Source organism: Tiliqua scincoides, chromosome 6 (genome assembly GCF_035046505.1).
Source record: "Tiliqua scincoides isolate rTilSci1 chromosome 6, rTilSci1.hap2, whole genome shotgun sequence".
Classification (NCBI taxonomy): domain Eukaryota; kingdom Metazoa; phylum Chordata; class Lepidosauria; order Squamata; family Scincidae; genus Tiliqua; species Tiliqua scincoides.
Window position 1 is genome coordinate 13,597,245 of NC_089826.1, and position 144,179 is coordinate 13,741,423.

The window sequence follows — 144,179 nt, forward strand, 5'->3', positions numbered from 1 at the left end:
AACACAAACAGGTCACATAATATCCCTAATAGAACCAACATCTGCTTCCTGAATTATATTAAACTGAGTGTTCTGGTTGACAAAGAATGCTGGTAACTCAGCAATTTGCTGACTCCCATACAAACAGACGTGGTTCAATACCAGTTGCCACCTGCTTATTCTATCTCTCAGAATCTAGCATGCCAAATATCTAGGTCAAATTGTTGAACTAAAATTTTTTTACTACATGTCTATGAATCCTTCACACTGCTCTGTAGGGGACCAGGTCCATTGGTGGAAGGTGTGTGGAGCTGCTGTCTGTTTACCCAGGCAGCTCTGATGTGGTTGGCAGCAGCTCACCATTTGAAGTGTTGCTGCAGCCTTTATGAAGGCAGTCTGGGTCATAGGTGCCATAGAATTGGGCCATAAGACTCTGACTTGGAATTACCTGTTTTTCAGGTGTTTCCAATTTTTTTTTGGAAAGTAACTTGCTTCACTGTCAAGCCAGTCCAGCGTGAGTGGGGCAGAACTTACTTGTTTCTGTTTACCACTCAATTGTGTTCTAGGTCTAAGAGGACATTCATTTTTGTGTCTGAACTGAAGAATATTCTTCACTCTTATCCCTGGCATTCTCTCAAAATTATGTGTCACCTGACCTACTTTTCCCTCTTTCTGGCTACTTCATCAATTCTCCCACCTACAGCTTCCCCACCTGCTAGACATTTTTTAGATCAGAGGAGCTTCCTTGAATTATTTGCTAAATGTCAGGTAGACTGTGGAAAGGCCTGTGTCCATTTTTAAGTTGATGATTATTTTCACATTTTAAAGGAAGGACGTGATTGAGTAAGAGCTCTGTTCAACCTGTTCTTTGCACACAACTGTCAGGGTTATGAAAAGTTATGACAAATGAAATCCAGAATGGAAATTTGAATCATGCATGACTATGATTAGGCCATGGATTGTAGAATAATGTGGAGCCTGGCAACTTGTGTGAAGTCCCATGGGTGCTATCAAAAAACGTTAAGTTCATGCTGCCTTTTAGATTGGGCAGCTCATGTAGAGGGACAGCCAAGATGGTGCAGTGGTTGTGGTGTTGGACTTAGACCTGGAAGGTCCAGGTTTAAATCCTTACTCAGCCATAAAGCTTCCTGGGTAACCTTGGGCCAATCACTATCTCTCCCCTAACCTACCTCACAGGGCTGTGGTGGGGACAAAAGGAGAGAGAAGAAGGAACCAGGTACACCACCCTAAGCTCCTTGGTGGAAGGGTGTTATAAAAATATAAAAAAAGAGGAAAATTAATTAAATGTTGAGGGAGTCTGCCCTCAGGACATACTGACTGGGTGCATGGATTGGGTTTCAGCATGGTACCATAGTAGCCCATCATAATTGGGCATTTGTGAAGGTGCACTAAAAGTCAATGTCTATGGAGCTCATTGTGTGTTGAGCTTGTGTGATAACCATCTTCAGTGAGTCAGCATTAGAGCCTGATATAGCCTGATGCAGACATGATTGGTCCCAACCATGGTTGGCATTGGAGGTTGGCTGGGTCAGACTCGGGCCAAGGGCCAAGACCCATAAAGTGGTCCAAAAGGCCAGGCCAACTTCTGAACTATCAACACCAGCAGCCAATGTGCAGCTAGCAGCCAATGTGCAATGTGCTGTGGTAGCAGCCAATGTGCTATTAGGGGATAGAGGGGTGGTATGGAGGGCCAGGGCAGGACCTTGCCCCAGGGAAATGTGATTCCCATATTTCTTGCAATTGCAAAAATATTTCAGGTGGGGTTTCTAGTCAGGGGGCAGATTGTTTATCACATAACACAACACTCAGCCACTTTCTCTTGCTTGTAACCATTTTTTTTCTTTATCATCTTTAAACATATCAGGACTGAATACCGCCAGCTTTATCCTCTCCCAGGAAATATAGTAGAAAAGACTGTCTACTTTGAATGCTGGAGAGCAAAGATGATGCTCTTGGGAGACAAAGGACTCCAATGCCTTCAGCTACCTCTGGAACTGTCTGGTTTCCATGAAGATGGTTGCCAATGGCAAAAGGCACTAACCATTGGGTGGATGTGGCTAAAGCTTCATTTCTTTTTGGCTGTTAATGGGCAGGTTAGGAATGAATTTTTCAAGTGTATACTTACACAGAATATATCTGTGCCATGCACTGACATAGGTCTTGTGTCTGGCTAATCATCCTGGCTGAGGCATTGCTAGAGGGATGTGGGCCGCACTAGGTGACATGCACGGGGGGATGGTGACACCACTTCTGGCCAAAATTTATAAAATCTTGGTATTTTCAAATAATACCATCGTATTATATATTGTTCAATGCGTAATTTCATGCAGAATGCAATGAAACAAAGTGTGTTGAAATAACCTGATTCTATCAAACATTATAGCCAAAAACTCTGTGGGGGCAGGGTGATGGTGCACCACCATGCCCACTGCCTGGGACATTGCCCCACCCACTGCATGGGCAGAGGTCCATCATGGGGGTGATGCGCTGACCTTCTGCATCAGGTGATGTAAAAACCTAGTGACGTCACTGCATCCTGGCTTCCCTTAAAAAAAATCCTGGAATTGATGTGGGAAGCAGGAATTGAGTGCTAGAAATTTCCATAGTCACCCTCTGTACCATAAAACTACAGTTCCCATGGTTCCGTGCAGAGATGGCATGACTCTTAAACCACTTGAGATTTGCATTAATGTATGATAATAATTCTTGAATAATAGTGAATGTTTCCATACTTTTTTTTTCAACAGCAACAACAACAAAAAAGTTCACAAAGCGCTTCACATGACAAAAAAAATGAAAATGAAATGTAAGAAATGGTTCCTGAAGGTCTCAGGGTGCAATCCTATGCATATCTACTCAGCAGAAAGTCTCATTGTGTTCAGTGGGGCTTACTCCCAGGACAATGTGTATAGGACTTCAGTCTATACAAAAGAGCCTATGCAGCTCTTGAAACAAAACAAAACCAGACATAAGGGAGACATTGGGAGAGATGCTATGTTGGGATGAACAGGGACAATTGCTCATCTTCTGCTAAATATAAGGAAATTAACCATGTTATTTACCCAGTTAGCAAAGGTAACTAATATGCTGCTTGTGTGTATATCTGAATATGGAAGTTACAGACAGTATCAGAGACAGTGTTGTATTACTCCTTATGGCTCTTCTTCAATGCATGACTCCAGTATAGAGTAATCAGACTTTTCCTCTATGAAGTATCTGAGTCCAGTCTGATAAGAGCCTCTTTGTGCCACAGAAATATTATAACATCACACTTTTTGCGCTTGGATTTATTGAGTCTTTTGCAAAACCAGAGATGGCACACTTTGGTTGTGTTTCCCAGATTATCTGGGAAGACAGATAGCTACTATTGCCATTGATATGTGCCCGATGTGGTCCATGTTTGGCATGGACCAAAGTTATTTGGCAAGGTTAGTATGGAAATATTCTGGAGGCTGAAACAATATGCGAGTAGTATATGTGTAGAATATTAATACAGCAGCCACAATAGCCATGGTCCTCAAATTAGAGCAGAGATTGTCACACAGAGCTGTTTCAAGAATAGTGAGAAACTGCTAAGTGAGATGGTCATGTGCCAACCCTATTGGAGTGTTAAAGAAGAGGCTGTTAGGACCCAGGGGAGCCCAAGCTGCCTCTGGGGAGCTTAGTGGGAATTGGGGCTATGGCATCTAATGTAATCTAATCTGTCTGTCTCAGTTATCAATGTTGTTGTAATGGTATGGGGAGGGGGTCATGTCATTGTAACTTCTTGCCCTGCACCCTTATCCATTTTCTAAAACTAAGGGGTCAAAAATAAAAAAAACCTCAATATGCTGCCACCATCTCACTAGTCTGGACTTAAAATCCTCTTGTTGGAAGAACCTTATCTGGGTCTTGTACCTGTGCCACAGCAGTGAAGTGGAGTAGACAGTGACTGAAAAACCCCAAGGCACAGTATGCAATTATGAGTAAAACTGCATTTATTTTTAAGTAAATTGCACAATTTTTAAGCAAATTGGCACAGAGCAGTTAAATGTAAAAGGAAGACAACTCTTTCTGAGCTGGCAAAAGAAAACATGACAAACTTGGAAAAAACACAATATTCTGTAGACAAATGCTTTTGGAGACTGTCAGGCATAATGTTTTATACCAGCAGGCTTCCTATGTACTTCCAAGAGTCCTTTGTTAAAGGCCTTCTTTAGTTGGTTGAAGATCCACAGGGGAAATGGTGCGACTGAAATCCTGTTACCAGGAGCATGTGTCAAGTTCAGTGCTTGAACTGTGGCAGAAGGTAGGGGATACTGAATGAAATTTACAAGCCCATGACACGCCCATGACGCACCCAAATTTTAGTTAAATCATGCCTCTGTTGTTGACAACCCCAAAAAACCACAGGGCAGTTTGCTTAGAAAAGGAATAAGATGGTTCCCAAAGGGGCTCAAAAACATAAATTCAAGGGAGACACCAGGAGATAGCCATTGGAAGGATGGCTATTGGGAAGATGGCTGGGATGGGTTCTTTGAAAACAATCCACATAAGAATTACTACTCAAAAAAATGCCCTTATCCTAACCCATTGAATCCCTTAACCTTAACCCATGTGAGCAAAGTTTGTGTGGGTTTTTTTATGCACATTTTTTTTCTGGTTACTGTTTGGATGTACAGAGACAGTTGTGCTCCCCAATGGCAAATATAAGAAGGCTACCACATTCAAAGGTTCCTCTTGGCCCAAGTAGCAAAGATTTGCTTTATCTGAAGTTCTACTGCGGCAAACTGAGATACAAACGTAAAACAAGAAATAAACTCCAAACATCAAAACCGCTCATACTGCAAGTATTAATTACATCCTGATTCATAAGAAGAAAAATGTCATTACAAGATATCTAATTAGGAATCATTAAAAGAACAATTAAAGCTGTCAGAAAGGAAAAGCAGTAACACGTTTTCTTCCCTTGTGATGTAAATTATGGCAGGATTTACTGTTCATGTGTAGTCTTGTTTGGGAGACTTCCAATTCAATAAGTTTGTTCAAAGCTTCAGATGAGTATGTTGAAGTGGGGGGGGGGGGGAGGGAGGTCAAGGCCAGTGCATGGAATCCCACACCATATGTTCCAATCTCTGGACATGTCAGAAGAAGATAGTAAGAGAATCTTCCAGTTTTACCTTACATGTGTGCCTGATGTGCAGTAAAATTCTTGTTATCTCTTGGTGGGATGACAGGGAGTGAGATGATGCTTCACTTAATGATCACGTACATAAAATCACTTGGTGAACTGGTGAATTGGACAGGCACAGATGACACCAGTATCCATGATGCTGTCCATGACAAGGCAGCGGAGTGTGCCAGCAGGTTGAGAATCAGAGAGAGCCAAGAAAGATCTAGTGCAGTGTTTCTCAACATCTGTCTTCTGCTATCCCACTTCACATAGTCTACCTATTAAATGTACCACCAAAAGTAACTGGCAATGACATCATGGGTTGGGAGGCCAAAGGTGACATGACCAACACCAGTAAGAGGCTCAGGACAGGAGGGCTTTTTTGAGCATGGTAAAGCTTACTTTGGAGCCTCCTTACCTCTGTTTGTTGTATTGCATTCCTGGTCTCACTGCCAGGTAGCAAGGGCCCAGGAGTCCTGTAGGTACCACCAGACACCACCTGAAGTACCACTGGTGGTATCTATACCACTGGTTGAGGAACACTGTTCTAGTGGGTAGGCAGTCAGGCCATGGGCCAAGCACCATGCTCAAGAATAAGGCTGATCTGGCAGTTTCTATGGCCTTACCAGGTTGTGGGAAGTCAGTGCACTACCTGAATTAGTACAAAGCATCTTGGTGCAGGGGCAGCTTCTTACAGCTGAGCTTGTTTAGTCATGGGTATAGTCTGCCAAGGCATAAGGGGAAGTGTGCCACACATTGGCTTCAGATGGGCACCAAACAGTTTACCAAATGGTTGCATGCAAGGTCATTGCAGATCCTAGACACAACGCATGTTTTGCATACAGAAAGCCCCAGGTTCAATTGTGGGTATCTCCAGATAGGGCTCAGGAAAACCCTGTCTGGAACCCTGGAGAGCTTCTGCCCGCTGGTGCTGAAAATCCAGGGACCTAGTTGGACTCATGATCTGACCTGGTCTGGCAGTGTCCTATGTTCAAATTGTGGTCAGTTACCACTTCGTTGATGTTTGTCCACAGAGAAAGACTGGAAAAGAGCATTACTCACCTCACAGGCACATGTCTTCTCCAGGCAGCATGGCTTCATAGACATGATGTATTTTTTTTTTTAAACACACCAATTGGATAGCCCTTTGGATCTTGTTCATCTTATCTTTCTTTGGATTTTTTTTCCCCAGGTTCAAATTCAGCTCTGACATTTGCAGTTCAAGGATTGACTTTTGAGAAGTTCCACAGGTAATAAAGCAAAATTAGTTTACCTGCAAAAGAGATATTGTTGGCCCTAGAGGAATTGTATTAAAATGCAGCCTATTATCCATACAGTGCATCACATACACACAGAGTTGCCATGGAAACTACAGGAGCCTATAGGCAGCAACTTTTGTGGCCATCTGAGGTCAGGGTTTTCAACAAGACGTGTGAACTGGAGACTTCACCTACAGCACTATTGCAAATAGCCTTGAACTGTGAATGGCTGGACTGATGCTAACCTAGAAAGAAAAAAAGATTAACCCCAAAGAATAAATATCCTTGGCTGACATTTCCCGAGATACATACACACTTCATCTTTTCTGAGTGCACTGGTTTAGCAATGGAGCGCAATGGCCTTGCAGCAGCACACTCTAAATAAGTCATAGAGAGCTCTTCCTACGTGTCCATGAAAAATGCACCCTGTTTTCTGCTTGGCCTAAGGGGAGCTCTGCTATTACGAACCTTGAAAAACCCACATCTTGAAGACCTTGTTGTCAAACGAGCGCATAGCCTGGACAGAATGTACAGACACTCCAACGAAATTAAAAAAGCCGCATATCAGCAGCTGAACTGCTGCTTTACCAGGAACAGCTGAAAGCAATGCCTGATGTGAATTATGCACATTGAACACATTTAAGAAATTAAGGCCTGTTGGATTAGCTTGAAGGGACATCAAATCCAATCAGACATTCTGAGAAGCCCACAATTAGGTGACACGAAGGCTCTTCTTTCTGTTACTCCCCAACAGTTGGTATACTGCTCAGAACCTGGGCAGTTTCTTTATATCTAGCTAAGGACAATTAGTCCTAACCTCCATGAAACAGGTCTTATGTTGCACGATGACAAATTGTGTAGTTTTTCCTATTTTTGTATCATATAGTCTGCCTTTACTAGCAATGGAAAAGGGCATGGCATTATGATGAGCAATGAGCCCCATACTAAGGGTGCAGTCCTAACTTCGTGTTAGGCTGGCACAAGTCCCTTGCGCCAGTCTAGGAGGGTCGCAAATGTGCCATAAAGCATGTTTGCGCCTCCTCGGGAGCAAGCCACGCCAGCGCTTGGAGGTGCGCTGGATCTATGAGGCTGCATCCAGCCTCTGTAGTGGCTTGTGGAGCTAGCCTTGCATCGACCAAGCTCGGCCGACACAAAGCTCTGGGGCGGGCGGGGAGGAGGCAGGAGGGAGGCGTTCCAGGGTGGGGGGAGGGTGGGCAGAGGGCAGTCCGGGGGATGGGCAGAGAGCTGGAGGCAGAGCTGGGATCCGGATCCCAACCCCCGTTCCCAAGCAGCACGGAGCAGCTGCTCCTCAGGAGGTGGTGCAAGTCCGAGGAGACCCATAGGAGCTCCAGTGGCTTAACCAGGGTAAGGGGAAGAGTTTCTCCTTAACCTCTGGCTGAGCCACTTTGGCACCCTATCTTGTGTTGGACACAGCGCAAGCCTCCTGGCCTGCCTGTTCCAGCACAAGATAGGATTGTGCTGCTCCTATTTCAAATCCTATTTGAAATCTTTTTCAAACACCCCTACAGCTTGTTGAGATTTCAGCAGGCATTGCAATACTCACAAGCATTGAAGCATATCTTCATTGCCAAAAGGACTACGCAGCTATTTTCAACCATTTTCGTTTCACGGCACACTGACAAGGTGCTAACATTGTCAAGGCACACCACCAGTTTTTTGACTATTGACAAAGCACAACACACTGCTGGTGGGTGTTTCACATCCCCCCATGGCCCTACTAATAAATGACCCTCCCCCAAATTCCCATGGCACACCTGCATTCCATTCATGGCATACAGGTTGAAAATTGCTAGACTAGAGACATGGCTTTAAAAAAATTTTTTAATAGAAATATGACATTCTCAAGAAGCTTCACCCAACAAGCCATTCTGAACTTTTTTGGTGTCCCTATGGAATCCCAAAGCACACCCACACACAGCCCTGATTGTAGCCTTCTGCAGGAGGTATGGATTCTTGCAAGGGAGAGCTCTTCCTGCAGATTCTTTCTGGGCTTTTTCAACTTAGCGTTAGTTGCCATGATTGGGCCCAGCTAGTCTGCTGCTGTCACCCAACTGGTGCCACATAAATTACTCTGTGTTCTGTTATAAATGTGATTCTCTTGTCCTAACTTACTATGTTCTGGAAGTCAGTGCTGGGTTGGAGGAAAGGTTTCTGCTTCTTAAGATGTAGTGTGGGGCTAAGATGGTGGTCCTGTGGTACTAGGAATGGCTCAATGAATTTAGATGCAGTAAGGCAGGATCACCATGGAGATGCAAACCAATCTTAATAATCATAGTATCTGTATTGTACTTTTTGATGTTCAATCAACTTCATATGTACTATCATGCTGTAATCCTTCCAACCACCTTGTAATCCTTATCAGATCTGCAGATGCCAATCTGGGAGAAAGAGAAGTTTGACAATGGAACTCATTGCCAATTGAGTGGTGTGCAGCTGGGTGGCAGAACATGCCACTGTGCCAGTCAGATGGGAGGCAGCCAGGCTGGTAGGATAGCAGCTCACTGGCTGCTCACTGGCTGGCCAGGTGGTAGGATAGCAACTGGTGACATCACTGGTTGTTGTTCACTGCAGGCAGTAGGGCAGGTGAGCCATGATCAGCCCAGAGAAGTTGGAACTGGCCTTAGCCCTGTAAAGGAGTTTCCCAAAGTACTGATGGGGAGGGAGAGATCGGAGGCAAGGAAAGGCCGGAGATGGAGCCCAAGGAGAGGAAGGAGCCAAGATGGAAGAGAGCGATAGAGAGAAAAGAATGGTCAGGCAAAGGATAGGGGGACGAGGATCCCTTCTGGGCCCATGAAGAGGCAGGGAACCAAATTGCTTGGGGGAGGGATGCTGAACTAGGACTAGGGAATAATAACTGTCAGGGCTCCAGAAGAGTGGGAAGAAGAGAAAGGGATGGGAAGCCAGGGATATGGATGCAGCCTGACAATAGGTTGACAGTCAGGGCCCTGAGTCTGCCCAAGCCAAGCCCTAATAAGAAGCAGAGTCAAAACACTGGAGACCCAGAGCCGATCTCTTGAAAGTTTTCCGGGGAGCTGGTTGCTCAGCAGATGGATTGGGGTTTGAGGTAGCCCAGGAGAACCTATCCAGGGCTGTACTATAGTCATAGGGTCCCTGCTTAGAACATTGGACAAATGAGGCCAAGGTCCAGAATTGAAGAAGAGGATGAAGTCAACCCAGGAGGAGGGCCAATTCCTCCCTTTTCTGTTTCCTGTTGTGGGCATGATAAACGAACTGGAGCACACCATCCATGTTTGAACTGATATATCAGTAAGCTTCACAAGCCCCTGGGAGGAGGAGCTGGAGATGACAGTGTGCTAGACCATTCTACACTGATGGGCAATAAGTCTCCAGGGTTTCAGATGTGGATCTTTCCCAGTCCTACCTGAAGATGCCAGGGCTTGAATCAAGGACATTACAGCCCTTCTCTGTGGGGGAAGCAACCTTTGTACTGGTGCTTGTTGTTCATAATTACTCATTTCAATACTCCTCTTTGGATAGATAACATTTTATTTATTTCAGTAGGACACCATTATTTACAGATGACAAGTTAGTAAAACATATCACAGAACAATAAAATTTCACAGTTAATATTTATAGGTGCATAGTTCATGCTCAATTACTTTATATATATATATATGTATATATGTATAGAAATATATTAACAACTCTCACAATAAGTCATCCCTGAACAGAAAAGAATGACCATAGGAAACATTTAAAAAATTCTTGTATCGTAAACAATAGCAATTTACCAACAATCTATCAACAAGACATGTACAGCTTTAGAAATAAGGAGTAGACACTTAGGTGTGTGTGTGTTTTTAAAGATTCTTTTCAAACTTATTAGAAGTTGAAGCCACAATATCTGCACAACAACAATGGCTCTGACACCCAGATCTTTGTTTCCGAGGTGGGAAAATCACCGAAACGAAAACTGGAGGCAGTTACAGATACTCCAATCATTGCAAATGGAAGACTTCAAAAGACACTGTTAAAAACTATAAAAATAGTTTACGACTGGGCACATTGGAACTCAGCACTTGTACAGGACAGGATGTCTTTGTTAGCAGTAGCAGGAGACAGAAGAAAAGGGCTGGGACTTATGCCTCAGGTTCATAATCTTGGTACTCCTCCTGTTGGCAAAAGCAATTGTCAACACTGATACAAGAAGGAAAACAAAACTAAAGTCTATAATGAGACTTTGTTATATAGTAAGAAAATAAGAACATAAGAAGAGCCCTGCTGGATCAGGCTAAAGGCCATTCTAGTCCAGCTTCCTGTATCTTGCAGTAGCCCACCAAATACTTCAAGGAGCACAAAAGACAGCAAGACACAACCTGCATCTTTGTGTCCTCCCTTGCATCTGGTATTCCAAGGTAGTCTTCTTCTAAAGGCCGCCTTGGGTGCCCTTCAGGGAGAAAGGTGGATACAAATCAAATAAATAAATAAATAAATAAATAAATAAATAAATAAATAAAACCAGGCGCTTGAATATACCTATCATGACTTGTAACCCATGATGGACTTTTTCTCCAGAAATTTGTCCGGTCCCCTCTTAAAGGCAAGATGCCATCACCACTTCTTGTGGCAAGGAGTTCCACAGACTAATTACACGCTGGGTAAAGAAATATTTTCTTTTGTCTGTCCTAACTCTCCCAACACTCAACTTTAGTGGATGTCCCCTGGTTCTGGTGTTATGTGAGAGGGAAAAGAGCATCTCTCTATCCACTCTATACACCCCTGCATAATTTTCTATGTCTCTATCATGTCCCCCTTCAGGTGCCTCTTTTCTAGACTGAAAAGCCCCAAACGCTGTAGCCTTTCCTCATAAGGGAGGTGCCCCAGCCCAGTAATCCTTTTGGTTGCTCTTTTCTGTACTTTTCCCATTTCCACGATATCCTTTTGGAGATGTGGCGACCAGAACTGGTCACAATACTAATACAAGACTCCAGGTATGGTCTTATGAGTCACCAAGGTCTAGTTCTCACTGAGGTGGTAAAGCTGTGTCTGGGCTGTACCAATTCAGACTGTGGGGTGGTCATTCCACATCTGTCTTTCTGCCAAGTTGCTCAGGGTGGCATGCCTGGTTTCTTCCACATTTTTCCCTAGAACTCTGTGTTTTTGATGGAGGGATGGTGATTGGCCCAGGGTCACAGATGGAGTGACCCTGGGCTGAGCAGAGATTTTAACCCTTTCTCATCGTGACCTCCTTGTGATGCTTGGATCAGTGGCTTAAGAGAAATCGTTCGGTTGGAGAGACTCACTCCCCTGCTGCAAGTGGGTGAACTGCTTTCATGGCGTGTTCTTAGGCTTGCCTCTTGCGTGTAGCCCTGAGTTCAGGCTACAGCAAACCATTCCCCTCCGCAACCTTTTGCTGTCTGTAGCCTGCTCACTTTACTCCCTACTAATCTCTTCAACTTCCTCCCTTGCACCCCAAAATCTTCTACTCCTGGGTCTCTTTTGGAATCACAACTAATCTACCTACATCTTTTCTCCTCTCAAATTTTTCTCTTTGCTCTGCCCTTCTCCTTCTAAGGAGTTCCTCTTTTCTCCTTTATCCTCTTCCTTCTAGTTGTTCCTTAGGGCTTCATTGTGTACACTAATGGTAGGATACCCCCTATGTACTAATGAGCGTATTAGAATACTTAGTTGGCGCACCTGAACTTCTGGCTCAATCATCCTTTTGCTGCTGACTTACATAGACATGCCATTGGCTAATACACTGGTTCCTGCACACAATTGTTTCTTCCCCATGTGTGCATTTTACTTGTGTCTTAGAACTCACTGCTGGCATCAGTGACAAGTATTATCCATTTAAAAATGTATTGAAATACCTTTATAGTTTCTTGTTTCAAGAAAGGAGACTAGTAAAAAAGAGTGCAATTTGTATAAAGGAAAAAACCAAATTCTACAATTCTGAACAGCTTTTCAGAAATGGCCCAGCCAGAGAAGCAGAATGCACAAGTATTTTCACACAGCATAAGAATCAATTTGTGTCTTTTTCTGATACTTTCTCTTTGAGGACCTGAACAACATTAAAAGTCTTATATGGAATATTGTGGCATTAGACTATGATTTGAACTTTTCATATAACATTATTGGTTCCCCCCCCTTTAAATTAGGTTTGTTTTCAGAATCCTCCTCTACCAAATTTCTTTACAGATTCTGGTTTCCTTTATTACCAGGAACTGGAGAGGATCTCATAATCTGGGGATCCAGCATTCTTCTAGAATTGTTTTTCCAGAGTTTGTTCCATGATAGAGTCCACGATGACAGCCCAAACCTATCCACACTTTCCTGGGAGTAAGCCCCATTGACTGTAATGGGACTTACTTCTGAGTAGACATGCATAGGACTGGGCTCTAAGACACCACTGTGTGCTAAATGACAGCTGTTTTATGTGGGGGGTTCAATCACAAGAAATGGTTACCACAGGCACAAGCTTTGGGGTTACCACAAGCTTGGAGGTCTTCATAATCCTCCTGAGAAGTTTCATTCAAAACTTTTTTTGCTTACTTCACAGTTTCTCAGATGTTTCTCCTACACATTCATCTCAAAATTTCACATGGCATTATTAAATTTAGTGGCAACTTGAGTCCCCGCTCTTATCAGCTCTGCCCACTGTGTAGAGAGTTACTTCCATGGCTATAAGACAACCTAATTTCCAAATTTCCTAAAGCTTTGGAAACATAAGTGACCCACATGCCTCACTCATGTCACCAAGTTCTGTGAGAAACTGTCAACAGAAGATTTACCTCAGGAGGCATTTCGTAGGCTTCATTTTCAGGGTCTGCTGGCATGGCCGTATTATCCATCATTCCTTCCTGTGGGAGACCTTCTTCATTCTATGATTATAAACAAGGGAAAGAACAGCATGACACAAATTTCTTTGTTTAATTTGAAATACCCATCACTCCCCAACTCCAATAAAGCCCTTTGTGCCTCAGTGTGGTTAATGCAACATTAAACAGAAAATGCAATGCCCTCTCCTCAGCTTTTGGCCACAGAGAAATGATATTCCTATAGAATGGAGTAGAGACTGAAGAAGAGAGAATTCTTTTGTCTTTCTGCTTTAATTTTTTGGAATATGCTTCTGAAATATCCTTTGAACTTTTGAGGGCTAATGGTGAGGTGGTTTGAAGTGCTTGTATCTTGACAGCCTTGCAAGACAGCTTCTGTACCCTTATAATGCTTGTCAAGATAGATTTATGCCATTTAAATGGCACAGTGAGAGCCTATTCAATGCATGACTATGGATATAGGACATCAGAGATAGTGGAAGTGTTGGCACTTGCACTGTCCACAACGGTTCTTGATGTCCTGACCCTTTTCAAAGCAGACACTCAGGAGCTAACTACACATTCTGTGTGAATGTAACTACTCTTGTGGCTTTCTGTTTTCCTTAAATAAACCTGAGGGAGAGAAAAGGTCCTCACCCATTGGAACCCCATGGGGAACCATGTGGAAGTTATTTGGAGTAGGGCAATGGGGAATGAGTTAAAAGTCTTTTCCCTTCACTGCCACCTCTCCATTCTTCACCACTTCCTGAATCAGTCTCGCTTTTTGCAAACTAAGAAAAATCAAGATGTGCTAACAAGTTTCTGACTTTTAGGGTTACTAGAGGTAAACGAGAAGCGAGAAACTCATTTGAGACATGTACCAGTCCATCTCATTGGCCCCCAGGCTTTGTGTACACACACATCCCATAATTTCTTCCAGTTGCAAAATGAAAAAAAAAAAAACAACACACATTTTCTCCAGCTTAGCATTCTAAATGCCAGAGCTACATATGGATCTTGCATGGGAAAACAGGAGGTCAGAAGTGAGACCAAACCAGGAAGATCCATTCTGAAATGTTGTCGGTTCTTGAAAGAGAAAACCTCTATGATTGTAAAAATCCCCTCGAGGGATTTAGAAACGCCTGCCTATATAAACCGCCTTGAATAAAGTCAGAGGAGTAATCCGATGACCAGAAAGGCGGTATATAAATACCTAGTTGTTGTTGTTGTTGTTGTTGTTGTTGATAATAATAATAATAATAATAATAATAATAATAATAATAATAATAATAATAATAATAATAATAATAATAATAATATTCTTCTTCTTCTTCTTCTTCTTCACTGGGCATTTTGCTTGCACTTAGGATCTGACTGATACCCCTACTTGCATCTGGGAAATAATGTGTTCCCCCCTCCCCAGTACAGATTCAGTCATGAGACCCTGCTCAACACACAAATTTGTATATGCTTGTGCTTCGTAATGAGCATGTAGCAACATGTGCTGTGTAAGTACTTTTCATACTGCAAATGTACTCTGTTGATAGCAAATTGCTTCATGTCATGGTACAGACTAGTCTATGTTGAGGAAGGCAGTCTTGTCTCTGGAGTAGATGACCTTTTTTACACCTTCCAATTCCATGATTCTTGGATTAACAGTTTTAGCAAGCTCCCGGCTTGCAAGATACAACAAGCCATAGATCATTCACACAAAGCAATTACTGGTAAGCTAAGACACGTTTGACAGGCATGATAGAGTAAATAGAACTGGTAGGCAAAACAAAGGAAAATAAACTTGTGGAAGCAGGTTCACAAACTAAAGACTAATAGGTCACTAAATGCGATATCAGTAACTGACATATAAAATAAGTTGTGGACAAGTTCTCAATCATATTAAGCTGATTAACCTGTCTCATACTATCTTCTGATGGCGATCTTAATTCTAATTTAGATGAAGCGTGCATTCAGAACCAACTTCTGTTTCCATTCTGACACCTGTCTGGCTAGATCTCGCCTTCCAGTATTTGCCGGAACTGTTTGGTACCATGGCCTAAAGGGGACTAACCTGAGAAATAGCACTTCAAATGCAATTGTCACCAGGGATGGCCCTAAGTGGGGCATTGATTCAACCCACATTTTTGCGAGGGGCCTAGAGGTGGGCAGAGGAAAGAGAAGTGCAACCCCTCTGAGGATCTTTTAAAAGCAGGACATCAAAAATTCAACAGCCTGATGTGCACTTAGGCGTACAAAACGATGTTTGCAAGGAAAGGGACACCATTTGTAATTCACTTTCTTCTTATATAATTAAGGATGTGGACCAAAGGGAGTCAGGCTACATCATTAAAATGCAGCATGGGGCTTCGCCCACAGAGCATTCATTCACACAACCAAACGAGAGTATTTCAGAATTTTACACATATAGTGAGTGAGTGAGTGAGTGAGTGAGTGAGAGAGAGAGAGACTTGGTCCCTATGGTATGCATACCCTTTTCTTTAGGCAAACTGTTGTCTCTGCTTTGATAAATTTTGTAAGCTTTTGAAGTAAACCTTTCTAAACCTGTTTACCATAGGTAGAAGTGGGATAACCATATGTACCACAAATAATTATCACTCTTTCAAACTGATATTACGTATTTTTGACCAAATGCTATCCCCCACCAGTCTACAAGATCCAGTAGAGCCAACAGAGCAGGCTCTGTATCCTATGGTGGGGGCAGGGCAACCAGACACACCGAGGGAGGGAGGTAATTTATTTAAAATATTTATACTCTTACTCCTACTCTTCTCTCTTGCAAAAGAGTCCCAAGGCTACATCAGCAACCAAAGAAAGGATGCTTTTTTCATCAAAACTATCATTTCAGTCACATCTAAGTTGATTGGTTGATTTAGGATTCTTTAAGCAGGAGACAACCCTAATGGTGAATTATGGGCAGGAGATGTAGTCTGGAGATTGAGCTGTTGCCTTGCCTGGAAAAGCTAAGCAGGATCAGCTGCATGGAAGGTTGACAGTGAGACACTGTGAGAGAGACTGTGTGAGGCCACTGGCATATCTCAGCAGAGGAGCGTGCAGAAGTGCGGAGGAGTCAGCCGGCAAAACAATTGATAACATCTTGAGAATCAGTCTCAAGCTTGGCCTGTGACATCTTGGTGGATGCAAGAGTCGGTAGCCAGGATGATGACTGCATTACGAAGGGAAACATCTGGAGAAATGGAGGGTTCTATGAGATTTTCTCATAGAATAACAGTTGGCATCCTTCAGTCTTGGAAGACTATGGTATCGTGCTCTGAATAGTGGTTCCGGAACAGTGTCCTCTCCAGTGCGCGAAGCCTGGGTAAAGTAGGTGTGGAGGATAGGCTGTTACCCATGCAGCAAATCCCCCCTCTCCACGTCGCTGAAATGGTCCAATGGAAAGGCAGAGGCCAATACGGTTGTTTCCAGCGGCGTCGCAGGAGTTGCCAGAATGTGACTGTGTTCAGCCATGAACTGCCTCAGGGACTCCGGCTCCGGGTTTTGCCTCGAGGTTGACTCCTGAAGCCTTTTCCATAACTGGATGTAGCCACAAGGCAGTGTAAATTTGGGATCAGAGTTTTCCTTCTCTCAGATGAGCTGCCTTCCCAGGCTAACGAGTCCCATCTACCCAGTGGAATAATTATCATAGAATCATAGTTATCATAGAATCTATGATTATCATAGAATAATACTTGCAAAAACCTCATTGACAAACGGAGTTCAGCCTGCCTACATAAACTGCCTTGAGTCTATGAGAAAGGCGGCACCAGTGTGCCATGGCACAGTGGTTGGAAATGGCTGCATCAGAGTGATTGTTGACTTTGCAACTGGAAGAGAAGGATCTGCGTTGACCATGAGCTAAGTACGTATTTCATGTCCACATTCCTCCTATCATTAAAGAGCAGACTTTCCTCTTGGCTTGCTAGTAATGAAATGTGTCAAGCCAAACCTGCTTACAAAATTGCTTTTGAGGTCTCCACAGTGAGAAAGCGTGAAGTCTAGTGCAATCAGTTGCGGGAGAGCAGAAGGCACTAGAGTTTGCCAGCACAATTAATAAAGATAAAAAGGAATTTAGTAGTTGAGTTATATATCATGACCTGACGTCTCTTATGATTAAACTACTCGATATGTGACTTTGGAAACTGTCTTGCACTGAGTCAAAGTGTTAGTTTATCTAGCTGCCTCTCACCTTTGGTGACCGGCAGTGTCTTTTAAGGGTTTTTTAAACAGGTGTCTTTCCCAGTTCTACCTGAAGATGCCAGGGACTGCGATTCGGAGCTCCTGCATGGCAAATACATGCCCTAGTATTGAACTGTAGCTCCCTTGGTCCATACAAGCTAGGAGAGTGAGAAGTAAGATTCTAAGGTGGTAGAATGGACTGTACCAATTCAGATTGTAGGGAGGGACTCATTTGTGAATGAACTTCCTGTGAGTATCAGACTTCTACAAGCAGGGAGCAGGAGGAGCGACAACCTTTCTACCTGATTCGCTCAGGGGTGTTAAGGGAAGTTTTCAAAAATAGTATTGCTACCTGTTACCTGAAGTGATTCAAGCTGCAATCCTATCCACACTTACCTGGGAGTCAGCTCCATTGACTATAGTGGAACTTACTTCTGAGTAGACATGCATTGGATTTGGCTGTCAATCCACTCTACCATCTCTGAATTGTACCACTTCGTTTTGCTGTACATAGGCTTGGTTAGCCCCTGTGGCAGAGTGAAGTAGTACAAGGATGAAGAGGTAAAATAGAGTGCACATACAAGAGACCACTTTTGAATGCATGAACACTTCCTGCAAGTAGAAAGCAGAGCACCAAGAATCATCCTGCTGTCCTAGATTTCTGCTTACAGGAAGTCACAATTCCCTTATCTACACATGGGTTTGTGCATATTAGTTGGCAACCTTCAGTCTCAAAAGACTATGGTATCGCGCTCTGAAAGGTGGTTCTGGAACAGCGTCTAGTGTGGCTGAAAAGGCCGATTCGGGAGTGACAATCCCTTCCACATTGGGAGCAAGTGCAGTCTGTCCCTGGCCTGTCTCCCTGGCTATGGGCCTTCCTTCTTTGCCTCTTAGCCTCAGACTGTTGGCCAAGTGTCTCTTCAAACTGGGAAAGGAAATGTTGCACAGCCTGCCTCCAAGCAGGCCGCTCAGAGGCCAGGGTTTCCCACTTGTTGAGGTCCACTCCTAAGGCCTTCAGATCCCTCTTGCAGATGTCCTTGTATCGCAGCTGTGGTCTACCTGTAGGGCGCTTTCCTTGCACGAGTTCTCCATAGAGGAGATCCTTTGGGATTCGGCCATCATCCATTCTCACGACATGACCGAGCCAACGCAGGCGTCTCTGTTTCAGTAGTGCATACATGCTAGGGATTCCAGCACGTTCCAGGACTGTGTTGTTTGAAACTTTGTCCTGCCAGGTGATGCCGAGAATACGTCGGAGGCAGCGCATGTGGAAAGCATTCAGTTTCCTCTCCTGTTGTGAGTGAAGAGTCCATGACTCGCTGCAGTACAGAAGTGTACTCAGGACGCAAGCTCTGTAGACCTGGATCTTGGTATGTTCCGTCAGCTTCTTGTTGGACCAGACTCTCTTTGTGAGTCTGGAAAACGTGGTAGCTGCTTTACCGATGCGTTTGTTCAGCTCGGTATCGAGAGAAAGAGTGTCGGAGATCGTTGAGCCAAGGTACACAAAGTCATGGACAACCTCCAGTTCATGTGCAGAGATTGCAATGCAGGGAGGTAAGTCCACATCCTGAACCATGACCTGTTTGTGCATGTGTCACCACATACAGAGAATCCTGGGACAGGTAAGTGCATGTTTTCCTGAGCTTCACTTCCGATTTACCATTTACCTTATTTCTCCATTGCTTAATCTCTTGTGCTCCTGACTGCCAACCCTGACCACAATAATTGTTTGCTCCTTAAACTGACAATTACAGAATTAACCAGGTTCTTGGCTATTTGGATGCATGCCTAGGCATACTCTCCCACCTGTCATCAGGGCTCCTGATATCCTAGCTGAAGAATGAAATTGAATAGCTGCCTCTCATCATTTATTTGTGTGCAATTATTACCCTATGCTTAGGGGGAAATGGATCTACCCTTTTCAAGAAGTTTCCCCATTGCCAATGCTAATCAAGCTAGCAAGAGAAGCCGAGTCTTTTGCTGGTAAGCAAGACAAGCAAATCTATTACCTGTTGTTGAACATGTTCATCAGCTAATGATATCTTTCAGAAACGGTGGCCTATGATATTTTAGATTATAGTTTTATATTGTAGCATTTAGGCAGTGTTGTGTTTCTTGAAGTATCTATGACAGTAAAAACTAATACTGAATTGGGATTATTGTTTAAATAGGAAGCCTATTCAGGCTGATAAAGTGTTCTCAGTTTAATTAAGATACCTAGAGAATTAGCATAATTATTCCTGATAGCATTTCATAAATCTACTACTTTTAATCAGCAGAGTTTATAACGATTCCCTGTCTTTGATCATTTCATTTTGAAATGCAATGAAATGCTTAACACCTTTATTCAGTTACCAGATCAGCTTTTTCTTATTGAGACCTTTTCTTTGAACAAAAGCCATTCCATTTTTAAAATTCAAATATGGGCAAATTAGACTTGAAACTTGTGCATCAGAGTTCTGATGCCTCCATGAAGCTGGGTCAGCAAGACTCTGCTCAGGGGAGATTTCTGGAAGCCACCCAAACATATGAACACAGAGGCTGTCAGGTAGATCACAGACTCCATTGACTGGCAGGCAGTTCTCCAGGGTTTAAGACAGGTGTCTTTCCAAGCCTATCTAAAAATACTGAAGCATCCATCTTGGACGTTAAGTAAAGCATGTGCATGGGCTTTGGCCCTCACTTCAGAAAGAGAGGATCACTCAACTCTTCAAATGTGGAACCAGCTCCATCATGCCTCTTCAAGTTCCTCACTCTCCTAGGAGTCAGAGGGTACAACCCAGTGTTGCCAGAATGATAGGCACCAAGGCAAGAGGTTTACATCTTTCTAAACTTACAGCTGAAGGCAGGACTTCAGCACTCAGTAGCCTACTTCACCTTTTAGCTTTTGATCTTTACTGAAGCCATTCCATTGAGCATTTGCATGAAGAGCTTCTCTAGTCGTGCCTTGCCTAAACCTGCCACCTGCTGTCTACTACTGGAGTCACCCCCCCCCCCCACACACACACCCTGAGATCCAGGATGGTGTAGTGGTTCTGGTATTGGACTTAGACCTGTCAGATCCAGGTTCAACTCCCCACTTAGCCACAAAGCTTCCTGGGTGATCTTGGGTCAATTACTATATCTCAGCCTAACCAACCTCACAGGGTTGTTGTGAGGATAAAAAAGGGGGGAAGGAGAAGTTGCACCAGCTACTTCAAGTGGCAGATGGGTGCAGGCATCCTCTTTGCCTTTCCTTCATTTGTCTCCTGAGCTCCTTACCTTAATGATTGACTTGAGTTCCCATCCCTGGGAAGGGGTAGCTAACCTGGTCAGGAATGCCAGCAGCGGATAGCCTCAGAATGGCTGCAAATGTTTAAAAATGACAACCAATGCTTCAAAATGGCTGCAGGTGCTTCAAAATGGCTGGGGATAGCTTCAGAATGGCTGCGGATATTTAAAAATGGTCATGGATAGCTTCAGCTATGGACACAGAGGATACAGGTAATAGCTCTAAAATGGCCTCAGATGGCTTCAGAATGGCTGTGGATGAATGAGAATAGCTGCAGATAGCCTAAAACAGGCAGCAGATGGCATGAGGACAGTTTCAGTTTTATTCCTGCAGATAAATGAATCTGTGGGGGCAGAGTGCGCAGATAATGATAAAGTACTAATTGCATCTTTTCCACATGTAATGTTTACTCATATATGCAGATACAAAAATGACACCTGCATTTGTGAAACTCTCATGTATAAATGAGTGATATCACCTGCTTACCTTCTGCTGCAGAACTACACTATCTATAATCTCAGACAAATGCCATTGGAAAAAGGAATTTCTAGACAAAATATTAATAAATGAATACTATGGGGTGGCTAGGATTGATTGATGCTCGGGCTCTCCCTGCGTATTTTCCTCTTACAATAAGGCAAGAAAACTATAATTGTGCTTAGCTATGATTAATGGAGAGTGTACAAGAAAATGCTGTAACTGGAACTAAATTGGACCACGACACTCAGGGTTGTTTTCTTGATTATATGCTTATTAATGTTCAACCAGAAACACACCCTCACTTTATGCTGACTGGCATAATGAATAACTCAGAACAGTGTTTATTGCACAGAAGTAAATTTGAGGATTTAAAAAAATGCAATAGTATTTTAATATCTGCATTTTGGCAGAGGGGCTAGATTAAGTTAAATTCTTTATCCCAAAAAGGTGAGCATCTGATGCTAGCAATAATGGGGGAAGTACAAAGCAATAGTAAATATGATATTACCATATTACCAGTATAATAATGAAAAGACATTAGCTAACAGCCCAATCCTATCCCCGCTGGTCTAGAGCATGCAGTGTCATGCTCTAGACCAGGGGTGCCCAAACCCCGGCCCTGGGGCCACATGCGGCCCTCGAGGACTCTCAATGCGGCCCTCAGGGAGCCCCCAGTCTTCAATGAGCCTCTGGCCCTCCGGAGATTTGTTGGAGCCCGCACTGGCCTGACGCAACTGCTCTCAGCGTAAGGGCGACTGTTTGACCTCTCGCGTGAGCTGTGGGATGAGGGCTCCCTCCACTGCTTGCTGTTTCACTCTGTGATGCAGTAGCGGCAGCAAAGAAAAGGCCAGTCTTGCTTTGTGCAAGGCCTTTTACAGGCCTTGAGCTATTTCAAGACCTTCATTCATTCATATAAGTTCATCTTTAATATAGTCATTTATGTAAACTTATGTAAATTTATTCAAATTTTAAATGAAGATTAATTCTTTTTCCCCCCGGCCCCCGACACAGTGTCAGAGAGATGATGTGGCCCTCCTGCCAATCCACTTTGGATACCCCTGATATAGACAAAATATTAATAAATGAATACTATGGGGTGGCTAGGATTGATTGAACTGCGCTGCTTTCTGTGGGTTGGCCGGAGACCAGACAACTCAGGAGAGGTAAGTAAAAACATGTTTTACTAACCCCCCTCTATGCCAGCTCTCGGGAGTGGGTCGAAGTTGGGAAGGGGGCATAGATTCTGGCGTGTGTGGCTGCTACTTGTCTCCTGTCCCCAACCTGCTTGGCTTGACCTGCTTCCCATTCCAATCCCATCACCAACTTCCCAGTTGAGTGAGACAACAGAGGCTCTGCAGGAGCTGTCACTCAATTGCTGCCTCTGGGGCTTTGTGCTGGCCACAGCCCACAGAACGGCAGACCGGTTGCCACGCTGCAGCCCAGGCCTTAAGCTGTGGGATTGCGAGATCTGACACTGTAAGACTCAGAGAGGAATGGGCTGTAACTACTGCAAAGAGAATTCTCAGGTGCTAAGTACTCTGTAGCAGAAGGTGTCAAACTTCCTAAACCTGAGGAACACTTTTGATAGTCCTGCGGCCGACGTTCAAAAGATGTACTGCTTTGCTTGGTCTGAACCAACCAATGTTTCTCTGATATGAACCAGCTTAGCAACAAACTGGAGCCCTGAACTGATGCGGCATGGAATACACACAACATCATGAGACCTGCCACAGCATCTCTTCCTTGCCTAGGGTTTATATTCCTCACACCATGAATTAACAGCCCTGACACTCGAAGAACATCATTGGGTGGAAAGAGCATCTAGTTCTAGTTCAGAGAGTGGGAGTACCTGTCCTTGAAACCCAAAGACCTGTAGTTTGAGAAATGGAGAGATATTTGCTTTTCCATGGCCTCTCAAGAGCTAAAAGCCCTAGGGTTCCTCAGTCACTGCTGGTACTTCCTATACAATGGTGCAGGGCAGGGGTACTCAATAGGTGGATCGCGATCTACCGGTAGATCACAAAGCAAAATGAGTAGATCGCGGAGTGCCGACCCCCCCCCCTTCAGGTGCCTCTGGGAGGAAACGCCGGGGGTAAGGCCCATTGTACTCAATGGGCCTTACTCCCAGGTAAGTGTGGCTAGGATTGCAGCCTCACAGCCTAATCCTAGGCATGTCTACTCAGGAGTAAGTCCGGTTATACTCATTGGGGCTCAAGGTACATCAACATACATTGTACACATAAATGTTATATGTTATGATGGCGCAAACATTGTAAAAAAAACTTTGGTAGATCTCCGGGCCTTGCTGGGTTTCAAAGTAGCTCTTGAGCCAAAAAAGTGTGAGCACCCCTGGTGTAGGGGCTTTCAGGGCATGCTTTGCTTGCAGAAGGTCCTAGGTTCAATCCCTAGCATCCTGCCTAAAAGCCTGGAATGCTATTGCCCATCAAACAGTGCTCTGAGTTAGGTGGACCAAGGTCTGATTCAGTATAAGGCAGGTTCATACAAGTATGTTTGGGCTTTGTGCATTCTAGTGAACACAGGAAGCTCCCTTCTACTATCTGATAATTTGTTGATTGATCTTATATTGTCTGCTTAAACTGGCAGAGGTCTTTTCTATCATGTGCTACCCAACCCTTTCAGGCTGAATCAAACCTTGGACCGTTTGTGCACAAAGCATTTACTGTACCATTAAGCTCTGCCCCCTCCCCAGCATTGCCACCCATATTTAGCCTAAAATTACACAGCTAACATTTTCTCCTCCTCTCAAACTGTTTTGCCAAAAGAAACCACAAACTCTAGAAAGGCTTGAAGATCTGCAATAAACCCAAGTGCTGTCCCTGAAGTGGTTGCTCTCCATGTATTGATGTTGTGAGTTTCTCCCTCAAGTGCTTTACCCTTCATTGTCCAAAATGATGCTTAAGACTCCTGCAAGTTGGAAGGAAGGGCATCGCTCATTTGGAGAAAGCACCTGCAGCGATTAGAACAAGAAAGCTCCCCGAATTCTCTGCAGCAGCAGTAAGCTACTTAGGTAAAGAGCAAACATTCAAGGAGGCGAGGCTAACAACCATTTCATTTATTTGTTTATCTTCTGGAAGCAGGAAAATCATTATTATTGGCTTTGAGGGTGCAGGTTATACCTGGCACTTAAGGATACTCATGTTTGGTCTTGCCAATTATTTTGTTCCAGCTGCACTGTGCTTTATTACACTACTTCAGAAAATTGTTGCAAAATTGCTCCCTTCCTCTCTTTGGCAGCTCAGACATCTGTATGAAACACCTGTACAGAGCATCCCAGGTTCAACTGGAGAAGGCTTCAAAAACCTCAGATGAGAGGAAAGAAGGGTCTGTGTTATTCTGTGTTATAAGTGGGTTTCTCCTTCCTGCTCTTTACAGGTTGGAAAAATATTAAGAAGCAGCTTCCTCACCCAGTCAGTGCCTGTCTTGATCCCATTTGCCAGCCAACACTTGGTTCCCCAATATCTCTGTGCTGTTCTTAATTGGAATTTTCCCCTGATCCTGCTCTCTTCCCATATCAAATTGAAGCATCCTATAGAAAGACTTATAGCCCAATCCTATCCACACTTTTCTGGGAGTAAGCCCCATTGACTCTAATGGGACTTACTTCTGAGTAGACATGCATAGGATTGGGCTGCCAATAAGATGAAAACAGGTCCAGGAGCTGCACTTTGCCCATGGTCAGAATTTCCCTTTAGGCACCTAGGGATATGTAATAGCCATCAAATACACTGTGTTACTAGTAGGGTAGCAGGAAGGTGGATACCTGGGGCCAGGTGATGTGTTGATGTCCCCTGCATCATGGCGTCACCCCCACACTTCCTCATTCACACCTCCTCTGCACAAGCATACCCCTGGCCCCAGGAACGGTTCTGTTTGGAACCATATGGGGACAAGAGGAGGTAGAAGGGTCAATTTTGTGGTGTTCGCCATGCAACTATGGCGAGTGCTGTAACCACTCCAGTGGAGATGGCAGAAAACTACCACTCTGCCAAGGGGGGGGGGCGGATCCGCCACTTAGCTATATCACTGGTGCATGATCTCGTCTGATCTCAGAAGCTAAGCAGCGTCAGGCCTGGTTAGTACTTGGATGGGAGACCGCCTGGGAATACCGGGTGCTGTAGGCTTATACCATAGTCTTTCGAGACTGAAGGTTGCCAACCTCGTGCATGACAATTCTTTTTAGCACTGCATTTTCTTTCTTAATTGCCAAAGATGTTTACCCTAAGAAGAACGTAATTCTTAGTATGGTTTTGTGATATTTCAAAGCCAACAAGATCAAAGTTGTCCCTACAGATTTGGCGAAAATCACTATTCGGGGACATGTTACATCAGAGTGCTAATATATGATCTGACTCAATCACATTGAATACCTGCAGGAATGAAATGGAGAACCAGATGTTCTTCTGCAGCATGAAAAATGATGATTAGCATCCCCAGGTGTGCTGATTGCTTTCAGCTTTTATGAGATAGATAGTGGTGCCTGCACTGCTGGGGGAGAGTAGCCCACTTTCCTTCAGTTTCATAATATGATCTTCTGTTGAGATTAGCTGCAGCCCCTTTCCTGAAAGTGGATGGACATTACAAAGCCTGCCACAACATTTGGGCTACTAAGCGTGCAATCCTATCCAACTTTCCAGCCCTGATGTTGCTGTATCAGTGGGGCATGCATTGCAAAGGATCTCCTCTATGGAGAACTCGTGCAAGGAAAGCGCCCTACAGGTAGACCACAGCTGCGATACAAGGACATCTGCAAGAGGGATCTGAAGGCCTTAGGAGTGGACCTCAACAGGTGGGAAACCCTGGCCTCTGAGCGGCCCGCTTGGAGGCAGGCTGTGCAGCATGGCCTTTCCCAGTTTGAAGAGACACTTGGCCAACAGTCTGAGGCTAAGAGGCAAAGAAGGAAGGCGCATAGCCAGGGAGACAGGCCAGGGACAGACTGCACTTGCTCCCAGTGTGGAAGGGATTGTCACTCCCAAATCGGCCTTTTCAGCCACACTAGACGCTGTTCCAGAACCACCTTTCAGAGCGCGATACCATAGTCTTTCAAGACTGAAGGTTGCCAACAAGGGGCATGCATTGCATCCTGCAGTGGAGGGACAATTATGGAGGCCGACTCAAGGTAAGGGAACGTTTGTTTGTTCCCTTACCTTGAGGCTGAACTGCGTCTGCATTTGCGCTGGGAAGTTGGATAGGATTGGGCCCTTAGATTGGCCCCTAAGCTTGATAGCCTGGTTGAAAGCAGCCTTGGGTCCCTTCAGGGAGAAAGGTGGGATATAAATAAAGTAAATAAATTATATCTAAGCAGCTTGAGGAACTTAAAAATTATAGTGTGAGTAGAACCTATGTAATTGGTCACAGAAGACCCAAGATTATAGATCATTGGACTGATGGGGGGGGAGCAATTCACTGGGGCGTTTGTCTAAGCAAGTTGTAATGATAAAATGCGTGATTTCCTGGCAGAAAACTTCAGTGTAGGAATTAATTGGGCATTTGACTAATGTCTGCTTTTTTCCCAAGTGACCAAACAAAATCCTCCAGCAACCAGGAAGAACAGATTTAGCATTATAAAGGTTTGTATTATAAATGAATTCCCAACAATCATTTTTAAAAGAGATACAGTCCGTAGCAGTAAGGCAGGGGTACTTCTCTGGTTCATTTCATTGTATAATCTGAATAAAGGTTCCATCAACAGAGATTATAATACTTGATTGAAAAGAAAATGGAAAGTCAGGCTACACAGTTCACATGCACAGAAGGAGCAACTTCAAGATAATCATCACAGCAATCTCTCCCACAAATAACATTTACAGTTGAGCTAATGAATTCTGACAAGCTGTCTTGAATTATGTAGCAACACCAGCATTTGAGAGCTCAATGGTGCTGTTGCAGGACTCAAATTGTGTGCGTTCTTTCACAGATATTCAAACCCAGAATAGAATTCAAGCATGGTGGATAGGTTTACACACACTTGTAGTTACAAAGCAGTACCGGTGCTTGGAACTACATGCAAAATCAGGCTTGATTCTGCTCTTACTGTTCTAAATAATAATTAAAACTTACATTATAGTTTCCAATTGGTTCAACACTAAATTTAAAGGTGCAAAGCTCATGGCGATGCCCTGAACAATTATCTAGGGCCCTGCACCCTCCTTTCTGCATGAACAGTAGAAGTCATACACAGAGCACTGTCATATCTTATGTGAGAAAGCTGGTGGAGAACAATGATTGACAATGCAGTCCAGGGCCTGGGGGGGGGTAAAGGGGGTAATTTGTACCCAGGCCCAGGGTCAGAAAGGGGCCCAGGAGTCAAAGGAGGGGGCCCAGAAATTTCCTGGGATCTTCCATTTTCCAATCTCACCCAGACTCACTGTCCACGTGGGATGGTGGGGGCATTGCCATGGGCATATTGTGGCGACTACTGCCACAAGCCAAACACACCAGGCCCAGGAATGCATACATTCCTTGACAGTGTCTCATCTGGGAGGAAACTGACCTGCCACAGTAGCTTTTTGACTTGTGATCCGCTTACCATGATGGAGTGTAGAGGAGCTCAGGGACCCAGCTGTGGGGCTATAGCTTCTGCAGAAGTTAATTTTGGTGCACACAGGACACTTTCATTCTTAGTGTGAACCTAAATACAATGATGCGAATTTTCTGCAATGGCTTTTCTATATTTCAAAGATTTCAGAAAGACTTGGGAAGTTGCTTGGTTTTCCTTAATACTTTGTTTAAATGCCAATGCTGCATGGTTGGGTAGACCTGGGCTCCACATTAAGACGCCTGGTACACGGGACTCCAAAGATTATTCTGGCTGTCAGCACCCTCCCCCTGCCTTATTTTGGACCCCGTTCTATCTGCCCCTATTGCCCCCCGCTCCCTTGGGGAAGGGGCCCAAAAGAAACTTTGTACCCACTGATAAAATTCCTCTCAGAGCCCCTGATGCAGTCCTACACACATTCTACGAGTGGGTCCCTGGTATCCCCAGCATTTGTGGGTACCAGAACTGCTGATACCAGGGTCTGCCTGTATTACCCTTGTTCGTGGCTCTTCTTCTGCTTACAGTGTACTTTCCCACTTTTCCTTCCAGTTAATTCTGAGCATAAACCCAGAAGGAGAGTCAGAGCAATTTGCCCTGCTGGGTTTCAACCAGCTAGCTTAAGCACCTCACAGGTACCTAAAAGACATCCAACAGAGGACTCAAAGGTCAGGAGCAGCCACATGGCTTCCACATGCTGTTAACAGTTCTGCTTCATGTGTATATGCATTTTTCCCCCCCAAATAATTTGAGTCAGACTTTTCCAAAGATGTCTATTCCTAGTAAGTGATAAAATAAGCAATTTATGAAGCAGGTCAACTGGGCAACTTTACTGTATGACGAGAGAATAAAAGAAGCAGTAGCGTAGCTATGGGGGGCAGCATGGTATGTGTCGCAGGTGCTAAAATGCACCCTGTAAGCAGCCCCTCCCATTTGCCATTGGAGCCTTGAATGCACAGCACAATTGTGGTGGCCCCCGTAGCTTAACACAGTCTCTTCCCCATGGCTACGCTACTGGACAGGAATAAAATCTGGAGTTAAACTGCCTGACTTCTTGCTGTTTCATGATCATCTTCCCATGTGAGAAACAGCCTTTACAGGAACACAGCATTTTTGTTTAATGGTTGATTTTTTAAATCTTCATTCTGGTATGAAATGGTCTAAGATGGCCTAACACTGAAGTTCTTTCTTTGCCACTGTCATAAAATGATGGAACTTTAAGGGATGCCAAGACTCTTATGACACAGTAGTTCTCTCTGGACATTATAACAAGTGCACACCATCATTATAAAGCATAGAGAAGTACTGCCCCCATGCAGTACTCCTGAAGCCCCACCCCCAATTCCTGGAGGACTTCTGAGGTCCTCAAGTCCATGGACATTCAAATCTGCAGATGCTGAGCCAATACTGTCTTAGATGGACCAACAGCCTCACTGTTCCATGTTCCATCAGGCAACATTCCATGTTCCATTATGTATAGATGTAGATACTGCTGTTAGACAGGACCATGTGACTAGATGTACGTGATCATACTATGGTTGCAATAAGCCATTTGATGGCCTAGTTATGCTACAGTAATCTGCCTGGTTAACAAATAGCACCTCCCTGCAAATAATGAAGCATAAAATATTTATAGCTTTGAAAGCATGTATCTGCACAGCGGTTGCATTTATGGAGGCAAGAGAGTAGCCTTTTGACATGGGCAGATGTTGTCAAAACACATGCAGATAAAGAGAATTGCAAGGATCGATTATGAGAGAAACTTGCTGTTCTAATAGAGCCTGAACCACTCCTGTGTTTATTGAAAGCATCACGCGCGCGGGGGGGGGGGGCTCCCCATAAATGCAATAAAGGTGTAAAATAGGTATTTAAAGAATATTTGCAGGTACTTGGGGTCAGGATGGGGCTGTGACTTGATTGAGAGGTACTTGGGGACATGACTTAAGACATACAAAATTATGCATGGGAAAGATAGATTGGATAGAGAGATGCTCTTTACCTTCTCACACAATACCAGAACCAGGGGACATCCATGAGAGTTAGGACAGACAAAAGAAAATATTTCTTTACTCAGCGTGTGGTTGGTCTGTGGAACTTCTTGCCACAGGATGTGGTGACGGCATCTGGCCTGGATACCTTTAAAAGGGGATTGGACAAATTTCTGGAGGAAAAATCCATCACGGTTTACAAGCCATGATGTGTAAGTGCAACCTCCTCATTTTAGAAATGGGCCATGTCAGAACGCCAGATGCAAGGGAGGGCACCAGGATGCAGGTCTCTTGCTGTCTTGTGTGCTCCCTGGGGCATTTGGTGAGTCACTGTGAGTTACAGGAAGCTGGACTAGATGAGCCTATGGCCCGATCCATCCAGGCTGTTCTTATATTCTTATGACTTCCAGAGTCCTCTCATGGAAAATCAAGAAGAGAAAGGAAGAACTAAGTTTTGTAAAACACACACACGTGCAAGAGAAAAACTATCATTACTAATCCAATTTATACATGCAATGAAAGGAAATGTCTGACTAATAGCTGATGTGAAGCAACAAAATTGTTATTTTTTCATTGCAATGCTCCTCTTTTCCTATAGCTGGGAAAACAGTGGTCTACAGTGATAAATGGAGAGAGAATGCTTGCTATTTCACAGCAATTCTAATGGGCAGAACAAAAGATTCTAGGAGGCTCCAAAGAGGAAGGTTTTTATAAACTGATCTCCACCATTGATGGCTGTCCTGTCCCTGCAATTACCTATTTCCTATGATACATTCATCTGTCATTTCTTGATGGCTAAAAAAGCCAGAAAAGTGCTCCACAGCCATTTTATCAACAGTGTATGAAGAAATACAACCACCTTTCAATGATGACGACATCACTGCCAGGCTTCTCAGAAGCACCATCCTGACAAATGAATGAACTGAGCTACGGCTACCTGGCACAAACGACATGATTGGAAGAGTTATAATGGCTTCATGTTCTGGTGTAGCATTGATCCCAAGTTCCGGTATGATGCGAAAGGGATGGGCAGACAGATTTCTCACCCAAATAAGTGGATTTGGTTTACTGCTTTTTTTCTCATTGTTTTTTATTTTTGCAATTTTTAAATTGCAAGCAGCATTGAGTTTCCCACTGGCAAAGAAAAGCTGGGTAGACATTTAGATTTGCATGGTAGGTAGAGGACTGACAAAAGAACATACTTTTTTAAATAGATAACTTACAGAAATCACTGCCACCAGATACCCTAGCTTAGAACTCAGAATCATAGAGTTGGAAGGGGGTCTAATAGGTCATCTAGTCCAACCTCCGGCCTATAGTAGGAAATCCTCCTACTGAAAAAATCAAAACATTACAAGTCGAGAACCTTTCTGAATGTATCCTGTATCTCAGCTTTCTGAATGTAGGCTAAAAAGAATGTCCTGGTCATTCAAAATCCTTCTGGGGTCCAAATTCTAGAAATCTCTTACTGGATAGCATCTACTTTATGTTTCAGTGATGGGTGCAAGGTCAATTAACAACAGTCCACCCAGCACAGTTAGGTGCAATCATTTGTGGTGCCATTTTTATTTTTTAAAATTAAAATAGCTGCTAGGGGTGGGATTGATTAGGGTCAGTCCATGGCACACACAAAGAGACAATTAACCCCTTTCTCATGCTGCAGTCCAAATGAAAATTCCTCCACCCCCCCCCCCCCAAAGCTGGGACTGTATTCTAAACTTATGTTCTACCACTGAGCTATAGACCCTTCCTTGGGTCATCCACCAGTAGCCAGAGCTATTTCCTGACATTTATAGATGATTTCCCCCTGGATACATAGGGGTGGATCCAGTGATTCTCGTGCTCAAGCAGAAGGAACTTCTGCTCATTTAAGGTTGATCGGGATGCCTAATTTTCTCCCTGGGCTGGATGGCACACAACTCTGGAAGTTCTCTGGACCATCTTGAATGGCATGGGGAGGGCACAAGAATTGCAGCTGGAGAGGGGAATAGGTGACTCCCTCCCCTCTCTCTTGGGAATTGGAAGCACCTTCTCCTCTCACACAGAGGAGCCTTGTGCTCCAACTCACCGTGATTTAAAAGCATTTAAAGGGGAAAACAGTGCAAAATAAAGTAATATTTGGTAGCCAGGAAAACAACACATACCACCCATGAAGGAATATACAATATGCTGCAACACCATAAGAACATAAGAACAGCCCCACTGTATAAGGCCATAGGCCCATCTACTCCAGCTTCCTGTATCTCACAGCGGCCCACCAAATGCCCCAGGGAGCACACCAGATAACAAGAGACCTGCATCCTGGTGCCCTCCCTTGCATCTGGCATTCTGACATAGCCCATTTCTAAAATCAGGAGGTTGCGCATACACATCATGGCTTGTAATCCGTAATGGATTTTTCCTCCAGAAACTTGTCCAATCCCCTTTTAAAGGCGTCCAGGCCAGTCGCCATCACCGCACCCTGTGGCAAGGAGTCCCACAGACCAACCAATATATACTTTTGTGTATATATTTAAGAACTGATTTAAAACATATCCAGTAGTTTCTCTAATCATGTCTTCTGCATATGAATTAAAATAGCATTAATAAAAAAAGAAACTAATTTTCTTAAATTCTCTCAAAGGGTATACTGTTTTGCAACATTTTCCTCCCAGATGCTGAAGGACTGATCCTCAATTCAACAATACAATATGTCCACATATACCAAAAATGAAACTGCTGAGACCTTGATCATAAATTGTACAATGTGATATTCAGAAAGCTCGTCGTCGTGCAACAGAGAAAGACCAACAACCTTTATGAACAAAGGCGGCATTTAAACGAACCCACTAATGGCCTTTAGTTACTCTCTTCAGCAGTAGCATTTTGTGAAGGCATTATGTAAATTATTCCTGGTATTCAACTGCGTAGGATGGAGAATTTTATTTACTAGCTGAAGTTGCATGATGAGGTTTTTTGCATGATATCATTGGAAAAAGTGGTTATCTATTTTCCTGTGGTAAACAGGACGCTGCTTCATATCGACACAAACCACTGGTCCATTTAGCTCATAACATGAAGAAGGTTTCCATTTCAATCTCAAGCACCTTCAGAGAAAAGGATCTTATATTGCAGGTGTTGGAAGACCTTTGCTGGAGACACTAGAGATGGCTGGCAGTTAAGGTCTTGACATCTAGTAGGCCAGGGCATGTCAGAGCTCCAAATCCTTGGATAGCTCCAAGTGGGCAGAGTGATCCCCCTGTCACAACTCCAAGAGTCTCAAGTACGTTCTAGTTGTGTCCAAGAGGCGTTCTGAGGCTTGGGGAGGCCAAGTGCCATGCAGGAAGGCCTCAGAACACCTCCGGACGTGACCAGATGTCACCAGTGTGAACTGGAAGTGTCTTCCGCTCATGTTTGTGAGGTCCTCTGAGCCCTCCAGCTGTGGGCTTGGTATCCAGGATACTGAAATCCATGGTTGCCAAACCCGTGAATAAGGACAGACCACTTATTTTCATTTTCTCTAGGGCCTTGTGCTAAAAAAGAAATCTCTTAACCCTGGTTTGAAAATTGAAATTATTGTTTATTACATTTTTATACCACCGTTTCTCAAGCTGTTCCCATGGCAGCGTACATGCTTCTCTTCCTTTCCCACTTGCCTTTCTCTTCACAACAAACTTGCGATGTAGGTTAAACTGCTTCAGTTACCGAGGTAATTGTCAGCTCTGTGACTGAGCAGGAATTAAAACTCTGTTCTATTTAAAACATTTGTGTCCTACTTTTCCTCTTGCTTTAAAGGTGCCCAGGGAGGCTGACAATGTATTATTTAAAAAATATAATCGACATAATGAACAAAGAACGTAAAAACTGCAGTAACATTACAGCAGCATCAAATTAGTAACAGAGAAAAGCTAAGGGCGGGAGGCAACAACTACGTTGGGAGGTAAAACCAACAAGTGTTTAAGCTCTGTCTGAAGGCCAACAAGTAGGGTTATTAATATTCTTAATATTCTCATGAAGTTCGTAATATTAAAGGGAATCCCAAAACTGTAGGACCATCAACAAGAAGGGCCTCCTACTTATTGCCACCAACCTAGCTTCAGTCAATGATAGCATTCGATCACCTCGGGGGATGGATTGTCTCATATGGGAGGAGATGGTCTCTTAGATACCTCAGACCTAAGTGGCAAATTGCTTTCAAGGTCACCACCAGTACACTAAATTGTGCTCGGAAATACACTGGTACCGGTGCAACCACAGGTACACTGGCCTAAAAGTCAGACCACTGAGCCCCCAAGACCACATGGGCTCCTGCATTCTGAAGCAATTGTAGTTTCTTGACAGTCTTCAAAGGCAGCTCCACGTAGGGTACAATAAAGTAACTGACAGTCCAATCCTATGGGTGTGTTAAGACTGGAGGAACATGCATTCCACTGGCATGACATGCTTTATGGCACTAAGGGTGCAATCCTAACCCACTTTCCAGCACCGGCATAAGGCCAACGCAGCTCTGAGGTAAGGGAACAAACATTCCCTTACTTTGAGGAGGGCTTCGTGAGTGCCACCCAGCTGCTGGATGAAGCACATGCCCCATTAGCGCAGCTATGCCAGTGCTGAAAAATTGGTTAGGATTTGGGCCTAAATCAACTGAAAATTAATCTTCCTAGTCAGTTGACACCTAGTTAGGGGGAATCCTGTGATCCTGCTGGGACACTGGCCACTAAACCAGCACCATTATTGGTGTAATGTAGGGAGGAGATCCTATCTTCCTCAGTATGGGTGAAGAATAGGATTGTCCTCTTTATCATATAAAACCATCATATCATTATTAGATAGTTTTGCATAATCTATATTATGGTGAAGATCCATTCCAAAGAGTGAGAGTGGAATTCTCAAAGGCTTGAGAGACCCTAGTACGGGTGGGAATTTTCCTACAAATTGAAATTCAGAGTTTCAATTTAAAAAACAGTTTGCCCTGCGCTGTAGAAGCCTGCTGTTTCAGAAAGTCCAAAGCTGTCTTGGGCATGGATAATCAGACGTGCCATTCTTTGGATCCTGATATATTATGTCTTATCTATCTATCCCCAAACATGATGAATGATGCAGAGAAACACAGCATCTATACCTTCTTCATGAGAATGTAGCATGCACCCTCCCCAGTAGTAAACTGTGGACACAGCATTTCAAAGAGTGCAGTCACTTTCATTTGAACATGAATAATGCAACCCCTTGTGATGTCACCATCCTACACAGGACACATAGGGAAGAAAAAAGGTCAAATATTTCTTCAGAAAGTGATCTTACGTTCCTAGAAATCCATTTGATCATTTCTGGTTGGAATCTTGGAAAGGGGAAGGACAAACTGTTCTTGCTTCCTCTTTCCCCATTTCTGTACAACAGTTCTGAATCAGCCCTGACTCAGGAGAGGCCATTGCACCACTGAATGCAGTTATACGTAAATGATGCTTTGAGAACATATATGCCAACACTGTTTCACTCTTCAACATAAGCAGGCCAACCAGGGCTGGGTTGGAAGACCACCTTCGATCCCTAGATAAGCTGAGCATCCTGAAGGAAGGGATACTGTTGTCATCAATTCATTATCTAATTTCACTAGGCCCACTGCTGTTTCTTCTTAATTCAACTGATGATACAATACGTCATAGAGTTAATACATTATATGTTTACAGCAACATGAATCATCTATGCCAGATATTGGCATCAAGCTAAGATTCCTAGAGGGAATGATTGGATAAACTATGGGATTACTCAATGATGGAAATCACCAGTTCTATCCAAGTTAAAAAGGATAAAGGTTGGATATTTATAAATGAAACTGGACCCAGTTTTGTCATGTTTTGTAATGTGTTTTGATTTACAAGTTTCCGTCCAGTTCTTATTAACCTTTTATAAGGTCTGACAATAATAAAACTTTAGAACATAAGATGCACCATTATTGGTGTAATGTAGGGAGGAGATCCTAAGAGACCTGCTGGATCAGGCCAAAGGCCCATCCAGCTTCCTGTATCTCACAGTGGCCCACCAAATGCTTCAGGGAGCACACAAGTCGACAAGACACAACCTGCCCTCGCCTGCATCTGGCATTCTGAAGTATCCTACTTCTAAAATCAGGAGCTTGCAAATACTTATTGTGATGGACTTTTCCTCCAGAAATTTGTCCAATCCCCTTTTAAAGGTGTCTAGGTGAGATGCCATCACCACTTCCTGTGGCAAGGAGTTCCACAGACATTACATGTTGTAATTACACATTGGGTAAAGAAATATTTTCTTTCATTTGTCCTACCTCTCCCAACACTCAATTTCAGTGCATGTCCCTTGGTTCTGGTATTGTGTGAGAGGGAAAAGAGCATCTCTCTAACCACTCTATCCATCCCCTGCATAATTTTCTATGTCTCAATCATGTCTCCCCTCAGGCGGAGACTAACTTACAAACAGCAGTGTATTCCCCATCTTGTGAGTACCTCTGCAGATGCTGTCAGCACTCTATTACTCGCAACTAGCCCATTACTTTGTTTCATGTGCATTAATTCCATCCATGCACTAGCACAACTAGTCTGATGTCACAATGGGCAGATGCAGGCAAAGTCTAATTTGCAACATATATAATGGTTTAGAACTGATAAGATGGCATTTTCTGTTGTCTGTGCACATATGCCTTTAAAAGGGGATTGGACAAGTTTCTGGAGGAAAAATTCATTATGGATTACAAGCCATGATGTGTATGTGCAACCTCCTGAGTTTAGAAATGGGCTATGTCAGAATGCCAGATGCAAGGGAGGGCACCAGGATGAGGTCTCTTGTTATCTGGTGTGCTCCCTGGGGCATTTGGTGGGCCGCTATAAGATACAGGAAGCTGGACTAGATGGGCCAATGGCCTGATCCAGTAGGGCTGTTCTTATGTTCTTAAGGCAGAAAGCTTTGTTGAAATCAAGAGATAGGTTTCATCCAATCCTAGGACGATTCTATATCACCCACATTATGCTATGCTAGAAGTTGGTTGGACTGACTGATATTTGAATTCAGGGTCTCCTAGGTAAGTTGAAATCTCAATCCATGAAGACAGTGGTTCCCAAACTGAGCCGCGGTCCCTGGGGAGCCATGGAAACCAACCAGCAAACCAAATCGGAAAACCAAACCAACAGAATCCTCATGGAAAACCTGCCACCCTGTACAATGTATAGGCTTGTAGCACTAATGGGGAGCAGTGGCCAGTGGCCCAGTAGATCAAGCAAGCTGCCATGCGAAAATGTTTGGGGACCACAGCATTATGATATTGATTGAACATATGAAGCTGCTTTACGTTTATGCATTCTACAGAGACAGTTGCGCCTACACTGACAAACTGGCCACAGTTTCAGGCAAGGGTCCTTCCCAGTCCTGCCTGGGCATACCACAAAGGTCCAGTGGGGCCTTCTGTGCGCGGGGCTGTTGCATTACCACTGAGTTACAGTCCTTCCCTGATTCTGCTCCTCTGTTGTGGTTCAGGGTCACCCACTTCACACATTACAGGGCAGCCCTGCTTCTAGCCACTATTTGGGAGATGTCTACTGTACACTGTCCCTCCAATCCTACTAACAAACCTCCCTCCACAATCACGATGGCTAGAAAATTGCTTTTAAAAAACACACACACACAAATTCTCAGAGTAGTGGTATCGCTAGAGGAGCAAGGGTGACGCACTGGGTGACACGCACAGGCCAAAATGGATCAAATCTAAGTGTTTTCAAATAATAGTGTCATGTTCTATGTCATCTGATGTGTAATGTCATGGAGTATGCAATGAAACGAACCGCATTGAAATAGCTCTATTCTGTCAAAAGTTCTAGCCAAAAAACCAGTGGGGAGGGGCAACGGTGCATCACCGCACCCACCACCCAGGACACTGCTCCACCCACTGCATGGTCTCAGAGTGCTAAATTCAGTCTCATCCATGCCACATCATCGTTCCCAAGCTCATTAGTCTTCCTGAAAGGAGAATATCATACAGTACTTGCACACTGGGTACCCAGCCACATTACTGTGATCGTATTAGCATGCTAAAGCATTTTCTGCAGCTAGATATATTGAACAACATGCCTGGTTGGTAGCACGTAAGTTGGCATGAACACTATTTTAAAAGGGTACATGCACGAAGCATCTTCCTGAGTTATCCAGCTAATAGGCTTATATATAAACCCCCATTACCATAAGTTATGCATTGTGCAGCAAAATCCTATCTTGTGCTGGATCAGGCAGGCCAGGAGGCCTGTGCTGTATCCAGCGCAAGAGTGGGGCCTGAAGTGGCTCAGCTGGAGGCAAGAGGAAATTCTTTCCCTTACCCCTGGGTAAGCCACCATAGCCTCAATGGATCCCATTGAACTTGCGCCACCTCCAGAGGGGCATAAGTCTGAGGAGAGCAGAGTGGCTTGCAGCCGCTCTGCGCTGCTTGGGAATGGGGTTGGGATCCAGCATAACAGCCAGGTCCTAGCCACACCTCCCAGTCCCTGCCTACCCACCCCGGGACTGCCCTTCCTGCCCTGGAACACCTCCCTCCCGCCTCCTCCACGCCTCCTTCCCACCCACCCATGCGTCAGCCGAGCTTGGCCAACGCAACCCTCCCTTCCCAAGTTGGCATGAAGGCTGGATGCCACCGACTCTTGCGGAGGCGCATACGTGCTTTACGGCATACTTGCGACCCTCCTGGGCCGGTGCAAGGGATTTGCACCAGCCTAAACAAGCACCCTTAGTTGCATTTGGCACTGAGAAAAAAAGTGTGTTCAAAATGGCACCATGTAGTATCATGATATGAAAACTGATTGGTTTCCTGGCTTTGACTTGCTTCTGTTTTGTGGGTTCTGGTGCATGCAGAGTGACAGTTCTGGAGTGGATTCATTCCAGCCGTTTAATAAAATACCAGCCAAGGACAAGAACATAAAAAGCTAGAGATGAGACAGAACTGTTTAAAAACTTGTTTTCAAATCATATATCTAAAGTTCAGCCAGCTAGAAAGCTTAGGAAATAATAAAACTAAAATAGCCTATTGCAGTTCAGCCACCACTCTGTGATTCTAGGGTTGAAGTCTGAACGAGAGGCAAGAGAACCAGAGACCGTAGCGCAGCAACCACTAATGGGTTGGACATGGAAAGTTGGAAGGCAGCCATGACCAGCACTATGTCAACTATTCTCCTGAGCAGGAAATTAAAAGAGACTCCAAATGATTGTTGTAGGGCTGCAGTTACAGTTTACAAATGATGTTCTGCCTTAAAGAGCTCCATCTCCCTGAAAAGTGGTTTTAAAACAAGTAGATCATACAGGGTGTACAGTATAATGATATGGCACTGAGGACATAGACTGGGTGTTTAGCCTGAAGCTGCCTTAGCTGCAGCCACGTGTAGGACACTGAGCTCATTTTCAGCAAATTAAAATTGACCCCATCTGGCCAGCAGGCAGAGCTTATTACTATGCACTTGACAGATCTATGTTGATTGCCAGTTTATTTCCAGGCTAAGTTCAGTGTGCTGGTTTTTACTTTCAAAGCCCTTATGCCCTCATTCTATTCAGGACCCATGCCGACGGTGCCGATAGCGTGACGTCTGTCATATCCTAAGCCCGCCTTGGCAATGCCACCCCAAGGGTGAACTGAAACAAGGGCCAAATGCCAAGCGTGACCTAGCAAAGCAAGTCTGGCACAGCCCTTTCCAGTAACATCCCTAGTCAGTGGCATAGCTAATGATCGTGTAGACTGGTGCCAAGTTCAAAATGATGCCCCAGAAGTAAAGTCAAACCTGGGCTTTGAAAAAAGGGAAAATAGGGGGAAAATCTACCTCCTCCCCCCATCAGATCGCCACCCACTTGGTCTGCCACCTCCCCCAGCCAGTGGCATAGCCAACTGTCCAATCCTATCCACACTTTCCTAGGAGTAAATGTCATTGAACACAATGGGATTTACTTCTGAGTAATGCATAGGATTGGGCAGGAAGGCATCTATCTGCTACCTGGGATCAAAGAAGATTTTGTAGCCCCTCCGCCTCCATGACAAAATCAAATGCAATTAAGTAAATAAATAAGAAGTGTGTGCCTTATTGGTTAGAGAAATATAAGAGGAGCACCACTTGAAAAAGTGCCTCTTTACCCAGTTAGCAGGGAAAACTAACTCTATTATGATACATGGAAATGAATCACATTAACACATTATTGGTTCCATGCTGTACCATAATAACATCTCATTGGCTCTCAGAACAACCAGGCCCAAATCCTAACCCCCTTTCCAGCACTGGCATAGCGGTGCCAATGGGACGTGCGCTGCATCCTGCAGTTGGGGGGCACTCACGGTGGCCTCCTTAAAGTAAGAATGTTTGTTCCTGTACCTCAGAGCTGCATTGCCCTTATGTCAGTGCTGGAAAGTGGGTTGGGATTGCACCCTCAGTCCCATAGGTCAGTTCGGAGTTAAAGAAATTCACTTTTGTTCCATAAGGCAGTTGTGTTTTCATTTTCTAGTTAACTGGCCATAACTTTTTATAGAATACAGATATTCCAATGTGGTTTACTTCATTGCATTCTGCATTAAATTACCTTTCCAATGATATATAACACAATGGTCTTCTTCATACATACCAAGGCTTTCACGATTTCAGGCACTGGTGTCAAGCTCAACTTGTTACCCGGTGTAACTGCTACCACCCTGCACCCTCTTAGCTGTGCCACTGGCCCCAGTGTCCATGAACACACCAACCAGATTGTTTAGCCACGGAGCAGCATCCTGACAGCACTCGCACGTCATCAGTGTGACGTCCATGTGTCACCGCCATGACATCAGCGCATTATCTATGAGATGCCTGTGTGTGATCACTGTGACATTGGCGCATCATCTATGCAGCAGGGCTGATCAAGGACTGGGCTGAACCGGAGCCAATTGGGGTGGTGGCAGGTTTGTAGGGGTGGCAAGGATGATCGGGGGTTGTGCCTTGTGGGGGTGGCAGCAGCGAAAACATTAACGTGTCTTGTTAAGGGTGGAAGCAGAATCTCAGGTGCCAGGGTGGTTGGCCTGGCCCTGATTTTAAATAAATAAGCCTGTGTGTGTGTGTGTGTGTGTGTGTGTGTGTGTGTGTGTAGAAATGAACAATAAGTACTGAAAACTACAGCAAATTGCACACAAGTTAATTCCAGAATTAATTTTCAAAGTTCTTATCAATTGTTAAGGCAGAGTAGAAAAAGAGAGAGGCAAGCCTTTGAACAGCACTGTAGGAACGGATTATTCCTAATACAGCAAGATCAAACTGAACTCATGCCATGTATTTTAGGAGCACATTTTTTTCTCTCAAGAACTCTCTCATATAATACTTAACATAAGTACTTAACATATAAAACAGGAGGATGACTATTCCCTGGTCCTCTTCACAGCCAAGATCTCTCATGGGCTTTATTTCAATATAGTGCAACCTCACTTTATTCTGCAGGAAACAGTGCACCGTTAGATCTCCCTGGATCTCAGGCATGTCACGTGTCAGCAAATGCAGATGCTCAAAACTCTTTGCAGACAACTCTTGGCAACTTGAAAAGCTAGACTCATAGCTTGTGGAGGAGGTGGGAAGAATGAGTGCTAAATATGCGTTCCATCCTGTGAACGCTCTTCACACAACTTGCCCTAAAAATATAGGCTAATTTATTCAATAAAATGCTGTATGCAATAGTGTAGCTAGTGGGGGGTAAGCACTAAGTTTTGCAGAGGGTCTCACCATCCCATGCAAGTGGCCCCTCTCCCTCCCCTTTGGAGCCAGGTGTTTAGCTTCATTTTGGCCCACCACCCAGAATGGCTCTGAAGGGGTGAGGCTGCCTTTATGGTGTAATGAGGCTCCCAGCAAAACTTAGTGCTTTATATCCCCTCTAGCTATGCCCCCCTATGCTCTAGAAGGGGGTCTACCAGCCCAGGCCTAGATCTATGCAAAGCCTAGGTCTGAAGGGAACCACAAGTCTGGGACCCTTAGCCCAACACGCAGGACAATCTCATACCTTCCTCTGTGGCTCGGCTCAGCTGTTCTATTTATGGCAAACCATTTCAAAAACAATGGCTTTCAAATTAGTAAGTTTGGATATCGCAGTTTCAGTCCAAGGCAGACCTTAACAATAGGTCCTGCTGTGGGTTTGCAGAAATGCCTTTTAGGACTGACGCTGCATTTCATGGCAGTATGAAAATTAATTTTTTGATAGAAAACAGAGTGTCTTATACAACTAATGTCTTGATTGGTGAGGGATCCTTACAATTGTGTGCCTTAAGTGTCACTTCATGCCTTTACATGACAATCACAAAACCGCCTCTCTTCCACCTCCTCAACCAACTACACAGAGTGTTGATAGGCTGGTCCTTATGTCAAGTGCCACTCCTTTCTCAAGTTTTAAAAGTTTTTTAACAAGTGAATTGGCTTGGGGAAAAAGGAGCTGAATAATGTCTTAACAGGCTGGGCAACAAAAAAAAAGTTTGCAAACCCTCAAAGCCTGGTTGTAGAAGCACTGGTGGGGGAACATGCTGGGTTTCCAGCAACTGTACGTATCAGCATAGAAAAACAGGCCTACTCATGGAGGGGGTTCACCTGTCTCAGGTCCCAGTCCTACTTTCCAGCGCCAATGCAGCCCTGACAATTGGGTGTTCACTGCATCCTGCAGTGGGGAGGCAGTCACTGAGGCCTCCTGATTTTAGAAATGTGCTATGTATCAGAATGCCAGATGCAAGGGAGGGCACCAGGATGCAGGTCTCTTGTTATCTGGTGTGCTCCCTGGGGCATTTGGTGGGCCACTGTGAGATACAGGAAGCTGGACTAGATGGGCCTATGGCCTGATCCAGTGGGCCTGTTCTGATGTAGGGCTTCCCTTAGCTCAGGGCTGCATTGGCACTGGAAAATTGGATAGGACTGGGGCCTCAGGCGTTTAATTTCACAGTTATGCCTTTCTATTTCTGCGAGGCGTTTTCCACCCTCACCAGTAAACATATCACTGACAAGCTGGATAGTCTATCTAAGGCATAGCAGCATGTGAAACAGTGTTACACTGAATCAAGCCACAGGTCCATCTAGCCTATTATGGTTGGCATGTCCTCCCCAGGATCCCCGATGGGAGTCTTTCCTAGCAGGCACATTTGCATCCCAACATCTAACTTGAAAGGGCACCAAAATGCTTGATTCTTATTACACTAAATGGACATCAGTTCTCATTATATTGTTTCTTTCTGATTGATTGTAATGGATTTGTAGCCGACCTTTTCTGCACATGTATCACACAGCGGCTGAATAAAGTACATAAATACAAAACCCACCCTAGAGCACACTTACAGCACAATCCTGTGCATGTTTAGGTCTGTGCCTGGAGGTCTGGTCTAGAGGGTAGAGCTTCCGTTTGCTCGAAGATAACATCAGAAGGTGGCCAGTTCGAGGACACCAGCAGCTCCCTGGACGGCTGAGAATGGCAAGACCTTGAAGCAGCTGACAAGCCAAGCTGAGTGATTCCACCTGCTCTTGGTATGAGCAAGAACCATCTTGGCTGCCCTCCATGTGAGAGATGGAGCTGCTTGCCAGCCTGCATGGGAGAACTGGAGGCCAGAAGTGAGACCAAACCAGGAAGATCCATTCTGAAATGTTGTTGGTTCTTGAAAGAGAGAACCTCTATGATTGTAAAAATCCCCTTGAGGGATTTAGAAACGCCTGCCTGCGTAAACCGCCTTGAATAAAGTCAGAGGAGTAATCCGATGACCAGAAAGGCAGTATATAAATACCTAGTTATTAATTATTATTATTATGTTTACTCATAATTCATGCTACAATCCTATCCACATTTTCCTGGGTGTAAGCCCCATTGACTATAATGGGACTTACTTCTGAATAGACATTCATAGGATTGGGCTCTAAGTCCCACTATGTTCAGTGCAGCTGACACTCAGGTAAGTACGCATAGGATTGCACTGTTAAAAACAGAACATTAAATTTATACTAAGAACTTCAAGATAGAAAAAGATTTATTTTTCAGAGTAAATATTCTTTCTCCAAATAATTCCGGTCAACTGCAGCCCTGTTTTTTTTTGTCATTCTCACTACACAGAATGAATATGCAGGGACTGGGGGAGCATCAAGATGGCAGAAGCCCTGGGGTGGTGGAAGACCACAGAGCATCTAAGAGTTGGCATCTTGCTATTGCTGCCTGGAATGGCTTCGATGGCAATTGGGAGGGGCTGCTTACATGCTGCATTGGAGCGCCTGCAGTACTTGCTGTTTTGCCCTCTGCCTAGCTATGCTCCTGGGTCAGGTTACACATTCCATGCACCTTGTTTCTTCGCTCTCACCAACATAGATCCCACAGAGATGTGCTGCGTCTCCCCAAAGTTCATGGAATAGATAAGCCAACATACCTAACAACCTTGCCCCCCACAATCTCCCAAAATGATGGGAGTTCTTAAGTTGCGTCTAAAATTAGACTATCAGTAATTGTCCTCATTCCAAGCCCAGCTGGCAGGCAAGAAGCTTAGGAAAAGTCTTTTCCTCTTTCCCTATGAGCAATCAAAGGCTGTTCCTGCCCAGATGACGGCTTCTTTTTCTTTGCCAAAGGACTGGGGAAATGGGAATAGCATATTACAGGGCCCAGGATCCCTCCAACAGCCTACCTTGTCCGCAGCTGTGCCTGGGGACATAATCAACTCTCACTCAGAAGCAATGTAACTATTGCCTTGTTCTGTCTTGAACTACAGAATACACTTGGGTCTCCCTTATTATAAATCCAGAATGTCCAAAGTACTGTTGTGTAATGCATGTGAATGTAAAGACCTGGAAAAGTCTATGCTCTTACTGCCTTCTCCTGAGCATCAATGAAAGGTAACCTGTAGCTGACTACTTACCAATGACTACTCTTTATACATGCTGGCGGTTGGGGAGATAAAACCTTTCCTATGCTTGGAAATGTGTTCCATGCTCATCAAGCTAATTGCGGCCTCCTCACCTCTTCTTTCATAGCAGCTGGGTATTAAGAGGTTGATCTGACCTCTTTTAAAATTATGCCTCAAGAGCTCTGCCCCCATGAAAATACTGTCCACTGGCATCTGGTAAATGACCAAAGAATTAAGCTATTATGACTGGTGAATGCAAAAGCTGTTAGAAATGGATGCATTTATTGTGCATCATTGACTTGCATCATAAATTCATCCTGACGTGGGTTGACTGAATGATTAGTATGATCCATAAATAGGCTGTTTCAAATAACAATGAATCTATGGTTCTGCGCAAATCACAGCATTTAAAATTGATTATAACGCAACACATCTAATGGTAGTGTGAAGCCAAGGCCTGACTGAGGTTAGGATGCTAAAGTCCCCTGGACTTTAAGCTACTTAAAGCTTCTGTGCTGGTTTAGCGGCGGCGCATTCCAGTGACGTGGAGAGGGGGGATTAGCTGCATGGGTAACAGCATATCCTCCATACCTTCTTTACCCAGGCTTCGCGCACTGGAGAGGACACTCCAACTTTACCATACGGCGTCGGCACAACACGGGAAGCAGCAGTTTACCGGTTATAAGTCTTCGCTTGATTGGCGTAGAGTGTGACGCCAGGGGCTGCTTCCGATGGTGGGAGAGATCATTGCATCTCATTGGGCAGCTACCGCCCGCCTTAAGCTGGGCAGTCCCCAGCCAGTAAGGTGTTGCCTCGCCACGGTCCGTTAACCTCATGGGGTGCATGGGGTTTAGGGTGAAAACCAACAAGCAGATCGACAACTCTGCACCATGCAACAGAAAACAGAAAACTCCTGCCCTAAAACTGGGCACCTGGAATGTAAGGACAATGACACCCGGCTTCTCTGATGACCTGAAAGAAATAGACAACGCATGCAAAACAGCTGTCATCGACATGGAGCTGAGCAGACTTAATAAAAATAATAATCTTATAATCTTATAATCTTAATAAAAATGAATATTTTTCTGGTGGAAGAAATGAATTGATCCAATAGGGCTGAGAACTTCTTCAGCCTGAACCTAGGAGCTTTGCACTGGAGAAGACTTCGTCCCCCTCACCTCTTTTATCATTGTGACCTATTTATAGGCCTCCTGACCAAGGGTATAATCAACAAGGGAATAGATTTATCCTACAGCAAGAGAACTCTAGTGCTGCCTATGAAACTCTTTTCAAAGAACCTTTGCTGAAAAGAAGCATCAGGTTCAGCGAGAGGCAAACTGAGAATTTTGCCTAAGGGCACATGTTACTGTCTAGGATACCATCTTTCCCAAGGGCTACCTGAGAAATGTATGGAGTTCATGTTACCTTACGGCCACAATCTTATGCAAATATACCTGGGTGTAAGTCCTACTGAATACAATGGATCTTACTTCTCAGCAAACATGCTTGGGCTAGCATTGTAATATTATTATTATTATTAACAGTATTTATATACCGCTTTTCAACTAAAAGTTCACAAAGTGGTTTACAGAGAAAAATCAAATAACTAAATGGCTCCATGTCCCAAAAGGGCTCACAATCTAAAAAGATGCCAAGGAATACCAGCAGACAGCCACTAGAACAGACAGTGCTGGGGTGAGGTGGGCCAGTTACTCTCCCCCTGCTAAAAAAAAGGAGCACCCACTTGAAAAAGTGCCTCTTACTCAATTAGCAGGGGTTAGGGTATTAACATACCTTTTAATATACCTTATATATTTAATACATTTAATATACCTTATATACCCTATATATATTAACTACTGCAACCCACCCCAAGTTTCAGATGAAATAATGTATCTCTTTAAATTTAATATAATACATTTCAAAGTAGGAAAACCTGACATGAGAAAAAAATACCCTAATGTAGAAACTTAAACTTGATTCAGGGAGAAAGGCTTCAAGGGAGGGGCTGTGGCGGTGTCATGCTGATCCTCTGCACTTTAAATTTCACTACTGCATAATTGCTCTTGGCATTGACAGTGATTGTGCTCCCTGCTGCTGCTTGGTGCAGCTGCTTCTATGCTTCCTAGTTCTCCTTACCCATACTGGGTAAGAAGAACTAGGAAGCACTGAAGCAATTGCACTAGAAGCATTAGAAGACAAAGGGGGGATGCACAAAGAGCCCAAAATTCTTAAGATGAAGAGAAGGAGAAAGTCTGCATACATAATATATACTCCACACTGTGCTAGACAAGGATTTTAGGATGCACTCAGAGGTACTAGGAAAAAGAAACAACAATGGCTGGATTTAATAGTTTTCCAAACTGCTTATTTCACTGGTGGGACTAATAGCAGCTTCCGGGGCCAGTGGCGTCAATAGGGGGATGCGAGTCGCACTGGGTAATGTGCATTTGGGGGGGGGGGGGGTAAACACCACTCCTGGTCAAATTTTTTTAAATCTTGGTATTTTTGAATAATACCATCATGTTATATATTACTCGGTCATATTTTCATGCAGAAGGCAATGGAACAAACCGTGTTGAAATATCTCTATTCTATCAAAAGTCACAGCCAAAAATCCCGCAGGGTAAATCACCATGCCCACCACCCAGGGTCCTGACCCACCCACTGCATGGGAGGAGGTCCATCATGGGGGTGATATGCTGGCTTCCTGCACTGAGTGACGCAAGCCCTAGTGATACCACTGTCTGGAGAATGGCCATGTTGGGCAGGAAAATAGAGTAGGAGAAAGGGCTAAGTTATGCCCCAATCAAAGGTGGAGCCCCATGTGGCTAGTTAGAAGTAAACAAAAAACAAAACAAAAGGGTGAATTCAGATAATCCACACCATGTATGATCCGTCTGTAGGTGTGATGACAATGTACCCTTCCCCCCAACCTACTAAGATTTGGTACTATGAGAGATCTGGATATAAAAGCATCCTAACAGACTGGAAATTCTCAGATCCATCTGTAGGTGTGATGACGATGCACCCCTCCCCCCCCAACCTACCAGTATATTCGCAGAAAAATTCTGTCTCACGTTCTCAATGATGTACTATGACACTACGGTACTTAAAAGGACTGCAAGATTACCTTAAGGAGCTACTCCTGATTTTTAATTCTAAGGACGTGATCAAATGACAAAATGCTGAAGAACTGTATGCTTAGATGGGTTTATTAAAAATGGTGCTTTGGGATTAGACTTTGAAATCCAACATTGAGATTAGTCGTCCCCCCCACCCCACAAAAAAGAAAGGATTACATTGTAAATGTAAGCAGATGAGACAGTAAAGTTTCAAGTTGAACAAGTCAAAGAGTCACAAATATGAATGGGACGAGCAACAAAAATTCAGTGTTCCTGTGGTTCTGAACTATCCTCAACTCCAAAGAGGATTCCAGCCAGACAGGAAGAAGAGGATCATAATGATGTTCAGGCTGCTCATATATTTATATTTAAATATAAATTTAATAAATATATTTGCACAAAGGCCTTGCACAAAGTAAGGCTGGCCTTTCCTTCACTGGCACTGCTGCTTCACAGATGTGAAACCGCAAGCAGTGGAGGGAGCCCTCCGCCTGCAGCTCACACAAGAGACTAAACAGTTGCCCTCATGCTGATAGCAGTTGCATCAGGCCAGCATGCGCTCCAGAAAGTCCCTGGAGGGCCAGAGGCTCATTGGAAAGTGGGGGCTCCCCATGGGCCTGATTGGGGGTTCCTGAGGGCTGCAAATGGCCCCTGGGCCAGGGTTTGGACACCCCTGCACTAGTTTTGGGGTTGGGGACCAGCCCTGACCATTTTCAGCTATGTAGATGGGTAGAAGCCATCATGGGCTATCACCTTGGAACAGCACATCTGATCTTCCTAAGGGATATCTCTCAGAGCTGATCTTCAGAGAAAAAGCATGTGACATAGCCTCCAGGACTGCACAACTCCATAATGTAGGGGCTGCAAGTACCTGCTGTGCAGCCCAGACCTGAACTCCAAATTCTATCTTGCAAGCCACCTCCCCTTTTCTCTTTCCAAGTCTCCCCAGAAATTTGTGTTCGGCCACAGATGGCAGAAAAAGGTGTGGTGGGTACTCCCAACCCCAACAGAGCATCTTTTTATGCTAGGCCTGGACTGGGACTACAGGCTCCAGCATCCCTGTTGAGAAAAATAATGCTCAGTGCATTATTTCCACTGGAAGGACTGCCACACAGACTGGTTTGCAATGATTACAATAACAAAGTCAGATCAAATAACAATAAAAATATAGCCAATTACAAAAAATGTAACCAGTGAAATGACAGTAATGATTATTGTTAGCAAAGAAAATGCCTGGCAGAAGCAGAATGGACTGCTTCTGCAGAATGGAATTTACACAGTGGCAATAAGGCCATCAAAAAAGGGTCAAGCCAAGCCTCCCTTCAGTGGGAATTTCTCATTTGGGTGGGGCCATGGAAAAGGCTCTTGCCTGCACATGGACAAGTGGAAGCCTTGTCACCTGGCCAAGTGCTGGTGCTCTAGCTGCCCTCTGCAGGCATGCATTGTATAGATTTGCCAGAAAGACCAAGCTTTCACCAAGGTGGTAGAACTTAATCACTTCGAACACAAAGTTAAGGAGGTGTGGTCTGGTAGCTGAGCTGAAGAATGCTAAGCAGGAGCAGTCCTGGTTGAAAATTTGGATGGGAAATTGGAAAAAAGCTGGCAAACTATCGTGAGAGGACAAAGCTAGGAGGAGCTGCTGTTGTGACCTGTGACTGTGAGAGGGTGATAAGACTCACAAATGATGCCGCAGGAATGTGGAGGAGCATAGAAAGTCACCTTCCAAGAAAGCTCGGAAGGCATACCCAGATGCCAGATATAATGACCACACCGTGAAGGATTCCATCTGGAAGTGAAGGACTCCATGAGTGTTCGTAGAACAATTATTGTAAACACTCAGTTGAAGTAAAGATGAGTTTAGTATAGCCTGCCTGTGTAAACCACCTTGAGTCTTTAAGGCTACAATCCTATGCTCACTTTCCTGGGAGTAAGCCCCATTGACTATAAAGAGACTTACTTCTGAGTAGACATGCATAGGAGTAGACTCTGAGGACCCAATCCTATCCAATTTTCCAGTGCTGGTGCAGTTTTTCCATTGGGGTGTGCGCTGCATCCTGTGGTGGAAGGGCAGTCACTGGGGCCTTCTCAAGGTATGGGAACCTGTGTTCTCTTACCATGGGGCTGCAGTGTGGCTACACTGAAGCTGGAAAGTTGGATAGCTCAATCCTGAGCTGCCTGGCACAGGGGGCTGCAGCGGCGCCAAAAATGGCTGCCGCTGCATCCAGCACGCTCCAAAGCAGCTGCCGCCTCCTCCTCGGGAGAAGGGGACTTTCTTCCCCTTCCCCCAAGCAAACCAAGTAGCCCTGCAATGGGGCTACTCGATTCTATGATGGCCTGAAGGTTGGCACAGAATGAAGAGCCTCCATGTCGGGCGGCGAGCCCGACATGAAGCCTCTGGATCTGGTGGAACAAAGCTCCACCGGTCCCACCCCACTCCCTCCCTGGCACACCTCCTCCCTGCCCTCCCCCCACCCGAGAACACCTCCTCCCTGCCTTCCTCGACGCCCGCACCTACCTCTTTGCTGCTCAGCTCTCCGTGCGAGCGGTGGAGGTCCGGTGCTCAACCGGCACTACCCCAGTGCTGGCTAGCGCTGGGCTAGCATCAGTGGAGCACTGGCGCTAGGGTCCACAAACGTGCAATATGGCACATTTACCCTTGCTAATTGGGTAAGAGGCACTTTTTCAAGTGGGTGCTCCTCTTTTATTTAGAAGAGGGAGAGTAACTGGCCCTCCTCACCCCAGCAATGTCTTTTCTAGTGGCTGTCTGCTGGTGTTTAGCATCTTTTAGATTGTGAGTCCTTTAGGGACAGGGAGCCATTAGTTACTTGAATTTTCTCTGTAAACCGCTTTGTGAACTTTGGTTGAAAAGCGGTATATAAATACTCTTAATAATATTTAATAATAATTTACGACAGTGCGTGCCGACAGTGAATAGGCGTGCACTGAATAGGATTGGGCCCTAAATGTCTCACAATGCGTTGTGAGAGTCAGCGAGAAAGATGGTATACAAATGCTGTAATAATAAATAATTATTATTATTATGCTCCATTCGCCAATATTCCTACACATAGGAAACCAGCAGGCCAGAAAGAAAGCTGAGACATAACGCTTCTCCTTGACATTGAGATTGCTATATGCAGAGAAAACAGGTGCTGGTTGTTTTTGTATCAAAATGCATGCAGTCATGGGAGCCCCTCCCATATTCTGAAGTGATACAGCCCTGTAAAGTGAGCCCTGTACAGTGAATTTATTCACATTATGGTGTGCCTCCACAGCAAAGAAGCAATTTGCAGACTTACGCTGGTGTAATCCCAGATCTCCGCTGCACTAACACGTTGGAAGCACTTTTGTAGTGAGATGAATCAAATTGCTTTTGGAAATCCGACAAGGGACACCCACAAGGAATAAAGATATTATGGGGTTTTTTGTTTTTTGTTTTTTTAATTCTTAACTGCTTTTCACATGTATTTCCAATTCCCCAGCAATTCATTAGCTGTCAGCTGCAAATGCTTGAAAATGGCATTCTACAAAGAGCTTAAGCCAAATGCATGGAAAAAGAATCAGCCTTCTCTTTACCTTTTAACCAATATGTGTTTTGTTTTGTTTTTTAAGAAAAGAAAATTGCAAAAGAACTTCCACAACATCTTTCGAGAACACAGTCATTAACCAGCACAGCCTTTTAAAAAAAATAAGACAACATATGACAGAGTGCAACTGACAAAGTGTTTCAGTGGATGTTCTGAGAGATGCCAAAAGTGCATCTCTTTGCCCCACATTCTTTGAAACGACTGAGTAAATACAGTGTCTCAGAGTAGGACTGGGGAGACCTGGTCATCAGTCAATCATAAAGCTGGCTGTGTTACCTGGGGCCAGCCAAGCTCTTCATTGTAAGCACAGAAATTGTCTTACAATCTGTCAAATTCATCAGGCCTCCTTATCCACAATCTCAGCGTCCACAGATCTGAGCATCTGCTGATGTGTGAGCTGGCAGCAGGATGGCCTCAAAGGCCCTCCCAGATGCAACCAGAAATCACTTTCAGTTCTTGTCCAGGAGGCTTCTGAGGATGTTACCAAATGAACTGATTCTTAGGGGAATTCATGTGTATCACAAAGCCCTTTAGAAATATAGGATCTTAAGCTGGATAACGGACGGTGTAATGAGCGAAATACCCTTTCTCTTAGAGATTGAGAGAAAAATAACTTGCAATAAAATATCACTGTTTTATTACAAAAGGATAAAGGTAGAAATAAGATACACAGGGGAATAATAGGAACACAGGAATGACCAGGGGGATTTTCATGTAACAGGGAAGCCGCACGCAATCTCTGGAGAGCCCTGGGCACACCTCCCAGGTAAGGGCTATATCCTATCCAAACTTCCAGCACTGATGTAGCTGTACCAATGGGGCATGCGTTGCATCCTGCTGTGGGGGGTCAGTCATGGAGGCCGACTCAAGGTAAGGGAACATTTGTTTGTTCCCTTACCTTGGGGCTGAACTGCGGCTGCATTTGCGCTGGGAAGTTGGATAGGATTGGGCCCTTAGATTGGCCCCTAAGCCTGATAGCCTGGTTGAGAGCAGCCTTGGGTCCCTTCAGGGAGAAAGGCGGGATAGAAATAAAGTAAATAAATTATATCCAAGCAGCTTGAGGAACTTAAAAAATTATAGTGTGAGTAGAACCTATGTAATTGGTCACAGAAGACCCAAGATTATAGATCATTGGACTGATTTGGGGGGGGGGAGCAATTCACTGGGGCATTTGTCTAAGCAAGTTGTAATGATAAAATGCATGATTTCCTGGCAGAAAACTTCAGTGTAGGAATTAATTGGGCATTTGACTAATGTCTCCTTTTTTCCCAAGTGACCAAACAAAATCCTCCAGCAACCAGGAAGAACAGATTTAGCATTATAAAGGTTTGTATTATAAATGAATTCCCAACTCTAATTTAAACCAAACCCTCTTAAATAAACACTAGATAAACAAACCTGCTTGTCTTTCTTGACAAAGCCAGTGGCTGCGGCAATATTCCCAGCACCTTCCACTGTCCTCTGTGCTACTGCTGTCACACCAGTCACAACAGCTCCCCCAACATTTGACACTTGTTCTTTAGTTTTCTCAGCCACTGTAAAAAAAAAAGGGGGGGGGAGAGGATGGATAAGGTGAGACTTCTCTAATTCGAGGGGTGAGATAAATGTGGATGTCCTGCAACATAAGCACTAGGACAGTGGCTCTCCAATGGTTTAGCACCGGGACACACTTTTTAGCATGACAATCTGTCAGAAGTGATGTCATTAACCTGGAAGTGATGTCATGGCTAGACGTGACATCATCAAGCAGGAACATTTTTAGTACCCCGTATGACAAAATCAAATCTAATTAATTAAGTAAGGGTGCAATCCTAACCAACTTTGCAGCACTAACTTAGCAGCAATGCAGCCCCAAGGTAAGGTAACAAACATACCCTTGCCTTGAGGAGGCCCCCTTGACTGCCTCCCCATTGCAGGATGCAGTGCACACCACATCGGCACAGCTATGTCAGTGCTGGAAAGTTGGTTAGGACTGTGCCCTAAGTAAGTAAATTAAAAGTTTGCAATAAGTACAAGTTCAAATTTTTTTTTATATATATAAAGAAGAACCCTCCTAACCCTCCCAAGCAGTTACTGATCTGTTTAGAAAAAATTTGCCAAAGGCAATTCTATTCATACCTACCTGGGAGTAAACCCCACTGACTATCATTATTAAAAGCATAGACATAACAGCCTGTTAAAAGTACACATCTCTAACCTTTCCCCATATGCAGTTACATACCATGGTAGCATCAAATCTATTAAAAATAAAAAAACACATTGAAATGAGTGGGGACCCACTTGAAATTGGCTTGTGACCCACCTAGTTGATCCTGACCCACAGTTTGAGAAACACTGCATCAAGATATGAAACCAAGTTGGCTGTGTGCAACTTTTGCTTCTCCCCCCCCCCCCCCCGCCAGCCCATGGTAGTTTGGCATTGAAATGACAATCCCAGTCCATGCCATTGGCTGGAACACACCACTGTCTTTTCTCCAGCTGGACAGAAGGGAAGATAAAGGAAGGCTCCTAGTTTTCCTCTACCAGCTAGATATTCAACAGCTTAAGAAAGTAAAGGTGTGCTTGGAAAAGAAATAGGCTGTAGTGTGCCCTTTCTGAAAGCAGGTTTCTCTAGACCAGGGGTCTCCAAACTTTTTGGCCAGAGGGCCACATCAAATATCTGGCATGGTGTTGAGGGTCAGAAAAAAAACTTAAATATAAAATTTAAATAAATAAATTAGAGATGGAACTTAGGTGAGTGAATAAATGAATGGGCTTATTCATTCAACCTCTCTGGCCCTCAGAGCACCCTCCAGACACAATCAGAGCACAGTTCTGGTCATGTTCAGTTGAGAGGGCCAGAGGCTTTCAGGGGACAAGAGGTTGGCTGCGGGCCGGAAAGAGGCTTGCTGTGGGCCGCATCCCCTGGGCCGGGGTTTGGAGACCCCTGCTCTAGACTGAGATCTTCTTCAGTGATTTCAAGTGATTTCAACTCACACCACACCCTCCTCTTCACCCTCCACCCCTAAACAGCAAGAGTAGTGTAACTTTTGCATGGACAAGATAAGATGGCATTAATCCGACAGCCGCACCCTGACTCTGGTGTGGGGATGTGTGAAAACAAAGTCAATTACGGAGCTTCATTAGCATATAGCACTCAGGGCATGTGCTGATTGCTTTACTAAGAATAAATATAGATCTGCATGACTTCAATAGCATCTGTAGAATCAGAACAATGCAAGTGGATTTTGAGGTCTGCAGAGGTCATGGATCTGAAGTAATATCGGATTGCCATATGAATACCTAAAATGGACCTCAGTGATTCAGCAAAAATGACTGCTGGAGGAAAAAAAAAAAAGCTGCAAGTTGTTTTTCGTTGATAACCATGTTCAGTGACTGTCAAGCCATGACAAGTAGATAAAGTTTGGGCACATGACCGTTTGAAATAGATACCTTATGGAAAGGAATAAGTCCAGATAGCTTTGCGGATTAGAGATATACACTAATGGTATATGCTGCGTATAGAACTGTTGTAACTCTAGTTCAGGGGTGCCCAAACCTCGGCCCAGGGACCATTTTCAGCCCTTGGGGACCCCCAATCCAACCCGCAGGGAGCCCCCAATCTCCAATGAGCCTCTGGCCCACTGGAGACTTGCTGGAGCCCGCGCTGGTCCGAAGCGACTGCTCTCAGCACAAGGGTCAACTGTTCAACCTCTTGTGCAAGCTGTGGGCCAAGGGCACCCTCGGCTGCTTGCTGTTTCACGTCTGTGAGGCAGCAGTGACAGCAAAGGAAAGGCCGGCCTTGCTTTGCACAACACCTTTGATAGGCTTTGAGCTATCGAAAGACCTTCATTCATGTAAGGTTCATCTCTAATATATTAATTAATGTAAATTTATTCAAAATTTAAATGTAAATTAATTCTTTCCCCCCCCCGGCCCCCAACACATTGTCAGAGAGATGATGTGGCTCTCCTGCCAAGAAGTTTGGACACCCCTGCTCTAGCTGAATGACAGTCCACTAAAGTGGTATAAGTCTGATCGTTTTGTAACCATTTTCCATTTCTCATTTCTCTAGGAGAATGTCATTATCTCAAGAAAAGCTGGCATCTTTTCGACTGCACACCGACAACTGCAGGTCCTTGCCTGGAATCTTCTGTTGCTCCGATAGGTCTCTTTGCATGAAACTTAAGAGAGACTAGCTTTTTAGGTTCATTGCCTCTATCCCCAAAAGCTAGCCAATTTCCAACATCCTGACAAGGTCATCTCCAGTTGTTCCAGCCCCTCTCTGATTCTCATCAGATACTGCACTTCTGGGTCAGGAATTAAGCTTGCTTTCTACTAATGTCTTCCATCTGTTTTGGATAAAAGCTGCTCATTATATGGCACCTATAATCTTTGGATAATTCCATGCTTTGGACTCTCTATTGTTCTGTACCCCAGTGTTTTGTCTGAGTACAACCTTTGCTTTTTGTACCTTGACTCAGCCCTAGGATAATCTCTGAATACCAGGCAGCCACAAATTGTGAGAACAGCAAAGGCACAACTGCTGAAACATGAGACTGTAGAAGTCTGCAACAGGACAGCAGAACCACAATGCAACAACATCTAACTACAAAGGTGGCTAATACCCAGCATGACCACCAGTCAATGAAAAAATGGAATGGGGGAAAGGGTTAAATGTCACCCACTCCCAATATAGTACTGACCCTGTGGAAGGGCATTTGTGGTTATTTGTAAGATCACATTTCTCATCATGTCTAGTCTGGTCACCAGTTTGTACAGCTGTGTGTTGCTCAGTGATCTGCCGACTAATGGCAGACTGGATATACAATGGTGGTCATTACTGGGCAGATAGTGATTGTAAAAAGCAATTTAGCAATAGTTGCTGTAATTGTTGATGCAATGTCTAAATGTACAGGTGTGCATCACTAAACAGTTATGTTCCATGAACCCTGTTGTTAAGTGACACGGTTCTTGAATGAAAATGACTTACCAGGTGCCAGAATGCCTCATGGAAGGCCCCAGAAGTCTCTGTTGAGCAGGGCCACTGTGGCCTTCAGAATGGCCTGCAGAAGTCTCTGGGAGCCTTTTCCGGTTTGCTTCTGAAAACTGGTAGTGCCTTCCCAAGGCTTCTGCAAACCATTCTGGGGCCCATGGAGGAGACTTCCAGTAAGAGGCATTCTAGCACCTGGTAAGTCATTTTTGCTTAGCAACCATGTCACTTAACAATGGGGTTCATGGAACATAACCCTGACGTTAACCAACGCACATCTATATATTCAGACATCACATCAACTATTAGGAATGGTATCAGAGGTTGCCCAAGTTTGAACCTGGTCAATGGCCCACACTATGGCCAAATGACCCATCAGAAAGCCAATCTTGCAGGTTGATTCCTGACTCCTCTGGTGGAATCAGAGGGCAGGCAGGAAGTGCCATGGTGTGGGCCAGTGCAGGACTCTGCCCCAGGGCACTGAGAAACCTGGTCGGTGCTATGGTCAGTGCTAAACAGGAAACTGAAAAGGAAGCTATGGTTGATGGAGGAGGAGGAGGAAGGAATGATCACTTCCAACCCTGAATGTCCTGAATTTATTCTAAGTCTGTTTTGCTTACCCTTTTTGATGTAAGCTATTCTGACAACACTTGAATGTAAACAACACATTTTGTGATGTAACAGGTCACACAAAGAACAGCCAGAAATGGCTACTCCTTTGCACTCAAACCCATTAATTTGAGGGACAACATACAAGCAATGAATGAAAAGCCGAGAAGAAAAGAACACTGAGGTTCCTTTCCACAATGGTGGTTTTGCTACAGAACCTGGTGCCACAATAAACATTTATAATCCATCAGTAAGCACTTCATGAGTTTCGGTGCATGTCCTCTTTTCACCTTTCTTAGATGGCAAAGAGTTCCACACGCTCCACCAGCAGGAATCCAGCCCACGCACGCTGAGTTAAACATCTCCCCATGCACAGAGACTGGGCACTAAGGAACAGTAAATGCAAGGACTTTGCATTTGTTCTGTTGTATCATCTTGTGCTTCACTGAGCAAGCCCTTGACCCTTTAAATACGCATCTCTCTTCATACTTAATGAAGAGGAATACATTCCATTACACAGAGTCTTTGGTCTGTTTCTTGCCAGGCTTCCCAACTCCATCCTTAATGCAGCAGCATCATTCTTCCTACAGCTATCTTTATTTGTCATCTGTAACATGACTGACTTTATAGACAATTGTCAATCTGGATGAATTGCGTGAATGTGGAAGAAGCAGCTTTCTGTGCAAGAAGAGAATTGGGGTGCCAACACACATTGCCTTCCCCCTCACCATTTTCATCCAAACTTGGTGGGCACAGGCATAGCCATATCCATCCAGTTGGAGAGTAGACTAGAGTCGGATCAGAGCCAATACCTTCCAGGCCTAGCACCCTAGCACCCAGCCCTACAGATGGCACACCATGTGCCATGAAACTCAGTCGAACTGAAATACAGCTCAATCACATCAAAAGAAATTTCTGCATGCATGTTAATTTCCAAGTGGGACTGAATGTGTGCCTTCCATCGTGTTAGATTTTGTTGCACACCTACTCTCCAACTGCATGAATCAGAGCCTATTCAGAGATATAAGATCTCTTTAAAGGAAAGGAAGGTGTGATTTGTCATAGATTCTCAAAGAGAAGCAGTTATGGGCTTACCTGTTGTGACTCCATGAACAACTCCTTCCTTGGTCTTGGAACCTGGTTTTTAAAAGAAGAGAGATCAGTTTTCAAAGGGATTCATGGAACATTTCTTATTTTAAATAGGAATTCAGAGATGCCGCAAACTCCCTTCATACCCAAATGACAGCAAGTTCCAGGGGCACACTTGTTATCAGGGCTACCATCCATTTAAAGCAGGGGTGCTCAATAGGTGGATCACGATCTACCGGTAGATCGTGAGGCAAAATGAGTAGATCATGGAGCCCTGTCTCTCCAAACTGTTAATATGTCAGTTTCGTCTAGTGACTAGATGAAACTGACATATTTAGCTGACACTAAAACTGACACTTTAGCTGCTCTTCAGGCATGCAGCAACAAAACTGGCGAAACTGACTAGACTCCAGCAGGGGCTCCATACATTAAAGGGGGTGTCTGTCAGACGCTTCCTTCCCCCCTGGTAGATCTCTGGGCCTTGCTGGGTTTCAAAGTAGCTCTCGAGCCAAAAAAGTGTGAGCACCCCTGATTTAAAGGAACCTCACAACCCAATCTTATGGGTTGTTCCACCAGAACTTGCAGTCCAGTGGTTCAGTGTGCTTTACAGCTGTCGCAAATGGTGACACGCCATTTTGAGCAGCTATTTATTTATTTTTATATACTGAATTTCTACTTTATCTCCCCAAAGGGCATTCAAGGGTTAGGCTGCTGCTGTACGTGGCTACGTGTCAGTTGCCATCCAACAAGCCATGGGGCAGGCGGGGCAGGGCAGTGAAGGGCAGTAGAGTAGATAAAAGAGGTGCAAAGCACTAAGTTTTGCAGGGAGCCTCACCATGCCTTGCAAGTAACCCCTCCCCCTCAGAGCCATTCCAGGCCACTAGAGCAAAACAGGGGCATATGGATCCATTTTGCTCTAGCTATCCAGAATGGCTCTGAAGGGGAGGGGGTTACTTGCACGGCATGCTTGCTTGCACAGCACTGTGAGACTCCCTGCAAAACTTGGTGCTTTGCACCTCCTCTAGCTATGCTTCTGAGGAGGGGGGATCCAGGCTGGGAAGGGAATGATATTGGCAATACTGGTGCTGCCAGTACCCTATCCCCATTCCTAGCCTCAAGCTGAGCCAGCAGAATCGCTGGTGCAGGTCTGAATAAAATAATTTGGGCAGCAGAAGCCTACGGAAAAGACAACATTTCATGTATTAATGAGTTTGCTTTTCCACCTCAGAGCAAAGTTCACCAAAGATAAACTTAATGGACCAATAACTGGCACTCATTGACAATTATAAAGACCCAATAGCTCTATTCACACCTCCTCATCCCTCACATACATTCCATGAATGTGTGAAATGGAAACAAGATCACAAGCAAAGATTCTTCCTGCTCACACATTCAATGAACACACACACACGCACACACACATACACACACACACACACACACACATTTGTGTATCTGAAAGAGAGAGAAGGTCTGAATGCAACTTAGGCAGGGCAGCACAGCAATTATATATTTGGATCAGCCTTCTGAATCCAGGTCTTTTAATACAAATTATTGACTCAAGAAACCAGGACATCAAGCGCTCTATGAACTGAAATTCCATTTCCCACATGGAGCATAACTTGTAGAAGTTATTCCTTGTTTCCATAAATAATGGCTAGTTCATAAATAATTTTTCAGATCCAAGGATCACCAGTGAATCTACACACAAGGAAGTCTCTTTTAAGATGTGTATATCAATTAACACAGGGGTGTCAAAAATAAGGCCTGCGGGCCAAATGTGGCCCCCAGAGGCAATTTATCCAACCCCCCATTACAATTGGGTTCTCCCAGCTTGATAATTGGGCTCTCTCCTATCTTGAAAATACAATTCAGATTTGCACATTTTCTCTTCTGTCGTTTGGAGCTAATGAGTTTCTGGGTGACAACAAAGTGTGTATTTCTGGTCATCATCTGCTTAATGATGTTGCTTTCTGCTTAATAATGTCACTTCCGGTCCTCAGCAGGAACCACGACTGCTAACTTTGGCCCTCTGTATGAAATGAGTTTGACATCCCTGAATTAACACATGGATTTCTCTAGCCCTTGGAATCCAGATACTAATCTCCTTGTTTACTCCTTTGTAGGCACACTTTGCCACCGGGTCTGAAAATGTACAAATCACTGTAGCATCTGCAAAATGTGGAGGGAGGGAGGAGCCAAGAGGCATGCCAGCATCCGAAAGCCTTTGTGTTTGGAGTTGCTCTGAATCAACAGATTTTATTATATGTTACGTTGCTCCTTACATAATCATCATTAAGAGTGGTTGTTCATACCCTTAATTAAAAATCCTCCTACCAGAGGCCACACTGCATGTGATCTGTTGTTAGCAGACACAGACAAAGTGGGGACTTGATGTGCAGCCTTCTTTGCTAGAAGATCAGGAGAAGATATTTAGCAGAGATAGCTGTCAACTGCACAGGAGTGGATTAGAGCTGTTTTCTGTTACATGTTCATTTGTACTGGCCTTTATTTGATTACTTGTATCTTCTTTTTTGTACTTGTCTGCTGTGTTTTAATATTTGTATTTTGTGTTCCCCCCTTTTAAAAGGCAATAAAGAATTTACCTAGGAAAAAAAGTAATAGTTAAAAAAACCCTGAGAGAGGCAGTTAACGTTCCAGGTGTGCAATCCTGACAAAGCCATTCCTTGTAACCCATAATCCTGGCACAAGTGTGCCAGATATCATTTTGATGCCTTTCAGGTGGAGAACAAGGCAATGTACGAGTTGAAGATTATGGGAGTTTTCTAAAAGCCATACATGTGATATTTTGTAACAACTGGACTGGAGAAGTAGATAAAAACAGCTGGAACATGTTCAATCTTTACCAGGAGCAGGGTCAGCATTAGGGCATGTTGTGGAATCGGTGGAAGATTCTCGATGAGATAATGGTTGGCAACCTTCAGTCTCAAAAGACTATGGTATAAGCCTACAGCACCCGGTATTCCCAGGTGGTCTCCCATCCAAGTACTAACCAGGCCTGACCCTGCTAAGCTTCCAAGATCAGACGAGATTGGGCATGTGCAGGGTAACAGTTCAAGGAGATAGGGTGTGGTGCTAGCAGTGCCCCCTTGCTTAAGATCAGCCAGGAAACGTAGGGTTAACCCCAGGGCTCCAATTAGTAGTGGGTGTGCTGCCCAGCTATAGCCACTAGAGGCAGCCAGGTCACTATAGGAATAAAAGCAGCACCTGAAGCAATGGGTGCTTGTGGGTTGAGAGCTGTGGGTTGAGAGCATCCACATTCTTGTCCCTATCCTTGGTAAATCACAGACCACATTTTTGTCTTATTAAAAATATATATTAGGGCAACTTGCCAGCATTGCTCTCAGGAATCAGCTTCCTTCCATGGGGTCTATCTACTAAATCTGGCCAGATAGTAAAGATCTAGGGCAATGGACCTAGAGGGAAATGGATGCATCAGGTATCTAATTCACATGCACATAAATGCATGCACATGTATACTTTTAAAAAAAAAGTTTAATATTTTCCTATGCACATTTTCCTAAGCTACCGTGCAGTGCTCTACCTGCTGTTTCCTACACTTCAGGGGCCACGGTATATTTTGAACCATCAACAACACGCTATCCAATAATCCCATTTTTCTACTAAGTTTCAGCCAAAGAAGCATCACCTCTCTTGGCTTTTAGATCAGTAGAGAGCTGGTGACTGCAGAGTAAACAAAGACTGGATGCTGCAGTTGGCAAAGAGCCTTCAGCAGTGTGTAACAGGGGGGTAGGCTCTGGGCATGAGAGCTGGAACATTGCAAGCACGTCCCTATTTTTATCTGTGAAATACCAGAGAGCATGAAAGTAGCACAGGTAGGCATTTCAAACCGCTACCAATGTTCATTTCTCATCACTCCTGAAAGTGCTTGGCCAGAGCGCACTCTGTACATTTTTGTTGCCCCCAAATGGAGGTGTGCAAGCTCACATTCTGTTAGGCCCCTCTGGCTTATATATTTTTTCTTTACCACTTTCACAGAACAAAGCTCACATTTTCTTTGTGCTAATGGTTGGCTACGTCCCTCATTTGCAGGCAGACAGCCAATCTCCTCAGTATGCGCACAGAAGGCCTGGCATCTTCACCAAGCAGGCTACCGTATGGCTCCGTGCTGAGCATGAAGTCACTGCACGTGACAAAGGGAAAGCAGCCTAGACTTTTTTGATCATCTGTTTTGTGTTCCATCCTTCTCTCTAGCTATGAGATTTTTATTATTTTTTTCAATGATTTGGGGAGATGAAATGCAAGACAACAATGTGAGAAGGATCCATGCAATTGTTCCTGGCCCTGCAACTGCTATATTCACACTGCAAGTACACTGCAAGTACAGGCTTCAGGACATGTTGCAGGGCCATATGAAGGGTGGAAGGTCCACTCAAACAGACATCAATACATCAGAAAACAAGCAGGAGAGAATTAAGAACATAAGAACAGCCCCACTGGATCAGGCCATAGGCCCATCTAGTCCAGCTTCCTGTATCTCACAGCGGCCCACCAAATGCCCCAGGGAGTACACCAGATAACAAGAGACCTCATTCTGGTGCCTCCCTTGCATCTGGCATTCTGACATAGCCCATTTCTAAAATCAGGAGGTTGTACATGCACATCATGGCTTGTACCCGTAATGGATTTTTCCTTATGAAAACTTGTCCAATCCCCTTTTAAAGGCGTCCAGGCTAGACACCATCACCACATCCTGTGGCAAGGAGTTCTACAGACCAACCACATGCTGAGTAAATTGTATGAATTCCCACTTTTTAAATCCCCCCAAATTAGCAGTGAACTGCAAGATTAGTCTGCATGTGCCAATATGAGATTGCATTTCAGGGATGGGACTTAACAGCCCAATCCTGTTGGCAGGGCTGGCCTTAGGAGATGCATGGCCTAATTCCACACAGTCCTTCAGGGGCAGTCTCGCTGCACGTTCCTTGTGGGCCCCCCTTACCCACAACGAGCTATGGCAAGCGGTTCAAGCCAGGTTTTGGGTGATTTCGGGCCCATTTGAAGCAATGGTGAGCCCGCAAGAGGTCCGCTTGCCATGCTGGACTCTGAATGGAGGTTTACCTCCGTGCAAGGTGCTGGCAGCTACTGCAGGCTGCCTGCTCCCTGCCACAGTGCTGTGGGCCCCCCAGATGCAGGATCCAATTGAGCAAAATCACTCAAATCATGTTAAAGCCAGCCCTGCCTGTTGAACCTCACTGCCAGAGCTGACTGCTGAAAAACAGCTGTAAAAAGCACTCTGGCCACCTGTAGTGACAGACTCAGAAGGAACTGCTGAGGCATGTAAGATTGGTCGGGGAGGCAGGGAAGGGGTAGGGAGTGAGGAGGCTGTGGAGGGAGTGGATCTCGTGGCGATGGCATGCACCAGATCCTATCCCCTCCCGCAGCCACTTCTCCATCCTCTTTCTCTCAGATTTACGCAAGCAAGAAGAACCATTGCAGGGCATGAGGCTTACGGAGTGGAAAGGTGGCAGAAGGACATGACTGGGCTATAAGTCACTAATAATCCTTGCCATTTTCTTAGCAGTGGCTTACAATGAGTTGGAATGAAAATCAGAAGTCATGGAACACAAAAGTTAGCAAAATGAAACGTGAACGAACCTTAGGAAATTAAATGAAAGTCTGCTGTGCTCTTTGAAGTCAGTCAGATGATTCCCATGCTTAAACATTGGACCATATAGCTAAATGTCCTGCTCAACACTCCATTGGATCAATTCTAATGTTAAACTTTCGAGTTCAGTTATAAGCAGGAGGCAACCAAGTGTTGTCATTGTGGCCATGAGGAGGGGCCATGGCTCAGTGGTAGCATATGTGCTTTGGACTCCGAAGGCTCCCATTCCAGGCAGAGAAGAATCTTTAGCAATATGTAATATTGGAGTAGAATCCAGATTGTGATCCTCACTACTAGAACTTGAAAAACATGTACTTATTTTGGTCTATGAAGTTTGGAGGGCATGCAGTCTTAATAAATAAATAAAACAAATCTCTCAGGCAAAATAAAATTCTCCCAGTTTGGTTCATCACCGAACAATGTTATGATCAGTGCTGGCCATCCACACAGCCACAGTGGTCATGGCGCTCTTCTTTTATGGTGGCCTCTTCTTTCCAGCTCTCCCAGTAGCTGCTATCTAGGATCGCATGTGATCCAAGATGGTGGCGCGCAGGACAGCTGGGAAGAAGATATCGCCAGAGGCATCCCATGGGCCAGCTCCGCCCCTCTGGGCTGTGCCTACACACGGTGGCGTAGCTGGAGGGGGGGCAGAGCAGCTAGCCTGGCGGGGAGGGTCAGCGGGGTGGGCAAGTGACCCCTCCCTTTGAAGCCATTCCCATACGGCTCCATTTTGCTCCCCCCGCCGGGAATGGTGCTGAAGGGAGGGGCCGCTTGCCCACCCTGCTGCCAGCCTGAGTGCTCCGCCCCCCTCCAGCTATGCCACTGCCTACACACCAATCATTTCCGGGGCTGGCCCATGGATGCAGTCCACAATTATTCCAATTTTTGCCTCCGCAGACTCTTAGATCAGTGGTTCCCAACCTTTATCTGGTAACGTTAAGGAGGAAGTACAGAAGAATGGGTGCCAGCCATTCGTGCCGACAGAGACAGCCTTCCATTGATGAAATTGGGAGAGAACTCTTGAGATACAGGAGAGTTTTTTCTGACTGATGAAGCTCATAAATGCCAAGCCAATTCCATGCTGAGCTAAGTCAAGTTTGCTGATCAAGGATGCTCCCTATTCATGCCACTGTACCTCTTCCCCTAATCATTGCTCTTCCTTCTCATCAATCTTTGAGCTCCTATAGAGAATCTCTCTTCCCAGAAATTCTTGAGCATCTGTTACTATCCTGCCAAGCAGTAAGGAGAACTTTTTTTTTACCATGCATCAGGTGCAAGTGTGTCGTAAAATCGTATCTACCCTCTAAAATGTGTCACTTAAAGCAACAGCAGAAGTACCGCATGTTGAGCTCAGATAAGATTGCCCACTTACCCACATAGAGGACGCCTTCTTTCGTTTTCCCTGCTGCTTCTGCCACACCCTGTTTCGTTTTCTCTGCTGCTGCCACAACTCCTTCCTTGGCTTTGTTAAATCCTTTCATGAATACATCCATGGCCAAGGAATTTCGGTAGCCAGCACTGGAAAGAGACAATAATAGAATTGAATACAGGTCATTTAAGATGCTGTAATTGATGCTTGTTGATGTACATGAAAACACTTGCCTATAGCTCTGTTCATATAAGTAAATATGGGGGATAATCAATGCATGTAGGAGGCAGATGGATTACTTTGGTTCACCCCACCACCACCCCAGCATTCATATATGTTAGTCCCAAAAGGCTTAAAACCTTAGAACCAGGGTCCCTTAAGGACCACCTCCTCTCATATGAACTTGCCTTGGTATTCAATCTTCATCCAAGACCTTTCTACAGATCTCCATACCAGTTGAGGGTGATGATCAGTTGTGACAGGACACTTTCTGTGGTGGCACCCCACCTCTGGAACACTTATTTGCTGGGCTTCACCCTTACTATACTTTTTTATTTGCCTGGAATTTATAGAGTGTCTTAGTCCTGACGGTAAGTTTTTATCTGGATTTTAAAAATAGTTCTCTTGTCTCTTCTATGTTTGCTGTTCTGTGGCATTTTTAAAATTTTATGTGAACTCAGAAAAATGGTATTAATACTTAATATCTTCTGCACAGATCTTATATGTGTACAGACCAGAAGCCTTTAGGTTCTGCATGTGCGAGCTGCACCTTGCAAAAACTATAAAATCAACCAGCAGAGATCAAGACCTCCAAATGCATTGACAAAATGCATTGATTTTCCCCATAGTTAGTCACATGCACAGAGCTTATGCATGCCTACAAACAACTTTTTCACCCAGATATGGGCATTTAAATTCAGCTGCACTCATCACTGAAGTCTCACTGGTACATACACGTAGAAATAACCCGAAAACATCCCATATTTCCTATAACAAGGAAATGCAAAAAAACAACAAAAAATGCAAGGCTCAGATAGTGAGGGACCAGTTTCCTAAAGAGCCCCAATTTTTGCAAGTTTCCTTCTATGCAGTGACCAATATATATAAATGAAAAATTGTGTGGGTTTAGGGAGCTGTCTCGCATCATCTGACTATGCTCCACCTACAGAGCTGACTACTGCAGTTCAAGAAAGCCCTCCAAGGATTCAGGGAGGGCTCTTCCACTGCCTGAGTTTCACTGGAGGCACCAACAACTGAACCTGGGATTGTAACTTTATACAGTATATGCAAAGTAGTTTCTCTCCCACCGAGCTCTTTGCTCCCTAGCCTGACAGAGATGCCTCTCCTCCAGGGACGGAACTATCAAGTGACTCGAGTCAGAGTCACGAAGATCAGCGTTTTCACCGACTCATGACCACTCGAGTCAGCTACACTGATGACTCAGGAACTGACTCAAGTCTGAGGCCACTGACTTTGCACTCAGTCCCGATGCACGTAGACTCGAGTCTGTCTATGCCTGGGTGTGCTTGCTTACTTTTTTTGCGGCATGAAAGACCTCGTGAAGCCATCACTCAGATTGGGCGAGCAGCAGGGAAGTTCTAGCCAGGAGGCAGGGTAGGGTTAATGTTTGCTTTTGCATCTGAGCAGGAGGGGGGAAGGCTGGAGTGGGCTCTCTTGCCCATCTCTAAAGGAACCAATGATAACTGGACAAAGGATAAGTGGTCTGCTTTGTTTCTGTGGATGAGAAAGGGCAGAAGGAGGAGCCCAAGGGGGTTCTTGTCTTCAAAATGGCTGAAGAAGCCCAGGGAAAAAGGAGGCAGGGAAGGGGGGAGGGTTGTAGCAATCATGCTTCCCAACTGGATGGCTGTTGTGAGCTCCATTATTACTTGGGAGGAGGTAGCCACACTGAATGACCAACTACATTGGGACTACTTCTGAGCAGAGCTGCAAAGGATTGGGTTGTCCTGGTAAGCCTTGCAGCTGCTGCACGTGACCCACCTCCCTCTTGCCGCTTCTGTCCCCACTCTCACGCAGTCCCTCCCACACCTTCCTGCCTTGTTTACAGTTGGGATGGGGACAGCAGGGTTAAAGAGAACTCAGGCACACACAAACCCACACAGCTCTGTTTTTTCCCATGGAATTGCAGCTTGCTTTTAACATAAGTCTTTTTGAGTCGTGAAAATGCTCCAGGTGATTCAGAAAGTGCCCCCATTATGACTCATTTTCATGGGGGGGGGGCAGGAGAAACTCATGACTCGACTTGAGTCAAGCCAAGTCTGACTTATCCATCCCTGGGAATGGATTGGCTTGTTGTAACAGACGACCAGAGAAGAGGATGTACTATGCTGTTTGCCAACAACCCATTTACTTCCCAGCAGGCTAGCAATGTACTTGAATTAACGGAAATAATTTTGCCCAATTTCCTTAAGAATGAGTTCACAAATGCAGGCTCTTCATTCAATAACCGCAGCATCAAACAGTGGAATTGCCCGTGTGAAACAACCACCGCTGATCAAACATGGGCACAGCTTTTGTACCACCCTGCATATTTATTTTTATACCGCTCTTCTTTCAAGGAGCTTGAAGCAATGTACATTGCCCCTGAATTAGCCTGAGAAGATATGAACACATGTCTCACAACTAGATGATACTCTACAAACAGGCTCTTGCCACAGTTGCCCCATTTTTCATTCGTAGTAGCCATACATTCAGATGAAGTCATCAAGTGAAAAGATACTGTGTGATGTACTACCAGATGATACATATGCTTGCCTTTTCATTGAGCACAACTTTTTTTAGCCCCTTGACAACAGCGGGAACTAACTAAAGCCTACATCAGTGATCTCCCCTTCTTCACCAAAAGCTTCAGTGGTTCTACTAAACTACTTCAGTAGTTCTCAAACCCTTTAGCACCAGGACCCACTTTTTAGAATGACAATCTGTTGGGACCCACCAGAAATGATGTCATTAACCAGGAAGTGGTATCATGGCCAGCAGTGACATCATCAAGCAGGAAAAATTTTTAACACCCCCATACAACAGAAACAAATCAATTAAGTTAATTAAAAGTTTACAATAATTATGTTTAAAAATTTATTTAAAATAAAGAACCCTCCAAATTCTCCCAAGCAGTTGCTGATAAGTTTAAAAAAAAAAATTCCCCAATCATCCCAAAGGCTAAAATCCTATCCACACTTAGTCTGGAGTAAGCCCCATTGACTATCATTGTTCAAAGCATAGACATAGTAACCTGTTAAAAGTACAGTTCTGTATCCTTTCCCCAGATGAGTCACATACCATGGTAGCATCTAGTTTTATATATTAAATAATAAGCAACTCCCACTACAATTGAGGCATGTGTGCACAAGTTCATTCCAGCTGGTGTACTGTACACTTTCAGTATATTTTCTGTACTGCAGGTTTGTGTGAGCACGGAGGAAAGCAAACCCCCCATTAATACAAGGGAAATTACTCACTTCAACACCTATGTATTGGCAACCTTCAGTCTCGAAAGACTATGGTATCGCGCTCTGAAAGGTGGTTCTGGCACAGCGTCTAGTGTGGCTGAAAAGGCCAATCCACTTCAACACCACAGGGCGTCTAATCCAGATGGTCTCATCTGATCCATATATACTCAGCCCCTGTCTACTCAGGGTGGCTTACTCTTTTAGTAAGCATGCACAAGGTTGCAGCCATGCAGTCTGATCCTAGTCACCATTTTGTGCAAGGAAATTCCATTGCAGTCAATGAAACTTACAGCCCAATCTTATGCATGTCTACTCAGAGGTAAGTGCCAACGGTGCTTACTCCCAGGAAAGTGTGGATAGGATTGGGCTGTTACTCTGAACTAAGTATTGCATAGGCTTGCAATCTGAATGTGCAACAAATGACTGGATTTCTTATTTGCAATCCTATTCATACCCGTGAGTAAGGATCATTAGCACAGAGGACCTTCCTTCCAAGCAAACAGGCACAGGGTCAGACTATAAGAATGTCAGAGCTGACTTGCTGGAGTAGATCAAGGTTTCTCTAACTCAACATTCTGTTTCCAACAGTGATGAGCCTGAGATGCCCTGTGCTCTTTTAAGCCATTAGCACTCTGTACGTACTCAATTCCTTTTCATTAGCCAAAAGAAAAAATTCATCTAGGTCCCATTTCTGCCATTCTCCAACAGCAGGACAAACGGAAGCTGGGCTTTGGTGCAGCAGCAGCAAACAGTGCACAAATGAGTAATTATTTAAAAATAGGAGTGTGAATTATTGTTAACACACCCTGGGGGGAAAAAATCTAGGAACTCTTAGGGAGTGAGGTGATGGGGAGGAGCTTGATACTGCCTTTAAAAGGAAGATCCTAACATTAACCACTGAGCTCATGCTTGAATAGATACCAGAATGTTTTTTTAAACACCCCATATTGCTCGTGTTCAGACAAACACCAATCAAACGGAGACAAATCCACATTCAGTGAAAAGGGGGTCCTTGTGGCCACCTATTTGATGTACTTTCCTGCATCCTAACACAGTTTTAAGAGAACCAAACCCTTACTTTTCATTGTGTTACCTTCCCCAGTACTCCCACCCTTAATGACCCTCTTCAATTATCAGGTAAATATGTCCGTCTGATCAGATCAGATCATGGTGATCAGACAAATCCCCAAATCTGCCTGGATTCTAGCCATTCCTGGGACATGAGCCAAAACTTCCTCAGACTTGTCAAAGGGGGCATCCAATTTCTCCAAGAGCCAAGACCTTTGGATGTTGTGACCTATGGTGCCCGTCTCTCTTGCACAAATAGACACACACACAGCAGGTTAGAGCATTGGTTTAAAGGGAGGGGAGCATTTAGGCACAGTATTTAACAGTGTGGAAGCATTCAGGATCCTGCCTGCCTATAGGAGCTTTGACGTAAACATCTTGATAGAATGGTTGCAATTCCTGATCTGCCTGGGCTAGGCTTCAGAGGTGGCTAAGAATGGACCCCCTTGCCATTTAGAATGGCAGACAGAGCAATGGTCCCTATTCCCCACTTTCCTGCAAGCACTTTGCTTCTTTGCCAAAGTGCCCATCCTGGCTGCCTGCCAACACTCACACCAGTTCAATGGGGCCCCAGCATCACCAGTTTTCCCTACAATCCCTGGGAAATGAGACAGATGAAATCACTCTTGCAATGGAAGAGAGCAGGTGCTTCCATTCAAATTGAGATACAGGCAAACCTGATGCCTGCAAGGCACTTTCTCTGCAAGAGCAAGAGACACCTGTTCCCTCTGAGCCTCTAGCCTCAGCACAAGGCAGCATCAACCCCAATGCCCAGATTTTCCCTGTTCCACACCTTTCTGGTTTCTCTGTAGCAGCGCTTACAGAAATGCAGGGCTGTGACCCTTCGTCTGTCCACCCACAGCCCACCACACCCATATTTTTGCTCAGGAAAAATGAGGCTGATGCCTCAGAACGAAGCATGCAACCTTATGCACATTTACTCAGAAGTAAGTCCCACCATGTTCAGTGTGTGTGTGTGGGGGGGGGCTTACTCCCAGGCAAGAGTGCAGAGCTGCTCCAAAGTAACTGCAAGCCCGACCTTTGCAGAAGTCAATACCCACTGAGAGCCCGATCCTATCCATGTCTACTCAGAAGTAAGTCCCATTGTGTTTAGTAGGGTTTACTCCCGGGAAAGTGTGTATTGCAGTGACTGTCAACCTTTTTCATTTCAGGGCACACTGACAAGGCATTAAAATTATCAAGGTACACCATCAGGTTTTTGACCATTGACAAGGCACACCATGCTGCTAGTGGAGGCTCACAGTCCCCATTGGCCCTACTAACAAATGACCTCCCCCCAAATTCCTGTGGCACACCTGTGGACCACTCGCGGCACAGTGGTTGAAAATGGCTGGTGTATAGGGTTGCAGCCTAAGCTCCGTAGGATTGACTCCCAAAGATTTCAACCCTGGAGAGCTTCTCTTCGGTTCAGTCCTATAGGGTGCCCCCTTCTTTCCTTGCTTCCTCCCCCTCCTCTTCCTCCCTCGCCCAAGGAAAACAAGTTAGCAAACTCAAGACTTACCCTTCTGCTCCTTTGACTTGGTCGGGCTGCGAGCTGCAGGGATCGCAGGACCAAACCCAGGACACCCAGAGAGTTGTCAAGGATGCTTCCCCTTCCCTGGTCAGCACATCACTGCCGAGGGATGCAGGCGCCCAGCGTGGAGTGGTACCCCACCCTGCAAGGAGAGGAGGGGATCAAGCCCTCACCGCCAGCTCGGGGACTGGGGAACAGCCCGCTTCTGCCCCCTGCCTCCAGCTCCGCCTGATTTGCCAGGTAGCGAAGACAGGCAGCGCCCAGGGGCGAGGACGCCGCCCTCCCACTCTCTGCCTCCATCCTCGCCTGGCTCCGCCCGCGCAGCCTGCTCCAGGGATGCGCGCCCGCTCTGCATGGGGAGGGACGGATCTCTGCGCTCCCCTCCCCCCGGTGGGAGGGGGGCTTGCAACAAGTTGAAAGGCTTGAGCTCAGGAAACAAGCTCAAGCCTTCCAGTGGCATTGCAAGGGGGGGTCTCTGGCAGGCATTGCAACCTTAGCCCCTCCCCTTTGACCATCCCTCCCCCTCCCCACATCTGCCACACTTCCTCTTTCAAGAGATGGGTATTTTTGAAAAGAACCTCTGAGCACAGTATTTTTTTTTTTCTTGTTCCATCAAGTAACTGCAGAAGAGAAAAGCATAGGGTTGTCTACTCAGAAGTAAGTCCCATCGAATTCAATAGGGCTTACTCCCAGGAACATACCAAGATCCAGGTCTACAGAGCTTGCGTCCTGAGTACACTTCTGTACTGCAGCGAGTCATGGACTCTTCGCTCACAACAGGAGAGGAAACTGAGCGCTTTCCACATGCGCTGCCTCCGACGCATCCTCGGCATCACCTGGCAGGACAAAGTTCCTAACAACACAGTCCTGGAACGTGCTGGAATCCCTAGCATGTATTCACTGCTGAAACAGAGACGCCTGCGTTGGCTTGGTCATGTCGTGAGAATGGATGATGGCCGGATCCCAAAGGATCTCCTCTATGGAGAACTCGTGCAAGGAAAGCGCCCTACAGGTAGACCACATCTGCGATACAAGGACATCTGCAAGAGGGATCTGAAGGCCTTAGGGATGGACCTCAACAAGTGGGAAACCCTGGCCTCTGAGCGGCCCGCTTGGAGGCAGGCTGTGCAGCATGGCCTTTCCCAGTTTGAAGAGACACTTTGCCAGCAGTCTGAGGCTAAGAGGCAAAGAAGGAAGGCCCATAGCCAGGGAGACAGACCAGGGACAGACTGCACTTGCTCCCGGTGTGGAAGGGATTGTCACTCCCGGATTGGCCTTTTCAGCCACACTAGACGCTGTGCCAGAACCACCTTTCAGAACGCGATACCATAGTCTTTCGTGACTGAAGGTTGCCAATACTACTCCCAGGAAAGTGTGGATAGGATTGGGCTCTAAGGGCCCAATCTTATCCAACTGTCCAGTGTCAGTGCAGCCACAATGCAGCCCAGAGGAAAGGGAACAAACATTTCCTTACCTAGAGGAGACCTATGTGGCTGCCCCCCTATGCAGGATGCAGTGCTTGTCTTATTGGCATGGCTGCACCAGCACTGGAAAGTTGGATAGGATCAGGCCCTAAGATCCCTGCCGGCTCAGAGCCCTATGCATGTCTACTCAGAAGTACATCCTCTTATAGTCAGTGGGGCTTACTCCCAGGAAAGTATGGATAGGATTGTAGCCTCAAGGCCCAATCCTAAACAGTGCATGCCAGCTTAGCGCCAGCCAGTGGACTGCCCCTGCTCTGTCGCACTGGGTGGCGGAGAGGTAGGTGGGGGCATGGGGGGGAGGCGTTCTGGGGGTGGTGGGAGGGTGGGGAGAGGGCGGGGAAGAGGCATGCCAAGGGGAAGGAGTGGGGCAGGAGGGAGGTGGGACTGGTGGAGTGACCTCCACCAGATCCTGAGCCACCATGTTGGCGTGCCTCCCATGGGTCAGCATAGAATCAAGTAGCCCCATTGCTGGGCTACTCACTGTACCCAGAGGGAAGGGGGCAAAAGTCCCCTTCTCCCAAGGAGCCACCGGCGCTGCCCTGGTTGCGCTCAGGATGCAGCAGCAGCCATTTTCGGCACCGCTGCAGCCCCACACACCAGGCAGCTCAGGATTGGGTTGCCCAACTCCAGCCTATCTGGTTCAGCATCCCCCCAAGGGCCTACCAGATGCTGCCTGGAAGCCCTCACCCAGGAGAACATGAAGGCAACAATTTCTCTTCCCCTTGTTTGCTCCTGAACAATTGATATTCAGTGGCACATTGTCTCTGAACTTGGAGCGCTCCATTATGGCAAATAATCACGACTAGACCTTCTCCTCTCTGTCTGATGAATCCCATTTTAAAGTTATCAGGAGCCATCACCAGATCTTATGGCCGTGAGTTCCATCAATTATGTTTTTTTATGGCTTTCTTTGGGTTTTCTGCTCAGGGTTTCCCACCAGGGCGAAGAAGAAGAGCCCTGTACAGCCCTGAGCTTCAGCCAGCATCTTCCATTGAGAAATCAATCCCTACCTTTATTTCTCTTCTTGTTTTCTAAATGGGAGCTGGACTGGGGGTCCCACATATCACTATCTCAGCACTGGGGGAAAGAGGCATTCATCCAATCTGGATCGCCCCCACCCCACACAACTCTTCTTTGACTCAGAAAGGAAACTGCCATATTCAAACCCTTATGCCAGTGATCTGTGCCTCCCTTGTATCTTAGAGCCGTACTTGTGAGCTGGAATAGCATAGTTGCATAAGTGGTTAAGAGGTCTTGCAACTTCCCCGGTTCAGATCTTGTCTCTGCCTTACAGGGTCGTTGCTGAGTACATAAGATAATACAAATGAAGCATTTTACATTCTCAGAAAGCTCTAAACAAGAGCTCAATCCTATGCATGTCTACTCATAGATAAGTTCCAAGTCCTATCTAACTTTCCAGCACCAGATGCAGCAGCCAACAGGGTGTGTGCTGTGGTGTAGGTGCAGTAATGGAGGCCTCCTCAAGGTAAGGAAACATATTCCCTTACCTTGAGACTGGATTGCAGCTGCATCAGCACTGGAAAGTTGGATAGGATTGAACCCTAAGTCACATGGTGTTTACTGGGGCTTGCTCCCAGGAAAATGTGTACTGTAGCCTCAATGTTGTTATTACCTGCTGGCTTCCCTTCCAGTGTTTGATTGAAAAAATGGCAGCCCAGCTCTACCTAGAGGTCATCTCTGTTCCTTCCTTGAAATCTCAAAGGCTTGTGATTTGTCAGGAATGAAAATACTCTGCACGAGCTCAAAAGCCCATCTCTCTTTAATATCACTTCACATAATGTTGCTGCTTTGTTAATGTTTTGCATCCTCAGCCCTGAACTTGAACCTATTCTCATTGCAAAGATATATTTCACATTAACAGCCCAATCCTATTCCCCCCCCCATTCCAAGACATGCAGCTGTGCCAACCGAGCATATGCTGCAGCTGGTTGGGGGAGGGGGAGATCAGACTTACCTCTGCCTGATCATCTATGGGTCTCCGCAGGCCCATGCCAGCTATTTTGCTGGCGTAAGTCTGGGGAGAGGAAGGGGGAGGACAGTTTGGAAAAACTAGCATAGGATAGAATCTAGGATGCATTTGGTGCATCCACCATTACCGCGGGATCCACCTGGCCCACAGCCTCCCTGTTCTTTCCCCCTCCCCACCCAGTTTAATATGAGGCATTGGATTTCATTATCTGTGGTTTTTGGTATCTGCAGGCGGTCCAAGAACCAATCCCATCCAGATGCGGTTTTCAAACTCTCCAGGAGTTTGAAACCCTCAATAAGTCTTTGCGGGGGCAAGGCAGCAGGGGAAAGGGGAAGGAAGCGGAGCGCGATCGCCCCACTCTCCCTTTCGCTGACCTGGGGAGCCCTGCAGGCGCTCACGCAGGGCTCCCCACACAGAGGGATGGCTGCTGCAGAGACTGGAGGGTGCACCCCAGTCCCTGCAGCCCGTCAGAAGGGAAAGCGGAGCGATCATCCTCCGCTTCCGGTTTTGCGGTGTGGGGTGCAATTGCTCCGCTTTCACTTTTCCTGACCTGGGGAGCCCTCCAAAGGTTGAGCAGGACTCCCCGCACCCCCTGGAGGCTGCAGGAGGCTTGGGCAAGTTCACCCAAGCCCCTGCAGCCCCCCTGAGCGGCGTGATGCCTTCCCCCTGTCTCCTGGCTGCCCCTGCCCCTTAAGGGGGCAGAGGCCAGGACTCACAGGTTGGGGCGTTGTGACGCCCCAGTTTGAATACCACTGCCCTACAGATACTGAGGTCCCAGCTGTAGTGTTGACAATTCCTTTCTCTTTCTGGAAATAATTTTTTTTTATTTGCAGTCTTCCCATCACAAGCGTGATATCTGCAATCTTGCTCTTTTTTCATGGTGTAAAGTTTAATTCCTTTCTGAAGAATTCAGTAAACCTTTATATGGTTCCCTCTCCCATAATACTTCTGTCAGCTATTATTTCCAACAAAGCTGTTTCTCCCCCATCACAGAGGCATCTTGCAAAGCTACACATCTTTCTTCCTTTATATAACTGCCCTCTGTATGATTTTTTTTGTCTGTTTTTAAAGGAATTGTCCTACGCAAATGTGCTTTGTCTAGCTCAAAGGAAACTCACCCATAAGAATAGAGGAGAAGGAGTTTTGTGGGAGATTTATGCCCTTCTGAGCACAATTCTAAGCTTGCGCTCAGACAGTGTAAACCAGCCTGGGAGTGTCACAGAAGTGCCATAAGGCACTTCTGTGATGGCTCTGGAGCAGGGCAGAAGGACACGCACCAGTCTGCTCCTGCCAGATCCAGACTGGCACAAGATCTGGCACAAGATCCGGTGGGACCGGCCTTTGGCACTTAGGCCAGATCTTAATACCCCTTTCAAGCAACCTGGCATTGCACCAGGCTGTTCAGATCTGTTCGAGCAATTTTGCAGGTGCAGATCTGAGTAGCCCTATTGAGGTGGCTCAGGCATTACTCTGGATAAGGGAACATATAAGTCTCCTTACTCCAAGTTGTGCTTCCTCCACCTTCAAACCTGTGCTGGATACAACACAGGCCAGCTGACCTCCCTGTTCCAGCACAGATTAGGATTTGGTTGCCCGATATAGTTAGGAAGAGAAAGAATAGAAATTGGAATTTTTGTTGTTTTAAAGGAATAAGAGGAATTTTCTACATAGCCTACTCTCTGCATGTATATGGTTGTGTATGCATGTAATTCCTGCCAAGGTAACCCAATGCAGAGGTTCAGACTGAACCTCCACTGAGTTGGACTGTATTTCCTTGAACTATCAACAAAAGTGAAAAATAATGGCCTTTGCAGATGGGAATTTCTAGGGATGCCAGTGACCAGGCCACATTTGACCAGAACACAATTGTACAAGATGCAAATACCCTAGTACCCAATTCTACATCTACCTCTGTAAGATTGTGGGAAGAACTGTGTTGAATCAAACCAAAGGTCCATCTAATTCAGCATCCTAACAGCATCCAGCCAGATAACTTCCCAGAAGTCACGAAACAGCTCATGAATGCCACAATCCTTCTTGCACTGTGTTTTCCCAACACTCAGAAGTATAACAGCTCAGATCATAGGGGTCCCTTTTAATTATCATGGCCAGTAATAGATTCCTCCTTCATACATTTGTCAAGTCCTTTTTCAAACCAGCAAAGCTAGTGAGCATCACCATGCCCCCTAAATCATATATGAACCCTGACAGTGCAGAAAAGAACAGCTGCCAGCTTAAGGTCTAACTTGGAGGCAGGCTCATTTAAATCAGTAGCACTTATTACCAAGGATAAGGGTTTAGGGTATGAGTGGCAGTTGTGTATTGACTTTGTGTGTGTGTGTGTGTGTCCCAGTGTTGCCACACCACTCCTCTCTCTTTTGTTTAAAACAATTACACAGCTGAACATCCTAAATGGAACCGGAAAGTAGTCTTGCCTCTCTTTGCTCTCTTCTGTTCCAACCTAATGAGTTCTCTAGGGAATGAAGAGAGTTTTTAGTTCACTGGCTTTCCAGTGTTGGTCTGTCTCATGGGAGGAGAAACACGCTCCTTAGCACATTATAAAAGGCTCCAGACTACATATCTAGATTCTAGAATTCTGAAATGCAGAAGCCCTATTCAGAATTTTTGATTCATATCATGGAATCATAGAGTTGGAAGGGTCCTAATAGGGTCAAACCCCCTGCCTGTAGCAGGAAATCCTCCCAGAGCATCTCCAACAGGTGCTTGCTCCCCCAGTATCATGATGTGAACTGGACTGCCTGAATAATTACAGCATCATTTATAGCACAATATAGCACATGTCCACTCTGAAGTCCCTTTTTGTTCAGGAAATTGTGCACAGTATTGCAGCCTTGGTAATTGAAATTATGTCCACTGCTAGCGGTTGACTCTGGTGCATTTCCTCTCTAGTAGTTTAATGTGATGTTATGAGAGAGCTGACATCCCCATTCCTGTTGCTTTCCCCTCCTTTCCTGTAATATATTGGTAAACACATGACATAATATCAGTGCACTGTGTGTTGCCACATCCCTACCTCACATCACTGGCTATTGTCCACCAGGACAGCATAATACACAATGAAATGATGTCAAGTCACATGGTCCGTTTTGACAGGGTTGCCAGGCCAGATGCATCCTAAAGTCTGAGATGGGGCCTGGTGATGTCCCAAAACTTTCAGCCCTTGAAAAATGGAGGGATTTTGAACTGGGGCAGTGGCCAGCAGTAGCCCCCGCATAGCCTGAGATTAAAGTTTCCTGCCCACCCACCTGAAAAAAAGCAAAGCACTGAAGATCAGATGTTTTATTGAGCAAACTGTCCACCCTAGTGCAACAGGATATAGAGAGTAAAGAGACAGGAAGAGACTCTGGTAATCACTACAATTTCTGCCCCCGTCTGACTTGAGCTGCAGTAAGTTTCTCCAGACCTGTGGAGTTGCTCCATGGACCCAAGTCTGAGGAGAGCCCCTGTGCCAGGTCTGTAGCAACAGGGGGATCTCGCTTCGCTAGAGATGTTCTTGGACTTCTTCCTGACCATCAGCATTCATGTTAAATAAGCATTTGTCACTTGTGGCTGTACTCTACCCATTTGTTCTCTAAGAAGTCAAAATACAAGGAAGTAGGTTACCTTATGGTTGTCCTGCCTGGTTATCATAGTTCTGGTTGCCTCTTTCTGTTCTAGCCAGGAACTATTTGGCTGAAATCTTGGAGAGCCCATTGCCAGTCATTGTAGGCAATGCTAGCCAGATGGACCAAGGGTCTGACACAGTAGACGGCAGATCTCAATGTTGCCAAAGGCACCCTCTACAGCAGGGTCACCAACCCATTCAGGCAAAGGGGCCAGACATTTGACAACAACATCATCACAGCATTGCTGAACTTCCATGTTGCAGAGCTCCCAGAGGTGGCTGCGTGGAGCTCAGCTTGGGAAGTGAAACCTCCTGCCCAATTTGCTGCAGGCTGGGCAGGGCATGGCAGAGCTGCCTGCCCAGGCTCACAGACTGCCCATGGCACAGGGACTCCATGAGCTTGAGTTGGTAGCTCTGCCACATCCAGTCCAACATGCAGCAAATTGGGTGGAAGACTTCCTCTTTGGGCAGCAATGCCAGATCCAGCCCACAGGTCATAGGTTCCCAACCCCTGCTCTACATCTATTGGGCCTCACTCCTACTACATTCTTTCCCATTTTTCTGCTCACAACAAATTCAGCCTGACAACAGGGTGACTGCTGCAATAGCAGCTTCTGGTGATCCCAGAGAGAACTTTTCAGATTTTGAGACAACCTGCATGGTTCCACATCAGTAGAGGATGGACAGGCAGAGCAGAAAGGAGAGAGGCTTTCCTTTTCAAGTCATTTAACTGTCCAGGGAAAATAGACAGCTTTGAAAAACAAAGTAAAGAAAGACAAGAAAAGTGTTGCTTAATTTGACTTTTTGCCCTTAAAAGGAATCGTGGAAGGTGCTACTGGCACCAGTTAGTTTTTTAAACTAAAATTTTAAACTAAAATTTAAACTAATTTTCTGAAATCTGGCATGAATTTCAAATGTCATGTTGTCAATATTCAGGTATGCGCCACATAAAAACCTTTCAATCAATGATAGACTGCATACATAATGGTGGTCCCTATGGTTCCCAAACTGTGGGCCGTGACTCACCAGTGAACCACAATCCAATTTTTGGTGGGTTGTGGCCAGCACAGGCTCTGGTGCTGCAAGGCATTCTGTTATGCTACCCGGCTGCTGCAAGGAATTCTGGGGCTCTATCCAGCTGCCACTCTATGATGCCCATACAACAACGAATGCACCTAGTGATGAATTTCTCAGAATGTATCCCTATCATTAAGTGATGGGTACCTGTATAGCAGGATAATTTATGCAAGGATAAGTGAGAGTAGACTTATCAAGCATGGAGAGCATAACCTACCAAGGCTGCAATACTGTGTGCACTTACCAGGACATAAGTCTCATTGAGCACAGTGTGGCTTACTTCCAGATAAACATAAATAGGATTGTGCTGTACAGCTAGCAAGATGGAACATACTGTAGTTGATAAGGGCAAGTGTAACCTGTTATTCCACCCTGTCCACTTGCCAAGATACAGTTAGAAACCCACATCAAAATAGATAGAGGTACATTTTCCAAATGACCCAAAAGCAGATGGAAATCCACAACAATTACTTACGCTCTTGGGAGTACAGTCTCCTTCAAGCACCCCCCCCCCACCACCACCACTGCAGTAATTTCCAGAGAATCACTGAAAGGGGGCCCATGTTGTATAGTTGGGAGAGGATTGTTTTTGCTGAGCCCTAGATTTGCACCCCAGGGGAACACCCAACATGCACTTTCAGATTCTGGGTTCCTAGGGACAGAGCCTCCGAGAGGAATTTTATCAGGTAGTACAAAGTTGCTTTTGGGCCCCTTTCCAAAAGGGTAGTGGTGGGGCAAAAGGACAGGGAGAGGGTGGGGACAGGTTGCGGGCAGAACAGGGCCGGAAAGGGGGTGAATAACCTCCCTACTGCTTGGCCGATCAGAATGCTGGCCCCACAAGGTTTTTCACGCCGCGAAAGCAGTAAGCAAGCACACAGACACAGGCAGACTGAAGTCTGCACATGTAGGGACAAGTGCCGAGTCAAGGGGCCCTTGACTTGAGTGCTTTGTCGAGTCTTCCACTTGTGCGACTCGAGCGTAAATGAGTCAGAGAAAAACACTGATTGTCACAACTCGGACTTGAGTCACCTCGAGTTCCCATCCCCGCTCATTAGACTGCTCGCTTATGCGAAAAAAAACACCTGCTGTTTTGTATTTACATGGAATCTAATGCATTGTAGGTACTTTATAAATATTAAATTGCATTCAGAACAACAACAACAACAAAAAGAAATCCCCTGTATGGATCAAGCAAAATCAAACCAAAATGAAAAGAAAAAACCCTAGTGATTCATTCTTGAATGAATTGTAACCTCTGGGGATATTGTTCGCCCGTTGCCTGAATTGATCCACTCTGTGAAATTGCTCCAGGGGTATCCTTTCCCAATGCAATATGCTTGGACTGTCTTTTTTTTTTTTTTTTATAATTCCCTTATTTGTTGGAGAATAGTTTTTCCATACAATATGAAATAAGCCCATGTTTAATCATCCTTTCATTCTTGCATCTAACTGCATTCGCTTCCTTTACTGCTCAGTTTCCCGCTGTGTGCCTGGCTTCTAATGTCAAGAGGGAGCTACAATAATTATTATTTTGTAAAAATAACAACTAGTGATTTTAAAGCACTGATTGAGACAGATTGTTTTGTGTTTGGTGATAAAATCACCCCCTCTTTGACAATACAGCGTGAAACCCGGATCATCTTTCATGTCACATACTAGATAAGAAGTTGGATCAGGAACATCTGTGAGGCTCGTCCCTTTGACCCCAGTTGAGATGCTGCTCAGTGACTGGTTTGAAAATCATTTTTTGTAGTTACCAGGGAGTCCATTTCAATCAAAAGGACTACCCTGTTCAGACACACAAGTATGCCTGGGATAAGGAGCAAACTTCTCATGTTAAGGATCAAGATTAAGAACCAGCCTCACCTCTTCCTTGGCTTGACATTTGATTTTTGTTCAGTTCAAACGATGAGTCCTATCCAGGGCCAGCCCAAAAACTTCTGGGCAACTATGATAGTGTGCCCCCCTTACCTAGTGATTTGTAAGTCTCTGCCCCTCCCACTTCAAGGTTTAGAAAAGGAAGAGGGGGAATGAAATGGAAGAGAAAGTGTGGCGGAGAATGTTGGGTTTGAGCAGTGGCATACGAAAGAAATAGCAGCTGCTGCGGCCCACCCTCCCCACAGCATTCTGGGGCTTTCCCAGGATCTCCTCAGGTGTCACCACCCAAGGCAGTGGTCAAAGCTGGGCCCACCCCTCGCCTCAGTTTGGCTCTGATAGTGAGCCATTCCGGAAGCTGGGAAGTGTCAAGCGCAGGCTTGGGGGTGACATAGGGGGGTGACATAGCCGTGTCATTGTATCATCCCGCCCCGGTTCCATTGGGCCCTGGGATGCTTTTGGATTAGAGGAGTGGTTCCCAAACTGGTGGGTCATGACCCACCAGCCAGGGAAGTACTTCTTCCTGGCCCCTTAAGGAGCGGGGCTGGGGGATGGCAGTGACATGATCCCCAGGATCGTGCCACTACCAGGGTGAAAGGGGGTGCTTGTACTCCCAATAGCAAGCACTGGCATCCTGGGGGTGTGGGGAGCCCCGCGGACACCTCTGCAGGGCTCCCCAAGCCTGTAAACAGTGAAAAAGTGTGATTGGAAACCACTTCTGGTTTCACGATCGCAAACTGAAAGTAGTTTGCAATTGCACATTTTCACTGTCTACAGGCTTGGGGAGCCCTGCAGTGGCGTCTATGGGGCTCCCTGCACCCCTGGGATGCCAGTGCTTGCTATTGTGAATACAAACATCTCCCCACTGGCCCCGGCAGCAGCATGATCCAGGGGACCGCATTGCTGTCACTCCCCTCGTCCCCGCAAAGGCTTACTGCAGTCCCAACGTCTGAGTAGAACTTTGGGAATTGCTGGGTAGAGTATTCAAATTTTCCAGCCTACCACTCTCCTCCACATTTCTGAGTCCAGGAAGTGAGGGAGGAGGAGCAGCAGCAGTGGAGGCCAGTGGGTGGGTGGATGTGGGTTCCCTCTGCCATCCTGCTAATTTGGTGGTACTCTTTGGTTCCACTGCATTAGTTTTATTGACTGACATCAGCCTGCGTTAAAAGCACAGGCACCCTACTGAGCGTGGAAGGTGTCAATCTTACCTAATCTTATCTATGTATTGTCTTGAAGTCTGCAACATTGTTCTGCTATGTTCTATTTGTGAATAGGTAGGCACATAACTGATAACCGTGCCATGTGGGAGCCCAGCTTTATGCAGTTACAGCCGTTCCTGCCAAATGCAATGACCTGCACACCTCGAACAAAATGAAGGTTAGCTCCCTCCGCCTCCAGTATTAGCTCGCCCTCTCTGCACCAGAATGCGAGCAGACAGGTCAGAGTAAACACTACAGATCTGGTTGGCAGCCGGTCTGGCGGGAGAGGAAAGCTAGTGGGGAAGGCCGAAAGGTTAATTCTATGTCTGATGTTAATGATGCAGGTTACATAGTTATCCTCTACTCAGCAGTCACAGTCTAATGAGAGTTAAGTGTATTTCAACCCAGTGATTTCAGTAGGCTTAAGCCAGTGGTGTCACTAGGGTTAGTGTCACCTGGTGCGGGAGGCTAGCATATCATTTCCATGATGAGCCTCGTCCCATGCAGTAGGCGGGGCAGTGTCCTGGGTGGTGGGCGTGGTGATGCACCATTGCCCGGCCTCCACCGGATTTTTGGCTATACCTTTTGGCGGAATAGAGATAGTTCAACGCGGTTTGTTTCATTGCATGATGCATTCAATTATTCATCGATTGATATCTAACATGATGATATTGTTCAAAAATACCAAGATTTAAAAAACTTTGACGAATAGTGGTGTCACCCCCCCTCGTCCATATCACCCGGTGTGGCCTGCACCCCTTCACCCCGTAGCAACACCACTGCTGGGAGGCCTTGAGATCACCCTGCCTCTACCACTGAACTACAGCTCCTCTCCTAAATAAACCACTGCTGGAAATGGACTAGCGCACAAAAATATAGACTGGTGGCAAACGCAACAAGGACAGCTTTCCTGTAGACTGTTTCAAGCTTTCAGTTCAGGCTCCTGAGAATGATTGGCTAGATCAGTGGTTCCCAAACTTTTTGGAGGCCCTAGAGCCATGGTTCTCAAACGTTTAAGAGGGCCAGGGTGGTGTAGTGGTTTGGGAGGTGGACTTAGACCTGGAAGAACCAGGTTTGAATCCTCTCAGCCACAAAGCTCCCTCGGTGACGTTGGGCCAGTCACTTTCTCTCAGCCTCACCTACCTCACAGGGTTGTTGTGAGGACAAAAGGAGGGCAGCAGCTGTGTACACCACCCTGAGCTCTTTGGAGGAAGGGCGGTATAAAAATGTGAAAAATAAAAAATTTAACACCAGGATCCACTTTTAAAAATGAGAATCTGTCAGGACCCACTGGGTGTGATGTCATGACCAGAAGTAACATCATCTAGCAGGAAAAATTTTAAAATCCTAGGCTGCAATCCTACCCACACTTACCCAGGAGTAAGTCCTATTTACTATCGTTGTTAAAAGTATATAGTAGCCTGTTAAAAGTACAGATCTGTAACATTTCCCCGAATGCAGTCACATAGTAATAGCATCAAATTTAAAATATTAAAAATAAAATATTGAACTGAATGGGGACCCACCTTAAATTGGCTCGCGATCCATCTAGTGGGGTTTGACCTACAGTTTGAAAAAGACTCCCCTAGAGGCTGCTTCCTGATTTATCAATGCCAAAGGGTGGGGCTATAATGGTAATTGGGCAGCAGTGTTCCTCCCCCCCCCCCCCAAAGTAGCAGCTTGTTCAGCCCTTGATGCATAGACTAATATGCCCTGCCAGTTTCACAACACAACAAAAATTGGGTCACGACCCAGTGGTGGGTCCCAGATCCAGGTCTGGAAACCACTGCACTAGATACTAATCCAGCAAGTCAGGAAAAGATGGAGCTGATAGCCTGGACTGATGTAAGGTCAGTTCTTAAGGTTATTTCCTTTCGTTACATGAATAAGATATTACATGATTGGAATTATTCTTAAGAATATTTATGCAGCCACTTTTCAGCTAAAAAAGGTGTCCCCCCATATCCTTGGGGTTCTGTTCTGGAATACTCCCCCCCCCCAGTGATTACCTGAAACCACAGATATGGGTGAATGCCTGCCCCCCCACCCTCTGAACCCCTCGACTCTGGACTCACCAAAGAGACACCAGAAAAGAAGCCATGCTGGCGTGAAGAGGGACAGTTGCTCCCCATCTGCTAAATATAAGAGGACACCATTTTAAAGGGCGTCTCTCTGCCCAGTTACACACTGTGGCAAGGACTCAGAAGAGTATCTTGCAAAGGGAACATTGATGTTGCTGGAGCGCATGTTTTTTGAACCGTGCAGAAACATTCTCAGATAGAGGACTGCATGCATTGCATCATCAAATCACTACCTCTTCCCTCGAGCTCTTAAGGAGAAAAGAGAAACACAGGATAGATGCCAAGCCAAGGGGCAAGTAAAGGGGAGGGGAGAGGCCCAATTGCCAGAGGCTCTGCTGTGAGTGTGCACGTTCTCAGTTTCATCCCCTTTTTCCCTTGGATGACTTCATCAAACGGTATCTATCCCCTTCCTTCCCCAATTCCTTTTCTCAGGGCAGCACATCTTGCAAACTCTTAGAAATGTATTCCACGATTTCCCCCCCCCTAGTTACCATAACAACCTAATACGGCACATTTTCTCTCACTTATCGTGTCTTTTCAAATCTGATTAACCCGTTTTAACTAATAAACTACTAGATCCGTGCCACTGGCTGCTTTCAATTCTAGAGCTTTATTCCGTTTGGTGGTGTAAGACTTTCTTTTCATGTTGTTCTGATTAAACTGAAGGTGATGCTCAAAGGAGCCGATTCAAATTGAATTTCCACACTGGCGTGCGGGTTCGTCTGCAGCCAAGGAGTAGCCTACTGATGATCTGAATGGAAGACAAGCCAGGGACCAACCCATATTTCAGATTAGACACTATGGGTGCAATCCTAACCCACTCTTCAGATAAACTATGGGCAGTGAAGCTCTGAACACGTAAGGGAACACTTGGTATGTGCCTGCATTTGTGGAAATTTCACAGATCTGTACTTTTTTTTAACAGGCTACTATGTATATGCTTTTAACGATGATTGCCAGTGTGGTTTACTCCTGGGTAAGTGTGAATAGGATTGCAGCCTTTGGGATGTTTTGGGAATTGTTTTTAAACAGATCAGCAACTGCTTGGGGGGGTTAGGAGAGTTCTTTATTTTACATAAAATTTTAAATTTACATTTAAAGTAAACTTTTAATTTACTTACTTGATTGATTTGATTTTATCATATGGGGGTGTTAAGCATTTTGCTGCTTGATGTCGCTTCTGACCATGATATCACTTCCAGGTTAATAACATCACTTCCGGCGGGTCCTGACAGGTTGTCATTCTAAAAAGTGGGTCCTGGCGCTACAACGTTTGAGAACCACTGTCCTAGCATGTGTACACAAAATGGTACATATGCATGCAGTACATAGGATGATGATCTACACAAAGTTTGCATGTCTCTTCCTTCACTGAAATCATGTGTGAAGAGAACAAGCCTGCACTACCTGATTCTGAAGGGCTCACGCTGGCCCACCACTGGCGTGCACTGTCGCGACTGTGCCTTAAGGCATGCCTGCGACAGTCGGCACTGGCTAAGGTAGCCCTGGTAGCCTTGGTGCTGCTTCCCACCCCATGGGATGCAGCAGTAGCCACTTCAGTGCCGCTGCAGCCCTGGGTACTGGGAAACTCAGAATTGGGCTGTAAATCTCCATATGGCGGTGTTATTCAAACTGTGCGGTGCGGCTCTTTAGGGCGGTGCCAGGAACTCAAAGGGGAGGCGCGGGATGTCCTCTCGCAGCGATACAGTCACACCCCTGGGCAGAATACGAGCCCGTCTTCTGCCCGTCGTCTGCGCGTTTTTTTAAAGCAGAAGAATGGGGAGTTGCTCAGCTGCGAGAGTGGCTGCCGTCGCCCCGCCCTCTTCTCCCTCCACTCCGAGGCTGCCGCCTTCTGTGTTCGCTACATGTTGTTTCCAAAGCTCTTCGACTGCAACCCCCATCTGGCAAGTACCGAGCATGCTCAGCTCGCAGTCCTGAACCCTCACCGATCCTTGTCTGGTTGGTTCCCAGTTCCCAGCCTGGAATCGCTTCTCATCAAGTGAAATCTCTCTTTTCAACCCCCTCCCTCTTCCACTCCCCCCTTTCCATCTCCAAACCTTCCTGCTTTCCTCCCCCTCCCCAAATAAAACGCTTCCTATTTTACCAGTCACCAGGGATCTTAAAGTTGTTTCCATGCAGTCGGCAAAGGGGGGGGGGGAGAGAGAGAGAGACAAGCACATAGTTTCCTTGGCCAGGAGCAGGAAAAGGGTACTGTTTTTAAAGTGATTTATTAATCTTGTTGTTTGACTGAAGAGGAAAGGCTGTATTTTTAAAGTGATGAATCTTGCTATTTGAAGGGAATACTTATCAGCCATTGATGAAGTGATTGCCAGCCCAATCCTATCCACACTTTCCTGGGAGTAAGCCCCATTGACTCTAATGGGACTTACTTCTGAGTAGACATGCCTAGGCTTGAGCTGTGCATCTCCTAGTATAGGAGGCAAATCAGACTCCTAATCAAACCCTTCTCAGCTCTGATATTTTTCCATGGTCTATTTTTGTTTTCCCCACCAGCTGCTGGAAAAATTTAATTTCATTAAATTAATAAAGGGTTCAATCCTATCCAAGGAGAATGGGAGAAATGACTAGTTGGATTGGGGTCCATAGGGGTGTGTGTGTGTGTAATGTTGGTCAGCCTGGTTGTTCACAAAGTTCATTTGATAAAACAATTCTATTGGTATGCTTACAAAGTTTAAAAAAATGAGTCCTCCTGGACCAGACAAAATCTACCTACTCCAGCATCCTGTCTCCAGCAGTGATCAGCAGCTGATCATTTATAAAGCATGTATATTACTGTGCATTAATAATATATTTTAAGATCTGCATTTAATTAATGATATGATTAATATAATTAATATTAATATAGTTAATATATATTTAATATTTAATATTATATTATAATAAATATAATATAATATTATATTTAATATATTTAATATAGTTAATATTTCTGGCCATTTCCAGTTTAATGATGTCACTTCCAGCCCTCAGGAACATGATGGGGAGTCATGACCAACAGCCACGGGGGTCAAGGGAGCCACTGGCTGGAAAAGTTTGAGTACTACTGCCATATGGTGTATTGGAATCATGGAAGATCTGGCGAGGAGGTAGATGTGGTGTCAGCAGTGGCCCCTTTAAGGGTAAGGTCTGGGCATCCAGCAGAGTGTGCTGCACAGCTGCAGCCACTTGAAGGCAATAGAGCCCTCAGGGATATAAGGAGCACCTGAGGCAGGAAGGGTTTGTGGGTTGTAGGTGGAGTGCAGGTTGGAGAGGAGAGGAGAGGAGAGGAGAGGAGAGGAGAGGAGAGGAGGCTGGCTGGCTGGCTGGCTGGCTGGCTGGCTGGCTGGCTGGCTGGCGGGCGGGCGGGCGGGCGGACGGACGGACGTTGGAATCTGACGTTGGACTGGGACTTGGCATATTGACTTTGGACTTTGACTTGGATACCCTGACTGATTTGACTGACTTACCTGGAACCTGACCTCTGACTGTAACTTGGCTTATTGGCTCTGGACTCTGATTTGGCAACTTTCATTGACTGGACTGGCTTACTTGGAATCTGTGGACTAGAACTGGACTCTGACTTTGCTTGCTGCACTGTGAGTTAAACAAGGGAAACTAATTAGCCTTAAGCGGGCACGAGGCCCAGTGGGGAGGAGCTGTGGCAAGACATATGGCAATGCAGCAGCACTGGTGGGGGCTGCGCTACATTCTTCAGGATATTTGGTGTTGAAGGTCTCCTTGGTGCCCCTGGGTAAGCCCAGAAGCCTCAGCGGGTCACATTGATCCATACAGACAGATCAGGCACAGGAAGGGCGTTCAGATATGGTGTGTACCCACGCTGCTGATTCCACCCGCTCCCAGGCCTGATCCACCCTCCCTGTTCCCATTGCCACCCTATTCATCCCTGCCCTACACCAAATGTACCTACTCTGGTGGGCCTTGGATTGACTGCTGGTGCATGCAAGAAGGCTGAGGCCTTGCCATTGGTGCACCTGGGCCTTGTGCTGTTTCAAAGTTCTTTATGGTGTGGAAGTTAGGATTGGGTCGCTAATTGCATTAAGTGAAACAATAAAATATTTCAGTGCAACCTAGGCTAATTCACTAATTAATCCTGGTTTTCTTCTGATGGTCCAATCCCATTGCTTCTCTCTCATGTCCCAAGTCCCCCAAGTCAAGCTTCATGTTGCCAGATGACTTCAGCTGTGGGCCATATCCCACGTCCTATGTATAGAATTGCAGTCTTAGGAACATTTGGTGAAACCCAGTGTGGGAGGGAGAGGTCAACTGGTTTTATTTGCTCAACTGGCTTTTCCTAAGAGCAGCATCAAACGGTAGAGAAACAGACACTGACGTGCTGATAAAATAAAGAGCACTGATTTTTTTTTTTAAAGTAGGAGTTAACATAGCGAGCATTGCAGCACATAGCATGCGCTGTGCCTTTTGTCTCCAGCTTTTCTGCAAGACGTTTAAAAATAGCCGGTATGAAGATCCTTTAATAAGCTGCTGTCGTTATTTTATCACACAGCCCTGAACTTATTTTGTTTGCGGTCTCACAATGTACGCCGCGCAGAGCTGTACTGGAAATGGGAAGCCGTTTATTGAGGGCTGGGACTTAGCTTGTGGTTGCTTAGCTTGTATCTTGTGTTTGGCATTTCATCATTCGATGCATTTTTATTAAAATGGCTCCTGGAAGGAGTACATACTGTTTTATTGGGGCTTTTCAGTTAATCTAGTAGACTGTTCCAGCTATAGATAGATGATAGATTCAGGTCATTCAAGAGGGTTCACACTCTGCTCATTATTTTTCTAAAAGGAGTTCCACCTCTGAATGTAAGAATGGGCTGGTACAGTTGCTATGGAGCAACCACCTGAAGCCACCTGCTTGTGACAGGTGGTCTACTTGCATACTTTGAGTGTGCAGAGCCAGAAATGTGCCCAAGCTAAGAAAGCTACAGTGGAGGTCCTGTCCCCCCCCCCCCCATTATGAAGGCCCTTGGCTGTAAATTAAACATTTTGTAGATGCTGCTTAACAACTCATAAAGATGATCAAGTATTTTAATGTGAAAGACGTAGCATCACGCTCTTTACCACCCTGCTTTCTGTTACTACTTCCTGTATTTGCAGACAGCACAGAGACAGCCAGATGCAAGTGAAGGGAGGGCTGCAATCAGACACAGATAAGTCATTGGTGTGATGGAGAGATTTGTGAACATCTTGTAGGGTTCACTGCTATCCGCGGTTTCCAAAACCTATTTCCCATGGATACAGGGGAAGGGGGGATGCCTGTACTTCATAATACCAACAGGCTTACAGCGCAATCCTAACTTGTGCTGGAAGGCCTGCACTGTTTACAGTGCAAGTTTGGGCTGCCTGAGGCTTGACCAGAAGCAAGGGGAAAAAATTCTCCTTACCCCGGGAAGAACCACAGCAGCCCCAATGGTCTACTTGGATCTGCGCCACCTGAAGAAGTGGTGTAGATCTGAGCAGCATGGAGCTGCTCTACACTGTCCGGGAAGAGGACTAGCCTCCTGCTCCTAGCCTCCTGGGCCCGCCTCCTGCTCTCCGCCTGCATTCCTACAGAACTGCCTGCCGCCTACCCTCTCCCCACCTGAAACGTCTCCTCCCGCCGCCTCCTCGCCCTCCTCACACACCCCCAGACCCCCACACTGACCAAGATCAGCCAGCACAAACTTACTGGACTCGGTCGGCATGGAGGCTAGATTTGGCTTCCGTGGGTTGGTGTGCATCCCTGCGCCGGCCCAGCTCACACGGAGGCACAAACATGTTTACGGCACGTTTGCGACCCTCCCAGGCCAGTGCAAGGGACTTGCGCTGACCAAGCACATCCTTTGGATTGGGCTCTTAATGTAAGATAATTATGCTTAATGGGTTTTTCATTGCACCTTTGCCTAAGGTGAGGTGAGAGGTGGAGGAAGCGGTTTTATTGTTTCACAGATTTTGGTTTTTTCCGAAGGTAGAAGTGCAGAAAGCAGTTTTTATTCAAAATTTACATTATAAATTATAACTTTAAAAGTGTACTAGGTAGATGATATAGGTGGCATAGTGTCAGCAGATGAAGCCATAGTCATTACCCATGCACCATCACCCTTCCCCCCCATTGCAGCAACTGTTACTCTGTGCATGCCTGATCTTGTCTGATCTCAGAAGCTAAGCAGGGTCAGGCCTGGTTAGTACTTGGATGGGAGACCACCCGGGAATACCGGGTGCTGTAGGCTTATACCATAGTCTTTCGAGACTAAAGGTTGCCAACCATCACACCCCATTAAATGATAAATAAAAACCAGATAAAACGGTTTTATTTTCTCACAGATTTCAGATGTTGTTTTTTTCTTTTACAAAAATGAGTAGTGTAGAAAGCGGTGTTATATGACTTTATTTTGTTATCACCGTTTTCTCCCACCTCTACCTATGCAGAGTTTTAATGTGTTATTTTCTATATCCTGTCTGTTAGAATAACACTTTTTTTGTAATGTTGTAAGATGGGGCCTCTTAGGATTGACAAAGCTTAGGGCCTCCACATGGTTTACAGCCCAATCCTGAGCCTCCTAGCACCTGCTGAAGCGCAGTGCCAAAGCAGCTGGAGGTCTCCTTTGGGGAAGGGGCTTTCATCCCCTTCCGCTGGGGAAAGCCCCAAGCCCCGCAACAGTGCAATGGGGCTTCTCAAGTCTGGTCCGGCTATTTTGCCAGCCAAACTTCCCCTCTCCTAGGCCCTGCCTAAGTTTATTTGGACCTAGTAAATAATCATTTCTAATTATAATTTGAATGTCTTTCCCCCTAAAAATGTGAAGAATCCAATCAATTGTCATAGAACAGTGTTTCTCAATCAGTGGTACTTGAGGTGTTGGCTGGTGGTACTTGCGGAACCCTTGCTGCCTGGCAATGAGACCAGGAAAGTGACATAACAGTGGTAGAAGGCTCCAAAGCATGCTTTTCCATGCTCAAAAAAGACCTCCCATCCACCCTGAGCCTCTTACTGATGTCTCATCTGGCCTCCCAACTCAGAAGTAATTGGTAATGATGTCATCGCCAGTTACTAACGGTGGTATGTCGAATAGCTGGACTATGTGAAGTGCTATGGCGGAGGACAAACACTGAAAAACACTGTCATAAAACGCTAACAAAGATAGGTTCTTCTCAAGGCAATGAGAATTATTCCACTAACACACTTGATTTTACTTTTAGGGGGGGGGGGGAATTGTCACCAAGGTTGAAGAGAAAGCGGTTAGGAAAAACAGCCACAAAATGAAAATCCCAGTTCCTCATAGAGAAAACAGAGCCCTGTACAATGCTATGGATTCATGACTGCCCTTTTACCTGTTTGCGGTTTGGTCATTTTCTATCAAGCAGAAAAAGTAAACCTTTTATGAGTAGTGGTGTGTGCTTTCATATCATTCATCCAGTTGTGTATATGGCCTGTTTTCTTCTGCAAACTGAATTAATAAACCCAGGCACCTGTTGCCTTCTTGCTGTGTACAGACAGAACATAGAGCATATCATTACAGATTGGCAAGGATTGTGACTGGAAGCAGATGAGGTTTCACCAAGCTGGATATAACTGGCATGGTTACGTCACTTACCAGACACATCGATCATGCTCAGAAGCCCCGCTATGGAGAATGAACTCTCTGAGGTTCTACGTTTCACTGTCACGCACTTCTCAGGACTCTTTCCAGCTCAGCAAAGGGGTCATAAAATTGACATGTGTAGCCTACTAGAGAACCTCCATTGATTTTTATTTACTAGCCATGTTGAATGTCACCGACCCAAGAGGATGAGCGCATATTAAGACATTATGTCAGAGTCAAGAATGTGTCTGTTTTGGAATTAAGCAAAATTCTAAAGATGAATTGTGGAACAGATGTTTGACTAATCTAAGTTTTGTGTTTTCCTTTTGAAAGCTCAAAATGAGATATAGCAAATTGCGAAGAACTAACTGTTCAATTCTGAAGACCACCTTAAATAGTTTCTGAGACAGGCTGCAGTCCTATACACACTTGCTTGGGAGTAAATCCAATTGAACTCAGTTGGGCTTACTTCTGAGTAGGCATGCATAGGATGGTGCTGACAATTTGTTTATTATACAGTACAGTAATTATATCCCTTTAGAAAAATCAGAGTAGTATCACCTCCCTTTGGTCTCCAACTGACACCTACTGAGTAATGAACTTCCCATTTCATTCCCTCGTTGCTGCAGAAACAGACCCTGTACTGAATCTCGCTTTTCCTTAATTCTAGTTGCATTTGGAGAATTGCCAGCGACATAGCAGGCATGGGTCTGAGGAGACCCATAGCCAGTGAGGAGACCTAACAAATGTTCCTTTACCTTGTGGAGGCCTCCATGCCTCTCCTCCCACTGCAAGATGCAGCACACGTTCCATTGGCACCGCTGCATTGGTGCTGGAAAATTGGATAGGATTGGGCCCTTACTTACCTTTGGTTGGCTTTCTGGTAGTGGCATAGCTAAGGCATCTGGTACTTGGGGCACAGACATGAACACTTCCCATACCCCATATGTCTCCATAATACTCCCCCCCCCAAAAAAAAATTGTTTAACACCCCCCCATATGACATCTTAGAGGCATATAAGAGGTACGTCCAGTTATTGGCAAAAACAGCAAATGCCTTTTAGAGGCCTCTAAGAAGCCCCCTTATCGGGTGGTACCCGGAATCTAGCTTTGCCTATGCTAGAAGAACTGCAGTTAGCAGCATTTATTATCTGAACAGGGAATTAGGACAACCAGCAAAATGTTTAAAAGGCAACTATAAATTGCCTTGAAAAGCGAAAGAGGGACAATGATTTACGAGAAAAGGAACAAGCGGAAAGGGAACCCCTCCCCTTGCTAAATAAATAGCATTTTCACACAGAATCTATCTGATTCTGGATTTTATTCATCAGTTACTGGACTGTCCTAGTTCCTTTTCTTGGCAACCCAAAGTTTGTTTTATCACAATATAACCGTCAAATTGCATTGCCTCTTTCAAAGAGAAGCTGCCTCAGAGATGAGGCTGACTTGGTTTTTGTGTTGCTGGATTCTACTGTATTTTCAGATTATGGTTTGGCAATAACAGACTTTACAACCAATTTTTAGTTTATGGGTTTTTGTGTTTTTTTTTACTGAAAAGCTCACTGTGAATGTTATGTATAGCAGAACATAAGATCAGCTGCATAATCTGTACAATCCTAAGAGGTGTTGTTGCTGCTACACTTTACAGCAGTGATTTTCAAACCGGGGCATCGCGACACCCCAGCCTGAAGGCCCTGGCCTCTGCCCCCTTAAGGGGTGGGGCAGGGAGAAGGCAGTGACGTGATCTCCAGGATCACATCGCTAACAGGGCTGCAGGGACTGGGGTGCACTCACCAGTCCATGCAGCAGCCGTCCTGGGGTGCGGGGAGCCCTGTGTGAGCATCTGCAGGGCTCCCCAGGCTTCTAAAAGTGAAAGTGGAGCGATTGCGCTCCACTTCCGGTTTTGCGGAGGAGGAGCACAATCGCTCCACTTTCACTTTTTGAAGACTGGGGAGCTCTACAGACGCTCATGCAGGGCTCCCTGCACCCTAAGACAGCTGTTGCAGGGACTGGTGAGTACATCCCAGTCCCTGCAGCCCCGTTAGCGACACAATCCTGGAGATGGCGCCACTGCTTCCTCCCAGCCTCCCCCCGCCCCCACCAAGACTTACTGATGTTCAGACTCTCCGTGAGAGTTTGAAAACCATCGTTTTACAGTGTCATGAATGCGTGTGCAGGCACGTGCTTCTGGACCTCTGCCACAGACGAAGTCACACAATTTTGACAAATTGGTGGGGTGGGCATAATGACCCAGGGTAGGTGGATCAGGGCAGATCAGGGAGGACTGAGGTATGTTGCAAGCAGGAGGGGATGGCATCTGGGACAGACAATTTGTTCTGGATGTTATCCCCTCTAGAGTGAGCTGATACCCCACCCCCATTTTTTCCTTGAATTTGCACCAATTAAAGAGCTGGCGCAGGTCTGAGACCCACTGGCGGTTGAGGATCTTACAGAGTGGTAAGGAAAATATTTTTCCTTTCCCCTCCCAAACCCCCAATAGTTTCCCCTCCCCCCCATCACAGCTTGCAATATAGTCTGTTTTGGGACACACTATGGTGGGAGAAAGGACGTGATTGGATCCCAAGACTGCAATCTGATACAACTTTCCTGGATGTGAGCCCCATTGAATATGATGGGGCTTATTGCATAGGATTGCACTGTTAGACATGCATAGGATTGAGCTGTTAGGCTCTCTGATTTCAGGGGGCCTATTTTCACATAATCTTGTATAGTTTTAAAGTGGAAGGCCACTGGTTTTAACGGGCTTAAGCAAGCTTAATTCTGTGTTGATCTGTAGTCAAGAGTGTTACTATATCACAACCTTTGAATCCACCACCCATCATTAAGTGATTCCATTCTATCATTCTTCTATCATTCTTCATTCTATCAAATCTATCATTCTTCTACTGAAAAATAAGCCCGATTCATTAGCTTTCTTCACACATGAGATCTCATTTTGAAACGTAAGTGTTAGCAATTTAAACTATGTTGGCATTTTCCCCAGTTCTTCTCCAGATATGTGGGGGAAGGCTGGGCTGTTAGGGGGAGACACAAAACCTTTTACAAAAACATCTTATGCCATTTCTTTTCCGGAAAACAGGCCTTTACTTCTCCTTCCCAGAAAGTAATTCAATTGTCTTATGAAAGGCTTTTTTTTTTTTTAAATCTTGAGAATGTTGCAATGGTCTCAGTCATATAGTATTTCCCCAACCTGAGGAATACATTGAAATGCTCTCACTTCTCTATTTATGGAACTGAAAACTGAAACTGTCTGCAATACTTCACACTTTCCCCAACAAGGGACAAAAGGATTTCCCTTGTTCAGTCATCCTATTGTTTCTCCTCTTTACTCTGCCCTCCACTGGTCTGAATTCCAGCTTAATTTTCTGCCCAGCCCACAGGTGTACACATTTGATCCCTGTTGCTTATATGCAACGGGCAACTAGGAGGCAGCTTAACCAGGGGAAACTTTAACCATCTGACAGGCTCCATGCAATCAAAGTTTTCATGCATCCTGGAACGCTCCTTTCACTTTCTAGTTTTATTTTATTTTCCAGTTTCAGGCTGCACTGCTAGAACTTGCATGCTGAAAGGTATGCAGCTGGGATGTAATGGGCTATGGGACCCTGTGGGAAGGAGAAATGGGAGGACTGGGGGAGTAACTGAGTGGAGTGAGAGGACTGGCGGGGACTAACTGAGTGGGGAGGGGGAAGAACCAGGGTTGGGGAGGATGTGGGAGGGGGTGGATCTAGCAGTAATGGAACACACCTGATGTTATCCCCTCCATTTTTAAACTCCCTGTCCCTTTTCTCTCCTCGAACTTATGCCCACCAAAAGAGGTAGCAGAGGAGACTCATAGGAGGTCTCAAGGCTTATGCAGAGGTAAATAAAAATTACACATGCCAACACACATTTTGCTATCTTAACAGACCTATTCCTGGGTATATTTGGGGTGCTGATTCAAAAAAACAAAAAACGGGCTTCAGATTTTTGGTGCCGATTCAAAAAAATGGCATGGCTTCCTCATGAGGAAGCTGCTTGAACTGTTCACTAACAAGGCTATGCTGTTATCTCCAAAGCTAGACACAATAGGACAAAACTAAAGCCGTTTGTGGAACCAGCACCTCAGATTCATATAAAACCACCATAAATATTGATAAAAAGATTTTCTGACCCCCAGTTTTTCAGGCCTGTGTAATTTTTGCTTACCTTCCATTTTCCTTTGGGTCCTCCCCGCCCCCCCCTGGTTTCAGCACAAACCTTTTTGGCCTGGCTGCACTGGCACTGGTGGCCAGGGATAGGATTGGGGCCTGAGCTGCAAATCACCACCTCCTCAGTCTGCTTGAAGCTCCAGGGATTTTCCCAGGCATTTGCATTTTAGGGTAGCCTGAGACGTTTCAGTTTCACCCTGCTTTCTTACTCTTATGATCTGTGGGTTTTCTGTCTGCTGCTTCATCATTGTAGTATTATCATTACCTGATCACATCATCTTATATTTTTTGGACATTAAGGGCGCAATCCTAACTGCGCCCTATGCTGGCCCAGTTTCCTGGGCAGGGGGAGGGAGGGCGATAGGTGGCCCCGGAGGTGGGTGGGCAGGGAGAGGCAGGTGGGGGCTGGGATCCAGCAGTTATGCCGGATCCCAGCCCCTGTCCCCACGGAGAACGGAGCGGCTTCAAGCCACTCCGCTCTCCTTAGACTTGTGCCACCTCAAGAGGTGGCGCAAGTCCAAGGAGACCCATAGGCGCCAGCAGCCCTTACCCAGAGGTAAGGGGAAAGGCTTCTGATACATGCTTCTTGCCATGATCCTGCGCTGGATACAGCGCAAGTCTCCTGGCTTGCCTGTTCCAGCACAAGTTTGGATTGCGCCCTTATTGTATCTTTTATTGCTGTTAGCTGCCTGGGGTCTTTTGCTGCAAAAGGGGAAGTTGGGATATAAATGCTTTAAAATAAAAATAAATTCTCAGACTGCACAATGCTTACCTGAAGGGCTTCACTTGTGAAAATGCCAGGTAGTTTAAAGTCCCCTCATTGAATCTCTATAGGGGCTCTTGACATCTCCTCATACCTGTCAGTTTCCTTGTCTGCAAGGCTAGCCTATAGTCCTAGTATAGGATAGTATAGGCTATCCTATAGTCTATACTAGACAGCCATTCCATTGGAAGAGGAGTACAAGCTGCCAAAATGAATAGAAGTTAGATATTGTGAGTTATGTGATTTGCACTGGAACAACAGAACCTGATACATGGGCAGCCCAATCCAAGCCTGCGCTGGAATAAGCAGGCCAACGGACCAGTGCCATATCCAGCACAGGTTAGGAGGTGGATGGAACATAACTGAGAGTAAGGGGACTTATGTCCCTTTACTCCAAGTAATGCCCCAGCCACCACAATGGGGCTACTTGGATCTGCACCAGCGAAATCACTGGTGCAGATCTGAGCAGCCTGGTGTAATGCTGGGCTGCTTAGGAGGGGGGTTAGGATCCAACCTAAGTGCCAGAGGCTGGGCCTGCCCCCTCTCCCAGTCCCAGTCTGCCCACCAACCCTCCCTCCTCCTGCCCTGAAACACCCCTATTCCGCCCTCCTCCCATCTTCCCCAACCCATCCATGCTGGCCTCCCTCAGCCAGCACAACCTTACCTGGTTTGGGCAGCATGGAGGCTGGATGTTGCCTCTGTGGGCAGGTACGTGTCCTTGTGCCAGCCCAGCCAATTCTTCTGGAGGCTCAAACGTGCTTTGTGGCACATTTGTGATACTCCCAAGCTGGTGCAAGGGACTTACACTAGTTCAACAGGATTGCGCTTGGAGTCAAACATCACTATGCCACTTACAGTCTCCAACCCTGACCGCCAAGGAAAGCCCATTCTCCACTGATGACAATTATTCTCCTAACGTTGCTCGTGGTTGATAGGTTTTCCTTCCCGAGATATAGAAGATACACTCTCCCTTCTAAAACTGGCTAGACAGTCCCTATCAGCCCTTTACCTCCTATAATTATAACTCAGACCTCTGGCTCCCATCATATCTCATTGAAATGTTCTTGAGATGTAAAGCTGATTTGGACCAGAGTGCTTGATCTTCCACTCTCAAATATCAGAGTGTCTGGATTTGCCTTTACTGGTCCATTAAATTCTGCTCTTCTCTTCCTAGACCGCCGAGGGCTAGACTTGCTTCTATTACCTTTATCGTAATTACCCTTTTGTGGAGGTGTCTTCCAGCCTTGAAAACCCGAGTGCTTTGTTGTTGATAGCAGACAGCAGAATAAACACAAGGGATCTTGTACGTCTGGGCTCAGTAGTCACTGTCTTGGCTTCCTTCCCGTTCTGCCCAGAACATGATTGACTGCTACAAGTGTAACTTAGCACAGCAGCTCCGTCCTGCTAATCTGAGTTGTTTATATCATCAGCCGCCCTTGCCTGTATCTGAGCAGTGGCACTAATGTGATGCCATCAGCCACAGAGACATGGGGACACGGTACACTAACAGCAGGTAAATCAGGAGGTCACTTGCGCAGCCACCCAGACTTGCGCAGAGGACTTACCCAGACCCGCTCCGTCTTTCAGTTACAATTAGTCAATGTGCTGCCATAATTGTCAGGCTGCACAGATCTTCCTGGTGTTGCAGTTAATTTGAACAATGTTAGCCTTGGGTGCTTTTGTATCTGAAGCCTTCCTCAGCTGAGGGCACTGAGATGTCTGTGGTGGGAGATCCAGGTGGTACCTCCCCTTGAGGTGTGCAAAACCTGTCCTCCTAAACCTGGTGGGACACTCAATAATAATAATAATACAGGTATTTATATACCGCCTTTCTTGGTCATCAGATTTCTCCTCAGACTTTAATTCAAGGTGGTTTACATAGGCAGGCTGTTTAAATCCCTGTATGGATTTTTACAATTAAAGAAAGGTTCTATCTTTCAAGAACCACACAACATTTCAGATGGAACTTTTGCGGTCTGTTATCACTTTCTGGCCTCCTCCCACACAGGCTGACAAGCAGCTCCTTCCGAAGAGCAGGTGGAATAACTCAGCTGGGCTTGTCAGCTGCTTCAAGGTCTCGCCATTCATGCTGCCGGTGGCCTCAAACTGGCGACCTTCAGATGTTATCTTCAGGCAGTTGGAGGCTCAACCCTCTAGACCAGACCTCCTGTCCATAATCCTATGATGTGGATTATTTTAACTTATTTGTAGAAATACTTAACCTTTGACTTGCACCACCGCAAGTGTGCAAAATCCTTCACATTTATTATCTTTATGCAATCCTTACAATAAGCAGGTGTCCAATTAATTATCCTGTTTCTCATCCTACAGTGCCCAGCCACATTACAGTAGCAGATCATGAGGTCCACAGCCATAAACAATAGGATTGGGCCATATATGAAGTGTTTCTATATGTGATACACAATAGATAGGTGAGCGTATAGGTTCAAAACTCAGTTGTAAGCAAAATCTATGACTTTTGAAAGACATTTTGGTCAGTTGGTCTGACTCATACAAGACAAGTTGTCATCAAGAATAGGTAACGCTTTATGGTGGGGGTTTATTAGTTTTATTAGTTTTTATCTACAACTAAAAACCCCTGCAGTGTCAAAGCCCATGCAGTGGCACAACACAGAGCGGGATAGAGAAAACAACAACAACAACAGTATTTATATACCGCTTTTCAACAAAAAGTTCACAAAGCGGTTTACAGAGAAAAGTCAAATAACTAAATGGCTCCCTGTCCCAAAAGGGCTCACAATCTAAAAAGATGCAACACCGGCAGAAAGCCACTAGAAAAGACACTGCTGGGGTGAGGTGGGCCAGTTACTCTCCCCCTGCTAAATAAAAGAGGAGCACCCACTTGAAAAGTGCCTCTTAACCAGTTTGCAGGGGTTAACTTGACCTTATGTAGTCAAAAACCTAAGCAGGGCTTCCTAGTGACTAAGGGTGTAACCCTAAGTGCGTCTCCCTTGTACTGGCCTAGGAGGGTCACAAGTGTGCCATAAAACATGTTTACGCCTCCTCTAGAGTTGGCTGGGCCAGCACAGGGATGCGTGGCAGCCCATGGACGCTGAATCCAGCCTACGCGCTGACTCCACTGGGGAGCATTGTGTCAACCAAGCTTGGATGATGCAAGGCTCTGGGGTGAATGGGGAGGAGGTGTGGAGGAGGCAGGAGGGAGGCTTTCCAGGTTGGGGGGAGGGCGGGCAGAGGATGGTCCCGGGGGCAGGTAGGCAGAGAGCAGGAGGTGGGGCTGGGACCCAGCAGATATGCCAGATCATAGCAAGCAACATGGAGCGGTTGCAAGCTGCTTCACACTCCTTGGACTTATGCCATCTCATGAGGGGTAAATTTTTAACATCCCCCAGGAGCCAGATGCCCAGAACACCCTCATGGGGCATCTGGGAGGTGGCTGAGGTGCAGGAAGGCTTTCCTGCACCTCAGAAGGCCTGCCAGAGGCCTTAGAAAGGCACTTCCAGTTTTCGCTAAAACGTGACCTCCCCAGGCCTCAGACACCTCCCAGGCATGGCACCCAAGGCAATTGACCCCCTGGTCTCCCCTTAACTTTTCCATTGCTTCTTCAGAAAATCCTTTCCACAATGCATAGAACAATCATGTCTTGCTACAGCTGGGCCACTGTGGGTATAAAGACATGGAAAACAACTTCCCCCTTTTGAATTATTTCCCATTTTTCTTCCCTATTATGTTTATCTTTTAGTGTTTGTTGTAATCTCATTACTTTCTTAAATGCCAATAAAGGTACTATTGATTGACATGGAAAACAAACCATAAAGAACATGTACCACACTGGAGTATTCACTGTAGTGTTGTAACTTTGTGACGTGATCAAAAGGCACATTTGACAGGTCCCTCGTATTCTCTGCTGTTGCTTCATGCAAAAGGGAAGTTACTCAGCAATGCTGATTCCTCACCCCACCCCACTCCCCTTGAAATGATTTCACTGACAGTGTGTTTCCATGTTCACATTGTGCCACGATCCCTCATCTTTTAGCAGGCACAAAGACAATTCCCTTTCCAGTTCCCTGGGGCCTGCTTGCTCCGCAGTTCCAAGAGGTCACAAGTTCCAAAGGCATCCATCGAAACAGGAAACGGAGCTTGCTTGGTCCAGGTTGAAATTCTGAAACCTGTTTCCTTTCCCGACCACAAACAAATTCCCCAATGGGGCATTCTCTGAAGGTTCATTGTGAAAGCAGCAGCTGAAGGGAAAGCGGCACGAAGAGGAGTGCATGAGGACTGCACAAGGGACATCCTGATGTTCTTGGAAGCCAGGAGAATGAGGGAGATATTCTTAATATTGCTTCTTCTGCCCTTTGGATGGAGCGGCACAGAGTCCAATTCAACTGGCGAGTCCTTGGTGACACCTGTGGACGACGAGGTGGAGACAACTCACCTAACCTTGACTGTCACTGAAACTCAGAGCCTTGGAAATGCGGCGGCAACACCCTTCCCTCCAGCCTCAATGGAGCCCACCACTGCTGTGAATACAAGTCAGAGGGAGAAGGTAACACGCAGCACTCCTCAACCCATGAACGAGATTCAAGAACTGCAAACTCCAGAATCTGTACAGGAGAAGAAGCCCTCAGTGCTGATGCCTCCCAGGCAAGGGAACAGCAGTGGCAGCACTCTGAACGCAAAGTCACCAGTCCTCTCTAATGGCACAGGGATTCCTTCACCAAGCAGTTCTAGAAAGGACACTCTGCAAAGACCAGTTTCTAAAACTCAGAATGGATTAATGGTGGGCAGATCTCCCATGCAATCAACCTACAGCAGCAGCAATGCAGGCTCCCAAAAACCCAGCTTTGAAACGACCAGGGGAAAGTAAGCACAATCTGTTTTTTTCTTCTTTCCTTTTATCCGCTCAGTGTATTTAAAGACTAAGGGCACAATCCTAACCAACTTCCCAGCACTGTGCCCATGGGGCATGTGCTACATCCTGCAGCTTGGGGGGCAGCCTTGAGGCCTCCTCAAGATAAGACAAAGTTTGTTCCCTTCCCTGGGAGTTGCATTGCACTTATCTTGGGGCTGGAAAGTTGATTAGGATTGCGCCATAGGGGCCCAATCCTACACAGTGCATGCCAGCTCACTGCCAGAGCGCACTGTCACAAATGAGCCAAAAGGCATGTTTGCAGACCCTTGCGCCAATGAAGCACTGGTGTTAGCCCAGCACTGGTTGGTGCTGGGCTAGCACTGGTGGAACATAGGAGCAGATTGTCGGGCAGCGGAAAGCCAAGGTGGGGGCATGGGGGGAGGTGGGGTGGAGGGGTTCTGGGGCAGGGAGGATGCAGACAGGGAGAGGGTGGGGAGGAGACGTGCCCAGGAGGGAGGTGGGACAGGTGGAGCTTTGCTCCACTGGATCCTGAGCCTCCGTTTTGGGCCACCTGGCCAACACAGAGGCTCTTACTTCTACGCCAACCTTTGGCTTGTCATAGACTCGAGTAGCCCCATCGCAGGGTTACTCATCTTACCCAGGGGCAGGGGACGAAAGTCCTCTTCTCCCAAGGAGGTTGCGGCCACTGTCTGGGGCCTGCTGGATGCAGTGGCAGCCATTTTCAGCGCCACTGCAGCCCCACGCGCTGTCCAGCTCAGAATTGGGCTGTAACACAATTCATAGCAGTCTTTGCAAAACTCCTTCTGACTTCTATAGGTCAGAATTTAGGCAACTGGCCTTTTGCCTGAGACCATCCAATCAGTTCATTACTAAAGAGGAGCGACTAGATGGCCTGGGTAGCCAGATGGAAATAGTGACTGCAGTCCTATCAGGCTGGTCAGATCCCACTGACTTGTGTGGAATATGAATGCAGTCTGCCAACGTGCTGGATTTCAGCCACTCTCAGCAGTGCAAAATGTTCTAAATATTCTTTAGACAGAAATTTAGCACAGAGGAGAAACTGTGTAGCAGTTTAATACATGGCTGTTGACAAGAGTTGTATTGTTCTGTTGCAAGTAAACAGAGAGAACAGAGCACTGTCCTGTTTTTAGGACTAGCCTTCATTTAGTGTCCTAGACTCAAACTAGCACAACTTGTCCCGCTAGAACCAGTGCTGTAGCTAGAGGGGGTGCAAAGCACCAAGTTTTGCAGGGAGCCTCAAAAAGGGAACCTTCGGAGCCATTCCAGGCCGTGGGTGCAGGTGTCCAAAATACTGAGAGATCTAATAATGATCTCTCATGTGATGTCCAGTTTGGTCCTAAGATATTCAGAGAATGATCAGATGTGACCCAGAAAGGATTAAATAGAAGACTTTTAGCTCTTTCCTTAAAAGGGACACGATGGAATCTGTTTCCTTTCCTAAAACAAAGATCTGTGTACGGTGCCCTTGCAAAGAAAGTGAAAGATTTTTTTAAAAAATTGTATGTGTTTTCTGACATAAACGTAAAATGTTTTGAATCATTAACAGTCCCTTTTGGAAACTTATGCTCCTTTACCTGCCCCAATAGACACAGTGAGAATTGGACCAAGAAAACATGTAGAGATTTGGGATGCATAAAGTTCTGGGCTCTAAGGAAGATGTTTTCAATTCCTTCCAACAACTCAAGATTTTATTTTCCCTTTTCATGCATTTGTCGGAATAATGTGAATAACTACGATGTGTCTGTACTAAGCTATTTGTTCAGATGGTGTGCACAGGGACAATTTGTACAAATTATAAAGGCTTTGAAATTGTCAGCATTCCCTTGTGCACTCTGAAAAATTCATGGTGAATTGATAACTGGCTAGCATCATCTTACAGAGATAAATTTAACATGATGAACCAGGCGGACACTGGAGACAAATCCATTTGTTTTAAGCTATAAAATATTTCAGAAAGTAGGCTAAACAAATTGCTTGGCATGTACTACTGAAAGAAAGCGAGTATTTTGTGGATTCAGACAAGCAGAAGATCCTTGAGGGATATGATGCTGTTCCTTAAAGGAGAGGGGATTAAGGATCAAAATTGCATTGGACCACATCTAAGGGGCCAAATCAAATGTTACACCAAATGCATAAGTTGGCCTGGAGTTTGTGTTTTTTAGTAGCCTGGGGAGCTGCATACTGGAGGGCGTTGTGGGGTTGGGTACCCCCCCCATATTTCCACACTGATTGCATCCCTCCTATCTGCTAATTCAGCAATTTTCAGTCTTTTTCATCTCATGGCACACTGACAAGGTGCTAAAATTGTCAAGACACACCATCAATTTTTTTTTTTACAACTGACAAGGCACACCCTGGGCAGAGGGCTCACATCCCCCAATTGCCCTATTAATAAATGATCCTCCCCAAACTCCCACAGCATAACTGCCGACCATCCACGGCACACCAATTTGCCGTGGCACAGTGGTTGAAAACCGCTGTGATATTAGAGGAAAAGTTTCTACTGAAAGCAAATGGGAAGGACAATCAAAAGTGAAATTGCCATGGGGGATGACATCCTAAAGCCTCCCAACCCTGCCACAGTTCACACCACTTTTTTTTAAAACCACCAAGGCCATACTACATGTGCAGTATAATGTCTAGCTTGATCCTAAGAGGGAGTTATACGCCACTGCCATATGGTAGGAGATGCGGGTGCCACTAAGGGGCTGTAGCTCAGTGGTAGTGCACATCTCAAAAAGGATATCGTGGAAATGGAGAAGGTGCAGAAGATTAAAATAATTACTGGGCTGGGGCATCTTCCTTGTGAAGAAAGGCTGCAGTGTTTGGGCCTCTTCAGCCTAGAAAAGAGGCCTGAGGGGGGACATGATTGAGACATACAAAATTATGCATGGGAGGGATAGAGAGACACACTTTTCCCTCTCACACAACACCAGAACCAGGGGACATCCACTAAAATTGAGTGATGAGAGAGTTAGAACAGACAAAAGAAAATATTTTTTTACTCTGCGTGTAGTTAGTCTGTGGAACTCCTTGCCACAGGATGTGGTGATGGTATCTGGCCTAGATGCCTTTAAAAGGAGACTGGACAAATTTCTGGAGGAAAAATTCAGCATGGGTTACAAGCTATGATGTGCATGTGCAACCTCCTGCTTTTAGAAATGGGCTATGTCAGAATGCCTGATGCAAGGGAGGGCACCCGGATGCAGGTCTCTTGCTGTCTTGTGTGCTCACTTGGGGCATTTGGTGGGCCACTGTGAGATACAGGAAGCTGGACTAGATGGGCCTATGGCCTGATCCAGCGGGCTGTTCTTATGTTCACATTTCTTCAGTGGCATTGCTAGGGCTGTGTGACCCACATCAGGTGACGTGCACTGAGGAGATGACACCACCAGTGACCAAAATCAGTAAAATCACAATTTGCAGGAATAATACCATCACGTTATATACCATTCAATGTGCAATTTACAGCTGAATACAATGAAATAAACCGCTTTGAAATATCTCTATTCTATCGAAAGGTATGGCCAAAAAACCAGTAGGGGCGGGGCAATGGTACATCACCTCACCCATCACCTGGGTTGTTGCCCCGCCCACTGCATGGGAAGAGGTCCATCATGGGGGTGACATGCTGGTCTCCTGTACCAGGTGTCACAAACCCTAGTGATGCCACTGCACTCCTTGCAATTGGAAGGTCTCAGGTTCTGTTCCTGAGATCTTCAGGTAGATCTTTGTCTGAAGCCCTGGAGAGCTCCTGCAGTGTAGATGATGCTGAGCTAGATGGACCAATTTGCACTAAGGCAGTTTCCTTTGTAGCTAGCGTTGTTGGTCCTTTAAGCCTTGTTCCATTCAAAATTTGGCCCTTGCTTTTAAAGAAAAATCATTGTCCGGACCCTGGGAATAGAATAAGATCTCTTGGAGCCCTCAGAATAATTTGTGTGGATGGCCTAGGTAACAGGCGTCTCCCTTTTCTTCCCCACCCACCCTTCTGCCCCTCAAGAAAGCAAGAGCTGTTATCTATCCTGCAGCTGTGAAGTCTGAGCTTTAAATAAAGATGCTAATTGTCGAAAACAGGCACAGCAGCTTTGAAAGAGCAACCAAATCTAAGGACAAGTTCTCTAAATCTCCCACACGCAGGGAAGATTACTGGGTATCATTGTGACACAGTGTGCTTGTTGAACAGCGTGGGGAAGGCGGCGCTTGAAGAATCTAATTTGTTTCTCAGACCTTCTTTGACTGGGAAGGTGAAGCTGGGGGATTATTAGAAGAGAAAAAGGACCATCTCTTATTTGGGTCTTTGGTAGACAATCCCGGCTGTGGTATTTGCACCAGGTTTGGAAGAGCTATTACTCTAAGGCCGCAATCCTAACCAACTTTCCAGCACTGACTGATGATAAGGGAACAATGCAACTCCGAGATAAGGGAACAAACATTGCCCTACCTTGAGAAGGCCTCCATGACTGCTCCCCAACTGCAGAATGCAGCACATGCCCCATTGGCACAGCTATACCAGTGCTGGAAAGTTGGTTGGGATTGCACCCTAAATGAAAGTTCTGTCTGAAATTCCTGAAATCGAGTACTCCTCTTCCTCACATTTCCCTCATTACATCTTCTTTAACCACAGTTCTCCGCATCCTTATGATGTATATCACCTGCTGTGCAAGTACCAGGTCTTTCTGTGTAATGCGTTGATTATTCCATTCACCTTATGAGAGCAAATTGCCCTGCTAGGCTAGGCTTTCGTTCCAAATCACTCCACCTCACAGAGTTCCTTGCTGAATTCTATGAAAGATGCACCTGCCACGTCTTGTTAGGTTTGCACGCAGAACACCTCACAGGCTGAGAGTTAATTAACTCTCCAGAAAATAAAAGCCCCGTAATAAACGCAAACAGCTTTTAAAAAAAGGAGTAGTAGTGCCTCCTTAAATCCTTGTTCCTTTTGTTGGGTGAAGTGGCTTTCTATGTTGCAACATGTTTGAAAATAAAAGCAATGCAAGTAGCAAATGTCACACCAGGAGCACAAACTCTGCTCGCTGACCTTGCTTTGCGCACGATGCGCCAAATCCTATCCAATTTTCCAGTGCCAGTGCAGCCATACCAGTGGGGCGTGCACTGTATCCTGTGGTGGGGAGGCAGTCACAGAGGCCTTCCTCAAGGTATGGGGACATTTGTTCCCTTACCTCGGGGCTGCATTGAGACTGCACTGGTGCTGGAAAGCTGGATAGGATTGGGCCCTATGTCATGGAAAGAACTGAAAGCTCTTTTTGAATGTTGACAGTTCATAAGTGGAATTAGGCTGCACAACACTGTCTCCCCCCTTCCCCTTTTTCTCAACAGATTCTCTTCCGTGGGCCTGCCAGTGATGTCAGCTGCTGGGCACATTTTCTTTTACTTCATATACTTTTTTACAGCCCCCCCCCCCGCTATGCTACTGTAGGAAGCAGCTCTCTTGCTCCGGTTTGGCTACATGATGATATCTGAAGGCAAATCAGAATGGCACATTGCTTTGTGCTCTCTAGAGTAGCAGTTCTCAAACTTTTTGGTCTCCAGAGCCCTTTTCACTCCTGAAAGGAGTCCTGGGGAGCCCCACCAGCACATGCACTGAATCTCAGGAAGCCCCAGAGTGCTGGCACATCTATAGAGTGGTACAGCACCAAGCCCAACACCAAATACCAGCCAAGAGCTAGAGCAGGAGGGGAAAGTAGAAGGAGAACGTCAGACAGAGGAGATGGACAAGCAAACCTGGCAGGGAACAGAAGGTGGGCACTTGTGGAGTCGCTGAAGGGATCTCAGGGAGCCCCAGGGAGCCCTCCTAGAGTTTCTTCACTGTGAAAAACACTGCTCTGGAGTATCATGGAAAAGAAAAAATGCCAGCCAGTGACGGCCAAAAGAGCTTTTTCCACCCACCGTAAATTTGGTCTGTAATTCACGCCTTCCAAATTACTGCAGTACCCCTCCCCCATTTTGCAATCTGAGAATGGCATAGCAAAGAGGGGGAGCACTTTAACCTCACCCTAGAAGGTAATTTCACAAATTCAGTTTCAGACTGCGGCCTTAAGCACCCTCCGTGTGTATCCACTATCTTGTCGAACACATTCCTTTACTCCCACGTTAAATTCAGCAGCACAGGTAATTCATTGCTCTGCCATTTACACAGTCATTTCAAATGAGTTCAAACTATTGCTGTTCAATTTTGTTTGTCCCCAGGCTTACAAAGTAGGTCTTTTATTATTTACTTTTTTCCCCTATTTTTTCCCCCCTGCTTTTCTTGACTTGGAGTGGAATTAGAGAGTGGTTAATGATAGAAAAACAAGCTACAGGAAAATGAAGGTGGTATTCTAGATTTTTCCGGGGCCACTGAGATTGGGGTGCCTCAGAGATGGCATCTGAATAGGATTGGGCCATGAGCATAATTAGGTCTGAAGACTTCTGTCTAGTCATGATACTGCAAAGGGGATGAAGGAGAGGCATGTTAGTGGTTGGGGGGGTATTTACCCCCTTCTGCTGTCTATGCTCAATGCAAACCATAGCAGAATTATCCCCAGGAACCCTGGTCAATGATTTTAAGCTATTTTGTTCTCATGGCACACTGACCTCTGTGGTCTTCTCTATAGTCTTCACAGCTTGTGATGTCACTTTCAGCTTCTGGGAGACTCTTCGGGGTTCTGCGGCTCTCATTCTAGGGCAATTATGTCTAGTAACGAATTGACTGTCCGACTGTCCTAGAAACAGAAGCGCAGAACTAAGAAGAGTTTTTCAGCTGTTTTCAACTGCTGTGCTCCAAACCCCTGAGGCACACCTGCAGACCTTTTGGGGCACACTAATGTGCCAAGGCATACCAGTTGAAAATCACTGATTTGGTTCTTTAGGGTTAGCCTGAGTCCTGCGCTCAGGGCTCCAGAAGCAGCCTGCAAGTTGAGTAAGGGTGTGTGGTAACTCTGCATTTATGCATTCAGGATGTGGAAAAAAAAAGTCACCATGTGTCATAAAACCAAACAGAAGAGAAATCTGGACACGAGAGCTGAAGTGATACACAGTCCAAAAATTAGAGTGGCCCCAGGTGTCAGAGGAAACAAACGATGACAGAAGACCAAGGTTTTTGCAACAAAATTGTACAAAGTGTCATGGCCTCAAATCCTGAAGAAAACAAATATTTTTTCCCCCCATTCATCCTGTACAACCTTGTTTGGACAGAAAAACCATACTCTAGGCATGAGCTCATGTGAGGTGGGTCACTTCTGAAATCTTTATGCAAGGGGTCCTTGCTACCTGCGTCTCTGTTAATCGAGTCCTTCAAGTTATTTGCCTAATTTATGATGGAACAAATTGTAACAATTCCTTGCACTTATGAGAATCCCCCGTTTCCCCTGGGGGCTGGGGATAAGAATAGGCCCTTGGTTTGGCTGTACTTGTCGTAAGAGGCGACTAAACAGCCACCGAGTAGATGGGACTGGTCAGCCTGGGAAGGCAGCTCATCAGAGAGAAGGAAAACTCTGATCCCAAACCTCCACTGCCTTGTGGCTACATCCAGTTATGGAAAAGGCTTCAGGAGTCAAAATCCTCGAGGCAAAATCCGGAGCCGGAGTCCCTGAGGCAGTGCATGGCTCAACACAGTCACGTTCTGGCAACTCCTGCAACGCCACTGGAACCAACCGTATTGGCCTCTGCCTTTCCACTGGACCATTTCAGCGACGTGGAGAGGGGGGATTTGCTGCATGGGTAACAGCCTATCCTCCATACCTACTTTACCCAGGCTTCGCACACTGGAGAGGACACTCTGTTCCAGAACCACCATTCAGAGCGCGATACCATAGTCTTCCGAGACTGAAGGATGCCAACAATGAGAATCCTCAGATCAGGGCCGTCCCAGGACCTCCTGATGTGGCATGCCAATGCTGGCCCCTTACCTGATAACATGCCAACTTCTGTTTCTCCCACTCGCCAATGCTCTAGCTCAGCCCTCCCCTCCACATTTCCTCTTCCTCTCTGCCTACCTCATCCTTTTCCAATCCAAGGAGTGAAAGGAGAAAGAAGGACAGAGGGGGCAAGTAAGTGGACAGAGATGGGAAGAGCAGTAACTAGAGCAGAGCCTGAGAGGCACCTGCCCTGGGTGCTACTCCAAGGGGGGGATGACTACCCCTCCAGCTCTTCCTAGTTATGGAGGAGGTGCAGGTGAAGCACCCCCTTTATTTCTCATATCCCCTTTTTTCTCCTGTGGAGGCCCCCCTTGAAGGAGCCATTGGTCCTTCAGACTGATTGGTTAGACCAGGGGTGCCCAAACCCCAGCCCACAGGGGCTCCCAATCAGGCCCTTGGGGAGCCCCCAGTCTCCAGTGAGCCTCTGGCCCTTTGGAGACTTGCTGGAGCCCGTACTGGCCCAACGCAACTGATCTCAGCATGAGGACAACTGCTTGACCTCTCACCTGAGCTTGGGACAAGGGTCACTCCACTACTTGCTGTTTCATGACTGTGATGCAGCAGTGGCAGCAAAGGAAAGCATGGCCTTGCTTTGTGCAAGGCCCTTTATAGGCCTTGAGCTACTGCAAGACCTTCATTCATTCATATAAGTTCCATCTCTAATAAATTCATTTATGTAAATTTATTCAAATTTTAAATGTAAATTAATTCTTTTTTTCCTTGGCCCCCCACACAGTGTCAGAGAGATGATGTGGCCCTCCTGCCAAAATGTTTGGACGCCCCTGGGTTAGACCATTGATCCTGGGACCTTGAAGGGAAGCCTCAGCAGCAGAAGGAATGGGAGGTGTGAACCTGCTACAGTGAGTGCCCCAGCTCTGGGGAGAACCCACAAGCAGCACAAGGCAGTCGGTTCCGAGTTCTCCCCAGAGGAGGAAGTACTGGCAGCTTCAAGCCCCTAGCAGAAGGAACAGGAGGAGCAAAGTCACTGCAATGACTGTCTCTGCTCCGGGGAGAACCCAAAAGTGACATAACGTGACTTGATGTAATGTGATGTTGTGACATCACTGCCCGGGCAGCGGGCAGTGTGTTACGCCTCTGGAGATGGACACCTCACGACCCACAGTTTGGGAAACACTACCTTGAGTAAATAAATAATCCAGTGTCCCCTCAGAGAAAGAAGGAAATCACAATATGATCCCAGAAAGTAGCACAATTCAGTCCTCCTTACTATCACTCGGCAAATGAGCACTTGCTTGAATATCTGACTTGGCGTATGGTAGGTAGGTATTTATTGTTACGGTCAAAGACCAGCAAAAACAAACACACAATACCACCCTACAACAGGCGGAATTTAAGATTTCAACATTAAAATACACTCAACATTAAAATGCAACATTAAAATACAATAAAATAGCCATCATAGTATTATGAACAAATAAGAAGGAGTAGCAATTAAAATTTTCTCTCATTATTAATAATGCCCATCTGGGTTTTGTAAGCAGCTGCCAAAAAACTTGCAGTTGATCTTAAAAGCTGAGAATGAGCACCTGAAAGAAGTTTCTTGGCCATTTCTGTTTGTGACAAGCCCAAGAATTTTCTGCTCAGGGGAATAATAAACGTATCTCGGATCCCCTGATAAAATGGGCAACAGAACATGACATGTTCAAGTGTCTCAACCTCCCCCAAACCACAGGGACACAGTCTTTTGGAGATGGGGATCTTTCTGAAACAGCCCTCAACAAATGACGAAGGAAGAGCTCTCCACCTAGCTAGGAAGAAAGGTCTCCTCTGCCCAGGAAGGTCTAATAAAGAAAGATAAGTGGCCAGGGCAGCTATAAACCTTGTGTCGTCAGAGGCAAGAAAATCTGGATTTGGCATATGATTGAGGGCTGCTGCGACTGCTACTACTCTTGGAAAGCTCTTTTCCATGGCAACCCTCCACATAGAAGTGGTTGTGACAAAAAGCTGTGTGAAAACACAGTCAGATTTGTGCCCTTCCTAGTGTAGCCCTGGTGAAGGATTGCATCATGCACCTGTGTGGACTCACAGTAAGGAACGTTGATGAGTTACTACTTCTGGGCAGCAGGCCATTGTTGGGGGTAAAAGTTGTTTCTTTGTTTGAAGTATGAGTGAGCCAAAGCATTTCCAATGAACAAACTGGTGATGAAGGAGAGCTTTGACCAATGGCAAATTCTGGAGGAGGGAGACATAGGAATCTGTCTTTGGCCATGTCGGTCCATTGGTCCATACAGCTCAGTATTGTCGACACTGCCCAGCAAATGCCCTCCAGGGCTTCAAACAGGAACTGTTCTCTGTCCTACCTGGAGGTTGAACTTGGGACCTTCTGTATTCAAGTGACAATAAACAAAACCTGAAATGGAAACACACATGGAACGGCACGGGCATGTTTTTAGCTTATTCTGCAGTTGAAACAAATACACGAACTGGGATTTTGCAAATAACAACATATGGTTTTGAATTGACCACATGTAGGAAATTCATCAGATTTCTGTTTTTGTTCTGTTGCAACCATCTAAACCAGTACAGGTCCAGCCTATTTATACATGGATTTTTATACAAGAATTTGACTCAACACGAATGGCCCCTGCAAATGAGAAGGAATGTGCTGATCCTTGGAGAAGGGGAAAAATGCACTCCTTTAAAATCAATTTAAAAAACTGAACAGTTCTTTAACAATAGCTTCCTTAATGAGGGGGGGGGCAGCTGGCTGACAATCCATCAATCCTTCTCTCTCCAGCGGATCCCTTCCTTCCCCCTGAACAAGTGAAAGAAAGGTGATCACTTTGCATTAGTGAAGGGAGGGTCTAGTTTGGCGGACGACTGATTGAAGGATTGTCTTCTTAATGACTCTTATCTTACATCACAAAGGTCAGCAAGGCTGTTTTTAAATCACCAGAGCAAAGGAACTTTGTTTTTTAAAATGATTTGCTATAGTGCGTTTTTTGCCATCCACTTGAGTGCTTGGAACCGAACCCAGGAGAATAATGAGGCTCAACCTGTAGTTCCCAAACTTCTCAGCACTGGGACTCACTTTTTAAAATGACACTCTGTTGGGACCCACCTAGGTTTACATGACTTTAAAAAAAGATCTAGAAAGAAATAATATTTTATCTATAAGTAATAATCAGAAAGAAGACCCTTACACATTTATCTCCCTATATTTACATATACTTCAGGTGCTCAGCTCCTTGCAGGGCAGTTAGCTAACTTGCAAACTGCAGGAGCTGAGCTGTTGCAGGGTAATTAGCAGCTACAATACCTGATTTTTGAAAAGCCTCGGGGCTTGAGGGAGTTAGTTATTTGATTTTTCCATCACCTTTTGCAACCCACCAAAAATCAGGTTGTGACCCACCAGTGGGTCCCAACCCACAGTTTGGGAACCACTGATCTATGCTCATCTATGCTATGCACCAGTGCTCATCTATGACTTAGTTGTGTTAAAATGCAAATCAAAAAGAGTCACAGCACAAACATAGAAGGTGCATATGCAGGCCAGCTCTGCTCAAGATTGAAAGACTGAAACACTTGTGTGTTGGGAAAGGTTGCCACCTGCTGGTATTGAGGAGTAATACATGAAGAATAAGTCATTGTGAGTCACACAGTCAAATACATTGTATGGCCTCTTCCTTTGCTTACTGGTCTGTTCCTGTACCTTTTATACTAACTACATGGTACCCTGAAATTAAGATGCTGAAGCTTTCCACCCCACTGACCAGCATGTCAAGAAATAGTTCAACTGCTGAACTTTCTCTGAGTTGGGCTACTGCAAAACTTAGGGGTACCAACCATCCAGGATTGGCCTTGAGTCTCCAGGAATCCATATAAACCTCTGGGTTTATGACAGCAATCCTGAAGATGTTTGCAGGTCTTCCTTGGCTAAGGCTGAAATCTTATATACACTTACTTGGGAGTAAATCCCACTGAAATACATGGGATTTACGTCTGAATAGGCATGTATAGGCTTGTGCTGTAAATGACTTTAATGGCAGAATGTGTGTTGTGACAGTGGGGGTGCATTGGGGGTCCAACAAGGCCACCAGCACACAAGACTGGGAGCTGTTAACTTGGGCTGATGGAGAGGTTGCCAACTACCAACGCCAGGAGGTTGGTGGCAAGGGCAAGTGATGGGAAGAACAGGGCAGGAAGCAGGATAAACAGGGAGTGTCTGGGGAGGAAGGGGTTGGCAGGGGGCAGAATGGGAGGGAGGGGTGGATCCCAGCAGTACTGATGTGCACCAGGATCCTAGTCCTGTTCCTTCTCCTTTCTGTCTCCCTTACTCTCCTTGGTTCTGCACCAGCAAAATGGCTGGAGCAGATCCGAGAAGACCCACTGTGGAAGTGGAGGCTTACTCAGATATAAGGGGACAGAAGGTCTCTTTCCTTGAGGAGGCCTCTGAGTCTGCCCCCCTCACAGGATGCTCCATTGGTGCTGCTGCATTGGCCAGGGGGTGGGGGGGTTAGCTAGGATTGGGTTGTGAATCATGTTCAAGAGGGGAATCTCCAGGGCTAGCTTCGGTCAAAGCTATCACTCCTACCACTAACGTAGAGCAGGTTACAAGCCGTTAAAGGCTGGTAATATACTTTCACTTAAGTATATTTCATCAGAAGTTTTACTAGCAAAGAAGTGCTAAAAGAAAGAATGAGGGCAAAAGACTCTTCTTATTCTTTTGCTCGCATGTCATTGTCCTTGCCTGCCAATGCATCAGTCGCTGGGAGAGGGTAAGGATTGGGCGCTAAACAAGCTTCCTCTTAGTGCAGTCCATCCTCCTGCCTCAGTCATTTTACTAGTCAAAAGAATTGGGTGGAGGACATGGAAATCAGAGACTATGAGCCCTTGGTCCAGTTTCCCCCTTCCCCCACCATCAATGTTGTAGACAATGGACAATTTTGCCCCACTTCACACACCCCCTTCCCTACTTTAAAGTGAGTGTTCTAATCTCTAAGGTGCTCCATGCTGCCAGGCAGTAGCACAGCCGGAGAGGCTATGCCAGGTGAGTAAGTACTACAGGCACCACAGTGCGCTGTGTAAATAGTCCCTCTTACTCGCCATTGGAGCCATTCACTCACCATTGGAAACATTCACTTGCCTTTGGAGCCATTCAGGGCAGTGAGGTCAATGCGCCTGCATGTTGCTGTCGCTGCCCTGAATGACTCCAACAGCGAGTGGGAGGGGCTGCTTACACAGGTCATTGTGGTGCCTGCAGTATTTACCGCATAACCCCCCCCTCTGGCTATGCTACCACTGCCAGGGATTTCAGATTGGGAGAACTATGCATGCATAGCCTCTTAAAGGGCATTTGGGGGTTAGCCAGGCAGTAATTGTGTGCCAGTAAGATGCTTAGATGCCTTTGTCTTCCACTACTTGTTCCCTGTGAGGTAAGGATGGACTTTCCCCATCACCCCAATAGTTCCACTACTGACAGCAGTGTGTAGTGCTGAAGTCCTGTCCTGAGGTCTTGAGAGTGCAAGCAAGGCAGTCTCTCCAGCAAGTTTCAAACATACTTAAATTCTTGCAATGCAAAACTGGCTGTCTTGTCTTTGAATTACGGCCTTTGTTTATCTGCCAACTCGCCACAATCTTCATGAGCAAGCTCATTAGTTCTATTTTAAATCTAATTTATATCTCAATAAATGTGGTTTTACTGACAGCCTTTATACATTTTAACATCGTTTAAGGAGCTCAATTGTTTCACTGGAGGCATTCACCTAATTTTTACTCCCATACAGGCTGAGAAATTTCTTCCCAATCTAGGCTGGTCAAACATGGCTAGATCCAGAGAGAATCACAAAGCTATAGACAATCTAGACCAGTGGTTCTCACACATTTAGCACTGGGACCCACTTTTTAGAATGAGAATCTGTCAGGACCCACCAGAAGTGATGTCGTGACCGGAAGTGATGTCATCAAGCAGGAACATTTTAACAATCCTAGGCTGCAGTCCTACCCACTCTTACCCCAGAGTAAGTCCCATTTACTATCATTGTTAAAAGAATATGCATAGCAGCTTATTAAAAGTACAGAGCTATAACATCTCCCCAAATGCAGTCACATATCATGGTAGCATCCAGTCTAATATATTAAAAATAAGAAATTGAAATGAATGGGGACCCACCTGAAATTGGCTCGCGACTCACCTAGTGGGTCCCGACCCACAGTTTGAGAAACACTGATCTAGACAATCACCTGATGATATAAAACCCAGTATTATCTCTTTGATCAAAGTTCTAGAGCAGGTGGCCAATTAAATTGGAGGGCATTTCTACCTTGGACTCTGGCTGGTGCAGGCCGCCAGCCTAGGAGTGTCATGAATGTGCCGAAAAGCATGTTTGCACCTTTTCTAGAGCCAGCTAGACTGATGCAGAGTCTGGATCAGTGGCTGGAACACCAGATCAGTGGCTGGAGGGAACAGGCCAGCGCAGGGGGTGCGAGAGGGTGGCAGGAGGGAGTTCTTGTTGCGGGTAGCTTTCGCAGCAAGCAGCTGGCCGGCAGCGCAGTCTGCCTATCTCTCAAGGCCAGAGCGTAGACACTCCCGGGAACAAAGACGACACACGGCAGATGTCCTCCACCAAATGTCCCTTTACTATGTACAATATATACAGCAAACAGTCCAGATAGCACACAATTCACGGATCACACTGACGTAGCCTTCGGCACCAAATCCACCTCGCTTCTCCCACGATCCAGCTTGCCCTGGCCGGAGTATATACTTGCTACAGCCAATCAGAGTGAGCTAGAAAGTGCTGAGTCACTCTGATGGCACACGGGGTGACACACCAGGTGACTGCCTCTGCCTGGTGTCATCAGCCTTTCCCATGATGCTCTGTTTAGTCAGGCCAAGGCTTCAGGGCCTGATACTATCCAGCCTGCAAATTACCTGCAGGCCCAGGGATGATCCCTTGACATGGAGATGGGGATGGGGTGTTTCTGGTTGGGGGGAGGGTGGCAGGGCAAATCAATTCCAGGAAGGGGGTGGGGCCAGCAGCACTAGGTCAGGCCGTATATTAACCTCATTCCTAACCTGAGCAACCTTACATGAACTGCTTAGATTTGCACCAGCAATTTCACTGATACAAATTTGAATATCCCCATAAAGGTGAATGGGGCGTTATCCAGGGTAAGGGAAAAAATTACCCTTACCCTGAGTTACCCTCCAGCTAGCACCTACCTTGTGCTGGATACACCACTGGCCACTCAGCCTGACTGTTCTCGTGCAAGTTAGGATTGGGCTGCCAAGTGCTTATTCATATGGTTTTTAGCTGATTAAGCATTCAAAATTAGTTAATGTGTTCTTAATTGGTTGATCAAACTGACCTGTCAATTAAAAACTGCAGGCTAGTTAACCAAGGGCTAAAGTTTCATCAAGTGACTGTCCAAAGCACTCTGTTTCTTCCATGCAATTTTTATCCAGCCTTGGTTAGAAGAAATATCTGAGCATGAATGAAGGGGCAGAAGTGCCTCTGAATTTGTATGCAGACATTTTTAACCACTTTATTTATGGGAGGGTGTCTCCTACCACACGACAACTCTTTCTTTTTGTATCTGCATGTTTAGTAACTGTCCTTTCAGTTAACCACTTCAAATACAATTATGATAATCTCTGGATTTGCATTATGAATTTTAAAAAGTAGGTTACTTGTTGAGAACTTAACTGTGTCTATTTAAAGCCTGAAATCAAGTTTGAAGGGTTGGAGGAGGGATGGGGCTGCTGTTCTTGTTATGCTTAATAAGCTAAAGATAGTCGTCGTCCCCCAGCTCTGCAAACACACCAAATATCTGGCTGAAAAATGGGTCTGCAAAATCTGTTTTTTTAGATAGGTGCATTACCTGACCCCTTCTTCTCATGCCATTTCCCCATCTTCAATCCCCCCAAAGATGCTGTTGGAGATGATGAGGTATGTTGGGCAGAGTGTCAAACTAGGACCAGGGAGCCCAAGAGCCCCTCCACTACCACTGCAGCAGCCAAAAACAAGACTGGGGGGGGGGGATGGGACTGAAAGCCCACTGCAACGGCTGTGACTCCAGTAAGTCCCCCAAAACAGTTTAGAAAATTTCCCCTAAATTTCTTCCTTTTTCTTCTAGTAGCACCAAACTTTGATTGCTTCTCACAGACATAACCTGGAAGTTCTCTTATGAGAACTTTCAGCTCAGAATGAACTCAATTATCTTCATGAGAGGTCACTCACTCCCATGAATCAGCAATTTTCAACCTTGTTCATCTCACAGCACACTAAGATTTTCAGGGCACACAATCAGTTTTTTGGATAAGAGCACACGAACATAAGAAGAGCCCCGATGAATCAGGTCAAAGGCCCATCTAGACCAGCTTCCTGTATCTCACAGTGTCCCACCAAATGCTTCAGGGAGCACACAAGACAACAGACACAACTTGCATCCTGGTGCCCTCCCCTGCATCTGGCAATCAGAGGCAGCCTACCTCTAAAACCAGGAGCTTGCACATACCTACCATGACTTGTAACCCGTGATGATTGACAAAGCACACCATGCTGCCAGCAGGGGCGTCTCACATCTCCAATGCTTCTGCTAAATCACCCTGCCCCAAACTCCTGCAGGACACCTGTGGACCATTTGCAGCACACCAATGTGCTGCGGCACACTGGTTGAGAATCAATATGGCATGAATCCTCAGACGACCTATCTCCAAATACACAGCCCATACTTCAGTCCTTCCATCGTTCTTTCATGAAGTCGGCTTTGCAACGGGCAAGCACATGTCCCATGGACTCCTCTATTTTATTATGTTACCTTGGCTGAACTTGAGCAGTGGTGTTTGATTGGCCTCTCCCCTTCTCCGGCATCTGCTAGCAAAAGATAATCATACTTTCCCGCCTCTCAATGCAGAAGGGAACTTCGCCTGGTCCAGTGCATTTGCCATTTGCCAAAGAAAACTGGCAAATGTTGTTCTCATTTCATATTAATAAACCTTCCCAGGACTGACACTGTAATGGGGGAAATGAACAGAAGGGAGGCATTTTGCCAGCATCATCTAGGGTAGTCCAGAGACACAGGAGGAATGCATACTGAGAGTTGCCACTCCAAAGCACATCAGTGTGCAACCAGTTAGTGCCTGGGATGCCAAGTGCACCATATGTACAGAAGGTGCTGAAGTCTGGCCAACCCCTTCAGCCAACCAGTGCCACTTTGCTTGGATTACAGTGCCACAGCCAGGACTCCTAATGTTCTCTCTCTAATGGGTGTTCAGTTTATCTCATTTTCTACTCCTGCAAGGCTGCTCCTGTATTTAAATATGCAAATCAAAACAAAAAGGCTAGTGATTGTTTCTGTAGTGGAGTCTTGCTTCTCCCTCTAATCCTTGTTGCAAATCACCAGGGTAGGCTCCTGACGTTGGACAGGTGCATGACGTTGGCCAAGTCCTCAAGACTTCTGCCCCACAATGCAACAGCTTCAGCATTAAGGCCTGAACGGCTGGTGCAGCATATGTACAAAAGTCTGGCCAAGTCAAAGCGCCTCCCATTCCCATAGCCAGTATTCTCTCTGTCCAAGACAGCCAGAAAATGAAAGGCACACAGAAGGAGAGAAACCTTGGCTGGCATGCTCTGCCTCTTCCTGGTGTCATGTGATGAATGCCAGCTGCAGGGAAGCAATGGCAGGAGAGAGGTTTGCATTTCCCTTCTGCTCATGGGCTTCCCAGAAGCAGCTGTTGGGCCACTGTAGGAAACAAGCTTCTGGAACAGATGGGCCTTTGGCCTGATCCAGCAGGGCTTTTCTTAAGTTCTTTGTGCACATCTGTTCCTGAGTTTGAGTCTTTGCTGAGCCATAAAGCTCTTTGAGTGATGGAAAGAATCTGTCATTATCCCTTAGCATAACCTTCCTCAGATGATTGTTCTGAAGATAAATTGGGGAGAAAGGAGATAGGTTTCCTATTCCAAATTTATTGGAAGAAGGGCTGGATAAAAAGATGATAAACGTAATCATAAATTGAGAGGATGCTCTGAGGGTGCCTCATCAAAAAATCCACCAATCCTGGAGCCAACACCAATTATATTAAACTACAAAATCGGTGATTTTTTTATTCCTTTTCAAGAGTTTCTGCACCCAGGGATGTATGAAAAAGATTTTCCATTCCATTCTATTCAATTCTGTTTCCATTCCATTTCATTTGAACAGCTTCCTTTGATTTCTATTCTGCTAATCATCCCTGGGGTGCTTTTTTTTTTTCCCCAGTCACTAAAAAACCCAGATTTAAATATGGATTTTTAAAAAGTATTTTGACCTATGGTTTTATTCAAATAGCTGGTGTGCTGCAAAGCGTGCATTCAAATATGTATTTTTCTGGAACTGTACAGAGTAAAATCCCATCCACTGGGGAGTGGGGAAGGGCGTGGAACCACACATGAATTTCGTCAAGAGAAGTCAGAAATATTCCTATTTTTGCCACTCTCTCCCAACATCAATGATTTAGTACCCATTGTCAACTTTAGCAGTAATCAATATTCACCACTATCGGTCATGCAGCCCGCTTGGGAAGGATGGGCATCCACGAAAGCTGAGTGTTGGGAGAGTTAGGACAGACAGAAGAAAATGTTTCTTTACCCAGTGTGTAATGAGCTTGTGGAACTCTTTGCCACAAGAAGTAGTTATGGCATCTTGCCTGGATGCCTTTAAGAGGCAAATTTCCGGAGGAGAAGTTCATTACGGGCTACAAGTCATAGTAGGTATGTGCAAGATCTTGGTTTTAGAGGCAAGCTGCCTCTGATTGCCAGATGCAGGGGAGGGCACCAGGACGCAGGTTGTGCCTCTTGTCTCATGTGCTCCCTGGGGCATTTGGTGGGCCACTGTGAGATACAGGAAGCTGGACTAGATGGGCTTTTGGCCTGATCCAGCGGGGCTCTTTTTATGTTCTTATGGCATCCAATGGTAGAGGAGAATAAGAAGGTGGTGGTCAGTTGGTCACCTGGTAAGAGAATAGGGAAATTGAAATTGGCCATGATGCTTATATGAACCCTTAAGTTTCAGAACCAGTATGCCACTGAATATTAGTTGCTGTGAGAGCAACAGTGAGAGAGAATAACATTGCCTTGAAGCCCAGCTTGTGCTGTTCAAAGGCACTGGATTGGACTCTGTAGAAAGAAGAATGTCAGTCTGCTCTCACAAGGTTCTTCTTGTGCTCTTCTGCTCTTTTGCTATATATCATGCACATTTTATCCTCATTACTTTTCCACCCGATCATAGATCATTTTCCAACCCCAATTCCTTCTTTATTTGCTTCAATGTTGGTTCCCTCTCCTCCAAAATACAATCCCAATTGTGCTATAATTTTTATTTCAAATCGGGTCTACAAGTTTACTGTAGGAGGAAAGATGTACGTAATGCCTCATATTGATTTTTATAGAGGTGTACCAATTAAAAAGAATTATTGTTCTGCTGCCAATTCCCCTGAAGCATATGCACAGTATAGGAAGAAAGAACATCAAAGAAATTAACCGGAAAGTCTGTTCCCTGGAATTCGTTCTTGAACAGTTAAAGAGCAACATAAAAGTGTTGCAAAGGTTTGGCATCATTCTTTAATTTGGCATCACCCTTAAATTCCAGGAGCAAATTCAGATGACCGTTCTAGAGGCAAGTGTATGGAATAAGCAGGTTTCAGCACAAATTCAGCCCTAGTGAACAAACAGTCTATGATTGCAGCACCACAGCTTGCATCTAGCTGCGTTCCAGGGCTTCTGCCTGCTTCTGCCGATTTCTGCCTGGCAAAAGCAGGAGATATGCCTGACCCCTGGCTGGTTGCAGAAATCTGGATGTTTATTCGCTCCCATCCAGACCTTTTCTTTCTTGGGTGGCAGCTTGGGTCTCCAGAATTGAAGCTGTTCCTGGAGGGTTTTTTCCTAACATGTTTAATGTGACTCAGGGCCCAATCCTACCCAACTTTCCAGTGCTGTGCAGCCTCTGTGACTGCTTCTGTGAGGAGCCCTCTGTGACTGCACCCCACCACAGGATGTCCTGCATTGGTGCTGGAAAGTTGGATGGGATGGGATTGGGTCCTTAGTCAGGGTAGCCCTGTTGAAATCATCAGGATTGCACTCAATAATCTCTTGGAGACTGATGCGGATTCCTGGAGACGCCTGGCCAATCATGAAGAGTTGGCAAACTCGAGTAGTGAGTTTTCTTCCACCCTGTTTAGTCCCTCACTAATCTCGGTACCTGATTCTCAAGTACGCGAGCCAGTTTGGACTGCCCTTGAATGCCAAGTACCAAAAGTGTTTTGAGGTTTTACTTATCCACGGATCTTGCCCCCACCCCCATCTCTCTGTGCCCATTAATGTTGTTTTCTTACTTGCTACTAAGAAAATAGTTCTTCCTTTTACAGGTTACTATAAGCACGCAAGCTTATAGCGACAGTAGTGTTCCCAGAGGGGGGTCAAAATGGTAAGTTTTACAGGTGACCCAATGCAGCATGTAAACATCCCCTTCTCTCTTGCCTCCGAAGTGATTAAAGGCAGTGAGAGCAAAATGGGGGAGATGCCTCCATGTTGCTCTTGCTGCCCAGAATGGCTCCAAAGGGGAGGAGAGGGGCTGCTTACATGGTACATTGAGGTGCTTGCAAAACTTACTGTTTTGTCGTCGTTCCCCAGACCGCCGATATATGTAGCTTCTTGGCCTTTTGGCTAGATCTTGTGTAGTATCGCTGTATAACAATGCAGAGACAGGGTGCATTTTGGTCTAATGTTTTACCCAAAGTTATGCTTCCTTATCCACTTCAGTATTTTTCTTATTTATTGCAACAATTGCATACTCTATTTGTTTAAAGCAGGGGTGTCCAAACATTTTGACAGGAGGGCCACATCATCTCTCTGACACTGTGTCGGGGGCCGGGGGAAAAAAGAATTAATTTACATTTAAAATTTGAATAAATTTACATAAATGAATTTATTAGAGATGGAACTTATATGAATAAATGAAAGTCTTGCAGTAGCTCAAGGCCTTTAAAAGGCCTTGCACAAAGCAAGGCCATCCATTCCTTTGCTGCTGCTGCTGCATCACAGATGTGAAACAGCAAGTAGTGGAGGGAGCCCTCATCTCACAGCTCAGGTGAGAGATCGAACAGTTATCTTCATGCTGAAATCAGTTGTGTCAGGCCAGCAAGTCCCTGGAGGACCAGAGGCTCATTGGAGACTGGGGGCTCCCCGTGGGCCTGATTGGGAGCCCCAGAGGGCCGCATGTGGCCCCCGGGCCGGGGTTTGGGCACCCTTGGTTTAAAGAAAAAAAAATCTAATCTTCATTTACTTCTTTCTCTTTTAACTGACACAGGAATTGGTGTGCTTATGTTCACACAAGGCTCCAGCCCACCATAGTGGTTGACAACGTCGAAAGCTACGCATCAAACAGAGCCAAGCCATGCACTTGGATTACGGGGTCCTGTGGAGCAAGGTGCGTACTGTACTCTAGAGGACATGAGTTCTTTTTAATTAGGTCTAATTGAATTAAAATGAAGAAGGAAGAGACCAGGAAACTCTCCCAGAATTCTCCCCCCAGTCATCAGTCCCCATTGTACAATAGCATGACTGACCAGCCAATTCAGAAAGAGGAACTGAAAGCTGAAGCTCATTATTCCAATCTGAAAACAGGATGGGCAGGTCTGGCTCAAGTCAGTTGGGCTTCCGAAGAGGCATTAAATTCACACTGGTCACTGTCAACCCACGAACACATGCCCATCATCGCCTCCTCTGCTTCTTGTTACCTGGTTAGAAGGGCAGGATCTTGGGAGTGGAACCTCTTCCAGCATACCCGCCACACGGCCAGTTTACAAGAAGCGGCAGGGGAAGACGGGACGTGGTGGAAGTGATCTGATATTGGCAGCTGTGATCACCTCCTCATTCAGCTTTCCTGTTGTGATTTTTAGCAGTACTGCTGGAGAAGGAAAGATGCACCCTCTAAGGGACAGCACACTTGAAGGCTGGGGTTGCAGCCAGGTAGGTAATAGCATGGGGGAGGTAGGGGGCAGATGAAGGGTGCAAGGCACCTCCTGCTAGTTTGCCGCTTTCCCAGCTTACTGCTTGAAGCGGCGGCTTCTGCCAGCCTCATAGATGGGGCTACCCCTAAGGAAGGTCATGTTAAGTTGTGCAAAGGTTCTGGGAAAGTTGAAGCATCATGGGAATTTTCAAAATACTAGTGATGTACTGTTTGGCAGTTGTGCCTCAAGTCAAACAGAGTGCTATTGATGTGTGCATTACAACATGTGTGCCATAATGCATTCATAATATTTGCAGTGGTTTTGTTCCTGCCTGCTGAGCTGGGGACAAGCAAGAAGCACAGTACGCTAGGCGCCAGGGGCAGATCCAGGAAGGGGGCTATGGATGTGTGACCCCCCCCAACTGTCACGCCAGTGAGGAAGGGTGTCCATTAGGATGGGAAACAGCCCAAGCACAGATGGGAGTCTAGGTCTACCCAGCAGGTACCTCTGGGCTCCTAGTCCAGGTGGGAGCCCAGGTCTACCGGCCCAGCAAACCTCAGAGGCCAGAAGTTCAATCAGGAGCCCAGGTCTACCTGTCTGGTTGACCTCGGCTCTGAAGTTAAGGTAGTACTCATGCCCCCCCCCCCAGCACAAACACTGGATCCATCCCGGTAGGAACCAGCAGGATTATAGCCTGGCTCTCTGCCATAGATCTATGGGGGTCTCCTATGTGGCAATAACAAGAGTCACTAGAGGCATAGTTATCTTGCACTCCATGGGAGGAAACAGGAACTAGCTAAGGGCTACATCCACATTTTGAAGAACGGAGAGAGGCCATAGTCCAACAGCCCAACCCACTGTAACTTCCCACATGGTGATAAAGTGGTGCCAACATGGTGTCTGCAGTACCCTGTGGAGTACTGTTTCAGCATGTTGAGGCCTTCTCAGGGTAAGGGAGCATTTGTTCCATAACTCTCTCCCGACCCCTGCATAGCCTTCCCTGCACAGCAGGTATCCTCAGAATGTCTTTGCACAGACCCCCTTGCACGTATCAAACGCTTTGCTTAAATTACACTTGAAGGTTTTTTTAAAAAGACAAAGCATGACTTTGATGCTGCAAGCAAGCATAGACTTTTGAAACATCCTCTTCCCACCCATAGATGGGGATGCTGCTGAAGATTTTAAATACCTGATTCACAATGCAGTCACAATGCAGTGGGCAATATCTCTTACTCATGCGTGGCTATACTACAAATCGAGCATTATTTCCCCAAGGAGTTCTTCTCCAGGTTGAAATGTATAATGAGATGCCACCTGTATGCGGGCAGTAAGTTTGGAACCAGCCCTCAAAGTTGCTTTGCATATTTCATCCAAGCCTAGACATGAATCAAAACAGACAAGGTTGTTTTTGTTTTGAATATGAAGCAGTTGGGAGGGTCAGAGCTGAATTTTATCACTGGAGCTTCGGATAAAACACCTGACTGTTCATCCTGACCTCAGAAGCATTAAAAGCACAGAAGTGTGGGGCCACTTGAGAAGTGGCTGGCTAACTGACCCTGAACTCCTGTGAGATGAACACGGCTACCGGCTCTCTAAACCTTTGGAAGTGCAGTGAGGTTTCTCCAATGCTTCTCAAACCTGTTCATTCCTTGTTCCACTTCCCACTAGCTGGCAGGTTTGCATACACATGAAATGTGACGGTGTCCTAGGAGAAATTTAAAATCCAGTCTGTCTCCTCTCATAGAAGTCAAAACCTTTTCAATCTTCAACTCCCTCGTTCTTGGCGTGCAATATCCTCCTGCCAAGATTAGCAAAAGATTTGATTCCAGAACCATTCTGTCCTTGAGCTGTGCATGGATTTTCCCTGGAACCTTTTGTTCTTGGAAACATAGTTTTACCTTCATAAGCTGGGCACAACATTTGCCCATCCATGGTCAGCTTCTTTAGTCTTGTCAAATGAGTTTAAATGATGATGACGAGGGGAAAGACTCAAAAATGCTGAGCTAGGAAAAGACTCATCTACAAATGGTATCCTATTCACAACCTTGACATCCCTGAACCAGAGCGGATAGCCAGAGGGGAATGGCGCTGTAAGTACTGAGGCACCGCAGCCGGCTGTGTAAGGGCCCCTCTAACTCATCATCTCCAGCACATCACCATCGCTGCCTGGAATGGCTCCAATTGCGAGTGGGAGGGACCACTTACATGTTGTCTGCCATACTTACTTCCTGTGCCCGCTCTGGCATCACTACTGCCCCTGAACATGTTATAGCACCATCTCTGAATTCAAATATGGTTGAAAACATGTTTATTTTCTGCACCGTTAACCTCGGTGTAATGGTACATGTCATCTTGAAGTAACTTGTGAATGTAACAAATGTGCTTGCATCATAGAGGCACCCTTGCCAAGGTTTTGTGATTGTCTGCTCCTCCCTTGTGAGGATGGCACACTTGCGGGCCAAACCTGTTGGGCAGCCCAATCTGAGCGGCCCAGAGAGTGAGGCTGCTGCAGCGCCAAAAATGACTGCCGTGACATCCTGAGCTCAACTGGGTAGCCACTGGTGGCTCCTCAGGGGAAGGGGATGTTCGTCCCCTTTCCTCGGGTAATGGAAGTAGCCCTGCAATGGGGCTACTCAGTTTTACCGCAATCCTTGGGTCACCATAGAATCAAGATTCTCTGTGTCAGGTGGTGGACCTGACACAGAGGCTCAGGATCCAGTGGAGTGGAGCTCCAGTGATCCTGCCTCCTACCTGCCCCACTCCCTCCCCAGTATGCCTCCTCCCTGCCCTCTCCCTGCCCTCCCTCCACCTTCCTGCTCCCCAGAACTCCTCCTCCCCACCTCCCCCCACACCTCCTTTCACCTCTCTGTAAACATGCTTTATGGCATGTTTGCAACTCTTGTTGCTGGCGGAGCACCGGTGGTGCAAGCTCAGGACTGGGCTCGTAGCCTCTGTAGTTTGTGTGGATTGGCCTTTCATCTCGCTCTGTTGCAAAATCAGTTATAAGATGGCAGAATATAACATTCTGAAATAAATAGCAACTCCATTGATACACATTTACATAGTGAGACCAGCAGCCCAATCCTTTAGGCTGAAGCCACCAGTAGAATGTGTTCCCTTGGTGGCAGCTGCTAAAAAGCAGCTGTAAAGTAGCTTCTGTCAGTATACGCACTTCCTACGCATGTCACTGGAATGACAGAAACTTTCCAAGAAAAGTAAGATGGCAGGGGATATATGCCACCTTGGACATACACCACCAAAATGGCTGGCATATGTCCTGAGAAATGGCATCATTAGGGGTGCAGGGGGTGACACCCTGGGGGTGCATGTGACACCATTACTGGTCAAAATTGCGAAAATTTTGGCATTTTCAAATAATATCATCATGTTATATATCATTTGATGGGTAATTTAATACAAAATGCAACAAAACAAGCCATGTTGAAATGTCTGTATTGTATCAAATGTTGTAGCCAAATAACCAGAATGCACAACTGCCTTATGTCACAAAAAGTGGATTTCTTTAACTCAAAACTGACCAATGGCACTGATTGATCTGAGAGCCAATGCGATATCTGTTATGGGAGGAGGTCCATCGTGGGGGTGGCGCAATGAGCTCTCGCCCTGGGTGACGCAAACCTTAGTGATGCCTCTGGTCCCGAGGAGACCCTTAGGTGAAAAAATTTTTACTTACCTTCTGCAGGCTGTCTGATCTCCCCCCTCTCCCACCACAGCATGCAGCTTAGCTTCCGTTGGTGCAGCAGCATGCTATAACATAGCACCGGATAGGATTGGCGCCTCAGACCGCTATTAAGAACATAAGGACATAAGAACAGCCCCACTGGATCAGGCCATAGGCCCATCTAGTCCAGCTTCCTGCATCTCACAGCGGCCCACCAAATGCCCCAGGGCGCACACCAGATAACAAGAGACCTTGCATCTGGCATTCTGACATAGCCCATTTCTAAAATCAGGAGGTTGCACATGCACATCATGGCTTGTAACCCATAATGGATTTTTCCTCCAGAAACTTGTCCAATACCCTTTTAAAGGTGTCCAGGCCAGATGCCATCACCACATCCTGTGGCAAGGAGTTTCACAGACCAACCACACGCTGAGTAAAGAAATATTCTGTGGAGACATACTTCCCACTTCAGAGTAGATGCACAATGCCCTCTTTCCACCTTGTATCAGAAGCGCAAATAGCAGCTGCATCGTTTGCTGTTGTTGCTTAATCATAATATCTAGACCCAGCCTGACCAGGTCCCATTGATAAGAAATAAACCCCAAGTCTGACATGAAAAACCCCCTCAAAAGCACTTGGGCTGTCGAAATCTCTGCATTAATTATATATAGCTCTAGAAACCTAAGAAGGTTTCTGGGGACTCACTTGAGTGGAAGCTTCAAGTGGATATGAATATTTTGGAACTAGATTTCATGATCTTAATGACAAGACATTTGCACAGCTGCTTATTCATAGTCATGCTGAAGCCAAAGCCATAATTTTAACTACTTAAGAATGAATATTTACCCTGTTTGCCCTTAGCCTACCACACTCTTATGCACACATTTTTAATATAGATAAAGAAGGAAAATGCAAACAGAAAACTCAATTGCAAGGACTCCAAATAAGATGACTTTTATGTAATTTGTTTTTTAATTTAAGGTATCATTTTCTTCCTCCTAGTTTTTAATGAGATCTTGCCTTAGTAAGAAATAAGCATAACCCTTTCCTACAGCATTTTTCATGGTCTTACCATTGTTCTCAGTGTCCTTACCTGCAGTCTCCATTTTGCCCTTCATAACGGGACCCGATCCTGACTACCAACTGGGACAGAGTTCTTAATTTAGGGAGTGAGCCTTCTGAAGTTTTCCTGTGTATGTCCTACTGAATTGAAGCTGTCCAACAATACTAGCCCAATCTTATCAGGTTTACCCAGAAATCAGCCCCACTCCCAAGAAAGGTGCCTGGGACCCAAAGAGAGCTGAAAGCACCAGCTCCTAGCAGTGGTTCCCAAACGTACCTGGGTCATGACACCCCAGCAACCTCCTCAGCCAGATGCTACCATCTTGGATCTCATGAAATCTTGCAAGATCCAAGATGGTGATGTTTTGTGAATCCAAGATGGCAGCACCTGGGGCCATTGGCAACCTCCTGCAGTGCCTCATAAGTGTGCCACAATGCCCTAAGGCAGTGGTTCTCACACATTTAGCACTGGGACCCACTGGAACAGAACGAGAATCTGTTGGGACCCACCGGAAGTGATGTTATGACCGAAAGTGACATCATCAAGCAGGAAAATTTTTCACCATCCTAGGCTGCAATCCCACCCACACTTACCCAGGAGTAAGTTTCTTTTACTATCATTGTTAAAAGAATACACATAGTAGTTTGTTAAAAGTACAGGTCTATAACATTTCCCCAAATGCAGTCACATATCATGGTAGCATCAAGCTTAATATATTAAAAATAGAATATTGAAATGAATGGGGACCCACCTGAAATTGTCTCATGACCCACCTAGTGGGTCCCAACCCACAGCTTGAGAAACACTGCCCTAAGGTGTTGTGATGCACATTTTGGGAACATTTGTCCTATAGTGACCAGCACTGGCCTGAAAGTTTTATTACTATATTGTACTTTTTAAAGTGTTGTAAGCTGCCTTGAATCTCTTCGGAGGTAGGAAGATGGGATATAAATAAACTGCATTTATTAAATGCATTTTAAAAGTTGCATTATTTACATACATTTTGCATTCTTAAACTGCAAAATAAATAGATGTATTGTTCATAAAATAAACTGCAATAAATCAATGTGTCATACTCATTTAAATGCCATGCGTCCAAATGCCACAATAAATCTATTAGCTTTTAAGGGGCCATCAGATCTCAGAATCTTGTCATTTTGTGCAGGGCATGGGGTGCTTTATCCACCTGCACCCTATCATCAGGACAGGATTGCAAGCCTGCAAAACTTGAACACCCAACATTTAAAATTGTTGATGGCAAATGAGACAGTAAAAAAAAAATGTCTGAAGTCTAAGAAATTGGACTTTGAACAATATAGATTGGATAGTGGTTTACATGAGAGAAGCATGTTGTTGAACGTTTTCATCTGCTTGTGTACATCATCTTGTCCTACCATGGAAGAAACATGAATAAATAAATATTGGTCTTGCAAAGCTTAGTTTATGCTGTGCTAAGCACAATTAGTGGGGAACTTGTAGTGACATTTGAGTGGGAGAAACACTGGGCTTATTTGTTCCTTTTGTAAAATGTTGACTTCTAGCATTTGCACCACAATTTGGAGTTCAACCTGGGATTTTGTTGCCCTCCGTATATTAATTTCAGCGGTGCTCCTGAAGTCTTTATTTCCACTCGCTTTGACATGAGGCTGTTCTGTAAAAGGCATTTGCTTTTGGTCTTGCGCAGGATGCAATCAATAGACTTCAAAAATAATCCCTCTGTGGCCTATTACTGATGTATTGTCCTGTATCATGTCCATTCATCTGAGACAGACCCCCACTAACATTTGCTTTCCAAATCACCTTGCAGCTCCCAGTCAAGGACTCACCAAGCTTACAGGATCAAACATATGATTGTGACATCTCTGGAGTGGAAGTGCTGCCCTGGGTACAGTGGAGGAAACTGCCAACCCAAAGGTACATGAAACTGCGGAGATACTGGTGGTGCGCAATTTGATTTGGCTACAAAACGGCTGTAAGGAAAAAATTTGTTCATAACAGATGGAAATACAGACCCATTCAGGGTTCAATTAGACGTATCTAATCAGGCAGCTTGGCCCTATGGAGGAAGGTTATTGTTGTTTATGATTAGCGGGTGTGTGTGTGTGTGTGTGTGTGTGCGTGCGTGCGTGCGTGCGTGCAAAATATAGCAAAACCACAGCAGGCAGGCAGGCAGGGCTGCCTTTAAGACAATTGGACCAATTGCTCCAAATTGGGCCCAGTGCCTAAGGGCCGCCCGCACTAGGGTAGCCTAGTCTTGTATGCAATTTTATATTAAAATCTGCTTATATCCATTTGGTCCATTAACTCGCATGCACTTTTTAAGCGCACATTTTGATTCTACCGTAGAGATATAAAGTCTATAACAAATTTTATTGGTATCTCTAAGATTCTGCAGACCTTGGCTGGGAACCTGGGCTCTGCCCCCCCCCCCAAAATGGTTGGCAACCTTCAGTCTCGAAAGACTATGGTATAAGCCTACAGCACCCGGTATTCCCAGGCGGTCTCCCATCCAAGTACTAACCAGGCCTGACCCTGCTTAGCTTCCGAGATCAGATAAGATCGGGCACGTGCAGGGTAACAGTTGCCTGCCCCAAAGTATTCCCAGTTGGGTTCTGCAGTTCCTAAGGCCAGTCCTACAGCCTTATTTTAGGAGGGCTTTAGTACGCTGCAGTTTTTTTTTAAAAATCCCAATCATGCCCCCATGTTCTATTTTTAAACATTTTTCAACTATTTGGTTCAAAAATGCATTTCAACTGAAAATGCAATTTTACAGAGTCCCCCCTCCCAGCTTGCTATGTATAAACAACGCTATCTCCCATTGGGCCACCTTGTGCTGTTAAATACAAGATTTAACAGCACATCCTAGGCCTTCAATACTACACACATTGACCTGTTAGTAGGTTCCATTTAACTTAATGGAACTTATTGTTGAGAGTGGATGTGCATGGCTTTGCACTTTGAATGAAGCAAAAAAAAAAAAAGGCGGTTCTAAGAGAGATTGAAAGGGGTGGGAGAGACACTATCTTTTTTCAGCAGCACTGAGGGTAGAGAGTGTCCTTCCCTCTACCTTTTGTATTTCCTGGACACTGGGGGGGGGGTGCATTGTCCGTGTGTGCATTTACACACGTTTACCATTGGGGGATTGTAGGCTGGAGCACACCATGGGGCCCCCCAGCACTGGACTGGTGTACCAAATGGTTGCAGTCCCACTCCTGCCACCATGCACTGAGTTTATTCTTGGGGGAAGGGAATATAGTCATAGGGCTAATGAAGAGAGTTGGCAGCAGACCAGGGAGCAAGTTAGGAGCAGGGTAAAAACTTTGTTCTCAGACATATTCTTGCCACTGTTCCTCTTCAAAGGGACCAGATTCAGGTTGTTGGGGCCTCTGGGACAAGAATGACTGACCAATAACTAATAGCCAGTGACAGGCTGATCTTCAATGAATTTCCCTAATCCCCCTTTAAAGCCATCAGCAAGCTCTATACGTTAAATTATGCATAGTTTGAAGACGTAATGTCTTGAATCTCCTGGGAATGAATTGCATTGGATACCTCTGACTCACTTCTAGTATTAGCAGAGAGGAAAAGTATCTCTGTATCCACTTTTCCCCACCATATATAACTTTAGACGCCTCTATCATGTCTCCCTGTACAGCGCAATACTATACATGTTTACTCAGAAATAAGTCCCATTTTATTCAGTGGAGCTAATTCCTAGGTAAGGGTGTTTAGGAATGCAGCTTTAATTGCCTTTTTCCAGGGTGACCAGATACATTGGAGGACAGAGTGCCTATACCTTTAACCATGGTATAGAAGAGGCAATTTTGGCAGGTGCAGCTTTTTAAATCCTTCCATGTTGAGCTGCACCTGCTAAAATTCCCTCTTCTATACCATGGTTAAAGGTATAGGCACTCTGTCCTCTGTTGCAGTGGTTCTCAGACTTTTAGCACTGGGACCCACTTTTTCGAATGAGAATCTGTAGAGACCCACCAGAAGTGATGTCATAACCAGAAGTGACACCATCAAACAGGAAATTTTTTTAACAATCCTAGGCTGCAATCCTACCCGCACTTATCCAGCAGTAAGTCCCATTTACTATCATTGTTAAAAGCATATACACAATAGCCTGTTAAAAGTATAGTTCGGTAACATTTCCCCAAATGCAGTCACATACCATGGCAGCATCAAATCTGCTATATTAAAAACAAAATGTCGAAGTGAATGGGAACCCACCTGAAATTGGCTTGTGACCTACCTCGTAGGTCTCAATCCACAGTTTCAGAAACACTTCTCTGTTGTATCTGGTGACCCTGCCTTTTTCGAAAGAGTTCCAGACACTGTAGCTTTTTCTTATAAGAAAGGACCAGCCCCCTGAACATTTCAATTGTTTCAGTTCGGGGTGGGGCACAGCTCGGTCTGTACACTGGTTAATTCCGCCCTGCCAGACCAAACCTGCCCAGATGAAAGAATCATTTCAGAAAGTAATTTCAGGGATATTAAATCATTCAGGTATATTAAATTATGGCCTCCTGAATGCCTCTTGTTTAAAAATTAATTCACCTGTAGTAGCTTGACCCTTCTGACTTTTTAAGGCACCTTTTCGCTGAATATATTCCAGCCAGAGGGCATACATTTATACATTCAATCCCATTCCCATTGAAGTCAAGGGAGATTTATATCCTTGGTTTCATTTGGATTAAGATTGAGGCAGATGGCAAAATGCCACGCAGACGTTTGTACCGACCCTGTGTAAAACATTGCCTGTTTGAGACAAGGAGTCCTGTATTTTATGATCGTCCCTGTGATCAAACATATGGTGAATGCTCTGTAGTTTAACATGACTGAGATGACTTGCGCATGGCCTTATACAAGCGCCCCTTGAAAAATAAGATATGGCATCCACATACATATTTTAAATGGATGAATATTACAAGAAATGCCATTAGCTGCGGTAGGGAACTCAATCACTGGTGGTAGAGGCTGTGATTAAAAATTTATGGGTAGAAATGTAGAGAAGTCATTGCTGTTCACATCCAAGAGAGGGAAGCCTTAATACTGGCAGTCCTGGAATCCCTGTGGAAACAAGATTCTCTCTTAGACATGACTGAAAAAGGGGTTTTGGTGAACTCTGATTGGGACTGTTCATCTGCCAAGCTTTTACATCTAAAAATACAGCTGACGTGGATCTAACGCTTTTGGAGGGGGGATTAAAATGATGGAATAGTAAATCAAGACAATAAATGTGAAAACTATGTGAAGGCAGCAGGCAACTACCATGGAAGGAAGGTGATGCACTAATAAAAGACTATTGTAAGTGAAGGATACATAATGCACAGCTGGAAAACTCTGCTGGGACAGCAGTTTTCAGACTATTCGCCTTAAGTCCTGATGGTCTTAGGGCAGCAGTTCCCAAATGGTTTTAGCTCCTTGTCCTCCACCGTGTCACAATGTGATGTGTGGGCAGGAGGTCTGGTCTAGAGGGTAGAGCCTCCATTTGCCTGAAGATTAACATCCACAAGGTCGCCGGTTCGAGGCCACCGGCACCGTGCGACCTTGAAGCAGCTGGCAAGCTGCAGCTGAGCTGTTCCATCTGCTCGGAGCGTGGGAGGATGGAGGCCAGAATGTTAAACCAGATCGGAGTGTAACAACTTGAATGTAGTGGTTCTTGAAAGAAAGAACCTTCTTTCAATTTGCAAAAATCCCTGCGTGGATTTAATAAGCCTGCCTATGTAAACCGCCTTGAATAAAGTCTTGAATAAAGACCAAGAAAGGCGATATATAAATACTGTATATTATTATTATATTATATTATTGTGCCGTCAAGCCTTACTGGGAGCCTGTAGAGGCCACTTCTGAGTTGTGCCACACCTGCAACTCACTCCATTGGCCTTCGTGGACCCCAGAAGACGCAAACCAGAAGTCGTGGAAGCAAGTCGCTTCCTCAAGGCATTCTGGGGTTCATGGAGGCCAAAGGAGTGGGTCAAATGTGACCTGGAATTGGCCTCTGGAGGCTCCCAGTGTACAACACACTGTACATTAAATCATAACCCATCATTGGCTCGCAACCTATAGTTTGAGGAATGCTGTCTTAGGGCACAAGACACCTGCACAACCACAGAGAAATGCATGGGGGGCTCCACAAGTGTACAGAAGAGCATTTGTGTCAGTGTGCTGTGCTCAGGAGAACTTCCTGGTGGACGGTGCCCTTAAGGCACAAGACACCTGCACAACCACAGGAAAATGCACGGGGGGGACGGGACCTCCACAGGTATACAGAAGAGCATTTGTGTCAATGGGCTATGCTCAGAACTTCCTGGTGGACAGTGCCCTAAGCCTGTAATTCTTTCATCCTTTTCAACTGCACTATGCGCCTTGACCCCAGAGCCTCGGAGAGGAATTTTATCAGGGGGTACAAAGTTTCTTTTGGGCCCTTTGCAAAGGTGGAGGGGTGAAACAGAGTGGAGGAGGGTGGTGACGGGAGAGCAGAATGGGGGCAGGGAAGGGCAAATCAGGATGGGGGAGGTTGGAGACCCCCTCTCTCCTAGGCCCTGCTTGACCCCACCCTAGAGAAAGGAGGATAAAAATGAGGCTAAAAAGGAGGGTAAAAACATAAAAATGGATGTGTTTGACGATAACATGATTGATGCCATCCACTTTAGGATTGATGCCATCCCATTAGGTCAGGGCATGACTTAACTTGTGGGCCCAACTCACCAGTTGAAGATTAATATTTTAATTGCTTGATCTGAATCCGCCAGGGGGAGCTGAATGGAGTCTGAGGGCACATGAAACAACCACCTTGCTGAACCTAAGCAGGGTGATTGGTTTCTGGATGGGACTCAGCTTGGAAACTTCATGTACATCACCTTTAGTCTTTAGTTCCATGATGGAACAGGTGGCTTATAAATGTAAGAAATTAATTGTGCGTGTCATTTCCTGTGCCTCTTGAGTCAATGGATAAATGGATAAAATGAATTTGGATAAAAGGCAGGGCAAACTAGAAATCTCATCCCTTCCATAGTAAATGATCATTCATGTCTAAGCCTTAAGGGTGAAGCCACAGCCCCTCTGGTCTGTGGCAACTAAGCCCTTATTGACAATGATTCCAGTGCTGCCACTATGTTGCTGGGGGTTGTGAACAGTTGGCTCCTTTTTTCACTCCCTAATCTCTCGTTGATGATGGACTCACTGTATTCTGCCACAGCCACACTACTGAGGTTTCCGCATTTGGCTGGGCCGGTTGGGACCTTGACCAAGACCTAACATGGTTGACCCTTGACACCATCCTGACTGATTTCCCACTCACAAAGATAAATTGGCTTGGGAAGGGAGAACTGACAGGACAAGCTGGGGCTTGGTGTTCTGACAACACAATCACAGGATTTCAGCCTCTTGGAAAATGGTTGAAAAGTCCTGAGCTTTTTGTTTTCATTTGGTACAGAGTGTTCTTAACCCAGAATGTTGTTTATTCCGAACAGAAAAATTTCTGTTCTACAATTATGGAGTTTTCCCAGTAGATGGCTGTATAATGTTCACAATGAAGGAAGGCCAACTGCAGTACAGAGCAGCAGACAAAGGAAAAAGGCTTAACGCTTAAGCTCATATACTAATTTAAGTGCTTAGTGCATCAGTGTAAGTAGCCAGTGCACCCCCTTAAAAAAAGGAGCACCTTTTGTGTATTCATGTCTGCCTCTGGTATCAGTTCCCCATTATTACCTTCTGCTGGAAAACAAAGGAGTACAGGAAGAAAAATAGTGTTGGCACATTTAGTTCCTGAAACATTTTTTTTTGGCGCACGATCCTGCCAAAGGTCAGCATGTGAAAATCCCATTGATTTCTGAAGCCTCACAATCTCTCATATCAAAACCAATAGGATTGAAAGTGTCTAACTTTGGCTGGAATGGACGCTTTGTGAGTTTTGACCCTCAACAAGAAACAGAACAAGGTTCTGGGTGTGGGGGGGGGGAATAGATGTGACATGGAAATTCTGTGATCAGAACTCCCACCATGTTTTCTATTCAAAAAGTAACTGTGCCCCCCCATTTAGATCAGGACCATGGTGTGTGTGTGTGTGTGTGTGTGTGTGTGTGTGTGTGAGAGAGAGAGAGAGAGAGAGAGAGAGAGAGAGAGAACTCTTTGCCTTACCCCCAGGTATAAACTGATGGTGTGTAAATCTCACTAGTCTAGTCTTTACCATTAGACCCAGTGGGTCTTGTTTCAAGAGCTGGAGCTCCAGGACAACACCAGACTATTCCTAATACTCATTTTGGGATATTTGAGGTGAGATGGACCTTCCTTCAATGGAAGGAAGCTTCCAGTGATTTCAGCTTCCCAGACAGTTCCTTACATGCTCAATCTGGCACCACATTCCTCTGAAAACTAGTTTTGTCTTTCTTCCACAGTATTTTATGGTACAGTGCAATCATTGTTTAAAACATCTGATACTGGCCATAAGATATTGAAGGGATCATTAATCTGATCCAAATATTTGTTTTCCATTTCACAACTCCTATGATTGCATATGCAGTTAACTAGAGAATTTAGGCACATCCCACATTATATTGTTCAGGTATACAGCCAACAATGCAATGCTAACCTGCACTAGTGCAGCCAGGCCACATGCCCTGTGTTTTAACCTATGCAGTTAGGAGGCAGCTGGAGGTCACCTTGGGGTAAGGGAATATCTCCCCCTTACCCTGAGTAACACTCCAGTCATCCCTATGGGGCTACTGTGCCAGCTATTTATTACTGGATCTGTGCCAGCTCTTTAGCTGGTGCAAACCCAGATAAATCCGGTGTAACACCAGGGCAGCCAGGAGAGAGGTTAGGATACAGTGGAGGCTTGTTTCACTAATCCTACCCCCACCTGGGTTTGATATTACCCATTCCACCCTCCCCCACCCAAAAACGCCCCCTCCCAACCTCCACACAGCCCATTCACCACCCTTTCCCACCCACCCACCCCCACACCCCCCAGCCTGAACTTACCTGTGCTGGCCAGAGCAGGGAGTGGACCCAGCACCAGCAGGCCAGCAAGCACCTTATGGCACATTTGCAACACTCAGGGAGACCTGTGCCAGCATGACAGCACAGTAGGAATGGACTGCCCAGTATGTTCAGTATGTTGGCATCCTTCAGACTCGGAAGACTATGGTGTCACGCTCTGAATGGTGGTTCTGGAACAGAGTGTCCTCTCCAGTGCGTGAAGCCTGGGTAAAGTGGATATGGAGGATAGGCTGTTACCCATGCAGCAAATCCCCCCTCTCCATGTCGCTGAAATGGTCCAATGGAAAGGCAGAGGCCAATACGGTTGGTTCCAGCGGTGTCGCAGGAGTTGCCAGAACGTGACTGTGTTCAGCCATGAACTGCCTCAGGGACTCCGGCTCCGGATTTTGCCTCGAGGTTGACTCCTGAAGCCTTTTCCATAACTGGATGTAGCCACAAGGCAGTGGAGGTTTGGGATCAGAGTTTTCCTTCTCTCAGATGAGCTGCCTTCCCAGGCTGATGAGTCCCATCTACCTGGTGGCTGTTTAGTCGCCTCTTATGACTAAGTACAGCCAAACTGAGGGCCTATTCTTATCCCCAGCCCCCAGGGGAATGTGTACACTTGAAAAATGCATTAATATTTTACATTTTTGTTGCATTAGAATACGTGTACCATACAGGTACATTCATCAGGAAGCTATAATTGGCTACAGCTTCCTGTAGGGTGCACATTGAGTGACAACCCCACATTTGGGCAGTATGTGAAACGTCTCGCATGAAAATGGCAACCAGAACTCTTGCGGAAAAAAAAATAATAAGGTGGGAGAAGCTGCAAGGTCTGTAAGGGATTATGAATCTGCTGCATATCTTGAAGCCAAGCAAGTTGATTTAATGAGAAGGGTGCTGGACATGATTGACTGTCTGGGAGAAAAACACCATCACATGGTAGTGCCTACATTTGGGAACAAAAGAATGGTAAGCGGAAGAAGAAAAGGACATCCATCAGGTGGCCATTTATCACAGGAGAGTAACCGATTCCCCCTGTCAGAGATTATATCGCAGTATCACCACCTAAGAAATCCCGTGTAATTAATTGGGATGAATGCAAGTATTTAACTCCTGTTGACAGCCACGGCCATACGAAGATAACAGTAGCCATTGAAACGGCAAGCCACGCTTTCAGCTTAGATTGTCGCTCTGGCTGCCGCTCTGACAGGTTTTAAGGACAGCTAGATCTCACACACCCCTGCGGAGCACCTAATTGTTGCTTCCTACAATTACAGCATGTTGAATTTATTTGTATCATCTTTAAATGCAACTCCTCATTCAACACAGCTGGAGCTAAAAATTCCTGAAAGAGCATTTTCAGTGAATTTCAGGGTTGTTGAAGAGGGTTCCGGCGAAGGAACGAACAAGGGCAACGTGGGTTGGGTTTGTGGGTGAGGAATTCTTGTAAACGTTCAGGGTGGAGCAAAACACTGATCAGGTTTTTGTTCATTCATCATGTGTTCTTTCTTTCTTTCTTTCTTTCTTTCTTTCTTTCTTTCTTTCTTTCTTTCTTTCTTTCTTCACAGTTGACACTCTGCCTCTGTTCGTGGCACGGGGCAGGGTGAATGGGATGTTGCACATGTCTGCCACATACTCTATGGCACACTGGGAAAAAAAAAAGGCCCCTTACTGTGTTTCACCATTTTCACAAACCTAAAAGATGGAACTCCCAGTTTGATTTAAAGGGATCACATGAACAAAGGAGTGCCACTTCATTCATACAGTCCCTTTAAATAAAACCAGAAGTTATCACACGGGTTTGGGGAAACTACACAACAGATGATCCATTTCTCCTTGAGTAATCAACACAGCTCATGTCTGCAGCAGGCTGGGAGGAGGAGGAGGAGGCAGACTTGGGGTAAAGGGCACCTTGAATCTGCTTCTCTCTAACTCGGCTACCATCCACCGCTAACACAAGCGACTTCAGGTAGCCTCGTGGCTGGGCCAACTGCGTATTGATAGTAGCAGCAGTTGTACTGGAAGTCTTCTCATCCACTGGCTTTATCCAGCCACCATTCTCTCCTCCCCCTGAATTTGAGGGAAAAAATGGTGACAGGACAGATCTTGTCACTTCAAGACCTCTGGAGCTTCCATTGCTATTGCTGCGTTGCAGCTGTGAACATCACTCACAAGAGCACCCAGGGCCAGCTTTAAGCCGATTGGACCAATGGCTCCCAATTGGGCCCCCCATCTGAGGTGGCCCTCCACTAGGGTAATCTACCGTAGTCTTGTCGAACGCACACAACAACAAATTGCAATTTATTAATGTTAAGTGATTCTTAGAAATAAAAAAGACCGTTCGTTCCCAACAATGCTGTTTACTTGCATTTTGAATTTATTTTTCTAAACAAAAAATACAATTAATAGTTTTGCCAAATCATCTCACAGTCACTAAAACAAATGATTTTGTAATTATTTACTATTCACAAGTAATCATTTTGTTTGTTTACTTTGAGACTTACATGTATGCAATTTTTTAATATTAAAATGTGCTTCGATCCACTTGGTCCACTAATTGACGTGCGTCTAAGAAGCGCACATTTTAATTGCTTTCCATTCTACCACAGTGATATAAAGTCTATAATAAATTGAATTTCTATCTCAAAGGTTCTACAGACCTTGGCTGTGAAACTGGGGGCCCTGCAAAAAAGAGTTCCAGTTGAGTCCCTCAGCTCCTAAGGCTGGCCCTGGCACCCAATGTAACCAGCCAGAAGCAAGTTCTCTCCTCTGAAAATCTCTACAACCTTATTGCCCCTACCCCCTGAAAATCCCAGTCTCCCCATTTTTGCTGCCTGTAGACAGAAGCTCAATGAAGCTGAGAACTGGTCAAGAGCTCTGCCTGAGGGCTTGGACAGCTAAAGTCACAACAGATGATACCAGACTTAGGGCACAATCCTATCCTGCGCTGGAACAGGCAAGCCAAGTGGCTTGCGCTGTATCCAGCGCAGGATGGTGGCCATAAGCGGCCCAGCCAGAGGCAAGGAGAAACATTTCCCCTTACCTCTGGGTAAGGGCTGCTGGCCCCTATGGGTCTCCTTGAACTTGTGCCACCTCTTGAGGTGGCGCAAGTCCGAGGACAGTGGAGTGGCTTCTTAACTGCCACATCCCAGCCCCACCTGCCTGCCCCTGGGGCCGCCCACAGCCTGCCCTCCCTGCACCCAGGAACGCCTCCCTCCTGCCTCCTCCCCATCTCTCCCCTGCCAATCTGTGCTCCTTGCATTGGCCCAGCTGGACCGATGCAAGCTTCAGCGAGGAAGCCAGTGCAGAAGCTTATGTCAGCCTCCGCAGGCCGGCGCTCCTCTGAGCGCGGTCCCGGCTTCCTCCCGAGGAGGTGCAAATGTGCCTTACAGCATGTTTGCGACCCTCTTGGGCCGGCCTAGGGGGGTGCCCTTTGCCCATGGGTGCCTCTGGATTGCACCCTAAGTGAACCATAATATGTTGACATTTGTAGCATGGTGAGAGGTAAACAGTGCACATCCAGGCTTTGTTGAGGAAAACCTAGACATACCTCTGGATGTGGAAAAGCACAACTAGTGATTGAATCAGGCTTTTATATCTTCTTCAGCCCAGTTTGATCCACCAGGTTATAGGCAGACTAGATTTTAGAACAGGGACCCAACATTAGGCTGATTTTTCTATACAAAATGGCAATAGAGGTTAGGGATCATATCAAAGAGGCGACAAACCTCTGTTCCCTCTTTTCTTTCTTCTTGGCAACCCTGTGACCCTGGAGGCATTTATCTGCAAACAGCAGCAAACCCAGTGGATCTGCTGAAACCAAGATAAGAGGGGAAAAATAGAGAGTTGAACTATTTTCCTTAATCCTTTTGTATCTAAAGAAATGTTTTTCATTTAAATTCAGTTCAAAGTCATAGCGGAGATCCATGCTAGCTTTTCCTTGGCCTTTTCTCTCTCTCTCTCTCTCTCTCTCTCTCTCTCTCTCTCTCTCTCTCTCTCCTCACTACACACAGAAACTGCTTTACTATATTTTAATTTTACACACCTTTTTAATGCAGGTGTTTTATGTTATTGTGTCAACTGGGTCTGCACAACTTGTTGACTCACCAGATAAAGTCTACCTGCCATGTATGGTGCCCCTCTCTAGTGGTTAAGAACCATTCTGTTTTTGCCTCTTCCTAGGTTAACAAACATGAATGGGGTGGGGGTTGACAGGCATCTGGAAAGTCACAGAACACGGCTGGTCAGCTGTGTGTGTTGGCTTTGGAGTCCCAAGTTGTGCAGGCTGCTGTAAACTGTAACTTAAGTTAACAAAGTCACACTAGCAAGAACTCTTGAGCCATGTTCAGCGGTTATGATTCTTGGTCAAGTGTACCCAGGTAGAAGAGAAATGGACATGCATGCTGACTAAGTGCAATCTGCCATTGTGATGCAATTCATGACCACAGCCATGTGTCGTCACCCCCACACATACACCCCATGCTCCCTGCATTCAAAGATTGTCTGCAGAAGGAAGCACTGAGCTGGGGGAAGGTTCTCCTTGAGCTGAAAGTCCAAGATTGGTGAATCTAGGTGGATGTAGGCAGAGGAGGGAAGAGTGGATCTGTGGTGTAAGTTGGTACAGAGGCACATGGCCACATGCCTGAAAACAACTGTTGCATTTTGGTAACCTATGATAGTCTACATACAAGTTTGTTACAGGAACTGTGCTGAGTATTAATTCCTATGGAAATCATGCAAAAAAGTATCATCCACCCCGGGAGAGGGGGACCCACAATGGTTTTATTGATCACACAGATTAGCTATTGAAAAAATTTCAAGGTGTTTCCACATATTGATCCATCCATGATTACAACATGTGATTTATTTAAAAAGTGTGATTTATTAAAACAATGACATCATTTCCTGCTTAATGACATCACTTCTGGTCTTGGGGGGGGGTGTCCCAACAGGTAGCCATATTTAAAAAGCAGGTCCTATTGCTAAAAAGGTTGGGAACCACTGATCTAGATTGGGAATATTCAAGGAATAGGACTTGGAACTCTTTTTATGTCAGAACTCCTGCATCTATCTTAGAAAGAGTCCAAAATTCTATTCAGAGATACTTTGCTGTCCCACAGGTTAATCCACACTACCATGGTTCTCAGTGTGGCTATTTTTTTTTCCTTTTCTTTCTTCACCAATGGACTTCTTGTGAGAAGCAAAGGATGACACTCTTTCACCATGATTAGAGTGCACCATTTTGAACAACCGCCCAACCCAGTGTTGCTGATTAACACTGAAAATTAATGGGCTTGTAATACAAATTTTGCAAGCTGTAATATTCACTTTTATTACAAGGCAAGCCCTTTTGCCCTGCAATGTACTCTGCAATTAAAATTGAGAACTGTTGAAGACTTATGTGCAGATTTGGTGCCTATACTGTCTGCTCCGCATTCATCTCACTTGGTGCCCAAAGACACAGCGATCATGACCCCTAATAGCTAGCGACAGACCTTTCCCCCATGAATTTGTCTAGTTCCCTTTCAAAGCCATCTAAGGTTATGGTGATTACCACTAGTATGTACCGGGGAACCTGTATCTTCGGATCCCTTATCTGCAGATTTACTTATCTGCAGATTGGATCTGTGGGGTCCCTGTGCACTCCCCCCATGTAGGCCCCCTCTGGAGGCCTTATAATGCCTTTCTAGCTGAGAAACCGGAAGTCACATTTTTTTTTTTTAGCATAAAGACTCAGTCTGAGCCAGGCAGAGGCCACGAACAGATGTCTGTGCTGGGCTCAGAGGACCCTCTGGAGGAGAGGCTCTGCTCCCTGGCTTTGGGGAGGGGGGCGGCATTCACCCTTATCCATGGTTTCATTTAACCACAGGGGACTCTGGAATGGAACCCCCTTGGACACAAGGGCATGCCTGTATTGTGCAGGTACAAGTCTTTTTCTATGAAGACTTTGCCAATGCAGCTCAGTCCTCATTTCCTACTTTTATCAAGTTTAAGAATATGTAACTGAAACAGAAGCAACCACTTTCCCTGTTTACCCCTGGGACCATCCCCTTTCTCTTTCTCAGTTGCTTCCCCTATATCAGTATTGTAAGTCCCTCAGGGGAGAGATCTGATCTTTCACTCCAAGGAAAGCACTCTGCATGTTGATGGCACTAAAGAAATTAAGCCCCCAATCCTACTAGTGTTCAGGCAGCACAAGGTCCTTTACAGGGATGGGTGGGTGGGTGGGTGGGGAGGAATCTCCTGCAGGCTGTTTGATTGCTCACTATAACAAGTAGTATGCACTCTGTTGGGGCAGCTACCTGCTATAACATGGCAGGGGATAGGATTGGGCAGTAAGGATAATCGCCTAGACAACAAAGTGTATGAATCTAGGCCCAGAAAACAGCTTCAATGCCTTTGGGATGCATGTCAGAACACCATGCATGGAATGTCTGAGGCAAATCTACTTCTCCTTTGTACATATAAATGATTTGGTGTAACCGGCACTGGTAGGGAGAATGTTTGACAGGGAATCATAGGAGGAAAAATCTGCTGTGTCCTTATATAGGTTTGGCTCTGGCATTAAAAATCCCTGGGGTGATGGGCAGATCCCAAATGCAGACAGGATCCCATGGTTCCGGTACAATATTTGTATTCAGACCCCACTCTTATAGGCCAACATCCCTAGCCCATGTGAGAGTGTCAGGATGGTGTAGTGATTCTGGTGTTGGACTTAGACCTGAAACATGGGTCCCTTCAGGTAGAAAGGTGGAGTAAAAGTAAGTAAGTAAGTAAGTAAGGAAGGAAGGAAGGAAGGAAGGAAGGAA

The 144,179-nt window shown here is 45.6% G+C and overlaps 2 protein-coding genes and 3 pseudogenes across 4 annotated transcripts in view; 2 read left to right on the top strand and 3 right to left on the bottom strand.

Moving 5' to 3' along the window:
• Nucleotides 1-9,931: 9,931 nt before the first annotated feature.
• Nucleotides 9,932-71,256, bottom strand: SNCA (synuclein alpha). Of its 3 annotated transcripts, XR_010794661.1 has the most exons (7): nt 70,989-71,256; nt 64,935-65,080; nt 57,919-57,960; nt 52,641-52,777; nt 13,188-13,277; nt 10,770-10,840; nt 9,932-10,565 (listed from the first exon to the last, which is right to left on the bottom strand). XR_010794661.1 is itself a non-coding variant. In XM_066632044.1 (6 exons), the coding sequence occupies exons 2-6, from the start codon at nt 65,053-65,055 to the stop codon at nt 10,820-10,822; spliced, it is 411 nt and encodes a 136-aa protein (XP_066488141.1). In that variant the 5' UTR covers nt 65,056-65,080; nt 70,989-71,256; the 3' UTR covers nt 9,932-10,819. The 3 variants fall into 3 exon arrangements, 2 of the variants coding, with proteins under 2 accessions (XP_066488141.1, XP_066488140.1); XM_066632044.1 differs by having other exon boundaries at nt 9,932-10,840; XM_066632043.1 differs by lacking the exon at nt 10,770-10,840 and having other exon boundaries at nt 70,989-71,255.
• On the bottom strand, nt 60,878-60,994 carry LOC136656660 (5S ribosomal RNA; annotated as a pseudogene).
• Nucleotides 71,257-90,447: 19,191 nt separating the features above from the next.
• Nucleotides 90,448-90,567, top strand: LOC136656739 (5S ribosomal RNA; annotated as a pseudogene).
• A 10,621-nt stretch (nt 90,568-101,188) lies between these two features.
• MMRN1 (multimerin 1) overlaps nt 101,189-144,179 on the top strand; it is an 81,115-nt gene continuing 38,124 nt past the window's right edge. The window contains exons 1-3 of the mRNA XM_066632709.1: nt 101,189-101,733; nt 122,989-123,108; nt 130,187-130,293. Coding sequence (XP_066488806.1) covers nt 101,189-101,733; nt 122,989-123,108; nt 130,187-130,293 — 772 coding nt within the window. The remainder of the gene's footprint in view (nt 101,734-122,988; nt 123,109-130,186; nt 130,294-144,179) is intronic.
• LOC136656315 (5S ribosomal RNA) lies at nt 130,852-130,968 on the bottom strand (annotated as a pseudogene).

Bases quoted from the DNA above. Each gene is read 5' to 3' on its own strand.
- SNCA (XM_066632043.1), bottom strand. From the start codon at position 65,055: ATGGATGTATTCATGAAAGGATTTAACAAAGCCAAGGAAGGAGTTGTG. The intron at 57,961-64,934 runs GTAAGTGGGCAA...TTTAAAAACCAG, and splicing joins AGAAGGCGTCCTCTATGTGG to GTTCCAAGACCAAGGAAGGA. The intron at 10,566-13,187 runs GTAAATCTTCTG...TTTTGCCAACAG, and splicing joins CCTACGAAATGCCTCCTGAG to GAGGAGTACCAAGATTATGA.